This window comes from Diuraphis noxia, unplaced genomic scaffold (assembly GCF_037042655.1).
Source record: "Diuraphis noxia isolate RWA-SAM2 unplaced genomic scaffold, SU_Dnox_SAM2 contig0002, whole genome shotgun sequence".
NCBI lineage: Eukaryota > Metazoa > Arthropoda > Insecta > Hemiptera > Aphididae > Diuraphis > Diuraphis noxia.
In genome coordinates this window covers 25,098,182-25,225,577 of record NW_028301712.1, presented here as the reverse complement: position 1 = coordinate 25,225,577, position 127,396 = coordinate 25,098,182, and the positions used below count along the sequence as shown (strand labels likewise).

At 29.7% G+C, this 127,396-nt stretch overlaps 2 protein-coding genes across 6 annotated transcripts in view; one reads left to right on the top strand and one right to left on the bottom strand.

The window, feature by feature from the left end:
- Positions 1 to 18,954: 18,954 nt before the first annotated feature.
- ASPP (Ankyrin-repeat, SH3-domain, and Proline-rich-region containing Protein) lies at positions 18,955 to 124,380 on the bottom strand. 5 transcript variants are annotated; one of them, XM_015510527.2, is made up of 14 exons: positions 123,472 to 124,380; positions 106,251 to 106,319; positions 58,806 to 59,091; positions 34,440 to 34,618; positions 34,070 to 34,263; positions 32,850 to 33,710; positions 32,675 to 32,759; positions 31,519 to 32,072; positions 29,332 to 30,017; positions 26,404 to 26,564; positions 25,976 to 26,109; positions 22,352 to 22,518; positions 21,826 to 22,025; positions 18,955 to 19,771 (listed from the first exon to the last, which is right to left on the bottom strand). In XM_015510527.2, the coding sequence occupies exons 2-14, from the start codon at positions 106,281 to 106,283 to the stop codon at positions 19,727 to 19,729; spliced, it is 3,585 nt and encodes a 1,194-aa protein (XP_015366013.2). In that variant the 5' UTR covers positions 106,284 to 106,319; positions 123,472 to 124,380; the 3' UTR covers positions 18,955 to 19,726. The 5 variants fall into 5 exon arrangements, with proteins under 5 accessions (XP_015366013.2, XP_015366014.2, XP_015366010.2 ...); XM_015510528.2 differs by having other exon boundaries at positions 123,630 to 124,380; XM_015510524.2 differs by lacking the exons at positions 106,251 to 106,319; positions 123,472 to 124,380 and adding an exon at positions 101,328 to 101,933.
- A 2,848-nt stretch (positions 124,381 to 127,228) lies between these two features.
- Positions 127,229 to 127,396, top strand: part of LOC149058255 (uncharacterized) — a 968-nt gene continuing 800 nt past the window's right edge. Inside the window, exon 1 of the mRNA XM_089221456.1 lies at positions 127,229 to 127,396. This exon is cut by the window's right edge and continues 374 nt beyond it. The gene's annotated coding sequence lies outside the window, so the exon portion shown is untranslated.

The window sequence follows — 127,396 nt, the reverse complement described above, 5'->3', positions numbered from 1 at the left end:
TAATTACTGCCACCATAAAATTGGAAGCAAAACTAAAATATGAATTTGTAAGCAAAATAATTTTAGAACCATATGGTTCATGATAATAATATAAGTTCAGTGGTGAATTTTCAAAAAAAATCAAAAAAAAATCATGCAATACATAACTTTTGGTTAGAATTTTTTAACTGATAACTTGGTAAATGACATGTACCAAAGTACAGAATTACTGGGGAATTAAATATTTTATTTTAAGCTTTTTTTCAAAAAAGTTTTAAATGTATTATTTTCTTTAAAACTTTGTTTTATATGGATCGTAAGAGGTAATTCATTGGGGTCGCGCGTAGTGTGTTAAAGTAATTTCGATATTTTCTGAGCAGTAAGCAGTGTGTTAGTCGAAGTATATTATCATCATATAATTATTGTAGATACGTTTGGAATCTTCCACAGAAGTGCTTTCACACGTTTCTGGCATACCATAAAAACTCATTTCCCACGTACCAATTTATGAAGTTAAGACTTAAATGTTTAAATGGCATGATATCTATGCTATAAACGTACCTACAACACACCAAACAAATGATAAATAATATTTACTTATTATCAAGCTTGATAATAAGAACATTATCATTAATATTAAAATTCTATTTATTACGTTGTTTTTACCATATTTTAATTTTAATGAGCTATGCTTATGATTATAATATAAAATGTTAAATTTGAAAATTCAGAAGTAAAATACTAAAATCACATAAAAATTAGCATATCGTTTAAATCTAACACAATAAAAATGATTGGTAATGTTCATACCATAGTATAAACTTGATGCAATTTGCTATCAGAACCCATTATTAATGTTGAAGCATTTTTTTCTGCTGTAAGAAACTAAGAAGTGTCTTCAGACATAAAACCAAATAATGAAAAACAAATACTTAATATTTGCTTGTTTACAATTATGTACCTAGTGTTCAATTATTAATAAATAATATCAAATAAAATAGAGTGGTAAAGAATAAATAATAATATTTCAATTTCAACAAACGTACATAGGTAGTTATTCCCAATTACTTCGAAAAGTAGTAGATATTTTTACTTTTATGCTCTACCTTTCCCCAGTCAAAAAGTTCCAAATAAATCAATTTGGTATCAAAAACCACCCTAATCCGTAAATATAAATACCTACAGTATTTTACAGATCATTTCAGTTAAATATCCTGTAATTTCAGTATTTACGTTAAGTTTTCAAAAACTTAAATTAAAATTATTTAGAGTTTTTTTTTAAACCATGAAAAATTAAATTAAAATTATTTCATCAGATTTGCGGTAAACAGTTAATTCTTGTTCACATAAAAATACTGCGTTAGACAGCGGAAACATGGGTTAATAAAATGATTATATGAACAGATAATGACTGCCACGGGCAAGTAAAATATACTTAAAATAAAATTAACGACATCTGATAAAAAATATGTCTGATGAAAATGAATCTTTCGCTAATTTTTCGGTTTATCTATGTAAATAACTCGAATGGACGGGGTGCGTTTTTTAAAATAAACAAATATTTTAGTGCCTACCCTTTTAAAATATATCTTTAGGCAAGTCAATTTTTTTTTAAATGTTGAGTCCCTCTTCTTGTTTTTTTTCAATCCATTCACAGGTGCTTATTAACGGTCAAATGAAACAGCATTTAAAATCTGCAGTTGTTGGCTTAAGATGCATAATAACAACAAATACGGTGAAGCATCATGTAGCACGTCAGTAAATATAATAAATTAATAACCATGATTATATCGATCCATACACTTCACTTTACTATTAACAGTATTAACTCAATTGTACGTCATTGCAATTGCATTGTTATGTATTTCAAGTGTACACATGATATACAAATTTATATAATACTATACGTTTGTTGATAATAGTGTTACAGTGTTATATTAATAAGCAATCAAATATTATTTCATATACCCAATCAAGTTATTGAATAAATTAGTCACCGATATTAAACTACAGACAATTACAATCACTAAAACGTGGTGAATATCTTTGATGAAAAAATGCTGCCATAAAATAAAAAAGGAATGGTTAGTGACCTTAATCGTTTTGATTTACAGTAAGTTTGGAGTGTAGCTCGTCATTAAGTAAGTCACTCAGAAGTATATATTATGCAGTTTGGATCATGTTTTATAATTAAATTATTTTGAGCGAAGACATCTGGTCAGTCTATTTACTACTTAAGTATATTATCTTTATTGTGTGTGTTTTTTAAAAGGTAATTTATATCATTACTGTAAGTAGGTGCCTAATATATTACAAGTTGTTTTTTTTTTTTTTAATTCAATATATTTAATTATTACGATAGCAGGCATAAGAATATTTTTATAATTTATCGTTAAAAAAACTTTTGAGTTTTGAGTCTACCTTACCTTTGAACGGAATAAAAATGTTAGTGCCTTGGCAAGTGGTAAATTAATCTAAATGTTTTGAAAATTTCATTGTGTATATACAAAATAAAATAAATAATAAATGTAAGAATTTCACGTTCTTATGAATCAAGTTTTGAATTACAACAAAATATTTTTATTCTCAGATTCGATAGGTATATTTAATTTCATCCAAATTTTAACTTTAAATGTCTATAAAATAATTGTAATAAAATAGTTTTAAAATGCATTACTATTTTATAAACAACCTAGAGAGACTTATATGATCCAAATGAAATAATATAAACATCCGATGAAAATTTCAAGTTTCCATGATTATTCATTTTTGAATAATAACAAAATAATAAAAACATTTTTTTTTTGAATACTGATTATGCTTAAAAATTGCTATTTTGCCATAATTTGTTTTTGTTGAGAAATGTATTGGGAAATTTTAATTTTAAGCTCTTATATAAGTACTAACTCATGTCGTAAAAATCCAACCACTATTCTAATTTAAATAGTGTACAAATACATACAAAATAATTCACAATAATGCTAAATAAAGAAATATAAAATAGACGAGGAACGGTCGCACAAAGGTTTTAGGACTATTGTGTATTAGTGTATATGTGAGCACTCACTTAACAAACGGAATATAACCTACCTTATGTACTCCATTTACGTTGTAAAATGTGTGTAAGAAAATACACGGAACTGCTTGAAATACGATTCTAGTAGATAATTATTCAATAAAAGGTCAAGGTTCGTATATCTACAAACTGTCGAAAATTTTTCATCATTTTTAGGACGAATTGAGAAAAACGCAAAAAAAATTGTAACAGCGTCAATATATACTTATAAGTACCGCGCGTCTGTTGTAGTTTAATTTCCTATTTCTGTTGTGAGTTTATATAAAACTTTTGGCGAGGGACAAAAAACATGATTTTATTTACATAACACTTATAACTGCGAAGTTTACTTTTTGCAATAGAATGGAATATGCATATTATTTATCTTTATCATGAAAAATTTGGATCATGACATTCATCATCGCTTAGTTGAACTGCATCAAAATTACCCACCTATCGAATGTTATAATAGAAAATATAAATTAATGACAGTACGTGTTCGACCTCGGTCAAAGACGCGTGTGTGTTACGTATTTATTAGCTTTCGATAGCAGTATATAATTTATATCATCATAACATTAACCATCGGGCAGGTATGTAACTCCTTATCTTGACCCGTAATATTATTTAATTAAGCCGCCCGCGCATCTCAGCGCAATTAATCGAGTGATTTTCGTGATCATATTACAAACAGAGGAATCAAAATGCCTAATACAATGTAATAATACTAATCATAGTAGTGTTAATAGTAAATTCGTGCTGCTTTATTGAATCTACTCATCGCCAGTGAGGCTACGGGGTCGTGTGAAATGTGAAACCATCCATATACTTCAATAGAAAGGTTAACGGACACTTTGTCTCCCGAATTGTTAGGTCATTATAATTCTATGATATATCATTTATAACAATAACCTAACATAAAACGTTGCTATATATTTATACTTATTATCAAAATTATGTTAGAGTCAGCTGTTAATGACTAGAGAATCACAGCTAATGCAATATGAAAACACAATGTTAAAATATAAATTAATAATCTGCAAGCGAGCCCAATTTATACAGATAGGGATATCGATCGAGTTCATTATCATTTTATACACTCGACAAATATATAGTTTTATAATGCACGAGTCGTGTCTCGTGTGTATGATTATTCATACAATAAAAAATAAAATATAATAGAACGGTTTGATTTTTATATTGGTACTTAATACTTATAAATGAATTGTAAAAATATGACCGTCTCACGTATTATGTACCAATGAATATTTCATAATTTTTTTCGAATCCTGTGTTCATATTCAATATTATTCCCTCTAAAATTAACATAATATATACCACCTAATAGTTACACTATCTAAATTAAAAAGTTACATGCGTTATAGCTTAAAAGTGTTTTGATTTACTATTGTTGAAATTTTTCGTGGAGATGAGGTTTATAAATAAACTGATGTGATCCGCGATATTATTGAACGTCAAAAAATGTTCTGCCATGAATTGAATATTTAAAATAAATTGAACTATGATAGCATGATCAATTACATGCAGCTGAGCTGGTTGTTGTTCTAATTTCGATAGTGCTATATTATACATTTATACATGGTAATTTTTAAATTGATTCCCTCTTCATAAGAGCCACAACCTTAATATGGCTGCATACGAATTAAATCCCGTAGCAATAATTCCTCCCAAATTGCATCCCATTTTTTTTTTTTTTTTGGGATCATACTAGTTGTGTTCCGATTTTATTTCTATGAGTTATTATCCTTTCCCGTTTCTATACAAACTTAAGGTCTGTGTGTATTAATAATTATTACTAAAGATACGTTAAAAATATTGTTTTTGTAATTTTAACTCCAATAAAAAATATTATGATATCTGTAAAAATTCGAAAGATGAATTTTTATTTTTTTATAAATTCGAATTTATACTAATTTGTTTTGATATAAAATCACGCATTGTTTGTTTTAAACATTTTTCTTTATTAACTAACGAGGTTTTGTACTACGTTTGTTTAAGTGAATTCTACATTGTTTTTACGTGTATAGTCGTAAGGAACAGTTGAAACTACACTGGGACAATATAACTGTGTTTGTCAACAAAATGTAACTCACGAGAAAATTATCAAAGCTTTAACTTAATCGTTTTAATTTAATCTAAAATACTATAATAATTAATAACCGATAATTTCGGTTTTAAACATTTCAGATATCACAGATAACGGGGATGCAATTCCGAAGTGTTAAAAAAAATCCGGGGCACAATTAGTGTTGTAGATTTTTATACGTTTTTAAACGGGACGCAATTCTTAAGCAGCGCTTTACATCACATATTATATTCTATAATTTTTGATATAACATTTTAAGACAATATTAATCAAACAATGTTTTTTAAATATACGTCCGGTTCCAAAACTGCTGCCATAAAAATTATGTACTTATTTTAATATAATGTATATATTGTATATACAATGAAGTGTAGTCGTCTAGATGTACCTACACTAAATATATTAGGATTGAACGCACTATTGTATTATTTAATGAATGTTTAAAAGTTTTATCCTCAAGTGTAAGTATATGAGTATACCGGCATATAAATATTTATGTAATGTACAGAACGAAAGTGTGCGGATATAATAATAGAGCGTATACCTAGGTGAGCATTACACACGCAGGTCGTGTTTGTCTGCTGAGTTTGACCACCGTCCCCATCCCCCATATTATATATAACTATATGCAATGTAAAATATGTGTACCTATTCTATAACATACTCTGAACTGAAACCAAATAATTTATTTACAAGACGCTCGTTATCCCACACATGCAGCGCGGTGATTCAAATCCAAGTAATTTTGTTCATACGCTATTATTATATAATATATAGGTAGTTCGTTATATTATTTATTCCAACACACTCGTGCTATTACGTTCATCCTATTTATCATATTATAAGGACACAAACGCAAATATTGAACATTCAGCAGGGGTTGACACATCGATGCATGAACCATGATATTATATTATACTTGTTAATATGTGAAAATTTCCCAAATGACCCAATCAATTTTAGGTCAAATTGTTTTATGTTAATTACGAGTAAAGAATGTATCTTTGTCTTCAAATTTTAACTAAGTGTCACTTTCTCTTTTTTATCAATACGTAACCTAAGACTGAAAAAGAGAAACAAATCCAAAAAGTTCAAGTTAGTGTAGGTGATTATAATATAAAGGGGAGGAAATCCGTCATGACAGCTAAAACCATTGCATCGGCCATCACTGAAAGGCTGGGAGGTTCTGTTGGAAACAGTGGCGGCTCGTGTTATTAGGGCACGTACCCCACCTAAAAATTGAAAAGAAAGAAGAAATATTTATCTTAAGTCATTAAAATTAAAATTTAACAGGTATTTCTTACATAATAATATAGTTGGTATTTGGTAGTTGGTATCCTAGATACGATACGTGCATAGTATATTATACGCTTTGTGTATCTACTTATACCTAGCGATCACCGGTATATATAGCTTTTACGCCAATGAGATGGGTCCCTTTTTTGATGCTTTGCCGACAGAGCCTGTTGCAATGCAGCACGCCGGCTGGTCAGTAAAGAAGCTGAACAGGAGTGCTCTTTCTGAGTTTATCACTTTCAAACCATTGGTTCTACCGGAGCTCTGCAGTGATCCCGTAATGAGATTACACGAAAAAAAAAATCTGAATTATAATATACAATCATCACATGATGTATAATATTGTATGGACATTAGCACAGACAATATTATTACCTACTAGATAAAAACGTAATGCAGTTATAGCTGAATAACTACCTAACTGATTTCTTCTGTGCGGCGTATGCTGAAATAAACATTGTTTATAGACAAACAGTTAACACATTGTTCATTTGAGTTAAATCCCTCATAAGCTGGAACGTAAATCAATATTCACGTGATATAAAAACACAAATTATTATAGTTAATTAATTTAAATAATTAGAACATTTGAATACAATAATAATAATAATACCGGTCAGCTTAACATATTTTTTGATGGTATAGCTATACTGGTGTTTGAGCTGTTTTTAGATGCATTTCAACGATCGTAAAGTACACCTAACGGAATTATGTACACAATAATAAATAATTTGTGGCTTAGAGTAATGATCAGAGTGACTTGTATCATAGTGTAAGACCTTAAAAGGGCTGTTCAGAGGAGATTTGTATTTGCATTCATATATTGCGTAATAATAGGATGTAATGGACGATGATTAGGGTGCAGTTTAATATTGATTGGCTTATCTACCATGTGATGAAATAATGTGAGTGACATAAAATAATACATACAATACATGTAAAAAATTTAAAAATGAGAAATCAATATTATCGGGTTTTAGTGAGGATTATAGAAGGTTTTACGTAGATTTATATATTTTACTATATATGACATTTTCAAAAATTTTGGATTAATTTTAATCTACTGTTTATTCACACAGTTATTATATGCTTATGTTGCGATCTATTCAAATATTAATAACGATAATAATATATTATAATACATATAGGTACACCAGCTGTCCCGCCAAGCGTTGCCCATGTCAAAGAATTGTTTTTTTTTTTTAAATACATAAATATATTTGTACCACATTTCTATTAATTATAATAGTAATACAATGTGAAACTACAGAAAACTCTATAAATACACAACAAAATATTATTTCATTGTAAGCTGAAAAAAAATTAATATTTGAGCTATTTTTTAACTATAGATGCCTAGGTCTAGGACAACGGGATTGAAAAATTAAACTATAAACATCTTCTTAGTCTCAAGCAATCTTTTTGGTGTAACTTTTTGTTGAAAACGGTCGAGTAGAAGAAGCTAAAAGTATCTATTTGATGTTATTTTCTTCAAATTTCGTTAAATCAACGTTGCATTTAATATCTCCATTGAAACTTGTTGGGTGGAATGAACAAAGAATTTGATAGCCATGGATATAACTTGAAAACAATTTGTCGTTTTATTATTCGCTCACCCACTACAAGTCTCGTTCCATCCAAATTTTATAGAATAATAGTTTATAATAAAAATAATAATAATAATAATATAAATACAATAGTACATAGTTAAGTTCACCGTGCGAATGTGCGATCAACTATTATAATATACGTACGTGTGATTCGTTACAATGGGCTCGCTCGTTCATCTGTTGTTTAGCTTAGCTTGCAGGTTGACCTACTTGATAATATATATTGTAGGGGTTTTGTTAAGTGTTAAGTCTACCTGACTACATATACTGCATAGAGCCAGTAATTAATTTTAATGAACTATATTATATATTTATTATATACATATAATATTTTAATGCTATTGGGTTTGTATACACGGCAATTGAATTGAAATTCATATCGATCGATTTTTACTATTAAAATGTACCCCGTAAACTATATCCTCTTTTCTTGATATTCTAACGACCGTGCTATTATAATTTCCAAAGTTATTATTAAAATAAAAACGTCAAGGTTAAGTCAAAATACATCATAACATCACAGCGAAAATTGTGATAAATTTGAAATCAATTAATTTTATTTATCTTTCAAGAATACGACACATATCGTTGCGATCTTTAATGTCACTGGTAAGTGCAGTTAGGCTGTTCTTGGGTTGGATGCGTCCGCCGAGAATACTCAAAGAAAATAGTTGTAAGTACGTGCGTTTTCCGGATGAACGCGGAGAACGTGTAATGTGTAACTATTATTACAAGAGACAGACATTTATTTATTGTGTGTCTCCGTCTTTCCGGCAAGCAATATACGTGAGATGAAATTCTCGGATAGGACGCGTGTTTCCGCCAAAAAGCGAATCTTCGTCATATACAGTCAAGCATTACTGCTCATATCCTATACTATATAGTATTTAGCGAAGTGAAAAGTGTAATAAAATTGTACAGCATTATATCGGTTTTTTTTTTTGGGGGGGGGGAGGTGTTATTATTATTTAAACGAAGTATCTACAACTTATATATTATTAGATTATTTAATAATATAAAAATATAAAAATGTATAATATGTATGCTGCAAGGTGTGTGTGTCTCATACTCTCAAAATATTTATTGTTTTCACATATTACACATTATATAGGTACCTACACTTATATTCTCCCTCAACTTAACTTAAATTCTTATTCAAATATGTACTTAAAAACAAAATTATTCTTAAGGACTTAAGATCGTTATGTTATAAATTATAGTTCTATTAATCACAAAATAGCAACAATTAAATTCGAATTTTTGAAATTGCGTAACCAAAAACAATAATATTGTAAAAATAATAATTTAATACTAAATGCGGCTCTCAATACATTATTAATTAATTAGATATTTTATACTTAATCTTGTTTTGTTTTGTTTTGTTTTTTTTATATTATACTTTTGTTTTATTATATTACAAATTGTAGGTAGATACATTTATTAATAATAAAAAAAATACATAAAAAAAAAATAATAAAAATATTATCTATACTTAAAAAATACCAATAATGGTAAAAAAATATGCGTTGATGGAGATAGACACAACGGAAAACTTATCTCGTAATGAAAAACACAATTCGAATTACACATCCTGACAATCATTTTTTTTAACTTGTGTTTGTTCCCACGTAGCTCTACGGAGATGACGCTCATGTTACGTTACATTACCTAGCAGTTTTACGTTTGCAAATATTATATTATAATACCTTCTTTTCACGTTATTCGATATGATAATACTAAGTATGCACATCATAATTTATGTATTTTTTTTTTTTTTTTTACCTATCTATAATCTGTTTTTCATTTTTATTTTAAAAACCGTTGTAAGTAATACAATTTCCAATTATCGTACTAAAATTATATTATCCATAACCATATCATCACCAAACTATATACCTATATTTATATATATTACTAAATTGAAATAAATAATTTAAAAAACTTCATCCCTTCATCCGAGAAAAAATTAACAAATATTTAGAAAATACAAATTTTAGCGAATTTTGGATTAAATGTATCCCAGTTAACTAAGAATTCGGTGAACGTGTACACGTGCATCTAGGTTATTGGTGTATAAAAATCTATCAACATAGATGGAAAATTAATAGTAAATGAACAGGATGTAATTATTTTTTATAGGAAATCTCTCACTTATTGAGCTGAATATGGCTAAATATATAATATATAATATATATACATATATATATATATATATTCCTTAAATTATATCTTTCGTTTTTTTTCTCGTCGATTTTTCCATTAAATTATTTTATGACATTTGTCTAGAAATTGACGCTCCAGGACACGACGTATATAAGTATATATCATGTATTGTGTGGTTTGCATCGTGCATTTATACATACAAAAAATATACTATAATATTATAGCAAAATATAATAAGTGTACTTAGGGGTATTATATAATATATAGGGATACGATTAAACAGAAAATTCGTCACACGTTTCAAATTCACGTTTTTGCAGTTATATTTTGCTTGAAAATACAATTATTCACATCGTTCAAATAGAAACACGTTAAATAAAATAATTGGAAGATTGATCAAGAAAACCGTAAATCGATTTGTACGGACATACGTACATTCGTTTATCATTTCAAAAGTGATAATATAATACATTCAACAAACGCATTCGTTTTTATACCTTAGCGCATCGACACACTTACAATATAATAATAATAAAGACACGAGTTTACACTGCGCAAAGTGTGTGTGTGTGTGTGTGTGATGTCTACACGCTACCTACACATTGTGTTTACGTACATGATGTGTAAGGCCAATGCCTAATAAGCATACTATAATATACATGAACACTATCGCTGCTTCCGAGTTATAAACACATGAGCAACGAGCGTTTATATGTACCTAGTACAAGCGGTTAGATAATATTTAATTTTGTAAACAACCATCTAAGTACACTACTGTGCCCATCACAATATTATTTCAGTATTATATAAACCAAACAGCCACTATAATAAATCATAATAATATTCTGGCCCTCCATTATAACACGATATTGGTTTTCGAAAATGCAATTATTTAAAAAATATTCAAAAGAGAAAGTTGTATTGATTTTGGGGAATAGATCTGGACTGGATTATGTTTCGTCCTAGATAAACAATGCCAGACGTTTCCCGCACTGAACTCGATCTCCCAGGTTAAATGGTTTATTTTTCAATAAGCTTAGACATATATAATAATATAATATATTTGGATTCTTTGGTATAGTATAAGGCTGGATTGGCACATAAAACTTTTACGGATGGTATTATTATTATTATACTGTTTTATACTTTTTTTTACCCGCCCGTATTTGCGTACCTAATATATTTGTACTATAGATGATGACTATAGTCATCATGACGTATACTATGGACAAATAAACCATAAACTATTGTGCAAATTTTTAAGTGGTATAAAAAGAGGATGCGTGTGCCTTGTTCATTATATATATATATATATATATTGATTAAGATAAGGATGTATATATTTAAATAAGCAATACGTAATTATTGATATGCAGTATAAAACTATAACACAATTTAAATTTTTGGTGGAAGATATCCAAAGCCTTAGGGTATACTAAAGATAAGAGTTCAAATAATCACACTCATAAAAATGTATATTTAGGGGATGAATAAAAAGAATAGTATTCTAAAGTAAGTAAAATTTCAAAGTGAGAAAAAAGTAAACTAGTTTAGCGTATAAATGAAAATTACGATCGTATTGGTTATATATGTTTAGCGAAATAAGTTGTTGTTTTTTAAAACTGTTTAAAAATAATTTAAACATAGGTACTCATTTATTTTATGTTTGATACAAAAAAGAATAAATACAAAGTAAGAACGGTAAATGAACTTAAATCCGTTCTTAATATCCGTTCTGAAATATTCATATCTTTAACCAATCGTGTTTAATAATTTATAACAATGCATTGGTTATTTAATTGTGCTGTTTTGTCTTTTTAAACAGAGCAAACAGCTAGGAATTATATGCACGCAGACTTATTACTACATAAAATATTATTTTCAACGTAGGTTGAATACACCACATATGAGTTGTTGAATAGAGTCTTGGCTTATTGAATACCTAAACATTTTAAAAGGTAAATTTGTGTTGTTGCGTATAATAATCATTCATCACCGTAAAGATCATTAATTATTATTTTTCGTCTATATCATTAATGTAATATTTTAATAAATGCAACCCAGAATTTAACTAACTCCACACTTTTCTAATTTTCTTAATAACTATAAATTTAATATTATAATGAACGTATTCACAGTCAATTTTTAAGAATCAACTTAATTACATGTACCAATCTAGATTATTAATATATAATTGATGAATGGTGACATTAAATTATTCGATTTTTGAAATGAAACTTCTTTAGGTGTGGTAGCCTATGTCGGATTCGTGGACTCAGCCGTTACGGCCAAAAGGCGTCACGATCGTTGCTAATCTAACCAATGAGTCAATCGGATTTTGCCAGCCAGTCACCGTGTTTTTCCTAGCGTGGTTAATACACCGGACTCAGTAAACTGAGCAAATTCACCAACCGGAAAAATAAACGTCTTTGATTGTTTACTACAATCTAAATCTATATATGAAAAACTGGACGGCAGACACCACCGGCCGACAAAATCCAGTCGTTTGTTTGAATCCTAAGATTTCTATGGCAGGTAATAAATAACATCCATTTTATCATATCTATGTATAATAATAATAATAATAATAATAATAAATTAATTTTAATTGAAAATGTTATTTTCTTATTTTTCTGTTACAAACGTAATATTTACCAGTGGTGAACCTTTTTTTCATGCACCCTAAAATAAAGTTTCACTTTATCCACACATCCTATTGCAAGACTCACGATTTTTAAACTTTTAAAAAATATTTGAATTGCTTTAATCATCCTAATCACTAATAAATAATATATTATTAATAGCAAATATGCCGTGATATACCAGTTTAGCTCTACAATCACTGAATCACTATTATAGAATCTATTAACTTTTAATGTTGTACAATTTTTTATAGTATCTGGTTGTAATAGTAAGCTAATAACCTTAGATGTTGCGGCTTTAATGTAATAATAATAAAAATTCGATGGAAATGTGGACTGATTGGTAAATATTTATGTCTACAATGTATATATGACGACTTACTTAAGTAAAACTTATTACACTCTTAAGGTTAGATTAGGCTAAGTGGCTTTGGTCTTCGTTCAGTATTTCTTATACGTATTAAAAACACACTTAAATGATAAGAATACAATGTTGGTAACACGGCGTTCAAAATAGGCAATTCAGCAGCACAGAGATCGTTGGTGCATTTTTTCGAAATGTTAATATGTTTGGTAAACTTAAAATTTAAAAACTCCAAAATGGAACGTAATTACTAATTATACAGTATAATATAACGTGTGAAAACTATATTATTAGACGCCGCTTTCATTTTAAATTAAAATACAATTAGTAAATAAATGATTTTAATAAAATGAGATATTACATAAGTCAAATTATTTTAATGTTTAATAGGTATTTATATAATTGATATTTAGTTGAGATTTTATTAGAAATCAATAATACACAATTGATGTATGTAATTATAGATGTCAAGAATCGACTAAAAAACAAAATCGGTACATTTTTGAAAAAATGAAAAATACTTGGTTTATAAAATTTTCCTAACGCAAAAAAAACGTCTGGGTGTTAATAAAACATTATCGATTGGTGCAACCTTATCACCTTATAATTTGTAAAATAACAGAATACCTCGGAAACACTATTTTTGTTGAAGTATGAATTATATCAAAATATAATATAATGTCTCAAAATAAAAATGTATAAATGAAAAGCCTTCATTGAAAATGTGTCGTAATATTGCTCGAAATATAAATGTTTATTTTCACTAATGAAAACATCAGAGAAGTACAACTGTGAATGAAACGATTAAGTTGTTATAATCAAAGTGATGTCAAAGTTTCTTAAACAGTCAAAATTATTTTTGTTGAAGAATATAATATAGGGACAAGAACCATTCAAACATGTGAAGTCTATAAGCACAATAATAAAATTGTAGTATGATTAGAAGATTGTACAATACTCACTTATATTAGAATTAAAAATCAAACACAATAAGAATTTTCAATTGTTTAATTATTATTCTTCTAGATACTTTATAGAACATTTAATTGTTAATTTTAAATTTCAGTTTGAAAGTTTACAATGAGAACTACTCCAGAAATAAATTTTAGTTATAAAACGTTTGCTAAAATTTTTTGATTTTTTTTGCCGTATAATAATGAAAAAAACATCGATTTGTATACGGTTGGAACATGTGTTTTTTATGTGGTGCAAAGAACCCGAGTGGTTACCCATCTGGGAGATATACGCTGGTCACACTAGGCCCTAACAAATATTTTTTAAATCAATATATCTAACGCATAATAGCGAGGAAATGGGAATGTTTATGCAACATTTGTTTTTGAAAGATCCTATTTCTTCTATTTGATGTACTTCAGAATATCAATACAATTTAATTGTAGATATTTAAAATTTATATCGATTATTTATATACACATTTTTAAATATGATATATAATAATTTTAAATGTTTAAATATTTTTTTCGATATGACGTACAGGTTTTTTACATGACGTACAATGTACAGGTACATTTGAATCGAGTATAACTTTAACACATCCATTGAAGTAATTTATGACGCTACACACATTATATGTTTCCTATGTTGTAAAAAAAGATCATGCAAAGTTCATTTTATATTTCAGTGAGCATTGTCTATAATATTTTTTATAATCGATAAACTATAATATCAATTTTATATTTTCGAATAAGAGATATACACCGACACCAATGATCACAGAGCTTGTATATACAAGCTAGTTTGTTTAAAAATTAAACAATAAAGTTATGAAATTTAAAAACCAAAACACAGTCGATGGTCGAATGCGAGTGGAAAAAAATTAATGAGAACCTAGAATTGGATAAATGTATCCTAAGGGCCAATATTTTTCGGAACAATGATCACCGTTAAAAACGTCGCCCTATATAAAATAATATTGCGATAAAAAGCATCGTTGTTATTATTTTTCTTCTTTGCTCCCCAGTGACCCTCTCGTTAAACGTTTCTTTAAGAATATTATCTATATAGTTATAATGTTGCATCCCAAAAGTTTAGCTGGCAAGCGGCGAACTCAAGCAACTACCCACTACGTGAACCTATATATTATAAAATAAACGTATAAAAAAGTGGCTCACAATTCACCACGGATTTTTTCATCATCGCATATATGAGTGTTGCACGTGATTCTTAAATATATATATACCGTATACTTTTATATTGCATACCTACATAGTTTTATAATATTATGTAATACCGCAGTGGCATGGCACACATCGAATCGCCGTAGTCTTTTTGTAATCGATAAGCGGAGTAAAATATTAAGCTGAGACATTAGACATAATATTTTTTAAGAAAAAAAAAATTAATAAAACATTGAAATGCAGCAGGTTTATGTATACATGAAATTCCCAGAATGTATATCTCTATTAGCTACAAGCTTTTCATACAGAGAGATTCATGGATTCTCACTCACCTTTTTTTCTTTAATAATTCTGCAATTATTCAAAATCTGACTTGGAATCATTTAATTTACTTATAGACTATTTTCTGAAATTCTCTAAATTTTTGTACCATTTCAAAAGTGTAATGTAGCAATACCAACTTCTGTTTATAAATGACCCCCCCCCCCCTTTTTAAAAAATTGCATGCACAAATAATGGGGGTGAGAACAATCTGTATATTTTAAACAGCAGTTATTATTACAAAGAGGCGTGCCTAGGACCAAAATTCAGGATAGGTCTGGTTATAAAAAAATTTATATAGTCAACAAATTTTTTAATTTGAGGAAATTTTATTATACTTTTAAGTCATAAATATGTGTAACATGCACTAATAATTACTAATAAAGTAATAATAAGAAGTTAAAAATCAGAGTTTGCCCAGGCCTACCCGTTGGACTCACCTCTGACATCAGAACTTTAATATACTTATAAGTAACAAATAATATACAACATGTAGGCCATTATCTATTTTTAAATGACCAAACTAATGAACTACGGTTGGTCAAGTTGAACCACTTTATCGTTTTCCCGCACTCGACCTTTTATGGGTACTACCTATCTAGGTAACGAATTATACTCCTACGTACCCAAAGTGGCCATCTCGCCATGGCTACCATTGAATTGGCTCCCAATTTTGGGTAAATATAAATTCGATCCTTGAATTGGCTCCTGAAAAATGTATATTTAAATTGGCTCCTTAAATTGTTGAATATTATTTTTTAACCAGGGATTCTCATATTATAGGCGTTTACTTTTACGATGTAAAATCCAAATATATTCAACTTTTTATATATATTATATAGTACTGAATCTGATACAAAAACTATTATAAGTATAGACCCCGAAAAATAGTCTAATATAATATTTTTGTTTAACTTATTGATTTTTATGTATAAATTTTATAATGATGCACTTTGCTAAAATACTGTCTGTTTTTTAAATTTTTAAATTTATATAATATACATAAATTTTATAATGACGCACTTCGGTAAAATATTTTCTGTTTTTAATTTTTTTAATATAATTTTTTGTAACGATATAAAATATATGAATTACGAATTATACATACTTTAAATTATTAACATATTGGCAATCAATAAATTTTTGAAGAAAAAAAACGGTAGGGAGCCAATTCAACAGTAAATTCTTGGGAGCCAATTCAAAGGTACTTAGTAAGGGTAAAATATTGACTACCTGTATTGGGGAGCCAATTCAATTGCTCCGCTCGCCATGACACTATTTTATTTTTATTTTTTGTCTAATTGATTATATGAATATTAAGACTAAGCGATACTATACAGGTATTACAGAATATAACAGAAAATATGACAAATTAAATACGTACATATAAAAGACATGACATTCTGTAACAGTGGTTAGAAAATTCTGTCATATATTCTGTTACACACTATATATGTATATTAAATACATAATATATTTACATATTGCCGGTTGTAACTAGAATTTTTCATTGATACATTATTATTAACACCGATTCAGTTATTATCTCTGAGCGTCAAAACTTAAGTCAGGCGTAAAATACATATCTTTTCAAAATAATCCGAACGGTACGTCGGAACGAGGGATTGCAAAATCAGTTTTGTGATAAATTAAAATCTCCTTTGCATAAAATACTAAAAAAAGGCACACTTAAAAACTCGAATGCAGGCAGGAATTATAATTCAATGGTTTTTGGCTCCACCGGAAATGTCTAACCATCCAGTGCAAATGGAAGTCTAATCCTCAACCCATTTTCTACATGGATTTGTTTTAGGAAATAGAATTCCGATTTTGTGCGGCGACGTTCTATGAGAAAAATCATTCTGTAAACGGTTAGAGCAATTACACAAAATACGATGTAATATAATATAGTATAAACAATATTAATAATAATAACAACAATAATCTATCGTTATTCTGTATTATAATATTGATGTGCCATTTGATTCTTTTTTTCATTTTTTCAACTAGGGTAGATGAAAACCTGCCATGTAAAAACTGATACTATAAAACATTTTATTTATTATCATGTAAGTATAATAGGTATATATAATGGACTGCAATGTATACACTATACTCATTCTAATACGGTGCGGCAACGTACTTGTCGAATCTGTGCCACGTCAGATTAACACCATACCGCGTCGTTCACTTCCGGCGGGCCGCAGTTCGTTCGATCCCAATATATTTAACACATAAAAATAATATCGGATATAATATAATAATACTACAATGTTAATGATCCCGACATGGAATTGCACTCAGCCGTTGCCAAAGTAGTTAATAGCGATAATATTTGTTCTCACACATCCCTCTTACCATGCACTATTGTCGGCACTGCGTCTATAATATTATTATTATTATTTCACTGCAGATCTTTTACGAGAACACACGACATATACTCGTCGTCGTGGATGCATAAAAATTATGAAAATTATTATTATAAATATCGGGTCAAGGTTTTTTACACGATCAGAATTTCGCGTTGTAAAATTCGCATGCACCAGATATTGAAATTGTTTAAGACCCCCACACATTTTGTATAACATTGCGTTTCGAATAACTCGTTATATATATATGAGCGAATATCTAATATAAGTACCTACTATATGGTGTCTGTGGTATGAATGATATGATAGCTCTGCAGTGAATGTTAAAGTCAGAATTGTGAGTAAAATTAATTTTGATTTTAATTATTCTGGTTTGTGTTGTAGTTTAATATTTTCAGGGATCCCTGCAAAATCGAGTGGAGCTTTATAAAAATATGCAAAAAGTACCTTTCGAAACATTGTTTGCATCGTCTAAAGTTTTTTTTCGATATACACGACGAGTTTAGAGTCATCCGTTTTTATTGCTACTATTATTTCCTTGACTCCATCAATTTTCGAACACGCTGCGCCTGGGTGATTCCAAACACAATCGACGAGCTTTTCTTTTTATCGACGTTAAAACACGAATATATTTATATAAAAATCACATTAAACTTTTTTCCAGTAGATAAAAAATATTTAGAGAAGTACTCGTATGTATACAAGGACTAGGATGAAATAAATTATTTCGTCAAATTTTCCATAAAAACGAATTCTTTCCTGACTTGTCAGTCGATACTGTACGCAATAATGATGATGATAATAATAATAATAATAATAATAATAATAATAATAATAATACAAATAATAATTTTATATTGTCTAACGCGGCCACTTGGTACTCATTTTGATAACTCGTAAAACTCGATCGTTTATAATAATAAAAATTTATTTCAATAACAATAATATTGGATAAACAACAAAGAAAGAAATATGTTTTATACTAATTTTATACATCACAATTTTTGGAAAAAAAATTCTTTAGTCAAAATACTATATGTTACAAATATGATGATGTTTAGTTTAATGTACTCGTATAAACGTGAAAACACTTAGGAAAACAAAAAATAAATAAATAAAAAAACATCCAAAAACAGTTTATGCACGTCCACAGTGTGAATACAATATTATATGATATATATTATATGTCACATACTCAAGCGCGTGAACTTTTCAATGTTTGAATAAGAATATATATACATGCATTATGAATGTAAAGTTTTTTTCGTCAACTAAATTATTATAAAATTACTATACGATATATACACCGCGATAATGCTTTCATAAAATTTGTCATGGTCAAAACGCATAAATAAACTTTGGTCTTAAATTACAACAAAATAATAATAATGATAATGATAATTATAGAAATAATAAATAAATAATATGAAGTGTGTTTTCCATGTGAAAAAAAAAACAATAAGTCAAAAAGAAATTGTAAAAAATAATTATAGCAATAATAATAATAATAATAATAATAATAAAAATAATAATGATGATAATATATAATAACGTTATAGATATGAGAAAGTCTAACATAATAAGAATGATATCGTCGTATGATATGATGTTGGCGGGACCCAAGAATCAATCAGCTTCTTGACGGGCCCCGATGATATTGCTGTCACCACCGAAGCGGATTGTCATTCGGTCACCGATTTTTTGTCACCGATCACTCTTGGGTAAAGCTGAAAAACGAAAAAAACAACGAACTCCCGTCCATTACACCGTATAATATACAGTTTCGGTGCGTATAATAGCACTGCCGTCAGTTACCACCGCATACACGAGAAATGCTTTAAATTTGATTCCGTACATACATAATGCATACGCACACGTCACTGTTAGATTATGTAAGGGTGGGGGTTAGGTTGGAGTATAAATGGGGCATTCCCTCTTCCTACCTTAACACTCAATCATATATTATATGATATCATATCGCTTCTTATTACTTATTATAATTTCATTGTATACTATTTGAAAATATATTATATATACCTAGTGAGTTGATAGCGGTTTAAGAACTCGTAAAGAATTATTATGTAACATTGCGAAAACTGTCGAGTTTATCATAAGCCAACTTCTTCACAATTCCCCTGCCAGTGATAAATCCTAGGAATATAACATGGCCGGTAATAAAGTTGTGTGCAGGTTTTTACCATACACCCATCATAAGATTTAGCTCTAGTCAGCTATCACTGACAAACGCACATTGATACGTATACGCACGGATTAACCTACTCTACTCAGCTATATACATACCCACGATTATTATTACGTATATGTGTGGGTCGTGGGTGGATTCGGCGATGTGAAAAAAATGTTCGTTGCAGACTAAATATTAGGGGAGTCCGTTTACGTCACTATCCACAATCATATACCTAGGTATTAATTAATATATATGTTAACGATTCGACTGAAAAGGGAACGTATACAATTTTTCTCAAAAACGTAGTATTAATAATATGATTTAATTGCTTGTGAATTCAAAATAAAACATGTTTTGTACTGCTATCATATTAGACGTCATACACACAACGATTTACAATATTATATTTGTTGTTTAAGATATCGACGCTCATTTATGAAACTAAAACTATTTGACTTCTACATCTTAGTCTACTCCAAGTTTTGTCCACGTTTATGTAAAAGTCGAAGTATATTATTATTATCATTTTTAAAATAGTGCAATACAATATTTAATTTAAAAAATTTTTTTTTCAAACATTTGAACGAAATACACAATTGTGTTTATACTCAAAAATAAACGTAGTGAACTCATTAACAACATTCTTACGATCAATACAAGTCCATTTATAAACCACCGACCACGTTTGTTCCAATTTTTTTTGTTATAAATTGACAAATTACATTATTTTTTCAATTAATTTTACAACTACAAAAAAATTAAGGAAATATTATAAACAATGTAAAAACATATATTTAGGAATACAACATATGTTTAAATGTTTAAGTTTATATTAATTAATTTATTAATTTATTCCTAATACATTTATTTTTAATTTACAACCCATCTATTCACCCGCCACATTTGAAATAATCAGCGTTTTTATAAGAACCTTTAGTTTACATAAAATACAGATGATATTTATAGAACGGTCTCTTGCAGACACGTCATGTAATGTTTTTGTAGGAAACTCTAAAATACATGTTTATTATTATATTATAAAAGTGTCAAACGGTGAAAATGGTGCATGCGATAATAATCATTAAACAATTGTAATTAAAATTAATACAGCAATTAAAATGTAATCATATCGACGCGACGATTGCGTAGAGGCGGTAAAATTATTAATGTGTGTTTCAATACACCCATCTCCACGGACCGAGATAATGAACCTTAATTGAGATCAAAATCGATACGGCAAATTTTTTATTTGTTTGATATTATTGTTAGTTTTCTGACAGTGACGACGTATGATTAAACGGATAATAAATAGATAATACAAATAAAATTCCGTAGGTATGTCGAGGTGTTAGAAAACGTTTTAGAGCAAAAATAGTTATTTATATATATTTATATATATATTCATATAAAATAGACATATATCGATGTATCACCTCCTATAGTACATAATATTACACAATACATCTACAAAATTAATATATGATATGTATGTGTGCATATGTGAATTAACAACTACAATAAATCATTTTTCTATAAGTCCGTTTGTTTCGGAAATAATATATCTTGTTGTGTTAAAGAAGAAGAAAAACTCACCCCGAGCAAATTTCGTGGTACGTATCCTTCACGATCGTCAATCCTCGACCACCACCATTCTCGTTCGGTGTCGTCACCCTTCCTTAGTACGATGATCTTGTCACCATCATCGAAAGTCAACTCGTCCTGGTTGTGCGCTTCGTAACCGAATACCGCATACACCGCACCATTGTTCATTATGCCTAACTTCTCTTGAACGCCTGTAGAAATCATTTCACAATTTAGTAAGATGTGCAATTTGGAAATGTTTTTTTTATAAATATGTGTATTTTATAATATTCTATACTATTCTATAGGTATGTGTAAATAGGTAGTATTTATTAAGTTACTGAAGGTTTTGGATGCAAAATATTAAAACTAATATATAACACAATATACCTACATATAATTTTGTTTTTAATAAACGATATTAATACTAATTGTAAATGGTAAATCATGTATAATAGGTTTTTTGTTATTAGGAAGGGGGTATTATTACAATAAAGCGATGTAATTAAAATCAAAACAAAGAAATTATTCAACTCACTGTAAAGAAACTCTGAACATCCATCAAAACCCTCTTCGTCCTCCTCGCACTTCTCGGCGGCCGTCTCCTGGTCTGATAACGTGGTGGCAAATATGCACGCCCCGTGCTCCACCAGGAATCGGACCATGGCGAGGTTGTTACAGCTGGCAGCACAGTGTAACGGCGTCCTGTGGGCATCAGAGGCATTAAGTAGGTAAGTAAATAATAATAATATGATCACCCTTAGATATTCACGTTTTGAACATGTCACAACCGACGAGAACATAATAGTGATAAGATAGTTACATGTATATGCAGTCGTAGCCAGACCAAATTTTTAGTTGGGGCAAACAAAATTTTAGGGGTACACTATATATAAAAACAATATTAATTTCTAATACTTTTTATATTTTTAGAGGGGTCAACGATTGATTAGAGAGGGCAACTACCTCTCTTGTCCCACCCAGCTACGGACCTGATACGATGATAGACCATCCTACGACGACGACGTGCAACTCAACTTGCAACCAATTCCACACGTAGTGTAATTCAATCATAATTGTTGTAAACTGCAGTAGGTATTGCAAGTGTATATAAATTGTAAAGTAACCATAGTGAGAGCGTGGAAACAGGCGTCATGAAATATAATATATACAGGGTGTCCCACAGAGATCTGACATTCTGACAAATGAAATAACTTTTGTTCTAATCAATATTTTTTAAATATAATCCATAGACACTTGCGCTACATTTTTAGAATACATTTTTTATTTTTTAATACTGAAAATAAAAATCTTAAAAATGGATAAATTTTTTTCGAAATATTCTATATAGCCAATTTGTAAATTTGATTTTCAGAAAAATTTATATGGTAAAAACACTTATTTAAGTCAAAAGGCTGATTTTTAAATTTTTTTTAAATATCAATATTTTCGTTAGGTAAATTATAGTAATTTATAATAGTTTATACATCACATATTATTAAAATAAATACAATAAAAAAAATAATTAGATTTTAACATGCACTTATTACTAAACTATTTTTAAAATACTTTATTATTATTTTTGAAATTACAAGGTTTCTAGCATAAACTAGATCGTAATTTACTTAACGAAAATATTGATATTTAAAAAAATTGTAAAAACTCAGCCATTTGACTTAAATAAGTGTTTTTACCATATACATTTTTCTAAAAATCAGATTTATAAATTGGCTATACTGAATATTTCGAAAAAAAATTTTATCAATTTTTAAGTTTTTTATTTTCAGTATTAAAAAATAAAAAATAAAAAATGTATTCTAAAAATGTAGCGCAAGTGTCTATGGATTATATTTAAAAAATATTGATTAGAACAAAAGTTATTTCATTTGTCAGAATGCCAGATCTCTGTGGGACACCCTGTATATAGTATATAAATATGATTTTTAGCACGAATACATATAACTTTAAAATTTATTAAGTATATATAAGTGTTTTGTATGGAGTTTGAATATTTTTTAAGTTAAATAAATAAGCAATTAAATTTAGTGATAAAATTCTTGGTAGTAACACTTCGTATACTATACACTAACGACGAGGAAGTTTTGTATGTACATAATACCTACGGCGTATAGTGATTACACTTATATACACTACAAAGACTTGTGAGACATCGATTTTTAACGGTTTGGCGAAAAGAACTGTACGAAGAGTCTTAATAACTTAATTATAATATATATATATATATAGGTTTAATATATAAGTCCTTAAACCTATATATACATTATACACGTGTTATATAACTTTAATCCAACAAATGCGCGCTCGGTACAATAATATAATAATCATGTAATTTAATCATTTAATTACTATTAATACTGAATATACAATATTATTATATTATTATACGGATGACTTGGGGAAATATCAATTTGTATTTGCGGAACAGCAAGAAGAATTATTTTTTCATTGAGCTAATGGACGTAGATTAATTAAAAACGATTTATTTGAAAGATTATTATGCACACGTTGTAAAATATTACTTTAGATTTATCATAAAATAATATCTGCAGATGGGAACATTTAAATTTTCGTAAACTCGATCTTTCATTAACTAGCTAAGTTAATAAATTATAATAACAGAGACAACGCATAAATATGTAAATGAAAAATACATTGTTCGAACAACGCGAATATTAACGTCGAGGCATCATCAGAATTTTCAATAAGTAAACAATATGATATTGATATTATCAATAAGCACACAAAAATGTCTTATATTAAAAAAAATATATTTCATTAAAAATAAAAAACAATTCATACAAACATAATTCTAGTTTATATACGTGTATTATTAAACATTATATTATAACCCCTTTTAACATGTCTAAGAATTTCTGTATGAATTGCTTCCTTTAGAGCTTTCAGGGTCCCTGGACGATATTTATATACGATACCAGAATTTTTATATAAGCACACAGAAAGAAAACCCGCGTGAAACCGAGTACGAAACGAGCTTTTTTACAATAGTTTAGTTAAAGGCTCCCAAATTTATAGGAAATGGTCAGTTTGGCATTTCAGTGTTTTTTGACACTTTGATTGGTAGCTCCTGGTAAGCATTAGATAGTTTGACACGCTAGAAAGTAATTAATATTTGGTAATTATTCATTACTTTAAATTATACGTATATACAGTTATAATGACACCCATTTGTTAAAAAGCAACGGTGCGATAAAATAATTAATAAGAAAAAAAAAATGAACAGTTAAATGTTACGAGATTACATAAGTAAAAGAAAGTTAATATTAAAAATAAAAATAAAAATAAATTTTATATCTTTCGGTGGAATGGCAAGTACCTTGTAGTTAGGGCTGGGCCGATATACAAACCGATATCGATTATCGGCCGATATTGGCAATATCGGTTTTTTTTTAAAACCGATATTGGCAATATCGGTTTTTTTTAAAACCGATATGAAAAAAAAACAATTTATCATACATAGATTAAATATTTGATTGTATTAAAAATTAAACAAGGAATGTTTAATAAGTGAAAAAGGGAAAATTATTATTTTTTAAATATTATGTGATTTGTTTTTTATTATAATTTTTATTTGTTTTATTAAAAAGTTAAAATTATACTTATTGACTATACTTAAAACTTATAAATGTATAACTTATAAATTAATAAGTTATAATTTATTATCAACTAACAAGAAAGAAAATGGTTCATTTTAAATTTTTAACTTTGTTATTTAATATTTAATATTTATTATTTATGTACAACCGTGTTAACTCTATTTGTATTAAATATTTATTAATTATTTAATTTAATCATTATATAATATATTAATATATAATAATATTGATTATTACAGTATTATTAGTTAGTAGTTACTACTTAGTACTTATCGGTAAGTACCTATTATCGGGTATTTTATAATATCGGTTCATGCTTTTGGATAGAAATTCAAAGTTTTGAATACATCGGTTATCGGACTTAAATCTGCATAACATATCTGTTTATCGGTTATCGGTTAAAAGTGATATCGGCCTATCCCTACTTGTAGTTATGCCTTCAAAAGTAATACCCTTAAGCGTTAAGAATTCAAATTCGTACTTCCAAGTCTAACAGATTTATATAATAATATTAACTTTGTACTCACCATCCATCGGAGTCTTGAGCATTTACATCACAGCCAAACTTAACTAAGAACTTAACAATGTCTATATGGCCGGCGCATATGGCATTGTGTAGCGCAGTTATTCCTTCGTCATTAGCCGCGCTCGGGTCTCCCACCTAAAACACATAACATATGAATACGTTAATAAACAATTTACATAACATAACGTCTTTGGAGTTTTCCAGAGCACATTATTATTGATTACTATTATATATATACATATATACAAATATATTATCTATTATACTACCCTTCTCCACAACTATACCATCCACTAAACCATAATCGGGCACCAAAATTAGTATACTACTTCGGAAATACGAACGCGCGTACAAGATCTTCGATGTAACCCAACATAATGTATAATATATAATACAGTGATAATAAAAATAATTTGCTTGCACACTCACTTGTTCAGCGGTTCGCATAACCAACTCGAGTTCACCCTCCAACGAGGCGTCTAGCAGCAATGCGAGCGGATCGAACGACACACGGCGCTTGTGACCGATGCTGCCGCCCGACTCCTTGAGGTTGCCCTTTTTCCGCACCACCAACCTGTTTCTGCACTCCACTGAAAAGACACAAATAATATTACTGGATGTGTAATGATGCGAAAAATTAAATTCAATATAATATTATATCATAAAATTTATCGACATGATATGAGCTTAAATTCACACGGGACTCAACGATATAAATTGTATTAATTTATATTCGATATAGTTGATGGGGGTATTTTAAGAAGTAAGCTCTTACCTAGCATACCATCACATAAAATCAACCGAAAAAATTCGTAAATTCATAAAAATCTTCAGTCGAGTGCTTTTATATACAGTATCAACTAAAAGGCATCGCGAAATATGGTACGAGATCAATGTTTGAACTTTGAACTGACGAATCTCGGACGAATTGGAAAACTATAATATTATATTATGCGCACAACCGTCAGCAACAAGCGAAAATGCGAAATGTTATATTTATGCGAACTCAACGTGTTTTGTTATTCTCGTTTATATTTATAAATGAATCCGTGTTAAACCGTATGTGATTTCAATGCAGTTTTGAGATAATTTAATATGTTGATATATACTACTATACCTACATAGTATCACACGTAAGTTGATAAATCCAAACGTTCTCCGATTTGCACATACATAGGTTAGACATTGTCTACTGCCTAATAATATATATTTTGTATCTGCATATTAAATATCATAGACGAATCATATGTACCCAAAACTAATGGAAATAAAAATTGGTATTGAGAATTAGGTTATTGTTAATAATATGATAATAATATATTTTACAAACTCTTTAGCTTTTGTATAAATTGAGTGATGGATGAACGTTAAATTATTATCTTTCCCCGATATAATATGTAAACAACTATAGTCGTTTTCATAAGGCCCCCAGCTTAATAGGTTAAACCCCCTCACCGCCACCACCCCCCCCCCAAATAAAAAAGAAAAAAATTACTCATAGAATACCAAAAATAAATAGTTATTTGAAATCACACGATATCAATCGAAAATAATAGTATTGTATAGATCGAGTTTAGCCGAGTAGAACACTATTACAGTGACCATTACAGATACCTATGTTAAATTTTAATAATTATAAACAAGGACGGTTATTCGTTATTTATTTTAATGCTATTTCATAATTTATTCAAATTATCTACTTTATTTTACATTTTTCCATAGTTGATACGGTTCATTGAATTCATTTTCACAAAAATTATAATATAGTATATCAGCACATAATATATCTTAATAACAATATTATTGCGGTATTATGTCATTGATTGTTATTATTGTACAAATAATTCAATACTAACGAACCTTAAAATACTGAATCCCACTTCAAACAGTGTCTTGGAATCTACATTAGATAAATTGGTATTCCAACTTGGCACAAACTTTAAATAATTATAATCATTTTGAATCAAATTACCTGGTACATATATACCGTAAAATGGTTTAAAATGATAAACCACTATCTGGGTATTCAACTGATTATGGAAGCATTTAGTTAGTAGATAATATGAAATCTGCAGACGATGTTATATGTATATTGCAATTGGTATAGAGTAGGGGTTGCAGATAACACACATTTAAATCAAATTCCAATTTACACGCAATGTTATATTATGTACCGGTGTTGTGGCGTACAGAAGTGAGTTCGACATGGAAACCCATTAGCTTAAACGATCCATAGTATACCTACCTCCCGCGAGCATTATAATACTACACAACACACATGTATATAATATTGTACAATATAATAATATATAATATATACACCATGCACGGATTATCGAGTCGTGGATTTGCATATTATTTTCTTCTGATGGTTCAGTTCCCCATAAATAGACAGATCAAAAGCAATTTCATCGGAGATAATATTATTATTACTATAATATAGCAATACCTATATTTCGCATTTGTTGTTCACAGATTGAATTATTTTTTTATTATTTTACGGTAAACTCGCCGTGCGTATATTCAATACGTTTAGGTACGTGCTTTATCAAAAACCACGAGTTACGTCCAATATCAGTAAAATTTTAAAACTTTAAACGTTCAAATTCTGTTGTTTTATACTCGATAACATTTTGAAATTAGAATTTCTGATATGATTTTCTTTATTATTACACAAAATAAAAATGCAATTTTGACGAATTTATTCTTTTAGATAATGTAAGTCGCACAATGCCTCGAGAGATTAAAATTATATTAAGAATTATACATTTTAGGAAAATAAGTAGGTACTCATACATTAAAAGGTCATCGGAACAAACAAGAATTTTAATAATGCAAAAATCTCGTTTATGATATTGTCATATTTACCTATTATTTCGATACCATTAATTACCGTTAATTCTTTTAGATTATACAATGTTTCTTGAAATACTATTCAATAACTAGTAAAATATAATATGTTAATGATTATAGTTGTCAATGAATGGATTGAAATAAAGCATAAATGTTAAAAGGTGTTGACACAAGGAAATATTTACTAACTAACACTTATTTATTACAAAATTATTCCATTCAATGATTATTATTAGGCGTCACAAAAAATATAAAATAATATATACAAAATGACAAACCACATAACAACTTATTGTATTATATAAAATTATACGGGTTTCGGGTGTTGGAATTTTTAAGGTTTTTGGCGGTTATTAAAGGGATTTAGAAGTTTCGATGAATTTTAGCGCAAGGCCCTGTTTTAAATCGATGTGAGTTTCTAAAAGTTAGAAGATATTAAAAAACCCAAATGATTTTCGTCAAAAAATATCGTTATTTTTTCATTAATAGATAGTGAACTCTTACCGGATATGTCGTCTCTGCCTGAGTCTTGGCCAGAGTCGGGCGATGAAGAGCTGTGGTTGCTGGTGCTGTTATCGTCAGTAGACGAAGACCCGCCACATCCAACAACCCCTATACTGTTGCCTCCACCCCCAAAACGTGTTTCCAGTTCGTCAATGCGCTGAGCAACGCTAACTGCCCGCGCTCTGTCCGTTTCATCGACCGGCGTAGCCTGTGGATCTAGTTGACTGACGGTCGACGTGGTAGAAACGGTAGAAACGGTGGGAGTAGTGACAGATGGAGTCTGTGATGATTGCTGTTGCTGATGCTGCTGCGGCGGTGCGACAGACAACCGGTGTTGCATTTGTTGGTGGTTATTGTTAATGTTATTATGATGATGATGAAGGAGATTTTGGTGGTTGTTATTATTAACTTTACTATCGCTCCCAACGATATCCGTCACTGGATAAGAAGTGGTTCGGTTGAGTAACAGTGATGGCAGTCTAGAGGGGAGTTTTGCTTCGTGGGGAGGTGGCTGCTGCTGTTGCTGATCTTTAACCACCACAGTTTCGGTTGGAGACACGGTGGCTGTATTAGCAGATAACTGTTGTGACTGTGGTGGAGGAGGTGGTGGTGGTGGAGGGGGAGGCGTCCCTTTGGTCGTTGATATGCTTACAGATCTCACGCTGTCCAACAAATGTTCGCCATTTCTAAAAAAGTGAAGAAAAAAACATCAAAAAAATCTGATTATATCATCAGAGATAATATACAACTCAAAACTCACACCTATATCATACAGAATTTTTCTGTTATGTAAGGTAATGAAAAAATATAAAATCTGCAGTACTAATAGGTCCTATCATTTGTTTTGATGATATAGATCTAGTTGATCACCCACATAAGGAGACAATCAACTGAACTCGATGACTTAGTATAATTGACAGAAATTTAGTCATAGTTATAGACCAGAAAAAAATCATACGATATCTTCAAAGTGGATGAAGATAGCTCATGATTGAAATTCTGATCTACATAATTGGGCAGTTAAACCGGAGAAGAAAAAGAAGAATACATACACATTACACATATACTTAATATCATATTATATTTTAAAAGCTGGATCACCTGAGCTTAATGTAATGAACGGTCATGGACCAAAATACAATCAAAAATTTAGATAGTACAAGTTTAAATTATTTAGAAATGTTATAGACAATCTTATTGGGAATCTTCATTGACATTAATTAGATGTTTATACGGTGCGATACTATGATATAATATTGTGTATTAATTATGTCATTATAACATCTTATCAAGCTTATCGTTTTTCACACCACCTATAATATTATATCTTATGATCAGGGTTCGGATTTTATATATTGAGAGCAACCTAGCGTATATAAAATCAAACTTCACAATTCTCGTAGAAGGAATAAATAAACTACAAACAAAAGGCCTTTCTTTTATAACAGCGTTAAAAATAATTGAGGATATCGAAGAATCGTTCAAATCATTACGGGGTGAAGCAGGTACAATTGTAAAAAATAAATTTAAAACTGTATTTGAAAATAATTATGGCTTGACATCATTAAAACGCATTTCTAAAATATTGTCGAGTGAAGAGGAAAATAGCGAATTAGACGGAGATCTTGAAGAATTGACTAGTGACGATATAGTATTTTTTAAGTATTCACCTATTACATCGGTTGATGTTGAACGTTCCTTTTCGACCTTCAAGTCATTGTTGACTGATAACCGCCGGAACTTCAAATTCGAAAATTTGGCAAAACACTTAATCATACAGTGTAACTCAGGTAAAATAAATAAAATATTATTTAATTAATAAAATAATAAATAATAATTACTTGAATTTTATTCTTATTTACTCAGACAATTTTGAATAGTTGCGTACAAACGATGTCATAAACTCATAATTCAAGGTATCAATTTAATCAGTACACCCAAATTTTTTTAAACTGTAAACGATGATTTTAGTTTTTTTATAAATAAATGATTTAATAAAGTTATATGATAAATTGAATACAATTTTGATTTGTATATATTTTTATTTGTTGCTATTTTTGATGTTTTTAGGGCATATTTATAGAGCGTATTTTAAGGTTTTTTTGGTCATATTATAGCGCATATTTTAGGATTTTTGGTGCTATAAAATCCGAACCCTGCTTATGATGTACACATAATAACACTCACTTGGCACTGCTACCGAACATGGATCGCATAGACGCCGAACTCGATGAATTGTCAGACTCGGACGAGTCCACCAAGTTACCAAAGCCAGACTTGACCGGTGCTGCACCAGCAATGCCCCCGTTGGGTATCCGCGGAGGAGGAGGCGTTAGGTCTTTCTGAAGTGGTGTTGGTCTGCAGTCGGTGTAATACGCACGACCACCGCCAGCTCCTCCTAAGCCCCCGTCTTCTAAAGATGGGTCCGGCTGGTGATACTGAGGTATATGGTGGTGATAAGCATTTTGCCTCGGCGGGGGCGGAGGGGTACACGTTTTGACCATTGGCGGAGGTGGTTTGGGGGGTAACGCCGGTTTTCCAATGGTCGAAGGGCTACCGGCACGGTCCACGCCGACCTGTTGATCAGATTCCGCCGCAACCACCGTCGCTAACTTAATTGGTTGTTTTGATTCTTTAGGTACTACTTGATTAGTTGCAACAGAATTTAACACTTGAGGCTGTACCGGCTGTACTTTGGTCGAAGATGTCTGATATATAGGCGACACGCTGCTTGTCGGTTTCTGTGGAAAAATTGATTTCTGTATGTTATTAATCTAATAAACAGAATAATATAATAAAGCGTATGATGGAAAATTATATTAAGGGCAGAGGCTCGCCACGTCTCAGAGTTATTACAAATTATTCCCCTAAATTAAGTTACAAGATATTAGATTAAGTTCACCTCGATGTTCGTGCGCGTATATAGTAAACCCACGTACTATATATTATATGAAAGAAAAAGACCTGTTTGAGTGTAGACTCTCGAAAGACTTTACTCGAATTGACGGACTATTACAACCACTGTGATAAGGACGATATTATTAATCGTTGTAAAACGTCGTAATCCCTTCATATAACGATTATTCTGACATTAAACGCACAATAGTCTTGATTAATACTCTAAATGATTCATTTTGATACTCCGTCTTTCATTTGCGCCAAAATCCGGGCAAAATAAAATAGGTGCTATTAAATCGACTTGAAAATACAGTTTCAAGTCAAATCATTAGCATAAATAAATTTGAAATAAATACCTGCAGTGTACATACTGTAATGCGTTTTATCTTGGAGAAAAAATATGTAATATTTAAAATTATATCATAATATATTATGATTCGATTACCTGATGATTTATTATCCCAGTTCCACCGACTGGTTGACTTCTAGTCACTAGAACTGGAGGATGGTGTATCGAATAGTTTAAAGGCCTAAAACATAATGTTGAATAAGTATGTTATTATAGACAACATAATATGATAAAGCGCAAAATATAAATAACGTTAAATATGCCAATGTACCTTTGAGAAGTATGATTAGATGATGAAAGTGGTTTCGTATGATATACTTGAGCGTTGATAGGTCTGCTGGAACTTTGCATTTGTAAATTTTGTCCCACATTTGTCAGAACTTGGCCGGACAAAACTGACTTTTTAGTTTGGGCCGTTCCGTTAAGTTTTTGATCGGCTCCATAAAAACTGGTATTGTTATTGACTAGGTCTCTATTAATATCCTCGGACATGTCTTCATGCTGATTGAACCACTGTTGATGCTGGTTCTGTTGTTGCTGCTGCTGTTGTTGCTGATGATGCTGATACTGTTGTTGTTGTTGTTGTTGTTGTTGTTGTTGTTGTTGTTGTTGTTGTTGTTGCTGCTGCTGCTGCTGCTGATGATTATGATAATGAAGATGGTGTTGTTGCTGGTGTTGTTGGTGAAGGAGGGCTGATTGATTTCCACTGTAGTTGGTTAATGGTGAGAATTTTGTATTATAGGGTAGTGTCTGGTATTTAGGGTCAAACTTGCTACCGCCAAAATACGCTAGGTCACCTGGATTACCGTTACTCTGTTGTTCAATTTTGTAGTTGTTATTTGATGACTGATACTGTTGCTGGTATGGATCCACCATAGGTTTCTGGATCAAAGGCTGCTGAGATAGAGACTTTAGCTCAGGCCTACCGGACCGTACACCATATGACTGTTGGTCACCGCCGTCAACCGTCGCGTGGCTAAGGATGTTATCTTCGGACTTGCGTAATATTGAATTTTTGCTCATTGCATCTGGTATGTGATTGTACGGCTCGATGGCCGCGACATTTCCACCACCACCGTTCATTTTCCCATCGCACAACGGCATCATTTGTTTACCCGGCCCACCCAGAGATCTTAAATCAAAAGAAAATATAAAAGTTAGTATAATGATAATTTGATAATTTTTATTCATTCGAAAAGTGTTCGAAAATCAAAAGTTAATCCTAATCGTTTATAGGGTAAATAAGGTTAAAAATTATATTTCAATAAATTATTTAAGGAGATTCACGTGGACAAAGGTTTAGCCTACTAAATAAAACCACTATCTATCTAATAGCATAGTGACTTCACTGTAAACATAAGGAATATTCATTTATAAACTTATATTAATAGAATACAATATTACAGAAACTAAAATGTAATAAAATGGCTCATCTAGCGAGATCTCGTAGAATCTCTTTTTAGTATTATTTTGTTCAAAATGGTTACTCGCCTGTTATTTTGGCCTGGTTTGTTAGCCTGGATTTGATTAGCCAACTGTTGGTTGAGCAGCCTCTTCCTGTGTAACCTAGCTTGTAATTCTGATATTCGACGGTCAATGGATGCCATTTCCTCTTGTCTTTTAGACAGAACCTCACGTTGTTGTACTAACCTAGCAGTTTGCTGTTCACCTAATTTATTTCGGTACTGAAAAATATAAAAATAAAAATTAGTATTAAATATATATATATATATATATATATTAGTATAATATAGCATGTTAAATTTAAAAATAAATAAAAATTGTAACTATTTGCAAATATCATAAATCAATTCTAAAAGACCATACCTAACTAAAATGTATGAATAATAATAACACTCACTAATAACTCAGCTCGTAGTTTATCAAGTTCTATAGAGGCTGGAGATGTAGGCTGTGCATGACCTCGTCCTTTATGGACATCTTCTAGTTGCCTAGTTAGTTCATCCACTTTAGCCACAGCCATTGTTAGTTCTTTTTCTTTTTCATTAAACAAGGCACGGATCGATTCCAGGTCAGAAGCTGAAACAACAAAGAAAAATTTCTAAATTTAATAAACGTGTTGTATTTTTATTATTAAATAATATGAAACTCAATTACATTTGGGCCCCGGAGAAAAAAAAGGAAATAGTCACGTGGTAGGTTTCAACCGAAAAATCTACCTTTGGGCTAATCTCAAACTGTCACAATTTTTCAAAACTATTAAGCAAAAAAATGAAATAACTTTCTTCTAACCTCTAATGGTTTTTTGGGGTGTCAAATTCTACAGTAGAGAACATTTTCAAATCCCTAACCTGTCAAAAACTGGTCATATATTGTACGCTTGACAAAGCGTAACATATTTTTACTGATGGGTTTCACGGTAAGTTTAGTCTTGTAGTAAATGGATTGTAATTATTTATCAGGGTACCTAAGAGTAATACAGCGATTGGGAATTAACACATCAATTAATTAGATTTTCTCTTAGATTGCTAAAAAAAAAAAAACATTCTCGCCACATCCATCATAACTAAATGAATGTAATTTAACTTGTGCTTACAAACTATAACTATCATAATTCAAAGCAACACGTATGAAAACCTTCTAAAAATATAATCCACCGTAAATACTTTAGAACCACATATTCAATTTTCTTATTTTACTACACAAATGATAATTATGAACGTTTAGTTAATATAATGATATTTTTAACGAAGTATGTAAGCCATATATGCATCTGTTTTTTAACTCGTACATATTTTATTGAAATCGTTTAATCATGAAATGAAATTAACCGTAATTGACAATTTCTTGTAGAACACCGAATGAGTAAACAATAATAAACCAAATAGACAATATTGATGGCGGTGTTAGCTTATGATCCATGTAAGAGTGAATAAGCACAGAAGTGTGTAGCATCTGAGATAACGAAATTAATGAGCCATGTAATAACCAAGGGAAAAGTAAACATTACCTATTAATATGTGACATTGATTTTATGTTAAACCTTCCTATTTACCTATACAGTTATAAATAAAATAATGATTTTAGTTATTTTTCAATATTTTAAAATTATTTATGTAAAATTAATATGATTTTTATTTTCATGAAAACTGTCAAAAACAAAACATTAAAACCAATTTATTTCTTACTTCGCTAAAGATCTTTAAGTAAAACATTTTTTAAATAATTATTTTAACCACGATTACCTAAATAAATGAATAATTTTTTTTGAGGGTAAACTGGAACTTCATCATTTTTATTCAAAATCTGATATATAGGTAGTAATTGTATTTTGATAAAATGCAGTTATAAAAAAGATAGTTAAACAATTATTCTGAATATACCTAGTGTAAAAATATTAAAATCTATATCATACAATTTTAAAACAGTTATAACAGAACAAATGTATAGTCATGCAGCAATCGTATTTATACGAAGCGAGAAAAAGACTTAATATTAAAGAAATGTGAAAACTTTTAAATGAATAAAATATAAACTTAAGGCATTTGTGCGTTAGTAAATAATAAATATTGTCAATCAAATAATTATTTGTCTAAACAATTATTGTTTAAATTTATAAAAATTAAAAATTGTTTTCAAAAAATAACCTTTTTATTTTAAATACAAATTAGTTAACATACTTCCAAAAATATTAGTCACATAACGAAAACTATAGGTACAGGCGGTGCATATATTGTCTACATAAAATAAAGAGTAGGTTTAATATATTGCAGTAGAGGCCGGTGAGGCCGGTGAGGGTGTAAGAAAATTATAAAAAATGCACAATAAAACGAGTATTATAGGTACAATGTATAAAATATATAGAACACTGAAATACGAACGCATTGTTATGATAATCGTCAACTGTACATGTAAAAAGTGTAATTAATATGTAATTATTGTGTTGGATGACAAAAAATAAAAAATAAAATTCTAAGCATTATGTGTCTCATCGTTGTTAGTGTTTTTTTTTTAACCTTAACGAAAAAACAATTGGAGTACTTTGTTCTCCAAGTTCATCGTACTTTCTAATCGGTTGAATGGCATTTGTTCTATCCCAAAGCACACGTAATACGATTCAAAGTGTTAAAGTATATGCATTATATGCGAGATAAAATAATAATTATAAACGACTGCAGATTGAAAACTATGTACATAAATCACTATTTGTAAAATAATTATATAATCAAACCCCGTTGCGGCATATAAGCCATCCATGTCCTAAAATACGTCAAGGTTTAGAAAATATCAATAGATGTATTATTTGCTATCTCTGTGCTCCATGTATTTTATATTGAACATTATCTCAGATATGCAAGAGGTGACGACATGTGCCGTGTAACTTTTAATCTACGATCATAAAATTATTGAAATCACAACAATTGTATTATGTATTGTATATTTAATTATATAGACTAATAGACACATCAAATGAGCACTGCGGGTGTTATAGTTTTTTGACAAACAGAATACATAAGTGTGCGGACTTGTAGTAGCCCCATTAAACTTATTAATAATTGTTTGAAATATTGCCATGAACAACAGCAATCGTAATTACTTCGTTCGAAAATTACTTTTGGAATGCCACGATAAACTTTCAAACACCAACGGCTGAACATTACGCAAATAGTACATTACGCGTTTTTGACTGAATCGAGGGGGGGGGGAAGGGAAATTAAAATAAAAGCAACGCTGAATAACGCTGATATACGAACGTTCGACGAAATAATAAAATATACCGTCTACAAGCGGACAAAATGTAATTAAGTAATCGCATTAATTTTCGAAATCAGGATACTAAATACAAAATTTTTCACATCCTAAACATCAGATTTGTACGAGAGATTACCTCACTGATTGTGTATCACTCGCGGTGGAAGTCGTGTCATAGGGGCAAATATCACCGCTACGGTTAGGTTAGGTGATGACTACGGTCTGCACGAAACGTATCATCGAAATTCAATACGCATTTACAACAGTGGTTATTGGCCAAACGCGCTGAAAAGGTTAACATCATATTTTTGACGCCAACTATTAACTAAACATTGTAAAACCGTTGTGAATATTTATAGCGCACATAAAATAGGTTCTCAATGTTGTAGTGTTGTTGGTGGTTAATGGGTCGTTAAACACGCGAATCTATCGAAATGATATATATATATTACTTTGCACCCAAATTTTATAATAGTATGTCAAGCCAATCACATGTTTTCCCGGATATATCACCGGATGCATTATACATGATATATTTTATTTCCTAGTAACTGCCTTTGATATGTTACACATGTTGAAAATTGAAATGAGTCGGAAAAAAATCGTCATCGAGTGAATCGTGTGGACGACTTGCAAAATATAGGAATTCGATATAATAATATAAATTGCAAAAGTGCCGGCTCGATGTAAATATTATCATTATTAGTATATCGTGTATATTGACAACAGACCGCGTACATCACTTTCAAATATGCACCGACCTCGATGTAAAGTACGGTTCTATGAAAACGACAACCGGCCCAATCAAAATCTGTTGGATAAATGATACGTGCGACCGCGGCTTGGGGGAGCAGAAGGACGTTCGAAAACTTCGATGGCACGTTGACTTATAGGCGCGTCCTACTCATCATTCATCCGTCATCGTGTCACACACAATAGTTATATGTACATACTATTATTATATTAAACAGGGTGGACCATATGTTTCAGATATAATAATATCATACTAGGTATTATCAAATTACATGGGAAAACGTGGAGGCCAGTTTCATATACTACCTGTGACTGAATGCAAACAGAGGGAATGCGTGCGTGCGCGGTGTGTAAATATGTACAGGCAAATCGACCTAGAGATTACAAGTGGCATTTGAGTTTTTTAACATAGGAACATGCATAGTATTTTGTCGTTTCAGGTCATGTGTCCGTTGACTAAGTTTTTGGCTGAAAAAAAATATTTGCGTAGCGCTGCAGGACTCGATGTTAAAAGCAGTCGCGGAGCACGGTAAAGGGATAGGAGAAGAAGGATGTTATGTATATACATACCTATAAATATATATATACTAATTCGTAAAATTCACACGCTACGCTATAGGGATTTAAACGTTTTATAATTGCACAAATGTCTCTTTTTTGGAGTAACGCGCTTATGTATAGTGTACAATAGTTTCGCGAATCGGAATTACTCATGCCGCTTGCGCCCGCAGCTATTTTAAATGGAAGATTATTCGTTCGGCCATTAAGCTGGATGAAGTATAAAGAGTAGGATGGGAGACCTTAAAACGAAAATAAAAAACGACGTTTTTCCATTGAGCACGCGCGGTCGTACATAATATTATGTATTTATATATACAAATAATATAGGTTTTCTAGAGGAGAAAAAAGTTTTTTAATATAAATTGTTGCTCATCCATACGGGTGCCGCCAACCACCACCATGGTCGTCACACTATTTTATGCTCTCTCTCTTTCTCTCTCTCTCTCTCACACACACACACACACATATACACATACACACACGACACTCTATTCGTGTTCTCTTCCGAACACTTCTTCGCGGCCTCGTGACGTTGACAAATCACTGCCATCACCAGCGGCTAAATTTAAAATAATTGTTCTGCCGTTTTACTCGCAGACTCCCACCCCCGCTACACACACCATGCGCATATAATATATACCTACGGCCAATATGTTTATCCAAATATATATATATATAAAGTATAGTATAAGATACGTGCGTGATGTGAACAAGTCAAGGTCGGTTAAACGCATAATAAATAATAATAATAATAATGATGACGATAATATTTCGTTTGCGGTTGTAACGTTAGGTCCACCGAAACGTTGGTTATTGTAATATATATGACACGCGGATGTAATTTGTTCCACATATACCTAAGACTGCCACCTGCAGATGTGCTGCACATCACAGAGGAAGTGATTATATAGAGCGCACTGATTTCAGCTGAGCATTGTAACAATATATATATAGACATAAAACTTCTAATCCAACTTGTCACGATCTAATATAATCGATATAATGATATTATTAAAAATTTAAAGAGTTTACTTGTATTTTTCAACAAGCTTTTCGATTTAAATGATCCATAGTCCACATGAGTCCAAATCTCTTATAAGTATATATTATTATAATTTATAATGTCCCAAACACTTAGATCGTCTTCTCCAATGACAGGTTGTCACAGATTTGACGGCATATGGTACTCGTAATTTTAAGCTAAAAATTGTAATGGAGATCTCAGTTGAAAAAAAAAAACAAAACAAAAATATATCCCAAGTTCAAAAGGTTTTTATTAAAAAAATAACTCACCAATTGCAGGGGATATACACGATGTACAACCAGAGACCAATAATATGATAATATTTTTAGAAAACAAGGAAACCATAAATTTGTCAAAACGTCAAAACTATACTGTTGGAAAACGTGTACAGTTCGCATAAATTATTTTCGGTTAATGATACATAGCGTTATTAAACCAATTTATATTAACCATGACTTAAGTAGGTACGCAGCAATTTGGTCATGAACGAAATTGTCACGAGTAATTAAAAATTACTAAACGGTAAATTACCCAGTGACTACATAATAGTCGGCAAATAAGGTGATTACTGAGTTTTTTTTTTATTATTACCCTCTGTCCTTGACTATATTTTATTTAAAAAAAAAAAAAAAAAGAATGACATGGTAATTTTAAAAGTTTTAATTTTTAAATCAAATCAACATAAAAATGCAAAATTAAACTTCACAATCTTGGTGTACTGCCATCAAATTTAAAACTACCATAAATAAATATAAATTAAATCACAGTCTACAAATGCATTTATGTGTGTCTTCATCACGCGTATCATTATAAAATTAAAAACGAACGTTAATCAAATGTGTTATATTAATGTATTTAATAAGACACCAGATTTAAAATATGGGAAAAGCTTCATGTTTAAACTTGGGTAGGTATATGGTATCGTGTTATGCATTGGTATATTTATTTATTTAAGAAAAATAATAAAACATGAACTTTTACATTTACGGTCGGCACACGTATAAAATATTTACTCACATCTATGTAACATTGTAACCTTTACGGAAGCCTAAGCGATTGAGTATTATTTAAAATTTGGTCACGTCGATATATAAATACATAGGTACCTACATCATAGTAAAACACACTTATTATTTAAATTCAGTTAATTTGATAAAAACCTAATTATATGACCGACCACATGTCCTTTACGAAACTGGTAACATGAATAAATCATAATTTATAACTATCGGTTAATGCCATCGGGTAAAGAAGATGTTAAAATATTTTCCGCACTAACACAATAATTATTCACGATTTTGCTTCGGAAATGTTTCAAACAACACGTAAGAGAAGAGGGATTAATAAGGGGTATATCGCGGCCGAAACCATAAATCGCTTGCACGCCATTTAACGAAATTATATTTCATGTTACGTACACTATAATTTATATATTTTACACCTATGGTTGACTTTTGATGCCGTTAAACGATAATTAAATAATAATTCAGCAGAAACCAGTTGAAGTAAATTTCAAGAGATTTGGTTCATTAAATTAAATTTTTTCCAGCCCACGAAACTTCTACATAAAATCCAAATTTTTAGTTACGACTTAATTAATTAATTAATTATAAATAATTTCTTCCACACATATTTCTATATTATGACTTTCCACCAATATTAAAATGCAAATGTATTTATAATATGTGCATGTAAGCAGAAACATAAAATACACCCTCGAACAGATTCACCAGTCCAACATATATATTTCATAACCGTTAAGAATAAAAAAACATGGAAATCTCAGTACACTAATGGAACACAAAATATATATAGGTATAATAATAATAATGTCCGGAGAATCGCGAAGTATCACAGTCTTGCACGTTTGCACGCGATGTTTCCATTTGTGAAATTCAATTTTTCGCTCAATTCCTTTCTGTTACCCGGTATAGTGAGTGTATTATAGTATATACCCTACAATATATATATATATAGTGCATACAGAACATTCCTCATATCTACACACGTTCATGCATATAAAAATAATAATATACATTCACGAGCCATGTATTAAGTTAGGTATATAATGTATACGCATATAATAAGATATAAAGTACTTTTTCACACGCGCGCAAGTATATAATATAATATCACACCTAATATATTTGTCAGGCTATGTATTATATTTACAATGAAAAACTCGTGATGAATATGTAGTTGCTTCAAAAAAAAAAAAAAAAATTGGTACCTATATACCCATATTCGAGTACGCCTAAACGCTTGCAATACGGTGGGTGTGATCAGGTTATTCGGAGTTTGGCCAGGATGATTTGAAAATATAAGTAAAAAATATTAAAACTACCTATTGATATGCCCTGCTATATTGTCTCATATATCATAATATATGTTATGTATAAATTGATAACATCATATAAAACCAGATTTCATGAATGGAGTTTAGTGATTTTTACAATTATTTTTTGTCGAGATAACAAACAAATTGTGATGGTAAGAAAACAGATAGCTGCAGTTAGTTTGTTCCCATCAAATATCTTATAGTGTAATTGACCGAACATAGTATAGGAGTTACAGCGACCTCACGTCCGCCATGGTTCCACTTATCAAGATAATTCATAGTCTATGGTTTTAATTCTAAATCTATTTTTTTAGATGGAATAATAATGTGTGTATTATACTAATATACATTTTTAGATTTTGTCAGGGCAAATTTATCGATTTTACAGATACGTCTTTAAAACATATGCTACAAAAGATATATAATATATTATATGCTCGTCCGGTTATTAATACATAATTTTTTTAATCATTTTATTAAATAAGATTCCAACTACAGCAGTATACATTTTACAAAATAAACATTATAACAAAAAGAGTTAGTCCCCTCCAAGCCAATAGCTGTGCAGAGATGAAAGTTAAACCTATCGTTACCGTTAAATTATATTAAATGTTACACTTATAAATGGTGCAAATTAGCAATTCGTTTTAGAATGCATCAATATTTTACTAAATTGTTTATTATAATAATTAATTTAAACCTTTAGTCATAATCTTAAATGAATTAATAACATTATATAGGTATATCAGTATAAAGTATAATTTAAAATATTTAACTAAGTATAGGTATTATAATTAATATGACAAAGGTATACCTACGTTATACTACGAATTTATAATAGTATATAATTAGTATTATTCATTCAACAAAAATATTAAAATATGATTTAAGTGGATTTTTTTTTTAAATAATTCATTATAATAGTTCTACGTGTTTTCGTAATTTGCATTGTAATTTAATACCTTGATTAAAGCATTTTTTATGGATGTAAATGCCAATGAATTTAATCAGTCTTTTAGCACCGAAGAATACAAATAATCCTTGATTATATTAAGACAAATAATGATGCTTCAGAAGAAAAATCTATAGGTAGAGTAAATTGCGAATCGTCAAGATATTTCGATATCGGTATACACTGTTTTAAATTCTGAGTGGAGCAACAATAGCTATAAAGTCTTGATGTCTAAGCAAAATGTTTATGGTTTTATTTAGTAGGCAATAGATATAATTTTAAAATTAAATTTAAATTTTCTATTTTTTCCAGTTATTTTTTGACTTATGTACAGATACATTTTTATTATTAAAAGTACACGAGTACCGGGATGAGTACGGTATTTTTTTTTAAAGCTGAAGTTGAGATTTTGTCAAAATCACGAAAATATAAAAATTATTTTTAGTTTCCGCTCAGAGTTCTGTGTTTGGAATTCAATGATTTATAATATTGAACTCGAATTTAATCCATCCGTTACAGATTATCTGCTGCTAAATAATGATGTACACTCGAGACTTATTACAGAAAAAATGTTACTTAAAATTAATTAATTTTATCACTTTTTGATAAATTCAAAGATGAAAATTAAGATATTTAAGTACATTAAACCTCCTAATAACGGACCCCCTATACGACGGAAATCTCTTTAACACGGATAATAACAACAGTTAGTTCTGCATAACCTATAACCCATATATTTCAAACCCCTATTTATAACGGAAAATGAGTTGATAACGAGCGGTAATACCATTATAAGGATGTTTAATCGTATTATAAGATGATAGCACAGATGGCTGGGCCTTCAATAATTTTACTTAATGTATATCTAGCTTCGTGGTGCTGTGGCCTGTGAAGTATAGTGGGGATATCATGACGCATCATGTAATAGATAATATTATTATGAATAATTGTTTTCACGTAGGTAGTTAATACGTAAATATTTTACATACCTAATATTTAATCGATATAAAGGATTTATTTAATATCTTTGCTAATTCAGTATTGGGATGCTGAAATATTTTAAGATTTATAATATTCAAAATAACTTGTGGATTTTATTGAAACGTAACGGATGTTGCTATAACATATCCTTGAAATATTAGTTTTTTGGAATATGTTTTTTCTAAAGTCATTCCCATGCATTATTTCACCATGGTATAAAAAATATGCGTCACATATACTACAGAGTATTATCTACATACCAAAATAATATTTGAAAAAAAGTTTCCAATACATTTTTAATACATTCAAATTATTTATAAGTAGTTTTGAAGAAAGTTTATAAATATTATAATTTATGGCAATATAATTTAGATAACATTTTGCAGAAGATCAAATGTTGAAATGAATTGTTTTGAATGTATTGTCACTACCTATAAGATTTATTAATTATATTGTTTAGGTTTTAACAATTTTTTTAAAACAAGTTTTACATACTATATTATGTTCAGACAATTCTAACTTCATATTATAGTCATACGTATACAATGTAAATATTATCACCTAAAAATTATGAAAATTATTTGCATATAATGCATGAATTATTTTATATGAACATGTATATCAGTAATATTTTTATTTTTATTTTATTTCATTTTTTTTTTTTTAAATACATCTATAATCTATACAAATTTTTGTACAATAATTAGATTTGATAAAAAAAAAGAAGAGAATATAAAATGACGGCGAATATTAAGATTGGGAAGTTATCCATTGATAACACCCAGCTATTTTTATATTTAAATTAAATTATAGGTAACACAAAAATATATGTTTTCAAAACTAAAAATAATAACTGGTACTTATAGTATAAATTATTATAAAAAAATAATACATTAGATATTCTTTTAATATAAAATACTGATAAATTTAAATGAAATTTAAAAACAAAATATATTATTATTTATTTATCAGTTGAATTGTTTTGAATATTTATGCAACTAACCTGCAGCTACCAACGCTTTAAAAGGTTATAATTTTAAATATTTATATACTACATTCAAGGCTCGGTGGAATTGATCTCCATATTACATAGGTAATTAGAAGATATGAAAAAAAGTGTCGGTAAGAAGATAGTATGATAAGTAGTAGACGGAACAGAGAAGATTGTTGCTGAAGCTCTGGTGCTCTACAACGATTAACTATTAAAATTATTTGTGGAAAAAAATGTTTAAATAGGATGAGTGACTAAAACGTTATGCATATTGGACACTTTGAAAGAACAGAAATTGAGCCTAATTGGTTAGACTTTAACCCAAGTGCATAATATATTGATAAAATCTATGCCATTAGCAAAATAATTACTTTTATTTAGATAATTATTCAAATAGGATTAATCAGATAGCATTATTTTTTGTTTCGGTAAGATACAGAAATGTATACGACACGATTGAGCACACATAATTTGTCGGCGGATTAAATCATAATGTTTTTTACTTATACCAAAACTACTCATAATTTAGCACACAAATGAATGCAATTATAATATGTTCACATTTATCAAAAATTGTTACGATTAAAAGTTTTTCATTGTATAAAATAAATATAAATTGCTTTTAAACAGTTTAAACTAATCACAGGTTTTAAACATTTTAAATGTTAAGCTCTGTGCATTCTATATGTTCATATTATGTTATACTGAATAAGAGTAAAGTTATTTTATTAAGTTTATATTCAGAGGGGTGGTCTCACGCAATTTAAACGTATTTAATATTTATTATAGAAGATTTCAGCCATTTTCTCATTTATTAGTTTAGGTGTAAGGTATTTAAAAAAAAAAAATTAAAATTAAAATTATGCAGTTATTGTTCTACACAATTCTTCTTCCTTGGATGTGACTATTAATAATAATCCTGTAGTCCACTGTTATTTTTAATACTCGAACATATAAACATTGTTATTTAAAATACCACAAATTATCTTTATTTTTTTGAAGAATTTTATGGTTGGTTAAAATGAGATCATAATTCTATCTTATAATTCTTAAATATACTATTTAATGGAATCAAATATTTTAAATAATGTACGATATATTATACAACTATCTTCTATTTTATACCTTTACCACCATAATAGTTTTCTAAAAAAATTAAACATTTTAATTAATCATAAAACAATATTTCATGCTATACCTATATATAAAAAAATACTAAATTTATGTTTTTTAAACTACATACAATCTTGGAAGTGAAAAATGATTACCAATGTATTTACAGATTGTTCAACTCTCATTAATTAACTACAAGTAAACTTCAGATTTTTATAAAAATGTAAGATCATCTACGATTTTCTTAAAGTATAGTTAATTATTTAATTCTAGACTGTGAAACAAATAATGAGTATGAAATTTACTGTTGATTTATTTAGTTGTTATTTCATATCAAGTTATAAAATGTGTCTATTATAGCTCCTGATCTCTATAGTTTTCGTTAAATAATTTTTTGAAATTTATAAGACCAAATTATTTTACATTTATAGGTAAATTTAAATTATTTTGTGTACCTACTCAATGAATGATGAGTTAAATAGTTTAAATTATAAAACATGTATCGCTCCTAATGGCCTCTTACCCATTTTCTGCACGCATGTTATAAATTTATTCTTTCTCTACCTATTATTTTTCTTTTTGAGAGATATTTCTTAAAAAAAGGTTCTTTTCTCTCTATTATATGGACATTTAAATTTATCAACCCTATTTTTTTTTAAAGGAGAAATCATTAGTTTCCAATTATAGCCCATATTCATATTTTTTATCCTTTCAAATTAATTTTCTAAAATAATAAATTCTACTCATCCCTTTTTTTTTAAATATTCGTTTTCCTAAAAAACATGGTTTCTGAAGTAATAAATCTATCATTACTGATTTAATCTCTTACAAACACTTTATTTTGAACTTTATCTCTAATATCCAATAAACTGAATATGTTATAAGAATCGTTTGATAGTATAACTGCCAACTCTTAATTAATAAACTATTATAAAAAGCTTATGCTGACCCTTTATTGTCTTTATTAATTTTTAACTCAAACATCACAATTTGTTAGTTATAAAATTGTTATTTAAGTAATGACAGATGATACTTATGGAGATAATCGTCCTTGATTTCTCTTTATAATTATTATATTTATATTAATGAATAGGTAATGATATTAGAAATGCCTATTGTTTATTGACTTATTATCTGTTATAAATAAATACATTTATTGAGAGTTGTTTTATTTAAATAGACAAATATTTTTATTGTTTTATTATATCATAACATTTAAATATAATCAAATAACTATACCTATGTAGTCAGTTTTATACATATAAATCGAATGATATTAAATCAATTTTACTTATTTTCTAAGACAGTTCATTACTTTTTCTCAATTAATATTAAATTTTCTATCAACTTAATACAATTTTTTTTTTTAATTATTATTTAGTGGTTATACCGGATTTTTATGAGTACGTCATGCATACGCCATAATCCATAGTGCTATTTTGTATTTGTGTTAATGTGGTCTTGGGGAGGATACCCAAATACGTTCCAACCATTACCTATTAACATTTTTGAAATAATATTTATAATCTAGATGCATAAATACGTATACTGCATGTGTATATTTTACAAAGTATGTTTACAATGTTAGAAATTCTAATATAAAAAATAAGTTGAAAAAAACTGTTTTTTGAATAATAAAAAGATCTAAGATTAACCACTTATCTGTGGATATGTAGTTTTTTCGGGGGAGGGAGGAAGCATGAATATGCCATTACTAAATACGCATAATATGAATTTAATTAATTTACCCCTTCATATTCGTGGGATAGCAGGCTTAATTAATTGACTACCAAACCTTAGTAACCTTAGTAACCTTTTTTAGACCCAACAATTAATTTATAACGTATGCGTTGTTTTCGTACCATGTGAATTTTAGAGATCCTATGACAAATTGTTCATAAAAAAAATATACTCTTTTATTTTAAAATTTATTGATATACAGCATTGCACACATTAATTTGTCATCTGTATAAGCTGAATTAAGCTCCAACGTCCGGCATGTTAAGTCATTGTCTGTAATAAACATAAAACTATTTAGGTAGTTTATTTTAATTCACAAAAGATGTACGAAATTTAATTTTTTTCATATAAGTATAAACTTATAATTATTTGACCCACATATTATTGTGAAATCAAACCAACAAAAAACACGAAATCTTACTAAGATAAAAAAAATCCCAAATGTATTTATTAAATAACAAATAAAAACTAGTTTAAGATTTAACTCGGATAGACTATTATAGGACTTATTAGGTAAGTTATTTCTGATCGTTTCCTATCCATAGACAATAGAAAATAACATACAAATCCATAGGTATGAAAAGGAATAGATTTCGATTAGAAAATCTAAATTTAGTTGCGCCGCGCCGCCCCCAAACATGCAACCGTAAAGTGCATTACAATACGCGTACCTGTATACATTATAAAATGCAATTCCAAAACTGTAGAGTACATGATTCTTCATACACGATTGATAAACTACAATTACGTTCTTTTTCTTTTCGATAACATTATGATTACTTAATAATTCATTAATACAGATACGAGCGGCCACCGGCAGGCAATCAGTGGCGATAAAATTACGATTTTGGTCGAGGCGGCGAAAAATATAGTACTCCGCCAGTTACCTGCCTGCGCCGAGATACGCCCAGCTCACGCCACACGCAATTATAATACATAGTATAATACGTATCGGTATCGCCCACCCACAGCCCTTCCACCCCTCCCGAAAAATATCATAAATAAGTATGAAATAATGTCGTATACATATATAGCAACAACAACGATGACGATGAAAATCGCCATTATAGGTATACGCCACAACATGCGACTTATAAAATATGTCTCACGTGCACGTAACATAGCACTGTGTGCGTGTTCGAAGTTTAAACATTTTGAACACGAAGGTACCGATGGTGAATATCTAAAACTCCGGGAGGTCATCGGTAGGTTTAACATATATACGCGGTGACATACGATATATATGTATATATATACATAATAATATAATAGATGGTGGTTTTTATTTTTGTAAATACCTACTTTTATTTGGTTTTTATTATTATTATTATTTTTTACGACGACGTTTAAGTGTAGTGTTTGACAAAACGGTGCAAATACTGGCGAGTTGACGGAATGGTAAGTACTAGGTAGTATATAGTTTATATTATATATGGTACAAGGAAGGCGAAGAATGAGATCCAATAATATAATGGTGAGTGAACGAAATAAAATAAAAATAAAAAAATCAAATAACAAATAACAAATTGCTACCACGAAACCTCTTGTATGTGTGTATGTGTGTATGTGTCATAAAAAAAGAAAACAGTTACCGTTACGAGATAAATCGATCGTGCAGCTCCTCTCCATTAGAGATGAAATTTATTATTTCATAAACACAACTCTCTCTCTCTCTCTCTCTTTCTCTTTATATATATATTCAGAATGGATGAACGCGCATTTCCTACCTATATACAGAGTTCTTACGTGCCGACGCGCGACATACGGTTATTGGTATTGAGACGCCGCGTGTGTGAGGAAAAGACAGTACGGAAAACAATATATTCTTAATCGCTTAGAATTCTCATAAAAAATACTTCTGCAATGTCGGTACCTACCTACTCGAGTAGCACGTCGAGTGTACGCGATAACGTGGATCTGAAATCGAATAAAAATTAATACGTTTTTTGGCGTCTTTATAATGCATTCGATGAGGCGCAAACAATTCATTTTAATATAATAAATTACAACATTTTTAGTTTTTTTTTTTCATATTTTTATCGCGTTTCAGATCAGTAAAAATTCTTTAATCTTTTACTTTGAGTATGTTGTCTGTTACAAAAAAATAGGATATTATATCGGTTGTAAATTTTAAAAAGGGAGAAAAAGTAGAATAGGTAGTCAAAGTATTTTTAATATAGACAATTCTACCAAAAAATGAATTTTTGTAAAAGCAATTTGAATTTATAAAAAAAAAAAAAAAAAATAGGCACAATAATTTTCTCAAACATTTGAATCTTCAGAAAAATGTTTGCAACTAAACACTATTTTGTATTGTTAAAAGACGATGATTACTGACGGTTCTTACTGTAAGAGAATTGTTGGTCGTATTCCACCCAAATGAAATTAATTCATCCATTATAATCACATTTTTGACGTATAGTATTTCTGAGTTAATAAAATGTTTGTACTAAAGATAAAACTCCATTAAAAATTGAACGAATTCTCATTTTAAAAAAGCGCGTCAACCGGAAACCTATCAACACAAATCTAAGTATTAGAAAACAATAACTATAAACATTATTTTTGTTTCAGTTTTGAATCAGTTCCTAAAAGAAAAATTTCAATTCCAGTCTCCAGATTTGGTACGGTAAAAAAAAGAAAACTTTTCTTCTTAAAATGAAAAAATAATTTTCTGTTAATTCGGATTAATCAATTAGGTGCCTTTTAATTTATTTTAGAATCAAGAAAAAAAAATCAAAAATCGTTCTCATAAATTTGGAAAAATTATTTCTGTTATACTCTGAAAATAACGGATTCGGTATATTTAAAATATTTAAGTTCAATTTCAGTGAGTTTTCCAATATTTTCAATATGGTCCAGTTTCTATTTTAAAATATGATGTTTAAGTACGCTTAAAATTTCAATTATCAGTATTTGAATAAATGCATAGTAATTGATGTATACTATGGACATGAACATATAGTTGCATGTGAATCACTCTGTATTCATTTATACTGTCAATTATCATTATAATATATCGTAACATAATATGATTCAATATATAATTAATATATATAAATAATTCGATAATGAAACTTAAACGAGCGAATGAAATGAATATTCGTTTGTAAAACCAATATTTTATTATACAATGATATACCTACAATAAATTGCAAATTACTTTTTGTACATTACTATCTCGTTATGATTTAATTAAAATCAAAGTATTATGATCTTTTCAACAACCTTTTTGCCTTTGAAACATGTACAAAATTAGTTGTGCATTTTTACCACTTTATTAATTTATACGAAATCAAATACTGTACTATTTTGATAATAACTAACTGTAAATAGGTTTAAATGGGTTCAAAAGCAAATATCTAATCAAATGCTAACTACAGACATTAAAGATTGTTATGTTCCACAATTTCTATATTTACTTAGAAACAGATGTCTAAAATTAATTTGATGTTAAATTAACTTCAATTTTGGCATTAATACATAATTATTTTATTTTTGGATTTACAGAAGTACATGATCTACTTATAAAGTTAACGAAAATTAAAAAAACAATATAATAAGTGAAAAAATTGAATGTAATAGAGATAATATAATTTCTATGACCCTTCATCGCATGAGAAACAAATACTAACTCATCCGAAGAACTACGTGTACATATTATTATATGCGTCGATATAAAATGGCCGAGAAAGTTTTAACCAAACTTTCCGAAGTAGGTAGTGCTATAATATTATTGCTTTAGAATTCAAATTATAATCTATGGTATTTCAGAAATTAGACTTAGCCATGCAATTAATTGTTCAAAAATATAATAGAAAATAAAACTCAACTAGGTCATACTATTTTTGCGTGCACAAATACAACCCACAGAATGCACGTTTCTATTTTTCAAATCGCGTGTGTGGAATTACAAAAATCGTTATTTCTATAAAAACTAACAGTTTTCATGTTATATTAGCATCACAGCGAAGTATATTATACTGGAATAATTATTAGTTCAGTATAATTAATAGAGGTCTGCTAATTGTTGGTGGTCCGTTTATTAATTATAAATGTTATTAATATTTTAAATTATATTTAGCTGTACATGTTACAAGTTACAATCAAATTGAGAAGGTACCTATTTAGTTACAAAACATAAGCTGTTTTTATGTTTAATAAGCAGCTAAATATTTGTTATTAATTATTATAAAGAGTCCGTGAGAAAAATGTATTATGCAAATTAAAAGTTATAAATAAAATTTAAAAGAATATTAGCGATGAAATTTATCAAATAACATGATTTACAAATACCAATTACACTTTAAAGTTGCATAAAAATTAAAAATTACGTAACTCATTCCAAGTTACAAATGTATCTTGGTTACGTAACTTTGATGCATGTAACTGATTATTATTGTTTAGATAGAGCAAATAGACATAATACAAATATATATCGAATATTTATGGAAAGTATACACGTGATCTCCATTATAATATTATATAAATTTAGAACGCAGTTTGCGAAAAGTTCGAATGTTGTTTTATTTTCCATCAGCTACTTTTTTTCTTTTTTTTTAATTATAAAAAAAATTTACAATCTATATACCTACAAGTTTATATTATAAGTAAATGTGATGATAGTTACAAGAAATGAAAATTTAAGGGAAGGGAGATTCCAGTGACACTACTTCTGATTTAAACTTAGGAGGAAGGTAACTTTATAAATATAAAGTAAGAACTAGGCATTATTTAATAAATCACGCGGCCATTTGCGTTTGAGACGATGGAAGGGGTTGTCAGGGGTTGTACAAGATGATAGTTTAGATATGAACGTGTTTGGATGGTTAAAGCTGTTTTTATAAAATCTGTTATAATGATGAGAGGTAAGTGAGGATATTGATGGTATGTTGAGATCTTGAAGTAGGGTGCGGTTGCTGACGTATCAGGTAACATTAGAGAGGACACGGGAAAATATTGATTGGAACGCTTGAAATTTGATTAGTTTTGAATTTTTCGAGATACCTACCACACAGTTAAATTCCATATGTCATTGTCGGACGTAATATTTGTTTGTATATTAGTGTTTAATTTGGTTATAAGAGATGTTTTGAATCGGAGAAGTGGTCTTAAATTGTGAAACCTATAAGATTAAGCGAAGTTCTTTTAGCTTTGATGAGATTAGCCCAAGTTAGTCTTTTGTCAAGAAGGAGACCTAAGTATTCAACGGAAACGTCCATTGGATTATTAGGTATACCTATACATTTTTTTATCATCATTTTCTTTCTCTAAAACACTTGGATTGGATTTTATCAAATATTATACGAATAAAATAAATGAAACAAAAAATTAAATTAATCATAATTCAAATAACATTTTTCATCAGAACATCGGGTTTTCCAATTCGCTTAACTTTTCAAAAAAAGGCGCTACTGAAAATAATTATTTTTTATTTTGAGCGGAGCAGATTTACAACGATTTGTAATTTCTTTTATTAGTGTGTTTCGAACCTTTAAGAGTAGTAAATATGATTTAATTTTCATCTCAGAAGATGGTCAAGATTAATATTTATATTATGTTGCAATTCATCACGTATAGACTGTTATTTTCTACACAAAATGAAAGTTTAAAAATATTTTGATGTATATTATGTTAAGCTTTTTTTACCAAATAAATAAAATAATACATTAATAATTATTACAAATTAATAATAATGCGATCTTTTTGGAAAAATAGTTCAATCACCTATAGGTAATACTATACTAATATAAAAATAAATTATGCCTAGAAATAGAGGTTGACTACAGCAATCATTCAATATCGTTTTTCGTAGGCATTTGGTGTTAATAATAATAAATAATAATTTAACTAAAAATTCAAATTTAACACATTCATATAGCTACTCAATAACAAAGTACACTCCAAACTTCTACATTTTTTATATATTAGATGCACATACCGAGGTCGTGTAAACCATTTTTATCCAAAACGTAGTTATACTTTTACGTGAATTGTGAAACGGTTTGGGGACGATGAGAAAGACCTATTAATATAATATGTATCATGATCATATTATCGGCACGTGCCACGACCAAAAATGTAAATAAAAAATGTATATATAATACTGTCAATTTACGGTTATATATTACGGTGAAAGGACTTTTTTCTCACGGAATTTTATGTTTGTGAAAATATGTAATAAAACATTAATTTATTAACTCTACGCCTATATACAGTATATTATAAAGTACATAATTCCATCCATTAGCTAATAATATAAATTATTATTTACCATAACAGATGTGTGCGCGAACAGAGACTCCACAGTTATTGTTATGCAAATATTCAATTACTATTTATAATAACAATATATTATAGTATGTTTGAAATAATGGTCTTACACATCAACCCATGAACAATTATTGATAAAATAATAAGCAAATCAAAAATAAAATATATCGTTGTCAATACACGTATTTTCAAGAGAAAACTTTTTCGTGTTTTGCAGAAAAAAAATTTGACGTTATACAATTATAAACAGAAAATACGCGACAATATCAAAATTATAGGTTTATAGTTATTTACCCCATATACAGTTATTATAAGCAATATCAAGTTGTTAAACTTTAAACACATTTCTATAGTTGAGATGATTATAGTGAATCAACGACATTTATAACCAGTGCGATGATAATGTTCATAATAAAGCTAATTGATATCACATAAAAGCAGAAAATAATATTTTACGAAAAGAGAATATAATTCATACTAAAAATATATTAATATAATTAATATTCAAGTTAAAAAATCATACTATATACAGTAAAAACCTCGTCCACATGAATATAATAGACTTGATGCATGTATCACAAATGGGTTATAGAGAATTCACATATAATGTATTATATTATGAAGTGTCTTTCTGTACAGGATAGATGTATTATTTACACCAATTAAAAAAAGAAATCAAATTCTATTTTTTTTTTTTTTTTTTACTTTGTATACTCACCGCATGTACCGTATTTTAATTGTGTTCCGAACAAAGAAATAAATTACATAAAAAAATACGTATACATGTGTGCTAATACGGGAGGAGTTAAAGAGTGTTAGAAGAGTATCAAACTATATACTATTATGTTATAATAAAATAGGTTATAACTTTAAACACTTTCAAATCTGTATAAAGTACCATAGTTATAAGACATAATACGAGCCAATATTATGTGAAATTTAATAAGTATGGACTGCTATATATAAAAAATATTATAAAATAAACGACAGAGATTAGAGAAATTGTGTTACACTAAAAATCTTGAAATGTAATGTAGTAGAAAATATTTATCGTTCATATATATATATATATATATATATATATATTACATTATATGATTTAAATAAACGTCACATAACATTACGCCAACAATTAATATAATTAACAAACATAAACTATAAAAATCATAAACTGCATTGTATTATAACAAACAAGATATTTTTCATTTATTGATTTTTTGACACGCATAGCTACTGTATATCCGAATAACATTAAGGAAATTAAGGGTGAAGTACCCCCTTGTTCGCCGTGATAAACCACAAAAAAAGTACTTTATGGACGTGGGTGTACCGTGCAGTATGCATGTTTGCACTAAACATGATTGAAACCAAATATTATGATGATGACTCAGTTATAAAACTGTTTTTAATAAATGTCAAAAAAAATTGTTGCCATAGTCGTACATATACACTTCTATAAGAAGAGGAAATCAATTTTTTACTTATATTGATGTAAAATATGACACATGCAATAGCTGTTTGAACTTAAATAAAATCATAGCACTATTGTAGTATTGGGTATTGAAAAATCAAGCAGTAGGTATACAAACAGAAAAAAATGACAAAAATATAAGCCACAAAACTATTGTTGACTAGAATAATCTCAACAGAAATGTTCGTGTCCAGTATGTTTGATGTTTGTGAAATTGGTGAAGGCAGGATGTATTATTAAGATTGATGAGTCTCTTTTCCAAGTTAAAAGAAAATATAATCGAGGAGTATGATTTTTTACAAACAATGAACCATGCGATACAGATAACAAATAGAAATATAAGACAATGATTATAATATACATAATTATGGCCAATGATTTTCGGTCTTTCTCGTAATAACAATATTTTAAATAACATTTTCAGTATGGAAAAGAACATCTGGAATAACACTTATCTCTATAATATTGAACGAAGTGCAATCAGATACTTTAATTTATTTCAACCAATGCAAGATACATCACTCAATAAACAGTTACAATTAATGAATTAAATTACAATTACATCACGCTATAAACACCACCATTTTTTAGAAATCAACATTGTAAAAGCCGGAACTCAAACCATTAAAACGTAATAGCGGAACGAAAAATTTTAATACGCGGAGAAAAAGCGAGAGGTGCTAAAACATTTTAGAAAGACACTTAAAGAAGAACGGAAGCGACCTATCATCCTACTAATACATTTAAATCGTTTTTACGCAATTACTACAAAGTTGTTTACTTGCGAACAATAAATTAATTAACAAACTAACAAATGATACTCATTTACCAGCTACTGGCTCTGAGAGTATTATTAATTGGAATAAATAATAATATTACAATATTATAGGTATATTATCTAGGACAATATGTGACATTATATTAAATAAACCAGGTTAAAAATACAAGTTGATCGTCGGTTAAACGATTTCATTTTTATTTTTATTTTTTTTAATATTTTAGCAAATTTTAAATAACATTATCCATTATCTGTATTTTAATAACAATATATCAGGTATAGGTATAGCGGGGTTGGTTTAATATTAACTGCCGGTCATTATTCTGAAAATAAATCGGTTCACGTAGCGAAAAATAATATAATTTCGTATATATTTTTCGTCATTTTCGAATATCATGCTCGTCAGCAATGATCGTTTGCGGTATATGTTGTTTTAAATGCTCCCAGGAACGAATGCACAGGAAAGCTTTTACTGAAAACGCACTCATATACGGTGCCAACGCATGGATGGATATCATCATTATTCCCGTATATAGTCCATATAAAGTCATGCAATATAGAAATGTCAAGGAAACACTACAGAAAACGGGATGTATGGAAGAGATCGACGTCTGCCGCGGACCGCAATATTATACATATATATATATATATATATATGAGCGTGTGTGTGTGTGTTTCTATCTGTATAGTGTATACGAGTATATATATTTTTTTCTAATATATATATATATATATATGAGAAGCGTATCGATTTTTCAATCAAAGACCAACCACGACCACTTCTAAAGAAAAAAATATATTATATACTCCCACTTACATATTTTATACTCCGTTACACAATGTATATATATAATATATTTTAATATAAATATAAACACTCTTGGAGTAAAAAAATAAATAATATAATTATTATTTCATAATAAACTTAGCACCTACCAACGTCGGTTTTATTTTAATTAAATGACAGAAAAGCTTTTAAAAGCAACACTAATACAATTCGTGTAATATAACATGTATCAGGTATTATATTAGATGTACTGCAACGTTATAATGAGAGTATTATTTTCTTCAGCCACAATGAAAAATATATATTATTATTGTGTTGAGAAAGAGTGGTTGTTCAATCTATATTAGCTTTTGGCATAATTTTAACTAAAACATTAATCCAAGTGGCAACTTGCACATTTCATTTTAAATAAAAATTGATTTCTAGGTACAAATAATAATACTATGATATCATTATTTATTTATTGGTTCTAATAAATTGTTAACTATAAATGCAAATAACTAAATTTAAAAATATTTATACTAGTATACCTATAAATGTTACATGAAAAATATATTGATGACTTTTGGAGAATTTAATTCAATATATTGTGAAAAAGTATTTAGACGAATTCTTTTCATCATTCAATACTATTATGAAGCACCTGATTGATACTGACACAACACTACATGAGCACCGCAGTACACGACGAATAAAGGCTTTTATGATGGTAATCATATATACATATTGTATAAGTATATTGTATTGTACCTATACTATCCACGACATTTCCAGAATAAACGACATGTTATAACTATACGTCACGGAATACACGAGTGCGATCGTTCTGTCGTCTGAAAGGGATCATTTAAAAGGATTAGTCATATTTGAGTCGGACACAAAAACTAGACAATTCAATAATAGTATGTACTGACAAATAACATACTTGGTTTTAGAGACTTCACATTCAATGTAGATATATATTTTATACGAAAAATCGTTGTTTGTGTTTCTGGCAATAAATTCACCACAAATCCGTTTACGATACGTGTCTTGAAAAAAAATCCTCTAGGAAATTACGGTAAACCTTAAATATATAATATAACATTATACCTACCCGTAACTCAGAGGACACAAGCACTGAATAAATATAATATATATAAGTTATATCAACATCGCGAATAATACATTATATACACACATGTATCTATACATACATATTATAAGATACATAACTAAACGAGTATTAAGTATATGTACATTGTACAATGTGCCTGTAAAAACGACGACGCGTATTGTTCATCATATTTTTTAAAAGAGTAAAAAAAAAAAAATTAAAGAGAAAAACCTAGGGATGTGCAGTGCAGTGAACACGACAATCTTCTACAAATAGGGGAAGATTCCCAAATCCTACTTAAGTGTTTCATCATATACATTATATATATAAACTCTCTTATATGTGTACAAAGAATAGCACGACAATAACAAGTCCTCAGACAATATAGATGTGCGACCTATATGTATAGGTACATAGAACGTGCAATCATAAAGCGTAATACATATTTTCATTATATAAATGGTGTCTCTAAGACGACTCTCTGAGGTTTGTACATATACCTTTATGTAAATAATATGGTACAATAATAGTCAAAGATTAAAAGTGACTGCATATATATATATATTATATATAGTATTATTACTGCAAGTGCTGTGATGTATAATAATAATGATGAATATAGTTATATTTATTTTTATATATAGGTAGGTACTCACTGAGTGTGGCATTGTTGAGTTTAGTCTGGTCCACTTGACCTCTGAGCGCCCGGAGCTTACGGAGCTTTTGTTCCTGAGCCTCGACCCTATCCCGGAGGCGGCGGAGCCGCTCGTGCTCCGCCGCCACCTGGTGGTGCTTGGCGTCGTGCTGTTTCAAATAGCGAAGTCGCTGCTCTTTGGCAGCCAACAACTGCCGCTGCGACTCGATCTGATGCTGTTGTCGGCACGCCATCTCTTCCAGCTCCCGGACCGTCAGTTCTGTGCCTGTTTCTCCCGACGTCGGTAACTGCAAGAAAAAAAAATGTATTTTTATATTTATACAATATTTTACATGTTTTTTATATAAGTTTTTATTTTAGAGCTTTTTTTTGTTTATTTTTTTTTTATTCTCTCACTTCCCACCATACAAAATTCTCGAGTAATCGACCTCGACGACCATCACACGATACAATACAGTCTAAAACTAACTACGAATAAATATAGCTTATTGCATATCATTACGATTAGAAGAGATTTGACGGACGCAGTAAAAAGTGGTCGTATCAAGAACAAAATATGCGACGTCATCATATACGTCGCCCGGCTGAGCCGTTGACTGACGTTAATGCACACATCGCGGACGCATAATGGTACACTATTATAGTTTGTCATTATTTCTATTAGAGATCATTAAACGCATATTAAATCGCTTTTATTATTTGTATCGACGACGACGGCGTGTACCACAGATTCGGGTTCGTCATTTTGTTTTGTTTTTGCTGATTTTTTTTTCCTCGACCGTTCATATTATTTTTACATGCCATTTAAAACGTTTTATACGCGTAGACCGTACACAAAAAATGTAAATATTATATTATTATCAAAGTATGATAATGCATATTATATTATTATATGGATTTTACACTAAAAATACACCGTTATTCGACGACGTCGTGTCCATGTAGAATCCATTAACCGCGGCATATTATCAGTATGTGGATTTTGTTATACCCACCGACCGTATAAAAAAAAAAAAAACAACCAATAAAAGTCAATTTCCGTCCGCAATCTGCTTGTGCATAAACCTATACGCATGTGAAAATTTGACCTCGTTTACGAATAATAACAACAGACAAACCGAGCAATGGAGCATGGATAAACGAGGTATAGTTGCAGAAATAAATAATAAATAATTTGTTCTCCGGCGTCTTCGAAACGCGTTAATCTTCCGAATTACTTAAATGACTGTTATAGGTTATGATAGATTAGCATAGGATCGCCAACCTAACTAATACCCCGATATTCAAAAATCACCCTCGTAATAATCTTTGTGTTGTCAGTTTGTATGACGACAACTTCATCAGCGGTGATGGATTTCAATGGAAATCAACTAGAACGTGGTCAGTCGAATTTATGATCCACCACACAATATAATGTGTAACCTAATATATATAAATAAATATAAAAGTTTCATCTTGACGAAAATGTACCGTTTGTCGATGGTCGAACACCACAACAATGTACCCACTTAATATTAGTGAACAGTTGTACGCTATATATATAACGATGATACATAAAAATAATACTCGAATCCTCGAGGTTATTTTGAGAGAGAGGGAGAGAATAAGGAAAAAACATCACCAACAATAATATTAATAATAATTGCACACACACACGTATCACTCGTATATGCTTAATGAAAAACATCGTCAAGTGAAATAACTTCACGTCTATATTATTATTACGGAACAAAGCATACACGTATAAAGTACGAGTACTGTATAGTGTATATACTATATACATCAATAATATACCTACACAGTGTATTTTTTTTTTCAACTATAATAATTAAAAAAAGTATTTTAAAGAAAAGGTGTGTACTCCTGAGCATGTAATACTATAATATCATATTCGCTATATAGGTTGGTTGGCCCGCCGAGATTTCCTTTTTTCTAGTGCTTATATTTAATGAAAAAAATAAAGATAAACGCCCCGAACGTAGCATAGGTACGTACAGTTATATCAATAAACCTGAAAATCTGCAATGTATAATATTTAGGTAGGTATATGATATTATTTAATATGGTTTTATATCTAAATAAACACAAAAACGCTCTGATCCCTATATAATACTTATAATAATCCCTGCTCTAAATTTATAAAAAGGTGTGTGAAACAACATTAAAGCTATATCATTAATTATAACGGTTATACAATACACGAACGAGTTTTGCAGGGATGGCGTGAACATATACATGTATATGTATAAAAGCTACTAACCAAGCCAGTGGTGTGTATACATATTTCATCACAGACGGCATCGGCAGTCTGTTGACGCCCGTCGTTTTTTAAATTGTTTCTTTTTTTTTTGCATAATGGGTTGTTTTTTGCATCACTTTTTCTAACATTAATTTTATGGAAAATTTAATCGCACGGAAGAGTGAAAATCACAACTGTTACAGCCCTAAGTGTTTATTTAATTAAAGTGCGTATATGTGATATATACTTGGAAAAAATGATCTCATCTAATTGTTTTTTTTTAATATTTATGAACGATGTCAAGATCTCACACTCAACACATCGCATCGCGCATTATGATATTATTTAGGTACATATATAATATATATATATAACTTTAAAAACGCGTCCTACATCGCTAGATAGAAAAATACGTGATCCAGATCCGACGGTCACAAAAACATTAAATATAAATGAACAAGCATAATATATAGATTGGAAATTATTGTCAATAATGAAACAAATCTCGTTGATTTTTTTTCCTTTTCTTTACACGCGTGAGAATGGAAAGAATTACCACGTCCAAAACACAATATACAATTTCTGAAACCGGGACTAACCTGGTATATACCTACTATTTATACACGGATAAGTACCTAACTCTATGGACAAATATACCTATATGTTTATACAATATACTTGTATGTGTTTTATTTTTGATTGATTACGCGAGCGAGCTTCAGTGAACCACGTAAGTCGATCGGTCACGGACTCTCGAATTTTGCCCAGCAATAATATACTTATGAAGTTCCGGGTCAGGGTTGGCAAGTGGTGCGGGTGAGGAGGTAACAAAAATAAAATGCCATGGTTAATAACACGGTTTCTGAACACATGAGTCTATAAATATATATATAGCATACAATATGTTCGTGTGTGAAATTATAGCACGCGCAAGAGTTTGTGCTACCTTATTGCATTGAACATTTAAACGAATAAAATAATGTGAACGATTGAAAAAAAAGACAATTATAAGATAAAGTAGCCGTAGGTACATTTGTATATTAGGTATTATATCGATATTTTTACGATTTATTGCAGCGATTCTATACAACATTATCACGCTATAACTAAATATAAAATGGCATCTATATAGGGACGCAAAGGGAGGGAAGGTGTTGCGTAGTACAAAAGCTCATATACATATATATAAAAACATGCCCGTTTTATATTATATTCAGAGCAGTTGTTTTTTTATCACAAGATGGACAATGTATCTCATCTACACGTTAACGTTTATAGTGTTATACGCTTTTATTACTTTTTTTTTTATCGACTTGGATAAAAATGTTGTTTGAATATTGTACAACGAAAAATATTGTAGTTTGTGATTCTCGACACAAATAATTTCGTGAAAAAAAGAAAACCGCAACACTTTTCAAAACACTACATCGCGTCAATATATAGGATGACGTTGAATAAACATCGCATAAACGTCAAACGGTATGGAACAAAATAATTCGAACGTATATGGAGCGATATTCCTCCGATGGTAATTCATGAGCACAACCGGGAGATAGGATTTTGAAAAGAATAATATACATAATGTGCCGAATAAAAGACCTGAATAAAATATCATTGTATTTGTATTATCATATACGAAATATTGAAGTGCATGAGCGGCGTTCAAGATAAGACCACACGACTGAATAAAAAATCAATTCGACTAAAAAATGCCCGTACCAATGTATCACATTATTTAATTATACTCATCACACGCACTATACAGTTTCGAAACAAATTAAATACGTATGTATGTATGTATGTGTATGTGTGCTGTACTGCTGTGTATGAAACCTAACCTATGAAACTTACACATGAGGAAACTCGACATGATAATCCGAGAAATATATAGCAGCAATATGGTATCTAAACAGATAATAATATTTAATATTATGTGTGAATGAAGCAGTCGTCTCTCTACTTCCGCGATGACAATTGGTTACATCCGGTATTGAAAACGCGGTTCCCTCAGCTGACGTTTTCCAGAGCTATTTTCTTTTATTTCCATGCGATTTAATTCGTTTGAGTGTTTTCTGTTGTATATATTTTATTTATTTTATAATCTGAGGGGAAGGGAAAAAACGGGGTATAAGCCCACAACCACACGTGTGTGTCGGTGCACGCGATTATGCGTGTAAAATCGTCTGATATTGTCACTGCCAAACGCGTTCTTCTCCTTTAAGGTATCTCTCTCATTCACGTTTGTACATACCGTACACGGATATTTTATTCATAATATATACATATACCTACACTCACATACCAGGGTGGCATCGACGGAAGGAAACACACAAACATAAATCAAGCTCAACACCCTCGGTAGTGTGTGTGTGCAAATGCGAGTAAACGTTTTTGAAAACCCCGAGGGTGTGCTTTTATGTAAATCCATTTTCACATGATATTTTTCCCAAAACCCATCATCCATACCGTAATGGTTGGCATCATGCATATTGTTTTTAGTGTCGGCCACAATGGTTGTGTTTATATTTTATAAATAATATTTAAGTATGTATTGAATATTATAATTATGTGCATTATGTATATATTGTCGGTTTTAATGTATAGCCATTGCGAACTCAAACGACTGCATGACAAAGAACGGTTCAAAGGGCATCCCAATTCATTATCGCGCGGACGTGTTAACCGTCAGCACGACCCCACCGAAACCTTGTAAAGACAATCGGCGAAACCTTAAAAATACAATAGTCATGAACGTACCAACTCGACTCGTGCAGTATACCCACGAAAAATATAAAACTAATATAATAATAATAATGCAAAACAATAATTATATAATATAAACATAGCTGGAACCATGCATTATACCTATACTACCCATGCACCTTCAGGTGTTCCATTTAAAACACACCATCGTGTGCGTACCCGGATTCGATTACGGCTCTTTGTGCTTGTTAATTGCAGAACTCGTGATTGTTAATTATTCTTGTAACCACACGTAACTGGTTACGTGGTATATATTAAAATAAATAATAATATGCCGGTACCTATGTTTGTTCAGCCTCTAATTGAAGCCTAATATTTGTCGGGAATACTACCACCACAGCAGCTGCCCCCCCCCTTAATTTAGCGTGTTGTTTATCATTATTAGTTATTACCAATCGGCTGAAACTGTTAGTGACAATAATAATCATTTCAACAGTATGGTTATGAGTTTATGACTTATGAACGACCGTAATGAAATAAGACAATATATTCACACCAACCTACAATTCTAGGTGTTTAATTTTAAGTTGGCCCATTTATAGGAAATTAGAGCAAACAGCTATGTATTTTAATTCAGATCTATATGTAGGTATTATGTCTATAAATATACTTAAACGTACGATATTTAACGCAGTAAAACGAAATTTTATATAAAAATATATAATAATAAAATATCATCGCATTATCTATATTATAAATTATAATAAATTAAATATAACATTATTAAAACACACGAGCATCGTTTTCGATTACAAAATAGTTCTAAGGAGAACAAAATCATACTATACCTAGGGGTAAAAAAATTTTTTTTTAATTTAAAAGGTATTGGAACAAAATAAATTATTAGATTTGAAATCCATACGTCGTAGCTACTGAACGTGCACGCATTAGCTGCGAGTTCGTTTTGCTCTACCACACCAATTATAAGATGTCAAACCAACAGTGGTAACAACAATAATATATAATATACACGTTTTAAGGTTCTTGGTGTTTTGTATCCAAACTGTAATCCAAGTGGTAATACGACTCGTTTAATAAATGTCTGGTCGGTAAGAAGAGAAAAGAAAAAACACCGCCCCTGCTGGTAATATAATATATTATATATTGCAGTACAAACAAATTAGTCGAAATGTCAATAACTTTTCGGCTTTTCTTGGTGGACAGCTCTATATGACTACGCGAGCAACGATTTCTTATGTATCTATATATATTATACTACTACAGTATACGTCAAATAATAAATGTTGACCCATAAAAAACAATATAGCGTATTATATATTATATAGTAGACTGCATGTTTTAAGGGGGAAGCGGCTTTACACGCAATCCTATAATAGTCTTTACACCAAAGTGATATTATTTTCATTTGTGTGTGGCTTGGTCGTTGTTTCTATTCAAGGTTGAACAATTGGTTTTTACAGCCCAATACCAAATAACAATACCACCAAATATATAAATATGCATATATCACGTATATTATATAGTAAAAACGATCAAATATAGTGATAGATAAAAAAAAATATAATAATAAATACTAAATACTAAATATGAATATTTGAAACGGTTCTTTAAAATGCATAGCCGGCACATTATAATAATATTATTACTATGAATTATTTTAGCTTTCCTTCGACGTCGACGACAAAGATGACGAAGACTCACGTCTCCAGTAAGTCAATATCGTTTTTATTGAAATTATATTATGATAATATTATGTTAAACATTACGTAGTCGAATTGAAAGGGAGTACGTATAAGTATTCTCCGCGAATAAATATTTTAATGGATTTCATTTTATCTTTCGAAATTCGTGTATACAAAGTAATATAATATTCCTAAATTACCTATGATACATGGAAAGTAAAATATAAAACACATTTTCTCGTTAAATTTTAACGTCACGCCTGAAAGATGAGGTGCACCGTGGCATAAATATACGTTTCCGTGCAATATTCACAGCCGACAGCCGTACAGTCATAATAATAATAATTAGGGCTGTGAATATATATATATTGCACTATAAAACATCATACAATGCATTAAATTTTAAATTAAAAAAACACGATTTTATGTTTCATATTTTGGATACCTATTTAACTAGAAGGTTAGAGCAAACAAAAATCACTTCACGCGGTATTACACATATATATTTGCATACGCAATACAAATTATTAAGCGACCAAGTTAAATATCATGATCCTAGGTGTGCCGATACTTAAGAATTTAAAAAATCTCCGCGGTCATACCTCCTATCACCGCAGTCTCACTTCAATATTCTACTCATATTATTTATGTTGTTATTGTTATGGCTACCAAACTAAGTTACTAACATATTTTCGGCCAATGACCTAAAACCATTGGCTATTTCTATTTCTACGACGCTTTTATCGCCATCCCTCAGATTTGTCCCCATCGACGGAAACAATTTTTTTCCTCACACCCATGTCGCATGTCCATGATTTTAGAAAACCACTGAAATGAGATGAATTTCGCAATTTCCATTTCGTCTAGACCTATTCAATTTTAACACAAAAAACCATCAGTATTTACGAGCCATTCAATTTTGTACCGCTTTTGTCCACCACGAGGGTCTGACGGTGATTCCAAAAACCTGCAATTCGTATATATGGCTCTCAATTCATAAGAATCTAAAAGAGCACAATTGAAATGGATTTCAATATTTTATCAACCACTTCAATTCAATATTCCGGTGGAAACAATTGCTAAGCCCATGCGCTCAACGAAAGCCCGACGAGAATATTAGATAACCCGACAATCTTTCGAAAACTGAACTTGGAAAGTAGCATACATTTTTCATATTTCTCTCTTCTTCCTCTTTACGGGCGTTTATGATACATTGGATTATACAAAGCTCATAATAAATATATAGATATAGTTGTGCTTAAATGGAATAATACTCTTATACCGACTTCTGCAGTTACTCGAAAAATGTAAATAAAACATCATATAAGTGTAAGAAATCTTTTGCAACTGACAGCGGCAAGGGCATTTTATAAATTCAAATTAAACCCGAAGATGTACGACCCTACAGTATTATTACTCTAATTTTATAAATTCTATTATCAGACATATTACGTATTACTAGTTGCAATGTATTGTCATTGACCATGTAATATAGAGTAGAAAATTATAAAACTGTGGTTGCAAATTGTTGCGTATCAACCGGGACATCTAGGGACTGGTTTAGAATCGATACAACCATTTGGGGGGACGTAAAGTTGGCCAACCCCATTAAATAAAAATAAATTGTGTTGAAAGTATTGATTTGCAAATTATAAAACCGATGTTGCAAATAGTTGCAAATTGTTTGCGCATGTTCGGTATTTATTTTACATGGGGAGGACAACTTCACACACGTGTTAAATGATTACATTAGGTATATATATTTTACACAGATTACGTCCGTGATTTTTCGCATAAACTTCCACTTGAAAAAAAAAAACGATGAAAGGACGGAATACAAACCGAATAGTTGCGCACCCAAACGTAACATTGGTAAATATCGCTAAAAAAAGTTTTTTTTTTTTAAGTAGTATAGTTCCAATAATACCTACATTATATAACTAATGATAAAGTAATTCCATAGAAGTCCCAATAGCTGTTTATAAATTGACAATTATTCAATATAAAAATGTTCATAAATATTATATATTTATTGAATTAAAAAAATTAAAAAGGTGAAAACGACGATAGTATTATCATTGATTATAAATAACTAGTATATATTACCTACTATAGTATTTATAATCAATGGTATTATGAAATATGCATAAATTAATAATCTATCCCACAATGTACCTATATTTTGAGTTGAATAATACATTATAGAACGATAATTAATAGAATACGAACAATGGGACGAATGCGATGTTTAAAAAAAAAAACGATCATTTTACCAATAAAGACTTGCTATATCTTGTGTTCGAAAGACAATATTAAACAATAACTATTTCTATGAAAAGTAAATTTTGTAATCTGTCAAAAGTGATGGACGACTATTGCAATATTGTGATAGAAATTATCGTTTGTGAACGTAACGTTGATAAAGTATACGAAATAATATATAATATTGATACGAACCAGTAATTTAAAAGACACAATCTTTCATTCTATGCTAGCATACAGTAAAACGGTAAAAGTTGATTAAAATAAATTAACCACCCCGTGGTCCCCGCCCCTTTGAATGTCTCCGCAAAGATAATTTCGTACCACTCGCTTGCATTTCTGATGGATCGTAAAAAATATTTTATTTTATTTATCTTACATCCTAAATATATATGTATATACTGACGAGAAGAAACTAGATTTTATATGTATGATGAAAAAAAATCGTATTGGTTTGCACACTAGAAGGTGTCTTGCGATTAAAATAAAAAACTCCCACCTGGACGACAAGCTGATGCACGCGCGTAGAATACGAAAGTATTGAACTGGTACAGTTTTTTTAGTCGTAACTTACTAGCCATACAAATTATAGATTTGTGAGAAAAAAATAAAAACGTCAGTTTCGTTGATATTGCAACATAACAACAACAATAATAATAATTGAAAAATTATTAAGTCTACCATATGTGTAAGTCGTAAGATAACTTGTTTCCCAATGGCATCATGTGCAACAGTGGGTATTTAAAAAAAAAATATCCATTAACGTGATACGACGGCGGCATAGCTTAAAATAGGAGAAAGGGATTTCAGGGTGTTAAAGATATCAAAGAAGCATCTTCCATAATCCATTCTTTCCTGTAATCTGGAGAGATTTCCTCAAGAGCTGAACAAACAAATCTAAGATAAAATATCGCGAGGAAAAGGAACTTCGTCGTTTAACAAGCAGAATTGTTATAAACAATTTATGACTGAAGCAGGATGGCGAGCCGGTAGTATATTAAATGGCAAGGGACGATTTCGAATGACTACTGGAAATTAAACGCATCCGCATCACCTAGCCCACTCGCACACACCCACCCATGCGCGTTAAAATGATAGTGGTCGAGAATAAACGCTAAGGAACAATAATAAAATAATTATTATTTGTCTGGCAATTTCATCAGTGTGAATTCACCATCATATAGGTATATATGGAGTGTAACAGTTAGCCAGCATCGACCTGCAGAGCAATGCGTAACAACGCTGTATCTACGTATTCATTTATACTTTATACAGTATATATATAGGAATAGGAAGTATAGATATACAGAGTGATTCACCAAACATGCCTCCCTCATATTTTTCTTTAATAATAACGAATTTGTTGGAATTATGATATATTTTTAAACTTATCAACACTTATCAAATATGGATAATATTTTCAAAAAGGCGTTTAGATTTTTAATCATTTAAAGAATATCCTTAATCGATTTTTGTTTTTAATAGAAACCACCCTTTTTAATGTGAATTGTTAATCACGTGATTTTGTTTCTCAAAATGTTTGGGTAAGTACTAAGTATATAAAGCGAATTTCGAATATGTATAGCTGTTGAGCTATTTAAAGTTGTTTAATAAAGACAATGAGTTTGGAAGATATGATGGTTTGAACATTATATATAATATTTAGGTATTATTAATTTCTCAGCATTTTATAATTTGTATAAATTGTCCAAGTATATAACAAATACTAAATTCTATTCTATATTTTTCATATCACTTTTTAGGACTATTATTCTGAATATATATATATCTCAACAAAAACACTACGTCAACTCCGTGTAAAAAAACGCTAAGTAAAAAAAAAAAAATATATAAATGCAATAAAACGTGTGATATAAGGTGGAATCTAAGTAAATAGTTTAATGAATAAAATGTATGTATAAATAATTAATTCAAATTTAATAAAAATTGGTTATTTATATTAATTTATAATATGAATTATTTTAACTCAAATTGATCCAATTTTGGTTTACTTAGCCGGAAACAATTTATTTATTGTAATGGTGCTTTCATTATTTATTACATAAACTATTAGTACTTGGCTATACATTTTTTAGACTGAATCTTCCGGCCAAGTAAACCAAAATTGGATCAATTTGAGTTAAAATAATTCATATTATAAATTAATATAAATAACCAATTTTTATTAAATTTGAATTAATTATTTATACATACATTTTATTCATTAAACTATTTACTTAGATTCCACCTTATATCACACGTTTTATTGCATTTATATATTTTTTTTTTTTTACTTAGCGTTTTTTTACATCACTTTTTAGGACTATTATTCTGAATATATATATATTTGAATTTAGAAAAAGCTCTGTCAAGCTTTGATCTATAAACACCAATATTTTCAAATAAATCATTTATACTCAATAATTTACATTAGGTCAGAAAAAAAATGGTACTATTACAAAACATTCCTTCAATGGGATGTTAATCTAAATATCTAAAAATGTGGTCTTTGTGTGTAGTTAAGTATTTAAAAATCAAAATTTGAATAAATTCATTAGTAAATAATAAAAGCATAATGGTGGTAAATATATTTAGCGAATCACCCCGTATAGCTAGTGTATATATATATAAATACATTGAACATATATATATTTTCTATGAGTCCTGAGGGACAGAGAGATATGAGACTAGAGTAGTTTTTATAAGGTTCGAAGGGCAGTAGCAGAGTGTAAATCGGACCGACAAAAGTGATGTTGGACAATCCGAAGAGGTGAAACTGTGAGAGCAAATTCAGTCGTAAAATACGGAATCGCGTAAAGCACGTTTTTACGATGTAACCTAGTAGTCTAATAACACGAGGCAGCGGCATCACTCGAATGGTAATGCGAATGGAGGGATGACGGGAAAAAATTAAGCGATATAACAGCCTCTTGCTCGAAGCTTTTTCAGTAGAAATCCATCAACTCCGACCGTGGTAGTGGAAAAAAAACGATGTCCGGCATCCAAACAGTTAACCTTTCGTCCGTGCAGACTACCTACACATACCGTGGCCCACGCATGTGTTGTACTTATTGTCCTATTATATTTTGAAAAGACAACCAAGACTGAATAATTTATAGTTTAGAATGTTTAGATATACATATGTAATATCTATGAATATGAATAAAAAACGAGATACTGTAGTAGAGAGAGGTTCGAATTACGAGGTAAGCCAATACGGGAAGTTGTCCACAATCGGTTCGTAAACGCAAACTGTAAGTTATAAAATAATATATTATTATACGTGTCATAAAATAGGTAAAATATGAAAATCATAATAGGTATAAAAATAAAAATAAAATTTCAATTATAATAATATGATTTCTTACATAGGTATACTATCATCTGTACGATGACGTTAATGCAAATCGAAATCTGAAGAACATTATATAGGTACCTACCTATATATGTCGAGGTAAAACGTGCCTCGTCGCGATGGGACATTTTAAACAATAATTTCATAATTATTAAAATTAAATTATTCTACTTTAATTTCTTTATTGTTATAACATTCGTAGCGAATTGTATATTATATTATTGTTTCCGCTGACAACCGAAACACGACACACACGCACGCTCGAGCGCGAATGCACAGAATATAATAACTAAGCCTGCAGTTTGAATTTCCTTTTATTTTCGTGGACACGGGACAAACGGTATACACTAGGATACAGTGTACGCAGAAGGAGACTATGACGATGTCGTTCCCCATATTATATTATATTATTGCTATTCAGAGCAATATAATAATGTACGATGATAATAATATAGTAATTACTGCACGCGGTATAACCACACACACACACACATATATATATATGTATATATTTACGTATACGACAAAATCATAGACATATAGGTACAACGCATAATTTATATGTGGCTAAATAATACATATATATATAGAGCCTCGGCTATAGGTTACGGAGGCGACGTCAATTATTCGGTAATCTGTTCATCCGCGTGATTGATTAAGGTGTAGAGAGAAATTAAGCACATCCGGTCAGCTACGGCGACTGACTGCTGTGGCGGCGGAAGATTTGCTTTGCAAAAGTGCTTTGTGAAAAAAAATATTAAAGAAAAAATCTGACCGACGCGCGCGACGTCGATTATCATTCCGTCGTTATATTGTCACTATCTATATATGTATACAAACGGTATGCTGCAGTATATACGCCGCCGTGTACAAACGATTTATCACTAAGAGACATAAAATAATAAAATAATACATTAAAAAAAAATCTGTGTTATATAGACGAAGCGCGTAAGTTAGTATTTTGAAAACTGCAGTTGGAAATCGTCACGGTCGAAGACGGTAGCTGATTAACGGTGAGACGCGATAATTCGCGCATGCAGTACTCGACACCCGTAAGAATAAATCATCGAAAAACTATAAAATGTACACAATAAATAATATTATACAACACAATAAATGAGTGTTGCACGAGTTTGGTTTTATCAGAGTCGTGAACATGGTATCAAAAGTGCGCGAGAGGTGATTGTTTAACATGCAAAAACCAATTCTATCAATCGGTTTTCAAAACACAATTTTATCGTATGTTACTTGAATTATTTATTTTAAGTACATATTTTCATACCTACCCATCACGTTATATCATGACGAATTGGCGATCTCTCTAATAGCGGTGTTGAACCATACCAAGTTAAAAATATATAGTTTAGTGTACATCGATATATAGGTCATTAGGTCATATTAGTGGCAATAAATAATAATTATTCCTAATTTATTTCATTAATGTTACTATTGTCTATTACAACTATATTGGTTCACGTAATGGCTACGCTGCGACTGTAAAGTCGAAAATCAGTTCGTATAGTTATTGTACGTATATAAGTCATATACTTTATGATTGCATGTTTCAAAAGTCACAAACTGAATCGAAACTTCCGTCTGTCGTTATTATACTGCTGTAATTACGATAATCTTCTAATTATATTATTAATGCATACTACACAACTAGCTAAAACGAGAGAAGGTACTTAAAAAAGATTATAGTTTTATGTACACCTTATAAAATACGACGACGTCTATAATATTGTTGCGATCTATATAGTATATACTCGCTATCTATATCCCCACAGACTGCAATATATGAACTTTGCTCACGAAACACCATCGCGAAATAAAGATGAGATAACCATACATATATTATTCAGTAGACGATTAATATATTCCAACAAAACGGTCCGCGATGAGGCAGTATGAGTAAATTCAATCTTAACAGCAACTGTTCGTTTGTTTAATGTTTTCGTGTAAGTTTAAGTAATGGTAATCTCAAATTCCTGCCGGTTCAATATATCGTTAGTACAATCGGAGTTTAATAACAATCATATACCACGTGATGCCACCCGTCGACTCTAATCGTAAAAGTTTTTCAATCGCACGCGCGGCCGGTTTGTAATGGCCCAATATCTAATATAATATATTATGTTATTGGTAAGTGCTGCAGCGCAGCGATGACGTTTTCCGAAAGACAGACGGATAGACGGTTAAACTGTAAAAGACATATAATATACAGAGAGAGAGAGCGTGAAACTGAGAGAAAATACAGAAAGACGAAATTATAAAAAAAAAAAAATGGATGAAAAATCTGCTCTATGAGAAAGAAAACCCTTAAAGCACATATTGTTATATTGTATAAACATGGCAGTCGGGAATCATTAATATTCGCTTCGCATTAAGTATCTACATGTTTGGGGGCAAAGAATTAAGTTGTGTGTTTACGTGCGCGCGCACACACACACACACACATTTTATACATATATTATATTTATATATGATGGAAAACGGAATTAATGCCATTCCCACATTTTACACTGCACAATGCACTTATAATATAATGTATATAATATACCATAAAGTGTGTGTGTACTCATTAGGTATATATATATATTACAGTATGATATTATTAAGTGTGCGAGATACGATGACGATCCGCCGAAGTTTCTTTCGATCATAGAAATACCGCCATCTTTGATCAAGAATGAGACACCACGTAAACCGTTCGTGATTTAGTGGTTGAGATGAGGAAAACAGCTTTTAGCATATTATAGGCCCTCCGCGGCCGACGACATAGTCGTGTGATCGTTTAAATCCGACCCACCACGTGATCAGTCGACGAGAGTTTTCGTCATCGCTCACTCATACTACTAGTGCAGTCACCGTAGTCGTCATCGACGTAACAACAGAGACTGTGATAATCCTCGTAGCATAGTATGTTTATTACTATTATCTTTGGCACATTATAATATATACTATTATGTATGCGTGCAGAAAGGGTATTTCATACAATAAACTAATACACCAGCTCATCTCTTCTCCTTTATACACCTGTTTTAACTCTTTGCGGATCCTAACATAACAATATATATTATATGTGCAGTATGTGGTTTCAAAACACTGATACAAACCACCAGCACCCATCCTTCTTTTTACCCCATGAACGTTCGAATTGGGCCGATCGATTGATTGCCAAACATTATGATTTTGAATGTTTGTAAAACAAGGAGATGATCGACAAATCACAATACGTATACAGTATAGATCTTATGTCGTTGCAGTGTGTATATTTTTAATGATTATGAATCCATAACATAGAACTTCTAAACGAAAAAATACGAATTTTTTATGTCTCATCTTTTCTGCGATTTTAAAATGTTTTTGCGTTACATATTGTAAGTATGTTTTTCATTTTTATGGTGCCTGCAAATGTTATTGTTATACCTTACTTAAAATTCTAAAAACCACCATAAAGTTTAAAAAAAATCTCGTAGGTACCTATGATATTTATATATATATATATATATATATTTAAGTTTTCAAGAGTGTGCATTCGTGGTAGGGAGGGAGAATATGATGAAGTTGGGATGCGGCTGCGTTACGAAACCTACGTATAACAGAAACATTCATCATGCGAGTGTTATTATTGTTTATCGAATGAAATGTCTACCATAATGTACCTATATATATAATAATAGGTATCGAACACAAATTTTTCTTTTCAGAAACGGAAATTCGTGATTTTTATAAATATATAATATATATGTATACAAACGAAAAGGGGGTCGACAATACGTTTTGTTTTACCATCGGTTTCTATGACGCTGACTGTAAATAAAATACACTTACACACATGCTTTTATTATACTCTGTGAATACACACACACACACACATGTTGTCCGCACTTCATAATAATATATTCATACTGCACATATACTATACGCATGGTTTTACGTGTTCAACATATACGAAAAAAAAAATGTAATAACACACGCCCTTGCACTACTACCGCAGTACTACTACTTTAACAACTAGCTGTTTGGTTTTATTGGAGAGAACGAATAAACACCACGCTGGGGAAAAGTCCCGTACCCTTTTTGATTTCATTGTTTACACGAAAAAGGATGGAAAAACGAAACTTTATTAAGTATCTTTGAGTCAACCGGGTGCATATTGAGATCACCCGCCGCCGGTTTTGGTTATATTGCTCTAATACATAATACTCCTATTACCTAGATCTGCGGCGAAGTTAACCCTGAAGTTGACTATTTTTTTTTTAAGACCAAAATACAACCGGAAAATACTGTGATACAATTTTAAAATATGTTATTTAAAAAATTCTCAAAGTATTTACATAATTATTGTCATAAATATTCAAAAAATAATATTATTAAAAATCTTACAACATAATATAATATCATATAATACTTGCGTATTATGTAAAAATTCTAGCATAAAAAAACTATAAATTTAAAAATGATAAAACTCCCATTCTGAGTAAGTATAGTGAAAAACACAGCTAATAATTTATTAGTAATAAAAAAATACTTCATACATAATATCGATCGACACATAAAAAAATAAGTGTTTAATAACAACGACAGACAAAAACTTTAATATAGTTTAATAGATGTTAAAGTTACGTTTACTATTGATGATTAAAATATATAGGTTAACCATACTTTAAAATGTCACGGAAAGGAACCTTTCTGAAAAGCACAAAACATTGAAATAATTTGTACAACTATAATATCTATATAGAAATATTATATATTTTTAATAACTAGTCGTTTCGATATTTTCATTTCACACACGTGTCTACAAAATAAAATCAATATCGAACAAAATGTTATACAATTGAGTTGGGTTAGAAGCGCAATGAATATTTAATTAAATAGAAGTCATTACCACAGGCTCATATAAAATCGATAGAATTAATCCTACGATTAAAATCGATATTTTACTATTATTCCTTTTTAATTTAACTGTCACTCGGTATAAGCCAAAATTGTGTATGGCATATTAATTGTATTAATTTAAATTAAAATGTGAGATGACAACAATAAATAATTATGCTTTGATAATCCAAACACAAAGAAAGGATTTTACTTTATTAATATAATTAGAGAGGCCAAAGAGTACGAAATGAAATAAATTACGCACGACAATATAGGTACGTCATCTAGTTATTGATTATCAACGGATATAAATGTGAATGAGTCGAAATCAAAATATTGTTAAACAATAGTTGTGAAATTCAAAAGGCACAAGTAAAGAAATAGAAATCTAAAAAACCAAAAATCATAATATTTACGATTTTAATTATTAGGTAATATAGTTAGGAAATGATTGGATTCAGTTACGGTTAATTTTTAACAAAATGTTAAAATTTCTGTTAGATATAAACATTTATTTTTTTTAAGTATAGGTATTACATTTTATTAGAGCAGCACGTTATGTAACATGTACCGTTTATTATGTCATAAATGTGAAATTAAAATTAAAAGAGACTTTTTTAAGCAATATTTTTAGAAAGATTTATTACAGTAATCATTTTTATGGGAAAATCTATTACAATAATAAGCAAGGAAAATAAAAAATATTTCCAGACATTTTATATTAATTGCGTTTTCGATTAAATCTTTAAACAGTACTTTCAGATTTAATTAATCATTAAAATATTTTATAAAATCTTCAGATTACTGCAGAGAAAGAATGAATTACATTTCTAAGTTTAAAAGTAATAATACGAAAAGATCCCACTAATGATCCCCATCAAAATCTTCTGTGTTACATCAAACATTGTTTAAAATAATAATAAAAACATGAAAGTAGCTGAATTGCCTATCCAAAAACGCCTGGTAAACAACATTGTAATTACAATAATGAACGTTTTTAAGTTTATGTTATAATTAATTTCATTTAATCAATCATAACTGTTTAGATATTTCTCAAAAATATCATTAAACAATACAATTTTACTCACACTTAAAACTTTTATTACACACTATATTTCTTATAATTTATAATTTTGTAAATAAAGTGCAACTGTGTACTAGTAGAAAATAATTAAACTAAATGACAACAGTTTATCACGATAGAATATTTTTCTTCCTATTTAAATGGATAATATATTAATTTGTTGAATTACCAACAAGTTTAATAATTGAAGAGTTTCTATTTTTAAATAAGCTAACCAATCCCAACATTTATACAAATTCTATGGAATTTAAACTTTAGAAGAACAAAAAAAAATTAATTGAAGTGTGTTATCATAGTCTAGAAAAAATTACAACAGCTTGAGTGACTTAATTAGAACGAATGGGCCACAACGGAACTCATTTATATGCATAAAGTTACGTTCATAAATCGCACTTTTAGCTCCTGAAAGTTCATTTAAAGTTTGTAGGACTACACTGGAATAATCCATTTCAGATCCTCCTATCATGTACATGAATCCTATCGTCAGGTAGGTTCGATCGCGTCTTTACAATCAGTAAAAATAATAATAAATATACAAGTCCCTCGTTCATTAGCTGAACAAAAGTGTTTTTAATTAAGTTAGTCGTCTCAATTTTAATTACAATGAACATTTTAAAATGGATACTACAGATATAAATTACTAAAATCCACTACCACCTTTAAAAATGTACTTCATTAGAGCAACAAAAAAATATTTTATTATTATAATTTTAAATTTTAAAAAAATTATGTATGAAAATTAAATAGTTTCTGATGAAAAATTGAAAAGAATATCGTTCATAAGACTCGTAGTACAAAAACTTAAGTGAAAATCAATAATATCGAATAAATACGATATTATCCAGTTCTTTTCCTCAAAAGTTCTAATGCGATAGCAAGGATAATATCAGTATATATCACAAATAGAACATTATATACTACTAAATAAAATCCTATAAAATTACTTTCACCGATAAAGAAATGGTATTCTCGGAGGATATTTTGTAAGTATGATTATATTTAGAAACTACAAGAATTTTAAAGTTTCATAAACCATTGAAAGGTCTATGAAACTATTTTGAAACCATTGATGGCAAGCTCTCATTTTAGCTGAAATTTAACGTAATTTAAAACTTGTACTCGAGAATATAAACTAAAACGATGATTTATGTCTTAAGATATTTTCTAAGAACAAATATATATAATAAAAACTAATATTTTAATGCATTCGCATCAAAACTTTTCGTAAGCAACCAGAGTGGAGTCACGATTTAAGGACCCGTTCCTCGTTAACATACGTAAGTACCTATAACTCAACAAACTTCTATAGTTATATTATATTGAACCTGCTTTCAAATTGAATGATATTTATAAGTGAATAAAATTATTAATTTTAATTTACATAACCAAAGCAACATACTCCACAATAAGATACTACATTATAAAATAACATGTCAAAAGGTTTTATTAAAACGTATACCTGGGTATATTAATAGGGAATCCATTTTAGTCATCTGTTATAATAAAAATACATCTGCAATTTTCTGGTTTGTTCAAAACAAAAATATTTTAAATTATGTTCATAGTTTAAATTCAAACAGATTTTACGTAGAAACGTCTGCATTAACATGAATAGAAGTTTGATTAATAAATATCACTGAAAATGTAAATTAAGCCACATTTCGTACACTTATAAAGTTATAAATATTGTTTAATACTATAGCTACAATACGTCAAAATGTTTTTATACTTATATACCTAATATGCACAGTACACACGCATGTCACCGAATATTAAAACGTGCACCTATTTTAATATAGTATAATCTAATATATTATGTTGAGCACTCGGTTTGTTTATCAACAAAAAAACTACAACACAGCACGCTTGTATATGTTTTTGTTATAAAAAAAAAATATAAAAATATAGATTTAGATTATTTTTTTGGATTTCAAGACGAAAAAATCAACGCTATTATTAGTACGAGAAAAAAAATTGTACCCACATGAAGGCTAACCATTTTTGATATGCGCGTCAAGAGTTCAGAGCGCGTCAGAGCACAATGACCTTGCTGACGGACGGTAGTTGCGACCCGATTCCGGTTGCACGCGATTTTTCCCATCACAGCTATATATTATTGTCATCAAATGCGTAATTCTCAGATGGTAGCGGCGGCACGTGACGAGTTCGGGCGGCTGCTCTATCCGCTCGGACGGTCGGCGCGACACTGAAAACTGAACGCACCACGAGGGGTTGGCGTACGATTGTGGCAGGCAGCAGCAGGTGCGGTGACAGCGAGTGAGCCCTATCTCAGTCGCGTGCGACTCGACTACCCCTATTCGCTTCCTCGCTTCTACCTTCCCACTTATCCATTCGTGAATTCTCCTACCCTTCTATCTCGACATTCGGTCCACAACAGACCATATAACATGTGACATTTTGCATAAAATCGTGTATAGGTATTATATGCATCTAAATCCACCGCTATCTATAATAATGTAAAATTTTCTATTTATTGAAAATCAAATTTGTTTCCAACCTATAATATGTATAATATGACACCTGCAGTCTTGCGTAGTCCGGAACAACAACAAATATAGCAGTAGCCACAACATCTTCTATTCGTAGACTTCATATAGAGGACATAGAAGAAGTCAGACTACCCCCCTCCCCCTAACCTAATCTCTCAATCAGCTTCAGTTAATTTTTGTCTATGTGAATAAAAGGAATGAGGTAAAGAGAGAATGTTAAACGATTTAACTACGTTCGTTAAGTGCACAACACACCATTGAATCACACATTTCATCATTGAAATTTTAATACTTAAAGAGTCGATTAACATTTTAATGATGAATACGCAAACGATTAAATTTGCCCACGGTTCCACTGCTGCCTATTTTTAATTAAGAACAACTCTATAGTGAATCGTAGGTTTAACGAACATATTATATTTTTACACCATAATTATCTTAAAACAATACACTGGATATAAAATTATTTTACAATATAAATATTAGAATGGAATTTAAATTAAGATATTTTTATAAAAACAAATCATAAAATTTCAAAAATGCAATGAATAATAGTAAATGATTGGTACTAATTAAACACGTATGTTATCCACATAATGTATATAAGTTGTCTAAATTGAAAAAAAATTCAAGTTACTGAGGAAAGATTTTGAACTTTGGGTTGTTAATAAAAAAAATTATGAGATAAATAAAATTAGTTTATAGTTAATCTGCGATGTTTGTGCGTAGACTTTACATAAGGAAAGATTAGATTTTTAAAAAATATCAAAGGGGACAGTTTAGTAAAATTAGATTGACATTTTTTTCAATTTACCTATGTATACATATATTTAAAAATACTTAAAATGTAAGGTTTTTTTTAAACAGCTGAGTTGTTTGTATATCAAACATTATCTATCATTATTCATTAGAATGACAGTAATATCTTTTAGACAAAAAACACATTTGCCTGTCGAAGTGGCCGATAACGTATTTTTATAAAAATTAGATTTGGTTGTAATGTAAATTCACTCGAATAATAAATCAGATATTAGCAATCATGTGTAACTGTGTAATTGTATAAAATGTGTAAAATTGAATGCTACTTTCGGAATAGTGAAACTTTAGGAAAGGACCTACAAATTTACTTTGCGCCAATTTTCAAGGAAAAAAGTGTAAAACAATTAGTTTATTATTTTAAACTGTTCCTAATTGTATTATAAGTTTCCTTGTTAATCGGCCGGGAAGTTAAATTAATATTTTTGTGTATGGAATAAAAGCCAAAATAGATAATCCGTATTTTGTGAATATCTGAAAATAATATTTTTGTAACAATTATTTATTTATGTAGTCTCGTATTTTACATAGCACTTGAACGAAAATCAATAACCATAATTTATTAAATAAAATAAGTACCGACGTTGAATTAAAGATAAAGCCACTTCATATAAACCCCTTGTCTGAAATATTGTACATTATATTTTATTAATCATATTCTATTTTGACTAATATTTTTTAGAAATTCACAATATCATCAATTGTGCTCATTTAAATAAATAAAACTTTATAGATTGTACAGACTCTATAATAAAAATAAAAATAAATAAAGAACCTATATAAATTATACATAAACAAGGCGTTTTATAAAAATAAGTATAAATTAGTGTATTAAAATACTTACCATATTTGGAAAATGGATTAAATTAATACCAGTTTTTTATTTTTAAATACATTTTTGCCAATTTAGAAAAAATATAACAATTATTAATATGCAATTTATAATTGGATACTGCATAAATTATAAATTTAAGAACTTAAATACAATAAAAAACTTTATAAACTTTTTAATTAAATACAGTAAAAAACCTTTCACTTTTTATTACATAATAAACTTATGAAAAATTAGGTATATTAAATTTAAATAAAGTAACTTCTGAAACCTACCAATTGTTTATTTGTAAATGTCAATATGACTTATAGTTTTAGGTTCTAAGCTGAGCGATGGATGAATTAACTTTAACCATGTGTGTTTGATTAGTCTGTCATATTTTAAAGAAGTAAAAATATTTTAATTAATATTAAATACTGTACTAATAAGTATTATATAGTATAATATATTAATATGCGATTTGTTTTTTAGAACCACCTAATGTATTACTAGGTAAAAGAAAAATGTAGAAACAATATTATTATTTATTGTTATGAATATAAAAATTAAATCCTTAGAAGTATAGACTTACTCTCTACTCAAAATCGTTTTTTATTGTATTCAATGATTTGTCATTGAATTTAAATTTAACATTTTCATTGTAATGTCCTACTCAATGAAATCGCAGATTTAACACAAACGTTACAGAAGTGAAACTTCCCCAGTTTTTTTTTTTTATTAAAAAGTTAAAAAGAGGAATATTTGGAAAAAGAAATGCAATAACAATATCGAAAATAAATTAGCCAATTGTTCTCGTTTCTTTTAGTTTATATTTGCATTTGTCCCAAAATTGCATACATATACAATCTCTAATTTACAGGCATTGTGATGTGTGGATTTATTTTCAAAAGAGGTTGAATAAGACCAACACACAAAACCAGAAAACGGCTAGTGCCCTCAATCGGAAAAAAACCCCAACGGCTGATCCCACGCACAGTATTTTCCGCTTGAATATACTACGATCATTATCATTTATCTTCCAGTCCTCTCTACTCCTTCTTTTCACTCTCAAGGACGTCAATCCCTAAACCGATTGTCCATGTCATAAGCCTTTTTTTCCTTATTCGTTAAGAAGAACCCTTGAGCGTGTTCAATATTTGACCAGAGGTCGTAAATTGGATAAACCGGGAATTCTGCGCACACAAAAAATACAAAACCTATTATAAATATCCTGACCGAATCTTGTTTGTCATATAGACAGAAAAAATACACTTTGAACTGAAATCATAATAAATCTATATTGAACTCAAATCTATAGGAAAACAAATGAAACACATATACTTTAAACGAAATGTTGGGCAAATAAAGATATGATTTTAAAATAAGAACATTATTTTACTCTGCCTGAGAATTAAACAAGTGTTTGAAGTCCCTACTATTGTAATAGAAAGTAAGCAACTAATAACTTTAAAAGTAAGATGAGGTATTGAATATAAAGTTGAAATTGAAATGGATAGGTACGTACACTAGTGCCTATATTTATATATAATAATGTGTCGAGTGTACCTATTCATTGAGTAAGAACTGTCAAAATGTAAAATTCTATACTAAAAAAGATTCTGAGTGGACTTGATATGTCAGCCTGTATTAATATTTATGATAAATTATTACAAAATATGTATATTTTTAACTGAAATTTATTTGTCTATTAGTAATAACTTATTACTAATCAGGTATATTGAAAATGATTGTTTATAAACAAACCGCATATTTATATGATAATATAGTAAAATTTAAAATGCCTATAAATAGCACAAAAAGAACTGAAATATTTTTAAAATGATGCCTTGTCTAGAAAATGATATTATAAATAATTGGTGGAAATTGCAGGTATCAAATAATAAAACAATAATTAACCTTGCATAAATATTTAAGTGTTTTTAGATTATTTTAATAAATTTAGTAATTGAAATTTGAAACTTAAGACCCCTTCCCACATCACTGATAAAAGTGTCAGCGTGATCCAATTTTCTACTAAAGCACCCCTAAAGCTGAATTGTACTGCTCCAAAAGAAATTGATGGAGACAAAATATAAAATCACATCATTGTAAAACCAATACATTTATCAATATGCTTAGAATTTAAAATGCTTGTTATAGGAATTACCTAGATGTTTAACTCATCTATTGCTAGTACAATCATTGTTTGTTTACTATCGATCAGATCGTGACATGAAAAATTAATACCATTATGATACAATGTTCCTTACAATTACATATTTTTATCAGTAAATCGCTATAGGTATTAGTTAGGGTGTACCTATTAAAAAACGTACTTAACGTCTAAATTGTTTAATTCTTAATAAAGCATTTTTATTACAGTATTGTTAATAAAATCAATTGTTTATGTTTTTTTACATTTATTCAAATTATTTATAATGAATAATGGCATTCTAGTATTATATTTACGTGATTTATTTATCCTAAAAATACAACGAGTTTCAATAGGAAATGAAACCCTATGTGGAACTTGGCCTATTCATCTAATTCAGCTTTTCTCGATAAGCCGAAGCATAGAACAATAGAAAGCTTAAAACAGATTACAACACGTGAGAATTTAATAATGAAGTCGCTTATTTATATCATTCTATATTAACGCAATACTACCATTGCATTTAATTTGTTCGTTTTAATACAAATAAATAACTTGTGATTTATACGTACAATTAAAATTTGAAATGCATATTACAATAAGCTTTCAATAGATATAAATTTTACAAATACTATAAATTTTATTAAAAAACAATCATATCATTGAATTCTCAATAACTTCATTTGAAACGAATCCTTAAAAAAACTACAATAAACATCTTAAAATTTTAACTGATTCTTAGGATTTTAATTTTAAACAATGCTCATAAGTAATTCTAAAAAAACATCGGTGCTAGAGTAGCGTGCGATCTACTGCTTACATGTGATCTACCTACTATCCAGTTATTTATCGGTAATTTATCGTAAACAACGTTAATGTTATATTTCGTCTCCGATGGTCGATAATAATTTAGTGTGCTTTCCGATTTCGACGACGCACATAGTCCTTATCCGTCATTATTTTCGTCAATTTCCATAATTTTTTTGTTTTTGTTAGATAGTTCCGTCATGCTTGACAAGGATACTCTTTTAACTATTATTAAAAGGGAATGTGAAGGTGGTTCTGTCATTCATTCAGATGAGTGGCTCTCATACCAATGTTTAACATCAGAAGGGTTCATTCATGAAACTGTTAATCATCAAGAAAATTATGTTGACCCCTTAACAGGTGCACCACACACAGGGTGTTGAAAGATCATGGTTGGGTGCAAAAATATCCATACTGAAGGAAAAGAGATGCGTACCTATCCAATTGGCTAAAACGAAACTTATATTATGTGGATGATTATTATATTTTATATTTCCAAAAACAAACTGGTAGATCGCACGCTACACTAGCACCAAAACATCGTAACATTTATTGGAAACATTCAAAGTAAATAAAATACTTTAATATACTTTAATAATACTCATAATAAGATAACATATTAGGAATATTTTAAGCAATATTCTAGTCATATAATATTATACAATATATTTATACATGATCGAAAATAATATTAAATTACAAACCATTTGCATAGTACCTACCATTTATTTAAATTTTTAGTTTAAAATTATAAACACACGTTTACAATAAAATTACATTAATGATTTACCCATCTACCTATCTATCTCTCTCTCTCAGTAAGTTAGATAATATTTAGGCTATTACGATAGCTGCAGCTATGGATTTTAGTCACAATATTAATATGTTATGTTGTTAATTTAAATCGTCATTATCGGAAATGAAATAACACAATTGATTTTAAACGTTAGTAATTTAATCGAAAAAGCAATCTCGAAAAATATTAAAACATGATACAGTATTACAATACTATTATCATATTGTCTACTGTCTACAAAAATAAATCCTATTACCAATGCACGTCTCGTCCGAATCTAACGTTGGAAAAAACTATTATGTACCTACCTACTTTTACGCCAGTCGATTGTGTATTGTGCATTTTTTATCGACCAATTGTTGTCAACAATATAGTTTAAAAAATGTATTATTATAGCAGTGTGTAGGTACACCAGCAAAACAGAATCGGTGATGTGAAACGTGGTTTGTCTAAGTACAACAGCTGATGTGCAATACCAGCCTATAGCTATACGATATATGGAAAAGTAGGTATTTAATTTTCATCCTCAGATACTAATATAATATTTACATAATATAATATAAATATTTGTATTATTTATATTACATGGTTTATAGCATGGCACACAGTGGTTAGCGGGTATAAGCGACCAAGAAAAGCATTTACGATTGAATAAACTAGATGTTACTATATACAATTCCCCCAGGTGTTCTACACATTATAGGTATATCAAGAAAACAATATTACAATTTGTTTTTGTTTTTAGATTAGAGCAGAGTTGTTTAATAAGCATCCAATACCGAAACAAATCATTTAATTTAATTTATTTAAACGTCATCGTCTAATTTTTCAATTACAGAAAACTCAAAACGATCGACCGATAATACCGGCACAGAGTAACAATACTGTATATTGCTTACTACATTACTGTAAGTATTTTAAATTTACAATGTAATTTATTAAATAAAATAATGGGTAAATAATCCACGAAGATTTTGTTTTTTCATTTTAAAAATAAACGAAGTCTTATAATATGAATAATGTAAAACAGTTTTGTTCAGTTTTATCTTTCGTATAGGTATAATATGATTTAAGTATAAAAATATTTAAACGTAATCCAGAAACCTAACCAAAAATGAGTAAAATTTACAAAGAGACCATAAACTTAAATAAAAGAATATTTAATAATAGTAGACGTTTACAAATAATGATTTATTTAGATTTATAAGACAATTCGATTTAAAATGTCTGGAAATTTTAATAAATACCTTATATAGGTAGGTACTTTATATAATACAAATATAGCCAGTATAAATTCCATTTTTCACAACGAAATAACATTGTCTACTTTTTGATGTTGTTTTAAACACCGATGCAATTTCCTCGACGCTTTTATTTCGTATATATTTTTTGTTCCCACACAATTTGCATTCTCTCTAGCCTTGATGCTGCTGATCCAAATTACAAGACTTAGGAATGTACGATATGTCCTAACCTCACCCACCAGGCGCACCTCCGTTGTATCTCTGCATGATATGGATTTTAATTAAATTCTACTTTATCCTTCACATCATCATATACATGTGTTATGTGTATACATGCCATGTAAAGACTAAAGACTATAGAGTTTACAAGGGTTAGAAATTCATCCCGTTATTTTCCAATGAACCTGGAGAAATTTCCAATAATTGTTGTTTAATGGAGCAGTTGCACGATGAAGAAAAACGACTGTACACGACCAATAACCGAATATAATATAAATATTGTTATAATATGTAATACATTAGTGCACTTAATACCGCAATATCACATATCCAGTGAACTTTTCAGTATGGGACATATTCCTAATTGCAAATAAAATAAATATATAATGTATATATAATATATATATACATGTTTAATAAAACATTATTCACGTATCTATACATTTTATAATGTCAACACATGAGATGGACTTCCTTATTGTAACCTAAGTCGTGATTACTGCTTTTATTGCCCTGGGTTGGTCTGAGTAAACTAATATAAACCCAAAGCTCCAAATCTCGTTTTCTGTCGACTTTTGCATCTACAACCATACGAGTTCAAATTACTGAACTTTTACATCCCTCTGGCAAATTTTCGGTTAGTAATCGTGAAGGATATTATAGTTTTACTTTCAACTCTTAACTTCAAAAGCGAAGCGAAAAGAAATCTCGTATTATATTAGTGTACTGACGTCAAATATGTTTTCTCATATATATTTTCTGTGAATGTAAAATAAATATATGATTTAATCAATATAACAACCATTAAAAATAAATTAAATCCTTATTATTAGGTAGGTGCTCAATCAATTTAGTTATGGCTTTTATTATTTTTCACGCGTTATAACTATCTCACTAGAACATGATTTTGTGTTATCAAATAATGACCAAATTGACATAGTATTATAAAATGTTGAACGGCATTAAAATGCTGACGAATAAAAAAAAATCATCTATCTCAAAAATACAATAAGTACGTTTATAATATGAAGTTAATTCGATTCATTTCAGAGTAAAAATATATACTAAAACAATTTATAATAAACCATCAATTAACAGAATAATAGTTTATTTGAGCTTTAAAAGAATTAAATTTATGGTTACTATGACTTCATAAAAAAAATCAAATGGCTTTTAGACACAACCGGAATTCCGAAATTAATAATTTCTCACAATCATATCTAACATCATTAATTGTATGGTAACCATTATTAATATCATAAAACTATAAGCAATTAAATGCACAGGAAAAAGACCACTGCATACCCGCAGTCAAAATAATGCTGATGGCATTCTTTGTAAGTTAGTTGGTTGAACATATAATATATATATTAATTTGGACCAGAGCAAAAAAAAAAATTAATTAATATAATTTCGCTAGATCATCATAAATGTTCATTAAGATAAAACGAACGAATATACCGTATCTTAAAAATGAGAAATTTCAAACCAAAAACTTTATCAACGGATTCTTGAAGCGTTTGACAAGACGTATACGAAAAGTTATCTATACCAAACGTTTCATATACTTTTTAATATATTTTGTTATATGCTTTAACTTCTACTATATATTATTGTTGAAATACCTGGTAAAATAAAGTAATTTGTACTTTACTGTGCAAGTTAAGCATGAAAAATTTTAGAATATTCGCATAATAAAGTTCAATACACACAGTTTAAGCGTTAGCACTTTATTACAATTTGATAGAAGGCAGTGCTGTTTATACACGTCGCGATAGTATGTTATCAACGAATAAAAATATTAAACATTTTTTATTGCTAACAATTAAACGTAATAATATAATGTTCATTAAAATATTATGGTGAATCATAATGACTTTGAGTGTTAACATGCACATAAATTACACACTTTGATACGATAATTATATAAGGACAATGGTATTACACTTGATAGGAAATTATCAATCATTGACATAACACTCACTCACTCAGATTAATAATCATATCTATAATGCGATAATGTGCGTATTTTACACAACGTTATTTTATACTTAATACATAGGTACCTACAAATCACAGAACAATCAGAAAAAAAACGTATTCGCATACTTGTAATTTCTACGATTATAATTTGAAAATTTGAAGAAAAAAAAAGGAAATTTTAATTATATATCCAATAACATCATCTGTAGTTGAAGCTACAGTCATCGAATAATGGTTAGTTATAATATATTATAATATTTATATGCTATACGTAAAGCCGTAAAGGTATATTTGATTTGTATACTCCACCGAATTGTCGTCAGTGTTATAGTTATTAAATAATATAAACTGTAATGAAATGTATGTAATAAGTGCATAGAAATTTGTATGTATTCAATCAGTTTTACTTGTTAAGTGCACATAATACTTGAATAAATCAATATAACATATCATACTTCTACAAAAAATTAATTGATGATACGTAAAAATAAAAGTTCACGAGATTATCGGATGTGCCTCCGACACGGATTCCCGCATGTATAGGTAACATGCGTTTAATTTCTTTCATATTTCATCTTCATCCTTGCTGTAATATCCGTAGTCAAGATATTTAAACAAATATTTTTTATCTATTGTAATACATATGTGTGCGTGTTCGTGTGTGTGTGTGTGTGTGTGTGACGACTGTACCTTATTTCGAACAGGCGTTATATACTTCCACATAATATTAAATACAAGCGTGGGATGCGCAGCGCGCGGTGCACGTTTCGTGTTTGGTTTTCTCTAAACAAACGCACCAAGAATCAAGGCGATGGCGCGCCTATAATAATATATAAAACGAACATAATATTGTTATGTATTATTAAAATATGTCAAGTTAAAAACATTTCTTCGGAAATTATTATAAGAGACTCTGCAGTTAAAGACTTGCGCTTTACTCTGAAACAGGCTAGGAGCAATATACTACAACTGCATATTCAAATCATTTTTTGTAATAGGTATTCAAACTTCTTGCATGGATTCATTATTAGTGCTACAATACTCGGGCTACTAATTCATTGTTATTAGCGCTATTAGTAATTTCAACAGGTAACACCACTTACGGTAAGACCTTTTTTCATAATTCGCCCTAACGTTGAGTATAGCACAGTTCTCTGAGAACACATTTTCACCGCTTCTGCTCGTAGCACAATCGTAAGGGTTCAAATTCCTTTATCATGATACAAATAAACTTCATATATCTTTTATCCTTTACGACTACCTGGCGTATTACGAACTCTTCCATCGAAAATTTATGCGGATTGTAAACATTCAACAAATATTTATTATCCAATAACAACCTTACTCTCATCAAAGATCGACTGTCCTGAATTTCTATCTAGTATCTCTTTAAATATCCCTTCCCGTCGTACTAATTTTTCTTCCCTTTTCTCAACACGTTTCCTTTTATATATATTCTTAACTCTTCAATTTTCCATCTCATTGTGCATTTTAAACACCGACTCTTTATTTTCCACATTAGCCAACCTAGTTTCTGTATTATCCTGCATAATCTATATATATTATGATAAATTACACAGTAACCTAACCTAAACAATATTGCCTGACAATAAGACTTATCATAAAAACATACACACACCCCAGAATGGCGCATTTGTGCAACGTAATTAACTAACATCAATTAGCCGTAGTATGTGTAGTTTTAATTTGAGATTTATTCCAAAAACCAAATGCACAAAATTATATTGCTGTGTATACTGTATATTGTACGCTGTTATCATATTAATTGTTCTTTACAAATATACAAGCATATTATTGACTTCGATTTCAACGTACCTACACTAAATATAATACAAGCAACAAATGCTAACACCATGATTAATTAATCCAAGATAATAAGTATTTTTAAGTTGATTTAACTTAAAATAAAATAAAAATTAATTAATATTAATTAATATTTGGGTACGATAGAGTTGCCTCAAATACTAAAATAATATTTTTTTTTTAAACTTAACCTTAAACACATTGAAGCAAGCTGTTTTTCATTGTTGAATACTATACATTTATACTAGTATATATTTATTGAAATATTGGTAGAGATTTTTTGGAGAAAAAAAATGTTTAATTCCTACTACAGCAAGAATAAATAACAGTTTTTAAATAGTTATATTTTTAAATAATCCACATTCTGCAGTGTGTGTGTGTATACATTCTTCAACTACAGATTTTCTACTAAAACGGCAACAAAAGCTCATTTTTATAAATAATGAAAGATAATCTTTTCTATTAAGCCTCTTTATGACGTAGTAATTCAAAAAGAGTTTTTGTTCACTTCCAATGACGTGTTAATGTTATTTGTGGAAACACACCCTATAATATCAATCAATTGGTAAAACCGATCCATTTGTCTAACGCGACCAGGATTTTATCTTTTCAGCCAGACAATAATAATGTTATAAATTAATATGCTTAGTATATATAGAATAACATGTCTTGCTGCAGGTCAATATCAGAATGTCCAATACAAAAAAATCCTTTGCTTATGGTTTAACTTCTATTTTTTTTTTATCATACAACAATGCATAAGCCAACGCAAGACGCAACCAAAGAATACTAAAATCCTAAAGTAATATCTTAAATAATTGTATACACTTTAGAGCAAATAGTGCAATAATACATAATATTATATTGTATTATGATTAGTATTAAAAATATTCCTTTTATAAAAAAATATCTGAAGAACTATTTCACTAGAACTATTTTTAAACTGGCACTAATAATGAATAAAAAAAATTTTAATGCCACAAAAAAATACTAACCGAAAATAGAAAACAAAATTAATTCTATACCAAAAAATTCTTACATATAAAATAATTAAATAATAACCTTTAATTATTTAAAAAGTAATATATACATATATAATAATTTAACTGAGTTTCCATATTATGGGTATAATAAGTATTGGTATATAAATAAAGTGTATAAATATATATTTTTTTATTAAGAACTTTCAATATAAAACTATAGTATATATTATTCGAGATGATATTTTTATGAGTTTGTGGTTGTAAACATTTAACACTACTATCCTTAAATATACAACAATCCTAGACAAATAGTGCCCGAGTGAAGAGTTTTTTTTTCATTTTTTTTTTTATTTTAAAATAAGTTATAAGTAGGTACTTAATAATTTGTGATGATGTGATAAATTTATTACAATTTATAGAAGTCAAAATATTTAAAAAAGAGTAGATTTGATATTTTACATTTACACAAGTGTAAGTCAGATGTCTTCTTAGAGGGAATTTTCCATAGAAAATAACGTTATATAGTACGTTAATAATACATAATATAATAATTAAAATATTTTCATTTAAAAAAAATATTAAAATACAATGATTCTATTTAAATATCCGTGGATGAGAATATATAAAGACTTACATAATACAAGTATTTATTTACTTATCTAAAAAGTAAAACATTTAGAAATTGTTGAGTATTTATAAAAACATATAAAGAAAGTATTTTAATAGGATGAAAAAAAGTTTTGATACAGTTTCAAGTTATAAATTAATTTTTAGTCACCGATCTGGCAAATTGAACAATTTCTTGTCTGATACAATTTACGGTTGACTAACATTCTATATTATATATTTTACACAAACGAGAAACTTTACATAAAATATTACATGTTAAAATAAGGTAAACCTCGATTACGAAATAAGGCTGTCATAAAATTAATTAGGTAAATAATAATGTAAATCGCATAAATTATTTATAATTTGTATTCCGAACTACAACATCGTAACGTAAATTTCTATACTAAAGAACTTTTGTAAATGATTGTATATTTATATCGATTGTTATAACTTAATATATGGTAGACCAATTATCTGCGTATTTAAATATTTTAGATTCTGAGCGAAGAATGAATGTATTGGTTTTATATTTGTGTACGTATTTAATTTTTTTTTGCTTATATTTTTTTGGTATAATGCATCATTTAATAGCACCGCAAATATATAAGCACAATTTTTTTTTTTGCAGGCATTTTAACAAAATTTGATATTGAAACAAAAAAAAACGAATTTTAGGAACTATATATTGCTATCCAAATAAATATTATTCGTATCAACAAACTTGAAACTTTTTGCAATTACATAAATTGATATTTTTACATAAAATACAATTTAAAAAATATTATTTAAACTAATTTTAAGCTATATACCTACTAATTTATATTATAAACATTTTTTTTATTAGCATTTTCTATACATTATAAAAGTAATAACACCGTATTATTATTTTCCTAGTTAGACTTAAATAGAAATTTTAAAATATCGAATATAAATAGATACTATTTTTTTATAATCGTTTTTACTTCAATGTTGTCAAAACATTCTGTTATATTATGTAATTCATTGCAATTTCAATTTTAATACCTGAAAATTTAATTCAAGGTTTCAATTATTTTTTGCTTATTACTAGATATTTAAAAATATCCAAAACATATAGACATAATTATTTTTATTATAGGCTTTAGGAGATTTTGGAGACGACATTGAATATTCAAACGAACAATTACGATATTTTATACAGGTAACGGTCATAGATATTTTTTTTTAATTCGAAATATATTAGTCGGAGATAAATTAGTTCAACCTATACCGTACAACTCATAATTATATAAATCGGTGTTTAATATATTACAATATATCTTTAGAAATAGAGGCTAACCGTTTCCGCTAATAATGATGTTTTTTAATACAATGATATAACATTGAATTCAAATTTAACACATCAATTATATTAACCTATTCAATGACGATATACAATCGAAACCTACTGTACAGCAGATCGAGCTACAAGCCTAAGGTACAACCTAACCTAACCTAACCTTAGCAAATAAAACAGTTATCATTTCGTTTATAATTAAACCTATCCTCAATATCTAAAATTCAAAAACATGTTAATAAATTGTTCTACAGTCTCTTTGGTTAGTCGCAATGACATTATAGACTATTCGTTGGACAAAATATATTATTATGACTATTATTTAAGTAGGTACCAGGTACCATTATTTATGTATGTTGAAATGTTGAAAAATATTAAGTACAAGTCTCTAAGATTCTCTAAATATATATAGAGTTTTGAATTTTATATTAAAAATGCATTATCTTTAAATTGCATTAAATTTATATTTCATAGACATTATTGTTATACCAAAAAACTAGATGAATATAACATATAGTAACAAAAAGAAAATAGAAAAAATAATATGAAAGTCCTGTAAAGGTATTATATGATATTTTGTATCTCAAAAGGTGTTTATTTATGACTAGTAGCAAAATAATTACCAACTTAATTGATTTTGATATGATTAACAATACGTTTTGTCTTCGTCTATAAAATTGTTCTTGTTAAATTTGTATAATTATCTCAACGGTGTATGGGTAAAATGTACAAACTCATTAATCAGAAGTAATTTTGTGAAGGTATTCAAAGTATTCACGTTATCAGTCCTGATTAAACAGCAGCAGAGATGTCAAACATTAGGATTTTGATATATATACATTTTTAGCAGAAACCCGGTAGCGGAGAGAAAAAAACTAAAAAGTATTCGCCGTTCCGCAATTTCTAACAGTTATAAATAATTAGGCAAAGCAAAACCAATTTTCGCTTTGGACCTTCGCACCGTATAATTGTTTCACCAGCGTGAAAATTCATTATATCCATGCCACAACCGTTCCAATGGTAAATTACTTTCTCTTTCATTCTGTAGATTTTTCATTCGATTTTAATTTTTTTCTTTTGAACACTATCAATACCATTTTTTAATGTTGGAAAAACTACGACTGTATTACGTATTACGTTTTGAATAGAGAAAAACTCACGTGTTTGTATCCGGACCATTTGAGCGTGCGTTTCATTCGGCTAACTTCTTTGCCTAACGATTCAGCCATCGGTGTACATGCCATATTCAACGTGAAGATGCGAAGATATTTTTTAGATGCGTGAGTCACCTACTGACGTTTCACAACAACGTCGTAGTAAGAGGTAGGGAATGAGATACGGTCACGACCTCGACAACAGTCCGACGACGACAAGTGAGTGAATGTATGAGTATATTATGTTTACCTTCTTCAGTGCATGCGTGTATGGTCTGTATGTATATTATATATACGTTAAACGATGCTAAAGAACAATATAAAACGAATTTATTATTCGTTGTCTCAGACACAATATCATATTAACTAAAACAAGTCCGAATACTTAATTTATAAAGATATCATCTATACCTACATTTATATAAACTATGATTAAATTGTAATAAGAATACGCGCACATTGCATGACTTAATCATTTCAATCGTATTCTAATTTTAAAATTGTACGATAATTTCCATATAGTAAATATAAATGAAGATATTTTCACCAGAATTTCGAAATTAAATCAGAAATTGTTTACTATGCATATAAAAAACTTATATTTTAAAAGAAATCAATACTACTCAACAAAAACAAGTGCGAGACAAATAAAAGTCAACAAACATATAGGTTGATTATTTTTATTAAAAAAATATGAAGGCATTATTAATAGAAAACAGCCATTTTTATAATATTATGAATATGTATTTATACCAAGTTGGATTGAAATGCAAACGCCGCAATTAAAAAAAAAAATTAATTAGACTGGATATGCTTACTTACGTAAAACATATAATATTAATCATTCATAACAAGCTTGGCACGTTTATTAAAGTGTTAACTTGTGAACTGCCGAACAACGAATGAAATGATATAAATGTATATGATCTCTCTTATCAATAACCCCACCGGAGAACTAAAAGGGTATACAATCCACATGGCCTATCAGTGATGATGGATATTTCGTTGTGCGCATTTTTCATTAAATCTCTTTGTTTTACAATTTAATTATAATAAAACAAAATAAAACAATAGGATTTATACGCACAATGTGGTTGGTAAAAAAACATCACTGGTTACCCGGATAAAATACTGGTGATGCAAAGGGTTAAAAACGTTTCCGGTCGTAAAATATCTACGTAAAATCTTCTTTTTACCAGTCAGTATTATTTTGAAAATGTAAATTCTTGCGTATTTCTCTTTGTCGTTGTCAGACGTTATCAAAACTATAGGTATTTGGTTAACACAATGAAAAAAAGTTTTTAAACAATTTTTTAAAGTTATAGGATATATTATAATATATTCTATGCCATCTAAGTAAACCGACAGTGTAAGGAAAATCAGGACCCGAAAACTACGACCGATCATTAACAACAGGGGAAAAATAAACTGAACCCACTGATGTGTATCAGCCGGGAAGCCAACATGTTGGTTGTAGTGGGAAAAACACTAAGAGGGAGACGGGTCTAATTCTGTCCACTTAAAAATGTCAACACGAAAGACACTTTAAAAATAAGTGTTACTGGCTTGACTTTGTGGAGCGCCCTAACATTGCTACGTTATATTATTACATACGAAATTCTTTCCAATTTATGGTTGAAACCATGCTGAAAATTATACACAAATTAATAATAGACAATAAACGACTTTGTATACCTAAACTAAACTAAAAGATATTTTTATCGTATCTTTATACTTTTCAATCTATTTACAATATACTTTTCTATTGATTAAAACAATAATAGATAGATTTGGTAAATTAACGTAATACAAAATTTAGGAAATTAATACTTAGATAATTTAAGCATTAAGCAATACAAAGTATATTACCAATAATATTGTTCCATACAAAGTGTAATAGATAAAACTGGCTTTTGGAATAACTTTTGTTTAAATTAATATTTTTTATTTATTTATTTTTGTTCATTAAGTATAACCCTAGCGCTACATGTATAATACATTTTTTTATGTTTATTTTTTAGTACTGAAAAAAACTTAATTTAATAAAAAATTCTTGGATGAATTCAAAATAACCTATTTTTGAATCTGAATATAAGAAAAATTTTGATGGTAAAAAGATTTATCTAAGTCAAGCAGTTTAATTTTTAGAATTTTTTTTAAATTTTATATTATTTCGTAAATAATTTATTTATCATATATAATATTAACAATTTTTATCATACGTTGAATTAGCATAATTTTTTTTTTTTTTCAGGTCTTTCTGTTACACCCCGTATTATAGATGAACAAATCATACGTGACATTCCGTTGGTAATATGGGGAGCCATTTTTCTCTAGTATAATTCGATGGGGATGCAAAATGATATGTTTGTCACTTTAAACTCTATAAAGTAGATTGTATTAGGTGGTGACAAAAGAAAAATTAAGGATTCAAAGTAAGATTTAGCGGGTTTATACAACGAAATTTTGATTTATCGATGCCAATTTATTGAATTCGAAATTATTTTTAAAATATTTTGTTTATTTATAAATTATCGAATAACAGTAAGATGAAAAAAAATATATGTTGATATATTAATAAATTGTTTTGTCAGTGATAGACGTTGAAACAAATATATTTAATTATCCCATGTAAATAAGGTTTTGTAATTTCTATTTATCAAATTTATGATTAAAATTATAAACGTTCATACTAAAACGTAATTAAGATTAGCTAAAATTGACTAATTTCCGTGATATTATATCGCAAATTAATGAACAAATTTATACTCTCAGAATTTTTTTATTTCATGCTATTTAATTATTATTATGAGATGAGTGGGAGACTAAGCTTCCAAAACATATTCATAAACTGTATTAAGTTTCTGCACCCCTGGTATGTCAGCCAAATACCATTTATAAAACTAAGTATTTTAGTACTTATATACTACTATAACTCATATACTACTTACAATACCTATATTTCTGCTTAAAAGCTTATAGAATGTATTTTCACGAATGTATTATTACAGCTTAAATAGCATATTTGTATAGTCTATAAAATTCGTACGACATCAAAATAAATATTCAATAGCATAGAAAGCTCCAACGAGTGCTGTTGTTAGGTATATACCATCATTCATATATAATGGTACATTTTTGTTTTATAAATTACAGTTAATAAAATTTTTAAATAATTTAACTGTAAAATAATGAAATACTTATAAGTTGACAATTTTCTTCATTATAATTTAAAATCTGAAGTCAAATCCATCTCAATCAGTCTAACCAGTCTATACAACTATAAAACAAAACATGATTTATATTTACTTTAGAAATCAAGCTATCCAACATAATAGTCGGAACACCAGTAAATGAAAACAGATAGAAAAGATAAATGTTGTAAATTTGAGTTTTCCTTTTTTGCAGGAAATACTCAACCTTTTTGATTGTTTACCGAGAAATACATATTTGCGTGTGAAAAACGACTTCTTGTCTGAATTATGTATTGATTCGATTTCTTCCAAGACTTCAAAACTCTAAAGAAAACCCGCAACTTTAAACAAATAGCAAACGGCTATATTTTTAAAAAAATAATTAAATAATTTCATCAGAATAAAGTGTAGGTAATGTTTAACAGTGATTTTAACAATTATATATTTATAATTTATATTACATAACAAAAGAAAGTTATTCAATTAAATTTCGAAGTTAAAGTATTAAAACCTGTCGAACTTTTAGACTAACTTACAATTTAAAATAAATTATCAATAATAAAATTATTAACAATATATAAGTGGAACTTTGAGAAACAATAATTTAATAATCAACAAAAATTAAAATGTTGTTAAATAAAAACCTGTAATACCTTATTTTACGGTAAAAATAATAAGACATTTTTTGTTAGACAGAAGAAACACAAGACCATAATATAATAATTAATTTTAATTAATTAACAGCAACTTGATGTTTTTTTTGTATAAATCGATAAGGTTAAATGTAATACCACTTACAATGTCACAATCAATAAATTCTCAAAAGAAAAGTACTGCAATAATACATTTTTAAAAATGAATGCAAATAATTATAATACACATCTTAAAACAGAAAATATCACATTAACTATTCAAATATTTAAATACGGATAGTTTTTTTTAGAATAAAAATGTCAACTGGATGTTAAAAATTACTTTTTTTACTCTTTTCTACATTTTAAATAAAAAAACATATTTATAAATCTACGTAAAATGCACTTTCTATAACTAATGCCGTTTACGTTATCCAGTGGTTAAATTGAAAAAAAGTGAAAATGACAACGAACCGTGTAATAAAACAACACGATTGACATTATTTTAAGTGTAGTGAATTAGTAATGAAAATAAATTATAATTAAATTTTTACTTTCTCCTTTTAACCACAAAAACAAAATAAATTATTTTCAATACCTAAATACGACTTTCAAAGAAACGATTAAACAATATAAAAAACTAAGATATGTAACGTATATTTAAACTAATAAAACATAATTTGTACAGTTTATTCTGTCCATGAATGCATAATATGAAAGCATAAGAAAACAATGATAGTTAATTTGTAATAAGAATCGAATTTAAAAATAAAAACGTGAATTTTTATATCTGTTAGAACACAATATAGTTAATTTCGTAAACATTAAAACTGATATAAGGTCAATTCACAGAATTACTATTTGATGGTGTAGTTTTTGCGGTAGATCAACCGTTTACCGAAATATTTTTTTCTTAAATATACCTACTTTCCGTCCCCAGTGTAAAACAACTGTATTAAATAGCGAATTGGCGCGCGGTGTGGCGCCAAAAAGAAAAAGTAGGTAGGTAACATATTAACTACAGTGAGAAGGAGAAATAATACCAAACATATGGACCCGAATCTGCCGCGTAAAAACTCGTTGCTGAGGAATCCCAATATCCCATGGAAAAGGTAATCTCAGATGGTTACCGCGGCGTGGACCACGTGTTGGAACCGGTTTCGAATATTATGCTGGACCTCCGTAAAGATATATAAATGGATTTTTAAACAGCAACGACGAGGGTTCTTGGGTGGGAGGCGGGGGTGCGTCGGCGTGGAATTCCAAAGCATATATTGCTATATAGTAGTGTATGATGTAGTGTGAATGATGGTATTATACAGGGTGAAACTATACATAATATTGGAACACTCCGAACTGTTCAACCAGAATAACATGATACAGTACGAAGTCTTCATCGACATTTTACATTAAATACATAATCTGTTATTATATTGCACGTAACCACAACAATCTTAACTAGACAAAGTAGTAAAACACGTCAATCTCCTTGGTCCATCGTATTATAAGTGAATTTCTGCACGTGCGAGATTAAGCAGCACACAGCAATGCATTGTAATAACGATGCCATTGAATCTATACAACAGAGTTGTTGTTTCCATGCTCAAAAATGTATATCGACCGTTTTTTCAGACTCATACGAAATCCCACACACACGTCGTGATACATTAGTTTAGCACCATGGTCCTTCATTACCTATATCTTAATAATTACATGATTGTTATAGGCGGGGTTATAGGTATATTTTATATATTTCTATGTACCGAATTTGTGAACTCAAGTCTTACACAATGAATATTGTGCAGTTAAATATCATATCCGGAGTGAATTTCGAATTCCATACACACTTGATAAGCAATTATCATTAATTTAACATTTAGAAGCACCTATCCGATTTTACAAATGCATCTATACTCCTATCATGTTTTTTTTTTATACCTATAATGGAAATTCAAAATGTTTTTGCATCAAACGATATCTGTCAATCGGTATGTTAATTTAAAATTGTATTCCGTGTTTTTTTTTTTGCATTTAATTTGAATTCCTATGCTACACTCACATATAAATACGTATATTTATTTACATTACTGATTAAAACTGATCAAACAACAATTTGTTCTGTGTATAATCAACCGGAATTACCACTGTAAATACGTATTTGGATTTTACTTCTCCATATTGAGACGCCTGCAATAAGCAAAATTATACTGTAGAAAATAACTAACTTGTATAGATTTTTCATTTAAAATAAAAATAATATAGATATAGATATTTTTATAAACGACGAGATTCTTCCTCTTAAAAAAAAATGCTGTCCGCAAGGCATAACAAGAATAATTTCTGTGTTTAATATTATTCATAATAATTAATTTGTTAAAAAATTTTGTCTGAGAATATGTGATACGTCATGTTAAAAATATATATAATATTATATTACCATTATTTCGGGTAAATAATATCGTTATACAGCGCATTGCAAACAAAAATATAATTGACGAATGAGGAGATATCACAAACTCGCTTTGTGATTACTCGGCGGATAACGAAAACGATTAATCAACAATAAGCAATAAAATAATAACCGACGACGTGTGCAGTTTTTTCTATTTTTTCTTTCGAACGAAACGACACAAACCGATAAGTCGCATGACGCCCTAAGATCATGTGTAGTGCAGCGGCCGTGTGGCAGCACTAATCGTGCGGATTACGAAATTCGATGACGGTATAGAAAAAAAAATTATCTAAAAATGTAAATTTCTTTTAACCGACTGCAATGTAATCATATACTGCCGTGAAATAAAATATTATTTCATTCGTACGTATTAGCCGATTAAGTACGAAATTTGAGAGATTTCAACCGCTGCGTGCACGATAATATTTTAATGCCAGACACCACACCACGATGACGATTTAAATTGTTGCGCAGATTTGAAAAAAAAAAGGGGGTGGCTAATGAGCATAGCATTTCTTTAGGTGTTGCTTATAATGTTCAGCTGTTCCCCTACAGTTTTCTGCAGGTTGCCGAATACCGGAATACCTGCGCCTGCAGGTGTACACTTTACGACGACGATGATAATAATAATATTATGGCGACGGACGTCTACAAGCGTGGGGCTACTTGAACCACTATGTGGTCCGAATTCTCGCCCAAAACACGAGACCCGAACGTTATCAAATTTGGAAAAATTATAGTAACACAGTCGTCTTCAACACATCGTAATATACAATAAGTGGTACTGACTTTGCGTGCGTAAGGTGCGGCGGCGTTGTGGGCCGTGGTGCGGACGGTGGTGCGGATGGTAGTGCGGGTGGCCGGCGTCAGCGGTACGGGCGACGAGAAAACCGCCGGGACGACTGTCGCGCTGACGTGCGGTGATGGTTTCTCCGGCGTGCCTTCGGGCGGCGATCGCGACGACGACATCTCTTCCGGCAGCCGGCGCTGTCTAGCCCGCCGCTGACTGAACCTGATCAACGGACACCGGAATATTCCCATGACGACGGTGGCGGCGGTTCCAAGCGGATCAGTCTCCGGCGACGGCGGCGGCGGCGACGACGATGACGGTGGAGGTGGCGGCGGTCGCGTACCGGCGGCATTCAAAACGAACGCGGCGGAAACCTGCACGGGCAGCGGTGCCGGCGACAAACGCCGCCGACTTGATGATGGTAGTAACTATAGTGAGCGGTAATAGTTGTTGTTGTTGTCGTCGTACGGCGACAAGCGGTATCGACAAACGACCGCAGCGGTGAGCGGAGAAATACGCGCGCGAAACATACGGTCCGCGGACGAGAACAGTACAACCGCGCGGTACGTATGGGAACCGGTACGCGGCGCACGACTATATTATTGTACGGGACACGCGTGTTGTACGGGCTTAGCAACGACGGTCCTGGCCGCCGCCGCCGCCGCCGACCGAGCCGACACCGGTCTCGCGCCCCACCGGTTACGGTTGCCGCCGCTTCGGGTGGGGCGCACGCACCGCATGTCGTTCAGGTGTGGAATTCCAATAATCCGGCAAGAATGCGCGGCGGTGGCGGCCGAGGGTCATCTGTGTGGAGCAAGGTTGGTTTGTGTGCGGTGCGTCCATGCGCCGTGTTTATGTCGTTTGCGGGCGTTGTTGTTATTATTGTTATTATCGATCGGCGCATACGTTGCGCTTTCGAAAGATCAGATCTCCCGACGATATTTTCATCGATCCGACGCCTTGCCACCCGAATCGACCAGAAAAGGCGAATACCCTTAACACACCTGTAAAGATATTTTACCAATGCGTGATTCCGATCTCGACTACAGACCCTATGTCAGCCGTCCACGGCAGTAATCACTGCTACTGCTCACGTCTTGCACGTTACGTCGACGGTTTCTGATCGTGTACTGGTCTCACCCACAATCAATACGGGCCGATAAACGTCAAAAGTCGTGTAATATTGTCATATTATTATGTCGTTCATATCGTTCAGATTCCATCAGATCTCCAAAAATGACATGAATTACAAAACTCGAGAACAGATCCAAGAACGCTGTGCGCATGTCTATATGAAAAATGATCACCCTTTCAAACAGGCAAATTAAATTTATCGAACGAATTTTTATATAAGATCTAAAACTACATTACTAACATTCGTTAATGGGATTCGTAATTTTATGTGGTCTCTTTTTTGACCATATTTACACCAACATATTTTGATTTTCAATACATTAATAACTTAAACGGTATAAGGTTTTGATGACTGTTTACGTTAATAAAATTAATTAAACAGTAATATGACGTGGTCAACAAGCACAGGAATTCAATTAAAATAAACCGTTTTTTGTTAATGGAAAACAAATATAGAGGAATGAATACCATATAAGTCATAACACAACACAAACGATATCATCAATTATTCACATTATCAATACAATTTTACGAGTTCACAAATATTATTCAAATATATAGGTACAAACAATAATAGCTTATGAAAATTAGAATCTATAGTATCTACATATCTTCGCCAAAATATATTTTATTTTAACGTTATCATAAATGAAATAATTAAAAAAATACTTTTCCTTAGCTATTAAAATATAACCATATAGACAATGTAAGTTCTTAACTTTTAAAATTTTGTTTCGATTTATGGTGCTCATGATTTTTTTTTCTTTATCAAAAAGCCTGAATATTATACTTAACTTTAACTAGTTTAGAAAAATAACGAACTTGCCTAGGTTTAGCTATTTCATGAAAACATACAATCCCATATACATCTACAAACATTTTAGTTTTACGTTATATATTAGGTATAGGTAAACATGAATTACTCCTAGGTACTTTAAAAACTAATAACTTTTAAGGGCTATAGATATAAATATAAATTATTAAAATAGTAAAAAATATCCATTCAAAAAATATATTTATTAAATGTTAAACATAAATCTTTTGAAAATTAATTTTTAGAGTTGTATTATAGTGTAACTAGGTACATCTGTATAGTTAGTATATATATGTAATATGTATCACTAATAAACATCCATAAAAACTGGTTTTTTCTTCATTCGTCATCGCAAAACTATTTCTAATTCTGAAAATAAAACTGATTTTTATTTGAAACACTAAAATGAGGTGTAAAATTTCTTTTTAACTTTTCATTAGACTTCAAACCAAAATGAACATATAATTTATTTGTTACTCAAGGACAAGCGTTTAAATACTGACGTATTATGTACATATATGTATAATATAAATACAAAACACAGAACGAAATGTTTGGTCTCCAACATTAACGAAATACGGCCTTCAAATACTCGGTAAGTTTTTTTGGCAAAGCATGTAGTACCTAGTCATTAAAAAAAAACATCGTAATGGAATCATAAAAATAATGACTAGTAAATTGCAACATCGAAAATTATCGTGTTTTTTTTTTCAGCAATATAATATAATACAATTAGCATAATACAGTAGTGAATGATGTATGAGTTTGAACTTGTTATAGTTCATCAGAGTATGCGCAAAACAAAACATATTATAAAGCATTGGGTATAATTCGAGAAAAAGTGACATATTATAATTTTATTATTTTTTTAAATCACGTAAAATGATATCGGTGTAGTATTCTCAAACAAAAAATTTTTTCTACATCGTTGTGTGATCTAAACATCAACCAGTCGAGCTTATCTGTAAAACGTTTCATATTTCATAAAAAAATCCGCCATAAGACTATATAACATCAAATATTATATAAATTTTTTCAGCTGAATATAGTTTAATATATTATGTTATTTAAGTTTTCTTAATATAACTAATATATACTCGACGAGAAAGTATACAAGATATCTACACCAATCTTCTTATAAGTAGATATTAACTTAGAATAAATATTCAAAATCAGAAATATGAATACTTCGTTAAAGATGATATAATTTATTTTCGATCAAAAGAAATGGCATAGGTAACAAGATATCAAAAAATGTAATCATATTTCGGTGACAATTGAGACTCAGAGCATTGAGTTTCATATATGCAAATTAAATACTTAATTCCCCATTAGCCACAACAGATGACCTACGCGTAGCCCCAGAAAAGGTTAAGTACCATTGACGTAACAAACTCTCATTAATATTTTAAACACATTAAATACTATACTATAGTAAGTAGATGCCTATAGTGTTATTGATGTTGATTTTTAAATAAATTGTTTCTTTAGAAAAAGTCATAAAACACATTAAGCATTAAATAATTAATTTTAAAAACAAAATTAACCAGTGAAACGTTTTGATGACATATAGATATATAATTTAATATCTATTATGAAATATGAAGTTAATTTTTATATCCAATGATACAATTTAAGTGTTTCCTAAACAATAACAACTTTGACAAATAATAGTCTTCGATGTTAAATTTTGATTTAGAAATGTGTACTCGAATTTATGTATATTTTGCGGTTCACTCGTTTTCGTTCAAAATATAAAAGAATGGAAATGAACACGTCCGCAATATTATCGTAGCACACATATAGAATACAACGGTTCGCTGGTCCTTGCTCCGGTTCGCTAACTTTCAAACACGTCATGCGATGGATCGCACATTTGCAAAATATATTCGTGTAATTTATGCGAGCTATATGATATAAATATAGCATCACAGTGACCAATATATTAATACCTGTTTAATATGAAATCAATTCAACAGTCCGTTTAACTCGATTAAAGATGAATAACAATTTTAGACATATACAAGTTAATACTCGAAAAAATAATGAAGAAAATATCGGATAAAAAGGTTTAAATTCAACATGAACTAGACATTTGTAAAAAAAATTATGATTTATATAACAACATGTACTATTTATAAAGAGATACTACTTACATGTGTACTGTGTAGTAGTATATATATAATATTATATATGACATAATATGCATATTGCATACGCTGTACGAGCTTGGTTTTAAGAAGGAAAAAAATCTCAAGAGTCTCAGCTCCTTAACACTTCAGGGTCTCTGGTGGTGACAATAATTTAGACTGATGTATTACAGATAAAATAATATATATTACCTTATACCTACCTCATTTGTATTGTTTATTATAATTTTTTTCATTTATTTATTTAAATAATCCAACCAATATCACATTAAAAATTTCTTAAGCACAATGTATCTGTGTAGGCTATTATAGCGAATAAATTGAGATTAAACGAAGTAAAATGTTAACAAGATATATTTATAGTAGCGTTGTCAAAATCCTTTATTGTCAGTATTGTCATTACTCATTCATCAAATACTTTTGTATGTTTTGCTTGCATAAGTAAATAAAAAAATATGACAAATGGTTCAATACTGTAATGTATACCATGCTTTTACATGCCTACCTATCAAGAATCAATTAAATAAGTATAATAATATTATTGTGTACCTTTCAATACCAAAAATATTGGCGGGAAACATAAACAGGTTTTCTTCAAGTATTTACACTTTATAGGTTTATACAAATATTTCTACGTGTTACTCAAACCAGTTTAGCAATCGACATTGTTATGAACGAGTTATTCATATTTCCAACAGAATGTACTTATTCAACTCAACCCTATAAAGCCATAAAGTTAATCTAATAAAAATTCGATGAAAATTCGAATACAATCAACCCGTTTAAAACGTATATTAAACTTTTGTATTATTTATATTACTTACCGGGTCGCCGAAAAAGCCTGTGGATTCCTTCATTCCATTAGGCCTCTGAGTGTCGTCTCTTCATGATTTCTGTAATAACAAAAATTAAATAATTATCAAATAGGTGTACCCAATTATTTTTACGACTCATAAAATAATTTTATTATGTAACTTATAAGTAGGTACCTATTCATATTTTTTTATTCGCAAACAATATATTTCATTCTGATAAACTATACTAATACGCCCAAAAACTGAACAAAAGCCAAGTTGGCCAAACGCCCATATATTTTACTATAATAACGGCTGCCTATAAAATGGAGAAAATATAAATTCCAACTTACGTACCAAAGATATTCAACGATCAATTAACGTCGAATGCAGTATACTTATAATATTAACTATTGATATGACATCCTGGGACACATAATATTAGTGACAGTTAACGCACTAAGGTGTTAATAACAACCATCAGAATAATTATAATAAGTCACTATAATACTAATTACATGATAGTATCTATATTGTTATACATTTCTGTACACACCCGCCCACCAACCCGTCTGACCGATACTGGAAAAAATCTATAAAACTTTTTACGTTACCAACATTTACATTAAACATATGCATAGATACATTGTGATTTGTGAACATAGGTATTTTTCGTCAAAATATATAACATGTGCTATAATATACATGCTCATTGTTCATGCCCTATTTTGCTACACTCAGTACAAACACTATATTGTTGGTTAATCGTTGTACTAGACTCCTCCCAACTGCGTAAAACATCCGTTAGAAATAAATTGATTTTTCACATAACGTTAATCTTTTATGCGATCAATATTTATTATTTACGTAAGAAAATGGTATAAATACTTAATACCTATCTCTGAACATACAGTGTATTGATAAGGTAATCCAATAAACAAGACAATAAGAAATAGTACTTCAAATTATTTAAAATAAATCCATAAGAATTAAAATTAAATTAATCGACATTACATGTTTAAAAATTATTGTTCACACTTGAGTAGGTTACTGCAGTTGTAGTAAGGAGTACAGTACACAACCGGGAACGGTAACTATAAACCACAAACAAGACACAGAAAGTAGATATTTGGCACTCATCATCTCATTTCTGTTAACAGTCATCTTGGAGAAAGGCAACAATGTGTTTTAAATTTAATGATTACAATTATTAATAATTGACTAAAATGGATCTAAATTTACAACTTGACTTCTACTACTATAGGTACTTATATTTTGTTTAAGCACTTTTATTATTCTACTAATAGCCTTATAAAAGTTGACCTATTAACTAAAATATTTATATAATTATACATATAGCTTTGTATATAAAATATATGAATTTATGTTTTTAGAAAATGTTTTTAAAACTCAATCAAAAAGAACATTTGTTTGAAGGGTTCTTATTACATCTTAAGTCTAACAAAAAAAAACATTAATCACTTAATTGACGCACGTATATGCGTGACTATATTGTCTAATTGAACACCGCAGTCATTAAATCTTGAATTTTTTTTCTAATAACGTTTTCTTTTTAACTTAGACGCAATTTTTAAAACAAACAGATTTGTAATGTATAATTAATAAAACGAAATAATAAATAGTATTTTAAGCTACTATCTATTATATAGGAGCCCTACTCAAATTAACCACACGGTTTTCAATCAAAAATCACAAATTTTAAAATATGGATAAAAATATGTAAATATTCCAATCAATAGATACCTACTTTGCATTACCAATACCTTGATATTTTGCCAAAAACATTTTTCTACTAACAATATAAATAAAAATTATAAAAAACAAGAAAAATTAAATTTCATGTTATCTTAAACAAATAAATAATTAAATAATTATACATAATAATATGTAGGTAAACATAATTTTATTCAATATTTTAAGTTACTGATATATATCTAAGTAGTTTTACCATATTCATACAATACATTATAAAATAATAAGAGTGAAGTTTCTTTTAAATACATTTTGAAGACAAAACAAAAACGAGAATAGTAATTTTGAATACTTAGGTGCGTTATTTCTGCATGAATATAAATAAAAAATCACTCTGCTAAATACTATAGGTGTCGAGTGCTCGAAAGTACCTACTTTTCGCCAACAACTATGTCACTAGTAATGGATGTGTTAAATTTGAAATCAATAATAAATCATTAAATAATAATTAATATGATATAAAACGATTCTCAGATATTGTTTTTAATGATATTTTATGGTATATTGCCTAATTTATTTTTCTATTAGTTTATGGTAGGTATGTTGAACTAAATTTTTCCAAAAACCAATCTCTAACTGTTATTAGTTCAAGTCAATACCAATGTACCATAGAACGAAGTGACAACTGAATAGGTTTACTATAAGGATAAAATATAAATGGCACTAATTTAATTTAGTGTTTAAAAAAATTTGTTATTTATAGTAAATAATAATGATAATAATTTACATAGAAACGCAAAGTATCACAAGTCCTTAAGAATAATATTTATGAATTACAATAAAATAATCAAGCGTGGACGTCCCCACGACTTGTTGCTATAACGCCTATAACTAATTTATTTAATTTAATTTAATTTAATAAGAAATTATAATATTATTATAATATTACATATATGTAGTCATTTGTATCTTATATCACTAATGTATTTTTTTTTAATTGTTATTTATTTTCTAAATGTTAAAAAAAAATAATGTTATTAACAGTAAGTTAAGATGACATTCGTAAGTAAAACTTTATGAATAAAAAAAAAAAAAAAAAAAAAAAAAACAATAAAATAATAAAAGTCGATTGAGGAGGTTATTTTTGGAGAAATTCCTAGTGGCTTTGGCGCATTGTGACTTAATGCGAATCTAAACAATATAATTGGTAAATCCTCATTTGTTTTATGTATAATAAATACGTAATTAATCAATCAAAAATTCTGAAGTTAATATTCAACAACAAAACTAATTGGTTTTTTAAAATGTAATTTAGTACGTTTGCAAAAATATAATACGAATTGCATGAACATTTAATTAAAATAATTACAAGATTGAAATAATAATTAACTTAACATATACATCCACATAAAATTATTCAGATTATTTTTTATACCATTGAAAAAATGAAAATCTGTTAAAAATAATTTTCAGTATTATAATACAGTTGAGTCTCGATAACATCTCGATAACTAGAACTTCAACAACTCAAAAATCTCTAGCTATACCTCGAATCTTTTAGTGCACCTTGAAGTGTTTTTCAGTTTTGTTTTTAAGGTAGGTTTGGCACTCGAAAATACATGAACCGAATTTATTTTTACTCCCCTTGAGATTTGAGTTATCAAGACTCAACTGTATCTAGTAATTTATTATTATAGTTGAAGAAATAAACTATTAAAGTACTGTTTTGTTATAATTAAACGTCCATGACAAATTTCGAAGCATTACACACACACGCGCGCGCGCACACTCTCTCCCTCTCTCTCTCTATGAAAACATTATACATATAAACAACATAAAAACTTAATAACTATTTACCAGCGTTCAATATAAATTGAATTTTGTATTTTGACAAAGAATAAATAAATAAGATATCGAAATGTATCGACTAAAAAACAACCAGCTGCCTGTACTTAGTACTTACTATAAAAAAAATTATAAACCATCGAAATTAAACAATTTTATAAATCGTTAACCATCACCCATCCACGCGCGGTTAAACTGTTCTCGTATATTAAGTATCCCACATTCCCACGTTACATGGGACATAAACGTACCCCGTCATACTCGACAGGGTTATATCACAAATAGATAAATGCTTAAATTATATGAAGGAGGTGAATTGTCTGTAATATAGACATAATACACGGTGCAACTAAAATAATTGTTATGTTATGGAACGGTGTCCATGATATTTCTGGTTTTTGGAAAGATAATGAACCAAAGAAAATAGTACCAAACCACTGACATACACACTGCAGTAGTTAAAGATTTGCGTAAAACTCACCGCTGCCTGTTGGGTAGGTTGTTTAAGTACTACAGAGGTCAGGGTGGCGTTAATCGTTACAATATACATACAGTCAGGCGTGCCCGTGATTTATTGCCGAACGCTATTTCCCGGACGTTTGTCGTCATTTCCATTCTACCGTGTGTGTGTGAAATATATATATAGAGAGAGAGAGAGAGAGAGAGTGAGAGAGAGAGAGAGAAAGAGAGCATGTAAGCCGGATGTACGGTGGTGTTTCCATTAGTCCCATTGTTTACGACGTGTTATTGGATCTTAATAATGGTATATACTATATAGTATATACCTACCTATAACTTATAAGTGTATAGTATGCAACGAATTTGCTTTCAAAGGGTTGACTATATATAAAACATTTAAAAAGACTTTTCAATGTTTATACACGTGTTTTTTTGACACGTGTATTTCTTATTTTATCCACACATTATAAAAAAAAAAAAATAGTTACGTATATAAAATATGAACTGATTTGAGATTTTAAGTGAAACAAGGTAGGTATGTATAATGTATTAGTTGTGCCTACAAAGTGTTTTTCTTTTTCGAAAAATAGGTAGGTGCCTACTCAGATAATTGAGGTCTGAAATTGTAACTGATATAAAACAATTGGTAAATTATGTTTAAGTTAATTTACTGCAGACCTTATTATATATAGGTGTACATTTTTAAATCAATGTTAAAGGTTTTTTTTTTTTTTTTTTTTTTTCTTTATTTGAGATAAACAATCTATACCTTAGGGGCACAATAAGTTTATATGGTTAGAGAATTTACAACATGATACGCTTGACGTGAGAAGTCATCCACTAATGACACTCAAATTGATTGATTTTTTTTTTTAATTTTTTAAATTTTTTTTTTTTTTTTTTTTTATTTTTTAGAATAATTAGTTAAACAACTGATACTCTGTAAATGATTAGTTGAGGGCAGGGGGGTGAACAAGTAGGTCGCGACACCATTTACGTTTTAAACGTCTGGGTGGGTTACCAGGAATAGTATGGACTGCAAGATTACGTATTAGCGGGTTGCTATTTGAGGAAAGACGATTGTGGAAGCGTTGGTAATGATCTATAGCTTCTTCATGTACCAGTTTCATTTTTAGATCAGTGTGAATAGTGTGGTTTGAGACGTAAGGAGGAGCGTTTAGAAGTTTCCTGAGTGCTATGTTTTGAAAAGTTTGTATTTTGTTTATATTTGATTTTTTTGCATTACCCCATAACTCTATTCCATAAGTCCAGACTGGTTTGATTAAAGATTTATATATGAGCAGTTTTGAGTTGATATTAGTGAATTTGTTATTGTTAATAAATGTTTTAAGAAGGCGTAAACGAGCGTTTAAGTTTGTTCGTTTAGACTTAATATGGTGGGCCCAGGTTAATCTACGATCTAAAGTTAGTCCAAGATATTTAACTGTTTGTGAGTTTGGAATAGGGATGCCATGAATGGAGACAGCTGGGCAGGTAGGAGGTCTAAGGGTAAAAGTACAATGTATGGATTTGGACTGATTTATTTTCAACCGCCAGTTGGTGTACCATTCTTCCATGAGGGAGAGGTGATTTTGAAGATGGTGGGAGGCAATAACCGGGTCATTATTTATTGAGATTATAGCTTTATCGTCAGCATAGTCGGCGACTAGCGTATTCGGGGAGGTTGGTTGATCAGAGGCGTAGATGTTGTAGAGCACAGGCGAAAGAATTCCACCTTGTGGAACGCCTGCCGATATTTTGGCTATACTGGAGAGGGTTTCACCGAAACGAGTACTGAAATATCTGTCAGAAAGATATGATTTAATGATCAGGAAGTATACAGGATGTAAAAATTTTTTCAATTTGAAAAGGAGCCCATGGTGCCAGACCCTATCAAATGCTTGAGAGATATCAAGAAAAACGCAAGTACAATATAATTTTTTTTCTAAAGCATAAGAAATTGCATCTACAACTCTATGAACTTGGTGGATTGTTGAGTGGGTAGATCGAAATCCAAACTGAGAGTTGGGAAGAATGGAATTCACAGTTAGGCATGGTAGAATACGTTTAAGTAAAAGTCTTTCAAGGATTTTAGCGAAAAAAGGTAATAGACTAATGGGGCGATAAGAGGAAATGGTGTCAGGAGGTTTATTGGGCTTTGGAACCAGAATAATAATCGAGAATTTCCAGAGGGAAGGAAAATATGAGAGCCTAAGAACAGAGTTAAATAGATGTGAGAGGTGGATGATCGCTTTTTTTGGCAGGCATCTGGCAACTTCAGCAGTAATTTGATCAAACCCGGGAGATTTTTTGAGAGGGTATTTATCAATAGCATATTTAACTTCATTCGGAGTGAAATGTTTGACAGGGAGAGCAACTGGTAGTGGGGAGTTTAGAAACTCTTCCACAGAGTTGATGTTATTTGGAGAGGCAATATCAGGGTGAGGTTGGAAAGTTTCAGATAGGTGGAGTTTGAACAGTTCAGCTTTATCTGTATCAGATATAGCAAAGCTGCCATCGTTTTTTTTTATTGGGACGTTAGGGGCTTTAGTTTTACATGCATTTTTTGTTGCTTTCCAAAGACTACCATCATTTGCAGAGAGATTAGTTAGAAAGCTTTCAAAAGATTTAGTTTTGAGTTTAGCTAACAATTTTTTTAGATGGTTGGCTAATTTATTGTATTTTTGCTTGTGTGAAGGCAAGCGGGTTCGCTGGTAAAGAGCCCTTGACCTACGTTTTTCAACAATGATTTCACGAATGTGGACTGGTATAGCAGGAGTCTTAGAAAGTTTGAGGGAGGTGACTGTAGATGACCAAGCTGCACTTTGAATGAGGTTTGTGAAATTGTAAACAGCTAGATCCAGGTCGTCATAGGATTTTAATTTAATGTTTAATTTGATTTGTTGGTCTACAAGGTCATGAAATTTGATTTTATTAGTAGTATGGTTAAATAATTTCGGGGATTCCTGTCGAAGAGGAGGAGAGACATTAAGAGTTAGCAGTACTGAGGAATGGTCAGAATTTAAGTCAAGTATATTCTCCGTAGTACAGTGAATGTTGTTTGGGATTTTTGTGATGAAAATATCTAGAATATCTGGGTTTTTACGTGCTGAGGTCGGCCAATATGTTGGGCCTGGTGGAGCAAGGACTTTAAGATTTTCTCTAGTTACAAAATTATGAAGAACCTGACCACGCGGATTGTTTGCACGGCAACCCCAGGAATGGTGTTTTGCATTGAAGTCACCACCAATAATGCAATTGTTATGCACAGAGTTAAAGTAATTAGTAAAATTTTGAAACGTTATCTTATGTTTTGGAGGAGAGTAGACGGCCGCAATAGTAATAGGAATATTATTTAACTTTATGATTAGGGAACAGGATTGTAAATAATTAAAACAAAAATGTGGAAGAGGTTGAAATTGAATAGCATTTTTTATGAGAATAGCGACACCACCATGAGCCGTGTTATCAGGATGGTCGGTTTTTAAAAGCTTATACCCTGGTATATAAATGTTGGAGTATTTGGTGAGATGGGTTTCAGTAATAAGTGCTAAGTCAATGCGTGAATTGTAAAGAACTGTTTGGAGTTCGTTGACGTGATTTTTTATTCCATTTGCATTAAATTGTAGTATTAAAAGTGATTTATTTGTAGCTTTGTCTGACATTTTATTTAGCAAGAAGTTTTTCGATTACTTTGGTGAGTAGGGATATTAGAGGATTTATCAGTGATTTGAAATCCTCAAGGAAGTTTGTGATGGTAGAATTTAAATCAGGAGCGGTTGAAGGAGTTGGATTATTAGCTGACCTACCAGAAGTAGCCTGGGCATAGGTGGGGGAATGAGAATCGGGCTGAATTGGGTGGGTGTCATTTATTGGATGACTATCTCTAACATTTGTGGTATTAAATCTAGTGTTAGTTGGTACAAAGTTACTTTTGGTGTATGGTTTTTTGGCACGCTGGAGATCCTTGTATATGGAACAGCCTTTGTAACTTGCAGGATGATCGCCTCTACAGAGAGCACACTTTGGTGGATCGGAGCGTGGATTTGGACAGTCGGGGGACTTGTGATTTGAGCCACAGCGGACGCAGCGTGAAGGGTAACCGCAGTAGGTTTTTGTGTGACCGTATTCCTGACAGTTTGTACATTGGCTGATTGTTTTAGACTTGTAGGGCTCTTCGACTTTGATTTTCGTGTGCAACAGTGAGGACAGATGAAAGATTTCAGCTGACTTGATTGATGGCTCTAGATCTACGAAAAAGAGCGGAAGTGGAATTTTTGTTACTTTGTGGAGAACATTTGTAACACGTCTTATTTCAAACAAACGAACTTCTAGTTCTTCTTTAATTGTGTCTACATTAGTGGTTGGATGAAGGTTACGTATGACGACACGGAGTGGTTTATCTTGTTTGAGCTGGTAAGTGTGAAATTCCGCTTCTTGATCTTTTAAAAAGTGAATAAGTGCCCTGTATGATTCAGGATTCGATGTTTGAATTTTTAAACGGTCAGCAGACGTTTTGCAGAAGAAATTATCTACACCAATTAATTCAATTAGCGATGTACATAGGTCTAAGTAGTTTAACACGCCCCTTACAAAAATAGGAGGTGGGGGTTTGAAAACTTCGTCTGAGATATCATTGTTTGGTTCGTCAGGCAGCTGTTGAGAAGACGAGTTTTGGTCAGGCTCGTCAAGTTGATTTAGGATTTCAAACCGATTTGTTGATTTAAACAGTTTGGTTTTTTTTTTTTTAATATTTTGCGATATAATATTGACCTGATCGCTTGTCGATGAGGTTTGAGAAGATGAAGAGAGATTTCTTTTACCTTGAGTAGCATGAGTAACATTGTCATTTGGATTTTTATTTGAAGTTGCGTCGTCATATTTGGTATTAGAAGCGTGAGGGTTTGACTTAATTGGCTGACTGGACGTTGTTGTTTTGCGTTGACCGATTTGCTGATTAGCTCTATTATTAATATTATTCATAATTAATTAAATTGCGGCGGCGGCGGCGTGTGTTTGTTTTATCTAGACCGCCTGGTGGCGGTCGCAGATAAGGAGAACTCGTATGCACTATTGCGTAATAACGCAGTAATGTGAGTACGGCGAACTTATGTAAGGATTTTAAACGACGATTTTGGAGAACTTATACAAGCGACGTTGGTAAGTTTATCATAATAAAAACACTGCTAGTAGGTTGCGAAAAAAGAAACACTAAAGTACAACTAAGATTTACTCATTGTCACTGAACAGTGAACGCTAATGAGTGCGATTATATTAATTACGAGAGGAGCGCACAGAGACACGTGTGTATCGGATGGCTTCCACCGCGGAACTGAATGTTAAAGGTAAAAATAAAAATAAATTTAATGCAAATAATTTTAAGGAAATACCAATAAATTCGAGGATTTAAAATATTACTTTTATTATTATAACATACGGATACGGTACAGGGTGTTGCAGGTGCAGTGCCCCAGAGTTTTCCATTTACTCATAAGACCGAGTTGTTATACAACATAGGAAAGCCGAAAACGGTAAATCCCTATTAAATGTATGATATATTTTTTTTAGGTTAGAATAGATACCAGGCCTATTATATATACAATATTACAATGTCAATGTAAATGTAATATATAGTTGTATCAATTATGTTAAATACCTATGGTTAATATAAAAATCACGTATATACTTCAAATCACTTACAAAATAAATAAATAAATATTCTCCAACAAGCTTCTTTTATTTTAGTTTATTTTATTTGTATGACAACTTGAATTTGAGATAAGTTTATACTAAATATAATATACACATAATCTGAAACGATTAAAAAAAAAATGTTATATAGCACTCGCTCTTTTAGTCGTAGACCGTAGTAGATCTCGTATAGCTTCAACTATAGAAAAATTGTATTGTCCTATCAACTATTATTTTAATAAATTAACTGTACTCAGTACCTATACTAATTTAATAATTATATTAAATTTATTTATTTTTAAATTCAAATACTGCGAACAATTGATTTAATAAGAGTAAAAATAAAACTTATAATAATTCAATAATAATATTCAATTTTAGCTTTAAATGTATTGAAACTAAAAATTAAAATAATACACAAAAATTGTTGTAAATTTATAGGTACATCAAATTAAAGCGCGACGTTTTAAATTATAATAACTACCCATTCAGACACCATTCAATATTATATTAATAGCGTGTATATCACACGCATTCTGTCATATGAATCAACTTTCAAATTATGATAATTTCATTATTTTTTTATTTAAAAATGTAAACACATTTTAATAATTTATAGTATACCAGTATACGTTATTTTTCTACATTCTTTTCAAATACTTTATACCTGAGTAAATTCGTTATAAGAACCTAATAAATTTTGGGTTTGGTTTAGTCGTATTGTATAGTGCATCTATTGAATAATATATACATTCCTTCTAAAACCTTTTATATTATATTACGTTGGGTTTTATATCCATATTCTTTTAAAAATCACTGAATTGCTACTATAAAAACGAAACTCAACTGCATGTTATATACAAGCAAACAGCCTAACATTATTGTCGGTCTGTCCATGCACAATCATGAAATTCACTTTGGAATTCTAAGTCCCATGTATTAACTACAGCACATTTTTTTTTTAACTGTTATTATTTACTAACAAATGCTATCCGTACAATAGATTGGTCACAGTAAACAGTTGTTTATAAATATATAGCCTTATAAATTCTTTCATTGAAATTAATTTATTATTTTAAAAAATAGTCAAATTTACGATAATTTGAACCGTATAATGCAGCCTTTCGTCTTTGTTATACTTAATTTAATTAATTTATGTTGTAAGGGTGATGGGTCTTTTAAATGTAAAACTTTATTCACGAATCACTATAGTTAGGTATGAAGGTATTTTAAATAACTAACTAGGTGAAATGTTTTACGTAATTGAGTAAAATATCTTAAATAATATACTTAAAAATATTAAATAGTTAAATGTGATCAAAATATAGGTATAAAAGATGTAAAGCATTCGAACTAAAGAATCAATAGTATAATTTGAGATTTGTATTGATAATGGTGACTAGTGAAGTAGTAACTAGTGAGATATAAAAGTTACCAACAACGACATTCGTTAAAAAAAGTATCACGCGTTAAGTTCAAAATTATTAAAAAATGATGCGGAACAAACCCAGAGCAATGAAATCAATCTATACTCACATAAAACGTACTCTATTATCCTAGTCGAGGATACTGAAATTAAAATATCTACAACAATAATAATTGATATTCAGACATTCAGTAGTAATCTACGACAAAAGACCACGCGGGCTAAGAATCGGTCTATTGGCCGACCAGTACCAAAGTTGTGCAGACAATACGACTGCCAATAGATTACGCGCCAAGGTCGACCAGTCGAGAATGTCAATTCCACGCAGCAGGCGAGCGGCGGTGAAGGTGACTTCTCTCTGCCGCTGCCGTCGAGTACGATTGAAAAATTCACATCAGACCCCTCTTCTACAGTTTTAATTCTTAACCCATCAACAACGAAAAAGTACACGCACACATGTATAACACGCTATATTTAGTTTGGCCTCCGGGTAGACATAGACTCAAACAAACACGCGACCATCTATTGGTGCCGTTTGTCCCATCGATTATATATGTGTATATATGTATATATTATAATCATTTTTTTTTTTGGCCAGATTCATTGTGATCGTACTTGGTGTGACACAATTATTTTGTAATTTGTTTTTTACCGCAAAGAAACCCGACACTGACACAAGTCGACCCCACTCATATTATTTGCTGATTAAGCCTACCATCACCTATCCAAAACGCACTGTATAATTTACCTATATATATCTATTATTCATTAATCATTACCATATTATGTCAGACACAGTTCAATACGCGGCATTTAACAAATATAAATCGTTTTACTTCTATACTGATATACTATAGTATTCCTTGTAATTTATTGTATTAACTGCAATAATGTTCAGTATAAAATTTAATGGTTGTCTTGTATATAAGAATATAATTTCATTCGTGTCCTATAAACTATTGAATAAAAATGTATTAATATAATTTATAAATTATTATAAATCTAAGAAACCAGATAAAAAAATGTACAATGAAGTTATTTAACTTCTGTAGGTGTGAAAAGTGAATGTATGTTAAAGAATGGGGATTGACTGTTATCATGATAAATTGATAACAATTCATATCCATATACGGGTAAGTAAAAACAATATTAACCATTTCACACATCTAATCTTTTATTCAATCTTGAATACACTTCTCTCTACTATCAAATTATTTTAATTACCATAAAGTTTGAGTATCAATCAACACAATCTCCAAATATATACATATATAAAACAAACATATTTTGTCACACACATTTTAAAACAAACTAAAATTCTCTTAAAACAATTAAATAAGAAATTTAACTTTAAATTAAAAACATTCGCCAGAAACAAAACAGTGTGCCTATTACAGTATAGTCAGTATACGTATACAGTATACTACACAAGCCTATACCTACATAATTCACATAAGCTAGTTATATTCACCAACAATGTTTGCAAAGTTTAAGGCGTCCATTAAATAAATGACTATACTTATGAAGTGAACTACTAACATTATTTTCAAAAGCTGATTAGATATTGAAACCTGAGACGATATCATACCCTCTTTATTTTTCGATAAAACCGAAAAATAATAAACAGTGCATCCGAACTTGACAAAATACCTCAAGCTCTCTTAACCTAAAGTTCAAAATCAAATATTAATTTGTAAATGTTTTATTTTGCTCCAGTAGATTATACTCAGAATTATGTCCGGAAATCGGAATTATAGTTAGGTATAGGTATAAAATATTTTTTTATAATTCAATATTTAAAGTCACAACATATTTATAAAACCGGAAATTAAAATAAATTATAATATGGATATACCTATAAAGTATATATATTAGCTTAGTGATATAGAATTATGTCAGTTACTAGAAACCAATTTAAAAATACCTCTAAAGCTGAGGAAGTATTATCGAACTATATAATAATACATTTTATGATAATGCATACTTAAATAAACCTTGCAACCCAATGACCTATGTCACCAAGGATACATTTTAGTTAATAAAAAAAAAAAATACTTAAATAATAAACCTATCATATGTGAAAATGAGAATATTATAAATTACTATTAACTTAATACGATTTTTAATAACTCCATTCTGAAATAGAATTTCGATTTAACCGTTCAATCGAAGTACCCAAAAGTACCTATTCAAATAAGTTTCTCAATACATAAATATCATAAAAAGACTAAACTATTTTATACGTTTTTATAATAATAGGACAACATTAATACTTAAAAAAGATATAACTTTTTTTTAAACATAGATGTCGTTCAACTGTATAGTAAGTTTAGGCGAGAAGACTATATAATGGATATGTTGAATTTGAATTAAATAATAAATCATTGCATAGGTACATTGAAAAAGATTCTAACCAGAGACCGTCTATCAGCGTCCAAGGATATTTATACTACTTAAACCTACCGTAGATCGGTGTGAGAATAGAATCATGCGAGGGATCGTGGTATAAATACAAAATTGAAAATAAAAATAATTCTGAATTAATAATTATTCGTACTTGCAAGAGTTGTTATTCTCTACTCCTTCGATAGATAATATATTTTGAATTCAACATAATAAGAAATAACAAAAAATCGTTAAGTTAAATATCGAATATCGTCAAACTTTGAATTTAAGTATGTTTAAAAAAATGTTGCATACAAAAAAAATTGAGATTATATGTATTCAAGTATTTTCGATTTTATTAATTACTATACCTATGAATAACTAAAAAGCAACCTTATACCACAGATTATATAAAATTATATAATGTATATAATCTGTGTTTATACTATATTTTCAAGCTATTTAACTTAGAAAAACAATTTTATTAAAATAAATCGATGAAAAAAAAATTTAAAATAGCACAACAATTCGTTTGCTTAGAAAAATAATATTAATTTTATGTATACATTTTTTTATGTTTAATAAAAATGTTTATATAAATATTTGGTGAGAATTTCAAGTAAATATCTATCATGTTTTAATTACAAAAAAAAAAATCGAGTTTGTCGAAAACTACTATAGCGTTTATACTTAGTTTTAAAGGATTGTTTTGAAAATTACCAAGAATTTTTCAACTTTTGATTCTCCAATTACAAAAAGTACCTACTATATAGATCCAATTTCCTATCAGACAGCGTCCTCGAAATTGAAAATTGGAACCACTTTACTGTTCCAAAACATGATGACAGATACATACAATTTTTTTTCAAACCAACACATAATAGTTAATAAGCTCTCCGCTTAGAATCTAATTTATAATCAAAACAACTAACACGATATTTACATATTAATACTAGTATTATACCAATGTACGGGTATGCCTCAAATATTCTGAATTTGCCTTGTAATGTTATAGAATACGTAATACAAATTCCTATTAGTTTATATAATAACCAGTTTTAATAAAAATATGAATTAACATCAATGGATAGACTCTAATATTGTATTCCATGGTATTTTTTCTACCCTAGTAAACACGCAATTAACATTTTAAAAGGGTCGGAAGAATAACGACAGGTGTGTTGCTTAAGAAAAAATGTAATGAATGACATAAATCAGATTTAAATTTTCAAAATAAATTAACATAAATTCTTATGGTCTTGAGACAGGCATTTTGTTCGGTTGACCTTAGGGGTTGTTAAGTATTAGAAAATATTCAACAAATTCAAGATTATGTAAATATAATTAAATAAATCCGTTTTATTTAGAAAAAAAATAGTTTATAACAATAAGATTAAGCTGAACCAACCATATACCTAAATGCAATATTTTATCCATTCTCTTTAATACTGAAAATATGTTTCGTCTTGAAAAATGGATATCCTGGGGCATGTTTTAGTTGTTTTAACTTTTCTATCAAATATGATAAATACGTCTATTGCTTTAAAAGTTAAAAATGTTCAAATGTAAATAGTATGAGTTGGATTTTATTATAAGATAAATATCAACAATAAAATTATATAAACCATTATATTTTATGAATGGATCATCATAAATGTATGTAGAAATATCAAATAATCATACCAATATAACGAATATTATACTATATATCACATTTTCTTGTAAATAGCGAATATTCACATACTTAATTTTCAGTGGAATATCTTTAATCCATGTCAACAAATTCTTACTTCCTAGTTCCTACCTCTTTTAAAAAATCGTTTATTAATCGAAAAATATTTCACAAAAGAATTAATATAAAAAGAGAATGAAAACTAAGACATAATTTAATTTCTCCGAGTTAAATGTATTATTTTATTTTATTTAATACAATGCCTTCTTCAGTAATAAATTATTGTACAATAATTTATATAATAATATATACAATCTCATTTTGAGTTTAATTTAATAAAGTAACTATCCCAGTGACTATTATTGTTTTTCCATCAACGAAAATCCTTAGTTCTTAGGTAGCTAAATAATATTTTTGATATTGAGAAATAATTATAAAGAAATAATTTAGTTAAAAATATATTACAATGACAATAACATTTATTACGTTTTCTGGGCTTCATTGGATATTCGGATTGTTTTGTAAATCACAACATCGTGTAACTATCCATATAACATAATATGCCTGTGACTTTTTTTATAATACCTATATTATACATAATATGCATGCGGTCGGTTTGAAAATTTTGACGGCCATAATGCCATATATAACTTTCGTTTGATGTTTTCAAACAATATTATTAAAAATTGATACTAATCTAATTTTTGAATCAAAAGTGATTATTATAATATAGATTATTCAGTCGCCTCTCACCGTTTTTATTTAATTCAAATTTAATTTTATCCAGATATAATGTACAATTTAATGGTGTGATCTCTCCCCCTCCCCCGAAAATAAGTCATCGTTTTCCCACTGAAGGTTTATATAAATTATATAAGTATGTATAATATATTTAAGTCAGTTAAAAGAATTTTGTACTTGAAATTTGGTGCAGTAGCCAATAGATATATATACTACACCCGATACTACACAAGGAGACTTGAACAGTTAATACAATAAATTTCTGCCAAAACGCCTTAAGAGGATGTCAGAACACTATTTGTTTTCTCTCTTTGGCCTACGCTCAGCATAGACAAAACGCATTTACGCAAAATCATTTTTTGATGTTTTTAAGTAATCTTTGAATAAAATCACTCATTAAAAAAAAGATAAAGAATAATATTTTTGAGGGAATAACATATCGATATTATATTTTATTGTTATTTGATTTTGTAAATTTAAATTATGTTTAAATTATTTTGAGACAATATTTAGACAAATCGATAAATCATTCCCTCAAAAATATTATTCTCTATCTTTTTTGTGATAGGTGATTTTACTCTAAGATTAATTAAAAACCAAGAAAAAATGATTCTGCGTAAATGCGTTTTGTCTATTTTGAATGTGGACCAGAGAGAGAAAACAAATAGTGCTGCAACATCCTCTTAAAAGGACCTAACCACATATTAACTCCCGTTCGTCATTTACTCTGCCTTGAAAAATGTCGAAAAAGTCATCCAACATTTTATTTCAACTGAAGCGATGTGAGGGTCGTTATATTAAAATATTAATAATTTAATATATTATTATCGTTGTAACGTCTTGTGAGAACTACATATTAATGTTGGCTAATTTAGTTTCCATGAGTGAACAAAAATAATGTGACGTACCTATACCAACTACCTATTTGTACACAATCAACGTAACCTAACCTACCTAATTTCTATTGGTATTTCACAGAAATATCCTATTTCTTGAACTTCTTAAAATAAGAAGAATATTGTGTGTAACATTGATATGAAATATCAGTACTCTCAAATCATGGGTACCTACCAATTAAGCCACTTATATATATATATATGTATGTATGTATTGGACGTTTAACAAACTGATACCTTTGTGATTTGATTATGATAAGTGATAACAAAATATGTGAAAAACTAATAGACACTCAACTACTAACAAGATAAATAGAAAAACCACCGTTCAAAGTTGTTTAGCATTAAACTCTATAATATACATCATTATACTTTAATAAGTATACTACATTACTACATAATAGGTTAGGTGATAGAACCTACATATGAAATAGTCGACGAGGGCCGTGGTCGTCCAAGTGATAAAGACACCGCAGCTGACTTCCGAGATGGGTTGGTTGACGATAAGGCTAAGGCCTAACCACCACGGTACCATTTTGCCAGTTCAGAAGATTGCAAACATAAAATTCGTATACACTGACCGTTTTGCAGACCGGTACACGCTGCAGCGTAGAATGTCTCTCTCCGTAAAAAGGAGAAACTTCTTTGCTGACGCGCGATGTCCCACTTGTCGGTTATTGACACCAGCGCGGCTCGCGTGATACTTATTATTATTATTAATATTTAATGTGCTCGGATCACTCGGGCCGCCCGGCGTGCAATCGATAAACAAACAATAACAAAAACAAAAAATAATGTAGAAATAAACAAATAACCAAAGGCCAAAAACACAACTGCACCGGAGGAGTGCAAGCTCGCGGCCGCCAATCGGTATACAAAAATATTATATAAAAACCGAAACCGAAACCGCGAACGCGCGAGATTCTCGAAATCTCGAACGCGGCGACGAGATAAAGGCACCAACACGACGGGTATTTTTCAAAAATTTCGCACTGGCACGACTATGTACGGCAAACCTCGAACACACGCGAACAATAACAATAAATAATATAATATATATATATATATATATATATATATAAATATATCACAACATACACACACACACACGCAGGCGCGCACGATCGAGCATACACAAACACACGCGCACACAAACTCGCGAAAACAAAACCTGCCGGGGTAGGGGCGCACACGACTTAATTTTTTCTCTTTTATTTTTCGATTTTTTTTTTATTCATTCCCTTCCTCCGTGGAACAGAACGATAAAATTATAAATAACGAGACGGACCGCACAGGTATACCTGTTCGGGGATGCCACGTTACCAAACTGAATTACTGAACGCGCGCGCGCGGCGACTCCTCCGAGGTTTGAACGATGCAGTGCACGCACGCAAACGCACCGCCTCAGGTAGAACGGGGGTGAGAGGACGACGCCGTGGAGAGCCGTACCTTATTTCGGTGGAAGGAGGACACAAGACCTCCTCCTCCTCCACCACCTCCACGAAAGCATCGAGTCCCTCCCCCCGCACACCCGTCCGGTCGAACGGTCGCGCCGGCGAACGCGTTCCGGTCAGAAACATCGCACGGCCCGGCAACGTCGCTCAACCGGTTCGGCCCGCGTTTTCTATATGACCGTGCGCGCCGCCGCCGCCGCCCCCCCCACGGTCCACGTTTAGTTGCGCTGGCCGTGGCAATCTGCTCGCGAGAAGCGCTCACGGATTGCGCACGCACCTTACCCGCCATCACTCGACGACTTATCTATAGTCTATACCTATATTATTATTATACGCGTTTATCTATGCCGCAGCCGTTGTAGGTCACCTCGATCGTCTGCGCCAGCCGATAATACTATTTGACTACAATATTATTATTATTGTTATTATTATTATACTAATCCGATATCCGATAACAGATAACAATATTTTAGTATTTACTATTTTACAGTTTTCCTACCTACATACAATATAGATTACGTATATACGGATGTATTTAGCAGTTTTTTGAAAGTTTATCGAGTTGGCCAATTTGTTTGTGAATAGATTATTAACTTTTTTAAATATTCAGATGGTCGCAACAATCAAGTCTTGTCTATGACTTTCCAGCAATATTGATGTATAAATTATAAATATACATGCATTGCAATAACAAGTCTGAAGTCACAAACATATTATAGAAAATCTGCAAGAGTTGAAAGTTGACATGTTAAAATGTTGATTATTGACCATGTTGTGGTTGTTCGTTTGTGAGAAGAACGAGAACAGATAGGAACATTTTCATTCCCAGTATCTATAAAATTTTGAACACACCACTGTCTCCTAACCTGTCAGAAGTGGTTATTTATATCATATTATATGGCCATAATACATTATTATTTTATTACCTTTTGTTATGAATTTAGGATACAATACAACACGTGATTTGGCATTCAGTTGTTTTTTTCGTTATTATTTTCTATGGGGAGGTGATTTGATTTTTTTTTCTTTTTCGTGTCAGTGAAACCAGTATGCTGCATGGCGGCCCCCAACACCGAGGTCAAGATCATAATATGATGGCGGCGTTTCCCTCCAAAACAATAATTATTAATTAAACGGTCGTGGCATTATAGTCGCTTGCGGCTCCAAAAGTTGAAACAGACATTTTCACTATCGTTTCTTCTAGGTTTTCTTTAATTAGATTAATTGTATACCATGTAGATAGTGGGAATTGGTTATAGCTGCTAATTAGTAAGTTGAGCGATAATTTTGGGGTTTTATACGAAGCAGCTTAAGTCGAAATAACCAGTTATATTTTAATTAGTAACCAATATTAAAAGCAATTAAGTTAATTTGTTAATTCATATGTACCGATATAATATAAACCTTTAAGACTATAATGTAATAATTTTATAAACAAAAAATACTGTGTAACCAACTATAAATATAAATGCATCTCATGGAAATATTGACAGGTTAAAAAAAAACATCGTAATAGTCGAGTTGTTAACCATTATAACTTAAAACATTTTAATTAAAAGTAATTATATGGAGAGTAAGAGTAGTAAGACTATACTCTGTACAGTTCGTCTTCTGGATCCACCATTATTTAAACATTGGGTAGTGAAGATAATATTTTATATCGATCACCTCGGGAAGACCGTCGAAAAAAATACAAATGAATACGAAAGTACCCATTATAAAACTATAAAAGATAAGTAATAACAACATAACATGTCTGGTTTCTTGCATACTCCTATCAATCCATAAATCGAAACTATACCTACTAGTTATATATATCAATAGTATTAAATATTCATATTTTATTAAGAATAAGAATGTTCATATTATAATGTTTAATTACGAAATATGATGTTTATTTAATTTTTTTTCAAAATAATATCTATTCATAAAACAGTTATAATTTCTAAAATGTTTCGTTGTAACTGGTTTCGTGGGTAAATATATATATATCAAACATGATAAACGTTATGCACAAGAAAACAAGTTAAAATGTTGTATGTTATTGTTCTTTTGTGAAAAGTGAGAGGTGAGGCTACAACATTTTTCTTTCCCCTATTTTTAAAACCTTAAATACCCCAATATATCTACAGTTATACCTAGTCATAGTTATATAATATTAAGTATATATTATTTGGCAACATTTCAAATATGATACAAATAATACATGGTATAGTAATAAACTTTACGTGCTTCCTTTTCTGATAGGAAACCAAAAATTTGTGTTTTATAAGTACATACTTCCATAACTTTTATTTATAGCCTTATAGGTCTGGTAATCGCTTAAAATTGACAATTAAAGATATAAGCTACCTAACTGAACTAAAAAACTAAAATAATAAAACTGACTGCAGTGGCGTATTTTTTTTTGAGTGTGGGAGGTGGTGTCTTCCATATCTAATCTAACTATCTAGTCCAAATAAAGGCCTAAATCAATTATTTTATAAAATACTATTTTTATTTTAGTATATATTTTTTTTTCGTTTATTAAATGTTTCATTCAATCTGTTACAAAAAGAATAATAAGAACAATTGAGGAAGTATTAGAAAATAGTAGAAAAAAAATAAAAATAAAATAGCAAGATAAATATAACAAAACGTAGAAGGTAGAAGCACAGACTATATGAAAACAGATAGATCACTCCGAATGTAAACAAAAACTATGAATATTATCACCGCGACGAAATCAGTGTGACCACAATACAGGCATAAAATTTCGTAAAAAATGTCCCGATTCATACCTGGCGCCAACATTGAAATTTGTATTATAACTACCCTCTCTATCCTTGCATTCTTTATGTTCAGGTACCCTGACCTTTTACAGTTTTACATCCCTTAGGTTAACTTGGCATCTA

Coding starts and splice junctions, on each gene's coding strand:
- ASPP (XM_015510524.2), bottom strand. CDS start 101,579: ATGGGAATATTCCGGTGTCCGTTGATCAGGTTCAGTCAGCGGCGGGCT. Junction 26,565..29,331: donor AGGCAGAGACGACATATCCG/GTAAGAGTTCAC, acceptor GTGTCTTTTCAG/TGGAGTGCAGAAACAGGTTG. Junction 22,519..25,975: donor GCTCAAGACTCCGATGGATG/GTGAGTACAAAG, acceptor TGATGCCCACAG/GACGCCGTTACACTGTGCTG.